Source organism: Castanea sativa, chromosome 6, assembly GCF_040712315.1.
Source record: "Castanea sativa cultivar Marrone di Chiusa Pesio chromosome 6, ASM4071231v1".
In the NCBI taxonomy this organism is placed as follows: Eukaryota; Viridiplantae; Streptophyta; class Magnoliopsida; order Fagales; family Fagaceae; genus Castanea; species Castanea sativa.
The window spans coordinates 57783970-57918788 of record NC_134018.1 but is presented as its reverse complement, the minus strand read 5'-3'; the positions used below and the strand labels follow the sequence as shown (position 1 = coordinate 57918788).

The 134819-nt window shown below is 36.5% G+C and overlaps 8 protein-coding genes and 1 pseudogene across 10 annotated transcripts; 2 read left to right on the top strand and 7 right to left on the bottom strand.

Annotated features, from left to right (window-relative positions):
• Window positions 1–6897: 6897 nt before the first annotated feature.
• On the bottom strand, window positions 6898–11067 carry LOC142641066 (cathecol O-methyltransferase 1-like). The gene is made up of 4 exons (XM_075815437.1): window positions 10591–11067; window positions 8169–8477; window positions 7907–7971; window positions 6898–7308 (listed from the first exon to the last, which is right to left on the bottom strand). Exons 1-4 carry the CDS (start codon window positions 11018–11020, stop codon window positions 7012–7014), a joined length of 1101 nt encoding a protein of 366 aa, XP_075671552.1. The 5' UTR covers window positions 11021–11067; the 3' UTR covers window positions 6898–7011.
• A 7732-nt stretch (window positions 11068–18799) lies between these two features.
• Window positions 18800–19582, top strand: LOC142640263 (uncharacterized). Its single transcript, XM_075814335.1, has 2 exons — window positions 18800–19004; window positions 19095–19582. The coding sequence occupies exons 1-2, from the start codon at window positions 18800–18802 to the stop codon at window positions 19580–19582; spliced, it is 693 nt and encodes a 230-aa protein (XP_075670450.1).
• Window positions 19583–20258: 676 nt separating this feature from the next.
• LOC142640262 (caffeic acid 3-O-methyltransferase-like) lies at window positions 20259–20741 on the bottom strand. Its single transcript, XM_075814334.1, has one exon. The coding sequence runs from the start codon at window positions 20739–20741 to the stop codon at window positions 20259–20261; it is 483 nt and encodes a 160-aa protein (XP_075670449.1).
• A 14184-nt stretch (window positions 20742–34925) lies between these two features.
• On the bottom strand, window positions 34926–37647 carry LOC142638999 (anthranilate N-methyltransferase-like). Its single transcript, XM_075813083.1, has 4 exons — window positions 37098–37647; window positions 36126–36436; window positions 35560–35624; window positions 34926–35435 (listed from the first exon to the last, which is right to left on the bottom strand). The coding sequence occupies exons 1-4, from the start codon at window positions 37589–37591 to the stop codon at window positions 35109–35111; spliced, it is 1197 nt and encodes a 398-aa protein (XP_075669198.1). The 5' UTR covers window positions 37592–37647; the 3' UTR covers window positions 34926–35108.
• A 15565-nt stretch (window positions 37648–53212) lies between these two features.
• Window positions 53213–57475, bottom strand: LOC142638962 (cathecol O-methyltransferase 1-like). Its single transcript, XM_075813037.1, has 4 exons — window positions 56962–57475; window positions 54497–54807; window positions 54235–54299; window positions 53213–53635 (listed from the first exon to the last, which is right to left on the bottom strand). Exons 1-4 carry the CDS (start codon window positions 57390–57392, stop codon window positions 53339–53341), a joined length of 1104 nt encoding a protein of 367 aa, XP_075669152.1. The 5' UTR covers window positions 57393–57475; the 3' UTR covers window positions 53213–53338.
• Window positions 57476–82630: 25155 nt separating this feature from the next.
• Window positions 82631–87208, bottom strand: LOC142637896 (protein DMR6-LIKE OXYGENASE 1-like). Its single transcript, XM_075811860.1, has 4 exons — window positions 86872–87208; window positions 86510–86757; window positions 84520–84841; window positions 82631–82882 (listed from the first exon to the last, which is right to left on the bottom strand). The coding sequence occupies exons 1-4, from the start codon at window positions 87100–87102 to the stop codon at window positions 82631–82633; spliced, it is 1053 nt and encodes a 350-aa protein (XP_075667975.1). The 5' UTR covers window positions 87103–87208.
• Window positions 87209–111004: 23796 nt separating this feature from the next.
• On the top strand, window positions 111005–124217 carry LOC142640728 (protein LATE ELONGATED HYPOCOTYL). Of its 2 annotated transcripts, none has more exons than XM_075814952.1 (8): window positions 111005–111235; window positions 111593–111618; window positions 111937–112075; window positions 112225–112336; window positions 112582–112643; window positions 121520–121744; window positions 121851–123314; window positions 123437–124217. In XM_075814952.1, the coding sequence occupies exons 3-8, from the start codon at window positions 112037–112039 to the stop codon at window positions 123839–123841; spliced, it is 2307 nt and encodes a 768-aa protein (XP_075671067.1). In that variant the 5' UTR covers window positions 111005–111235; window positions 111593–111618; window positions 111937–112036; the 3' UTR covers window positions 123842–124217. The 2 variants fall into 2 exon arrangements, with proteins under 2 accessions (XP_075671067.1, XP_075671066.1); XM_075814951.1 differs by having other exon boundaries at window positions 111928–112075.
• LOC142641816 (U6atac minor spliceosomal RNA) lies at window positions 115044–115180 on the bottom strand (annotated as a pseudogene).
• Window positions 124218–124816: 599 nt separating the features above from the next.
• Window positions 124817–130965, bottom strand: LOC142640729 (serine/threonine-protein kinase ATG1a). 2 transcript variants are annotated; one of them, XM_075814953.1, is made up of 13 exons: window positions 130455–130965; window positions 130195–130312; window positions 129809–129867; window positions 129221–129285; window positions 128609–128702; window positions 128451–128531; window positions 128179–128290; window positions 127882–127936; window positions 127565–127743; window positions 127106–127467; window positions 125630–125909; window positions 125461–125531; window positions 124817–125391 (listed from the first exon to the last, which is right to left on the bottom strand). In XM_075814953.1, exons 1-13 carry the CDS (start codon window positions 130701–130703, stop codon window positions 125182–125184), a joined length of 1935 nt encoding a protein of 644 aa, XP_075671068.1. In that variant the 5' UTR covers window positions 130704–130965; the 3' UTR covers window positions 124817–125181. The 2 variants fall into 2 exon arrangements, with proteins under 2 accessions (XP_075671068.1, XP_075671069.1); XM_075814954.1 differs by having other exon boundaries at window positions 127574–127743; window positions 130455–130837.
• Between the last annotated feature and the right edge of the window lie 3854 nt (window positions 130966–134819).

Genomic DNA, 134819 nt, shown 5'->3' with positions numbered 1-134819 from the left:
AAACAACCTCCACCTCCACCACCAATATTTCCTACACCACCTGTCATCCCTGATCACTACACAAGATTAACCTACTCATCAACCACAGATTCAAAGCACTTGTTTACCCTTGATAACAGTCCTCCTTCAAAATGGCATGATGAGATTTTCAACATGTATTCATGATGTACAGCAGAACTTCAAGCTCCAAACAATACAGTTGCCCAGATTATTGCCAAATTTGTAGCAAGACTTACAGGCAGACTAAGACAATGGTGGATTAACCTTGGAGAATACAGGCAAAGACAAGCAGCCCAGAGTAACACACTCGAGGATTTTTTCACGATCCTCCATAATGAATTTCTTGGTTCATTAGCCCATTACACTGAAGTAGCCAGAGATGAATTCCTACTGATGAAATGCTGTTCTTTTGAAAGGAAAGATTTGGAAAAACATTTTGACAGAATGTCCAGCAGATACTACGCCTTCAATGGCATGGATGATGTGAATTCCAAGCACACCTTCTTGAACTCATTCCCAGAACCACTTGGTGATGAGACTCTCCGTATGATGAACCTTCAAAAAATCACTTTGCAGCAAGCCTCTTTAGGAGAGATTTATCAACATGTCCTTATTGCTTTGGAAAAACTTTGCAATCAAATAAAGTTTCTTTCAGAGATTGACAAGATCCACAGCAAGCTTAAAGAAAATTGCAAAAGGAAAGATTTGCAGATCAAGTGTTATGACAAAACCTGTTCTTGCCCAACAAAAAGAAGAGATCATTACAAGAAGTACTCTTGGAAGAAACATTCTCATCCAAAGAAGAATTTTTTCAGGAAAAAGAAATGGAAGTTTCTCAGAAGAAAGCAGTTCAAAGGCAAAACTTCAAAAGTTTGTTTTGTATGTAGAAAGCCCGGCCATTTTGCAAAAAATTGTCAAAAAAGAGAAAAAGTAGCAAAGCTTTTGGAGCAAGCCCATATTCATGCAGATGATACTCCATTTTCAGATGTTGAATCACTCTTTTCCCTTGATGATGATTATTCTCCCCAAGCATTGGTAGTCATGGCTTATTCAACCTCAAAAGATGAATCAGATTCAAGCATTACAGATGATTCAGACCTAGAAATCCAAACCATATACACATCTCAGTCTCTTATAGCTCCAATAATTGGCCCCACACCAATAACCCAAGTCCACATCCTCCTTGATACATATTCCAGACCCATCCTAGTAATAGCTTTGTTTAATACAGGAGCAGCAGCAACAATCCTTCACCCTAAAATTTTACCAAAAGATTTTTGGTTACCCCGTCATCAGATGTTCAGAGCAGCTAATGGAAAAACATTCTTGATCACCCAGAAAAGCAAACCCATTCACATTAGAATATTCCCAACCCTTACCATTAAACACCAAGTTCTTGGATCCCCCCTTCACAGGCAGAGACCTCCTCATAGGATTTGACCTCCTTCACCAGATACCCAATCTTAGATGGTCCTTAAAAGGTCTCTTGCATAAACAACACCTTCTCACATGGACCCAGGTACCACATTTGTTCTCAATAAACCCTTTTGACTCCTTGAAAGCCCAGATTATCAATGAATGTTGTGCAGCCACCCACTCAGAATTCCTCCTCAAAAACCCAAATCCTCTGTGGAAAAACCCAGCCTTTTTCATAACCCTTCCCTTCAAAAAGAATGAAGATGTTAACCCTACAAAAGCTAGTCATAGAGGTATGAACCCAGAACACTTGTCCCTAGCTAAGCAGGAGTTAGCCACCCTTCTTTCAGAAAACCTCATTGAACCCACAACTTTTCCATGGGCATGTGAAGCCTTCTATGTTAACAAGCATGCAGAACAAGTTTGAGGAAAGCTCAGATTGGTAATCAATTACCAAGATCTTAATCATTTCCTTGCTGATGACAAGTTTTCACTGCCAAACAAAAGTGCTCTTTTCCAGCATCTTTCCAATGCCAAAGTATTTTCAAAGTTTGATCTCAAAGCAGGATTTTGGCAATTAGGAATCCATCCAGAAGAAAGATACAAGACAGCATTTTGCATTCCAGACCACCATTATCAATGGACGGTAATGCCTTTCGGCCTAAAAAATGCTCCATCCCAGTTCCAGAAAGCAATGGTAACTCTGTTTCAACCACTGTTGTCAAATGCATTGATCTATGTAGATGATATCCTCCTATTCTCAAAAGATGCAGAATCCCATGAAAAGTTGCTTACTGAATTTTACAATTTAGTCAAAGCTCAGGGGATAATGCTTTCAGAAAAGAAGATGGTCATAGGAGTATCCTCTATTGATTTCTTGGGAGTAAACATTTCAGATGGAAAGTACACTCTGCAGCCTCACATAGCGGTCTCTCTCAGTGAATTTTCAGATACACTTACCAGCACCAAACAGATCCAACAGTTTCTTGGAATTGTTAACTACATGTCAGATTTCATTCCAAAAATTTTCAGACACAGAGATTGTTTGTCCAAGTTGTTGAAAAAATCTCCTCCAGCATGGAATTCAGTTCATACAGAAGCAGTCCAACAATTGAAGAAATTGGCAGAAAAACTTCCTCCTTTGCAGATTCCAGGAACAGGAAAAAGAATTCTACAAACAGATGCAAGTGATGAGTATTGGGCAGCAGCTCTCTTTGAAGAAATTGATGGAAAAAGAAACATTTGCGGATACAAAAGCGGTGCATTCAAGCCTTCAGAACTCCATTATCATTCCACTTTCAAAGAAATTCTGGCAGTTAAACATGGCATTGAAAAGTTCTAGTTTCACCTCCTTAGTCACAATTTTCTTGTAGAAATGGATATGTCTTCCTTCCCAAAAATGCTCCAGTTCAAAAGAAAAATGCTCCTCCATCCTCAGTTACTCAGATGGTCAAATTGGTTTTCACAATGGTCCTTCCAAGTCAAACACATCAAAGGTACAGATAACCTTATCACTGATTACCTTTTCAGAAAGCCTCAAATCCTCCATACCACAATAATTCCTCCACCCTTATGTGTATATCCAATAATAGATCCATTCTCATCCTCAGACCCTTCTTCATCCTCTAACCTTTCATCCTCTGATGATATCATGAACATGATAAAAACCCTTCCCCCAGACATAAAAGACCAAATAAAAACCCTAACCCTTCAAGCCAGATCCAAAAGAATCATTCGAGTCCTCCATGATTACCTTAAACAACACCAAAGTCATTTCCTTGCCATTTTCCCAGATATTGAACAACCATGGAAAACCCCATTTGCATTTTGGATAACATATTGGAATGTGGCACATTACCTTTACATGTGGTACTTACTCAATGAGTACTGCTTGTGCATTCATTTTGAGCCACGATTCTACTCATACACTTTTCCTTATGAAAATCATTATTTTAACAAATTTTGGCATGAAATTTTGAAAAATGATGCTCATGATGGTCAATGGTTCAAGTATCACAAAACAGATCACCCCCGGTTTGGTCACAAAATCAATTCAGCGTGTCTAGTAGCTAAGCTGAACTCCAAAAATAATGTTCAAGCAGAAGGAATTGTCCACCCTCCAAAAGTACATTGGGTAACAAATGCCGACGGAACTATTCACAGACACAGACGTATCTTGGATATCCTGTCACTATTCACTCACAATGGCAGAATCCCTCAATCAAGGAATCCTTCCGGACATTGTGCCAGCAGATCCAGATGTTTGCCGACAGCAATAGCCCCATCAACACCATTGGGAAATGCCCAGCCCTTTCGACTTCGATGATCCTTATTACCATAACCATGATCCAGAAGCGGACATTGATGAAGAATGGTTCCAAGGAAGAGATGATTAAAGTAAGATATGTACAAAAGATATATGTAAAAAAAAAAAAAAAGAGGGACCCACTTTGGCCCCACTCTTGTCTTGGCTTCCCTTCCTACATTGCCGTCACACTTCTTTCAAGTTTCCATGCATAATAGCTCGTCCTTTCCTTCAGTTCCATGATTCCTATTGTCAGAAGATAATTTTGCAGAAGCCAGCTAGCACTGATTCCTCCACCAGCCTTCGACAACTGTAAAGCAAGAAATCAGAATTCACACTTTGTTACTGTAAATTATTTCGTCCTCTTGTAAAATGTTTGCCTATAAGTAGGCCGTTTGTATCATTAGTTCAACAGAATGAATGAGAGTAAGAAAGCAGAAAAGAGAATAAAAGTTAGAGAGTTTAGAGAGTCAGCCAGTTTGTGTAATATTTTACAGTTTATGTCTTCCAATCCTGTAAAAAACTTGTTCAATATAATAATATCCATCAGTTTGTTGTACCTTGTTCTGTATTCTATTCCATATTTTGCAGTTATTTTCTACAGTATTTTAGCAATATATGTCATTAATAAGCTTTCATGATCTTCTTACACCCTCCTATGTTCGTCTTGTAGTTGTAAGTCGTCCTTATTCACATTCCACCAATTCCACATTCCTCCCGTAGCTTCCTACTTCATGAATTAAGTTAGTTTTTGTAGTTTTGTCCTTCTTTGTATTTTAGTTATCCTTCGTCTTTTACATTGGTTTCGTCCCTTTCTCTTACTTCTTCGTCCAGCACAACAAACCCAACACCACCACCTCAACTAGAATCTCAATCATCTACATATATATATATATATATATATATATATATATATATATATATATACACACATACGTGAACTTTCTCTTAAAAATTTGAACTCCGACCTTTACCCTCCACACTTCATAAGTATTTATACTTATAGAGCAACCACTGCATCAAGAGGAGCGGTAGTTATTATTATTTATTATCTAAATTTTAGTGATACTATTTTCACAAAAAATTTTAAGTGGCAGTTTATAACTGACGAACAAAAAAATTTTATTTTTTTATAATGGTTTTAAATTAGAATCAATAACAACTTTCCATCTTAATTTGTTATAAAAGTGTAATAAAAATGTTGTAAACGTAATATATATATTTTTTATAAATGAAAATGGCATAATATAGATTTTTTTATTGGGGAATTTTCTTTTCATTTTATTTTTGGGTGATTAGGGGTTCATCTTTGAATTTTTGTATGATTTCGTCATAACATGATAACTGCTATACAAATAGAATATGTAATAATAAGATTTTAATTTGTAAAGACTTCATAATTGTTTTATAGTAACGTCCTTCTATTTTATGTTTTATGGTGTTTAGAATCAATTTTATTGATAATTTAGGTATGTTTATTTTTAAATTTACATTTTATCATAAGATTTAATAAACTTAAGTTTTTTATATCTTAAAATTTTTATTTAGCCCATTGGTTGAAGTAGAACTAATGATCCAATGACCCAGCTCTTAGTCTTAAATATAATTGAGTCTTAATAATGTCTAAGTGAAAATGTGAAAATTGTATTAACCTCCCCAAAGGCTTTCTGTTATTGCACTCATTTTCTCTTTAGCTTAGAATGAAACACTCACCTCCCCTAAATGCAAACTATTTACACTAACATCTCCTAGATGACAGAAATGGTTAATGATCTAAACAAAAGTTATTAAAAAAAAAAAAACTTTTAAATCCTAAATTTCCTATTGTCATTTATCCCTTGCGGGGGTTATAATAAGCTCTTTTGTGAGAAATACAACATTTTTGGCTGGTGCAATTTAGGCATTTCCAAATGCTAGGCTTTCAATGTATGACTAATATGAACAACTAAGTTGGGTTTGTGAGCATCTTTATTATTATTTTTTTGATTGACAAACTAAATAAATCTCCTCGTCCAGATTGGTCGACACTGGACGAAGGGGAATGCCATTAAGCATACATTCAATGAGAAATCATTACTCACCAATGAATGTAGGAGATATGGCCGTTGGAGATGATATCAAATCACCTCATTAAAACCACCCAGAGACGTTACAAAAAGGCATTCAAGCCACCTTTGAATGCCACCAACAGCTAGAAGAGAATGCCCTATATATACACATTGTTAAATCCCAAGAGAAGGTGTTCACTCATTTCTCACATATAACAAAATTAGAGCTCTTGCAATTATCACTACTCTACTTTCATCTGACTTTGCCATTGGGGACTCAATGGCTGGCATCACACCAGTGATCACTCGAGTAAAACTTTTTTTTTTGCCCTCGTGCAAGTACCCCTGACGAGCTTGAGCAACATCCTAAAAATACAGTTACCAAACATACCCTAATGACATGATTTAGCTATGAAAATATGGAAAAACCAATTACACTTAACGGAATCTAGGCTTCAAATCGTGGCTGGAAAAAAAAAAAAAATCAAAAGCACAATAACAAAGTCCAAAACTTGTGGCCAAACCCAAACCCACCACTCTCTCCCTCCCTGCTCCACTTCCTCTCCTCATCCATGAAATCCTCTTTGGCTCATGGCAAACTTCAGCATCAGTTACCAGTTATATACGAAGAAACAACCCAAGCCTAGAGTTAAATGAGATTTCATGTTCAGCTTTTGGTCTCATGTTTGAAAGATACAATGCCTATGTGTTTAGTGAGCTTGTTATAGTTTGGCAACAAATGCATGTACCTAATATTCTGGCATGGGATTTTTAAACACATCTATTTGCTTTTTATTAGTAAATTTATAAATTATCCTAAAGAACAATATATATTGGTTCACCACTTACGTCAAACAATATAATTTTGGTTAAATAATTTATGATCCAAATAAAAACAAAGTCTCATCAGTAGAAGTAGAAGTGCTAACAGAGCTGCTCACTCACTAGCTGTTTGATCTCTTCACAAATTGATTTTGGGGTCTGTTAATGTTAGTTTTGGTTCCCCGATTTTTGTAGATTGTATCACAGAAATATGCTTCCAGAAGTACAACATTGATTTTCATGCCTTCAGCAGGGGCAAAATTTAGGCATTTCTTGATGCTAGGATTTCATTTTACGACTGAACATGAACAACTAACAACTTGAACTTGTAAATTTTGGATCAAATTTTTATGTTGTGAGCATCTTTATTTTAAGGTTCAGAGAAATGAAGGATGCATTCCTAAATATTACAAGCAAATCTTACTTAAAGAACTCCATAACCCAAAAATTACAGACAAAACATTCATATTTGATGCCACTAAATCCAGCTTTGGTTGCCAAGGCAGTAAATTCTTGTCGAGTCCTTTCCTTCCCTCCTGGGTTTTGAGTCATCATAAGCACATCCATTTGAGAGGTGCACTTTGTAGAACTGCCAATATCTGGTGTAATTGGAAGCACTGCATCCATGACTATTACCTTTCCATCATGTGGAATAGCGTTGTAGCAGTTTTTCAACAGTTTCAAGCAATGTTCATCATTCCAATCATGAAGTATCCACTACAAAATTAACCAATTATGGCATCATTTTTTTTTTTTATATTCATTTTTTGCACGAAACATTAAATACTAAAGGGCATTACTGTAAAAAAAAAACCCAAAGAAATTGTCCATACTTTTTTTTTTATATATATATAAAATTGTCCATAATGCTTATAAAGTGAGATCATATGTCATAACTTAATCCCAATCCCAATTGATGTGGCTATTGAGTTCTTGTGATTTGACTCCATTTCCATATCAATTGGAAGAGATCTAATTTATTTATTTATTTACTATTGTCAAGAGTGTACAAAGTTTTTTGAGCACTTGATTGTTTCACCAAGTGTGTATAGTCTCTCTTCCCGCACATACTACATAATTACAAGGAGAAATCTTTTAAGATGCTTGCTAGAAAGGTTTCAAAGTTAGAACCTCGTGAATCTCATGAGGCCTTAGGAATTATTATTATTATTATTATTATTTTTTCACTTTTTGATAAGGTCTAATTGAGAGTTTGAGACAATCCAATGGGAATAAAAGCATTTCGAGTTTGGATTTAAATCATGGCAATAGGTCAATCAAAATAGGATGCCTACAAATTAATTATGGAACTAACCTTCATAAAAATGTTTTCCCCTTTAGGAATACTTTCAAACATATTTCCTCCTAAATGTTCCACACCTGCAACATAAGTTAACACCTCTCTTCATTTACATATATTGTGTATTTAACTATTTATACACCATAGGCTATCTAGGCTTTTAAAATTATTCATATACAAATTATTATTCCACAAAAACTATATGTTGATCAAATTTTAAACTAGTGAAAAAGGAAAATGCCATTATGAAAAAGGAAACTATGAATTAAAGTAATACCAGGATAAGGTGGAGCATGTTGTATAACATGAGGCAAGTCAAAATTAATGCCTTTGATGTGTGGGTATCTGGAAGTGATTAAGTTAAGAGTAACTCCTAGCCCACCACCAACATCAATCAGTTGTTTGAGTTGCTCAAAACCTCTGTAAGACTCAAGGGTTTGTTTAATAACAATAGTAGTGTGGTTGAGCATCGCTGTATTAAAAACTTGATTGAACCTGGGGTCCACGGAGGGATACTCAAAGGCATGCATGCCATAGACCCTGTTGAATGGAATTCCTCCCTCAAGAATAGCGTCTTTCAATTGGGGCCAATGAACAAGTTCAGGTTAGATACCACATATATCATTTATTTAAAATTTTAGTAGCATGCGAATTAGTTTGTTGGAGTATTAGCTTAATAAATTTAGGTCTAATTATATTATATTAATTCTTCAGTTTTTTTCTTTAAATAAAATTTCTTTAAATAGGATTTCCACTTATGCATTAATAGCGTTTCATAACAAATTTCACTTCCAGACAGTGCCACTGCCAAAGTTGTCCCTTTTTTTTTTGGATAATTAAATAGAAACTTGGAAGGAAAAGAGAGTAGCAAGGACAGGTATGAAAACATAAACTTAAAAAAAAAAAATCAATGAAAACATAATAGATATGCTATGAAAAATTAGTATCCATTCAATGTTAACAAAATTAAAGGCACACATGATTTGTCTCTTTATACATTTTAAATCAATCATTTATAAAAATGAAATTTAGTGTTCTAAATCCTGAAAATAATCTATAATTGATTATGCACTATATATACTAGTAGAAAGTTTTTTACTCAATTTACAAAGTCAATAGTTTTAAAAAATTATATTCATTTTTGTTGCCTAACCTCGTTTTAACAATATTCATGATTGAAAATGTTTATCTTGTAATTGTACTAGAAACAAGAAAGATAAATACAAGTAAAATCACCCTATAAATAGGTTGATAGGTTGTTAATTTTTTAATCCTCATCAACCATTTGGCCTAATTCAAAACAAATGATTATAAATATAAATAATAATAAATGAACGAGTAATCTTACTTGAGAAAACCCTTAGTCTCTTTTTTTTTAATGTTTGCCCTTAATTTTCTTTAGACTTTCAAAAAAAAAGTTGTGTAAAAGAACAAAAACACGGAAATTTTATTTTTAAGATGTTTTATGATAAAAGATGTTTTTGTGTGCGCGTGCTGTTTTTTAGCTATTTAGTAGTAAGCACAATTTAAGTATTTGTGCTTTCGTGACACTTGTTAACAAGGATTCCAATCCTCTAGATTTCTTAGGTACTTTACTAAATAAATTTCTTTAAATCCTAACTACTCTTTTATGATTTAAGGATCTAAATTCTACCATGTTAACATTCCACTAACAATACTTTTAAAATAATAAAATAATATTACAAATAAAATAATTAAGATTATTATTAGTGGAATGCTGACATGGCAAAAGACCCTTAAATCATAAAAGAGTTGTTAGGATTTAAGGAAATCTATTAGTAGAATATCCAAGGAAATCTAGAGAATCTGAATTCGTCTGTAAAATGTGTACAATATATATAGCAAAACTATAAAGTGGCACATGAGAGGGAAGACTTTGGCAAAAGAAAAGTTTCTTGAGAATTGTCTATCTTATAAATGCCATCACATACTTTTTTATTTATAAGATGGACAAAGTTTAGTTACAAAATTGGTTCACATGAGAGGGAAGATTTTGGCAAAAGAAAAGTTTCTTGAGAATTGTCTATCTTATAAATGCCATCACATACCTTTTTATTTATAAGATGGACAAAGTTTATCTATAAAATTGGTTGTAGCTTAAGGCTACAACCTTATTTAATATCTTTTTATTGGAGGTGAATTTTGACAAATCCACCATTATATTACATCTTCTTTTTATATCCTCAATTTTTGCAAAATTTTTAGAAAATTAAAGATCAATAGCTATGTCATCAATAAATTGTTTAAATTGCAAGTTTTTGTAGTTTAAAATTATGCATAAAATATAAGCTTATAGATCATCTAATAAATAATTTCCGATTGACACAAAATTTGACATGTGTATTAAGTGCGTAAAGAATATGCAATTTAACGGTTAGATTTTTAAAATATGTAGTAATTTTTATTTTATTGAGTAAGGTTATAATCTTAAGGTACAACCAATTTTGTAGCTAAACTTTATTCTTATAAGATTACTTCTCTTGCTTTTAGGTGAGAAGTTGAGATTTTTTTAGAGTAAATTTGGCAAAATTGTTGGAGGTGGGGGGTCAATCTTTGCTCTAAGATTACCTCTTAATGGACCCCAAAAATAAAAACGTCAAAAAAAAAAAAAAGGTTCAAGAAGAACTTGTCTTGAAGCAGGGCCATTAATGGGTAAAAAGGAAAAAAAGACAACACGTACCAGCTATCCAAGAAGACCTTATCTTGAATTAGGGCCATTAAAGGGCCCAACGACACACCATCTTCATTACACACAAAGTGTTTAGACACAGGAGAAAGACTGTAGAGTCTCTGGTACGAACCAAACTCATCAGCAACCACAGAGCAACCAAGAACAGAGTAACTGGCTAGCATTCTGAGAATGCAGTCCAGCATCACGGTTGCCTCAGGGTTCTTGGTGGGCATCTGAGCTACTATCTGTGAGGGAGAGAGGTTGGCTCCTGGACCCGCTTTGGCTAGGATGTCAAAAACGCCTAGCTCAATGGTTGATTGCAGTGCCATGGGAAGTGCACAAGAATTCACTAGCTGCATAGCATAGGGGAAGCTCACTTCTTCTTGTTTTAAATTACCTTCAAGAATGCCTTGGTGGGATTGTATGGGAGAGGCCATTGCAGAAAGTTTTAAGTTGAGTTGAACCTCTTTTGTGTTCACAAACTGAAAGTTTTGTTTAGTGGATTTATAGAGACTGGAGGGACTGTTTGGTAATATTGTTTTAGTAACGTTGTTTGTATTTTTTTTTAAATAGGGTGAAAAAATGTATAAAAATGCATGTAATATTATTTAAAAATTGAAAACATGTTGTTAACTACTATACTAGGGGCCTGAATTATTGTGGTACTAGTAAACAACAACTAGCAACCAACTTTTATTTTATTTTCCACGATAAGATGTGGACCTATGTTGACAAATTCGAGCACTCATCTGGACAATTACTGTTATATGAAGACCTGCTGTTTTATTGCTCATGTGAATCACGTACATCATTTGTAGAAAAATAATAATAATAAAAATATTACTTTGGACATTCTCACAGTAAATGAAGAGTTCATATCAGAACTAATTATAACCTGACATTTAAAATTTGTTGTAAAAATATTGTAAACGTAATTATTAGAATATGAAAAGAAAGCTAAATTTTGCACCCTTTTTATTACACACTTCATAAACAATCGGAATGTGTTTTTAAAATATGATTTCACATCCCATAAAAAAAATGATTTCACAATACTACGTCCACAATATTTTCACAATATTTTTACAACAAATAATAAGTGGTTAGTTGTTATTAGTTCTAATGAACCTACCACTAAAATTACTTTTCTACCCTACCAATAATAACCCGTAACAAACTGCCACATAAGATTTGTTGTGAAAATGTTATGGATATAGCGTTTCTCTTAACTGAAACCAAAAAATATATATAATTTCAGTTCAGCACGACGATTAATGTATGTACAATAAGCATGGAATAATTCATTGTCATGAATTAGATAGATACTACGTTAACAACATTTTCACAACAAATCATAGGTAGTTAGTTGTTATTGGTTCAAATTTGAACTTAACAATAAGATTATTTTTTTGCCCCATCAATAACAACCAATAATAACCTGTCACTTAAAATTTGTTGTAAAAATGTTGTGGACATATCATTTCTCCATGAATTAAATACTTCTAACTTTTGAGACAACTTTGCATATGATTTGCTCAAATTAAGTAATTCTAACTTTGCCAATGGGGACGGTTCAGTTGGTAGGGCTCGGACACTTCGTCTAACTCATCTAGGTTCGAGTTCCGCTGTCAGCAGTCTTTTCTTGGTGGGCATCTATAAGGATTAGCCTGCGAGTCTTAACTTCTACTCGAGAGCTCGCGTAACTTAGTTAACCCTCATTTTTTATTACAAAAAAAAAAAAAAAAAAGTAAATTTAACTTTTGTAACAACTTTCACATGCAAAATGTGATCGCTTAACACGAGGAGCATGATGTTCCACTAAAGTTGCATAAAATATTATTTGGGGGAAACACATATTATCTCCAACACGTCAATGAAAGTGTGCATTCTTTCTCCCCCCTCGTTTCCACGACTTAAAGCCATGCTACCAAACTTTTGGCCGAAAATCACTTTTAATACTTTTAAACATGGTACGATTTCATTTTAGTTCAATTATTTCAACTTAGATTGCGTTTGGGATAAACTATTTCAATTTCTTTCTCAAAAAAAAAAAAAAAAAAAACTATTTCAATTTCAATTTAGGCTACGTTTGTCAAGTTAAATTATTTTAATTTATGTTCACCCTTATCATTAATAAACTAGTGTGTAGTCTTATACATATGCATGAGTATAATTAAAAATAATCACAATTATAGGATTCAAATTATACATTTTTTTTAAGAAGATGTTTAAATTATACATAGTATTAGTTTACACTTTTTTTAAACCATACATTTTTAAAATATATAATAGTTTCTCGTTATATATATACCATTTATAATTTGAACTGTATAATTGTAATTATTTTTAATTGTACCAGTACATATGTACGAGGCTACACACTAGTGTGTGTGTGTGTGTATATATAATGGGGTGAGCAAGGAACAACCTAACCCGAAGGGTTTTAGGTGAGTCAGTAAACATTCAGCTCGGGATTGGGTCTAAGGCTCAGGAATTTTCAGGTTGGTCTCAAGTTTAACCCAATCTGTCCGTTCCTAATTTAAAAAAAAAAATGTTTTCCTCTCTTGAGTTTTTCACCTTTGGCTTCTTTCCTGTTATATATCCTAATATAGTGTTCTTAAACCCAAAAATCGTTTTTTGAATATTTTTATTTCTGATTATAAATATAAAAGAAATTCTCATTTTTCCTCTTAATTATTTTCTTTTTCAATTTAAAACCTTGACCAAATCTTCTCATTTAAGACCCAAACATCTTTTATACTTTCAAAATTTTAATCTAATTCAAATTAAACTAAACTTTAACAGAAAAATTATTGGCATTAATGACCCAATTGAGTTAACATATCAGATTTTAGTGCAATAAACTTTTTTTTTTTGAGGAAAATTAGTGCAATTGCCAATTTGATTTCCTTACACACCACTCTATCTTTGCATTTCTTTGTTCTGTTGATTGGATGTCTTAATTTTTTTTTTTTTTTTTTGTTGAAATTGTTAAACATAGAAACTTGGGATAGATGTCTAGAACTGAAGGACTTAAAAATTTAAAATGGCTGAGTCGACCTAGTAAATAACGCTGAGTAGAGAATGAAACCCTTTATAGGTGGATGAAAACTAACAAGAGCTGAGTCCTCTATAATCTATACAACTCAACCCCCAAAAGAAAGCTAAGTTAAAATGGAAATCAAGTGGGTTAAATTGCGTCAGTTTGTCTCACCGCTTAAGAAATTACTTGCGTGTCTTTAGGTTCATAGCTTAAAAATAAATAACGACTCATATTCCATCTAAACATCATCACTTATTTTTTATATATAAAAAAAAAAAAAAAGGTCTGAATTACTTTCCATTTAAATTATGACCGTAGCAAATTAAATCTAATCTATTGAAAGTTTGAAAAATAAAGTTTCTTTTTGAGTAATGTCTTTATGTGTGGTATATCTAAAAATTGAAGGTTCCATAACTATTCTTCCTCAATTTGAGCTTAATTCCAAACTTAAATCCTATTTTGAATTTGGACGTGCATGATAGATTATGAATTTGGCTAAATGAGTTAAATGTAAACTTTTCTTTGGAAGAAAATAAATCAAGAGGGGTAATAAACAACACTTTGTCCGTATGCATGTTCATTGTCGTTATCATTCTACAGTTTCTACAATACTGTTGGTGCAAAAATGCTCCAACAAATACAACTATTTATTGATAGTTCAAATATTTAACAAACATGACCAGCAGTGATCCTTAATTAATTAGTCAAAGTGCTAATTAGTCCTCTGACTATAATGGCCAATTAGCACATTTAACTATAATGACTAAGCATCAAGTTTCTCAGACTCTAAGAAAGAAGTCTCTGACTATCTTCCCTTAGATTGTAGAAGTGATTGTTCCTTTTTGTAAGGCGTTGTGTCCCCTAGGGTAACACTGTTACCGGTAGGGCTTGTGGGGTCTTTTTTTGTGGGGTTTGGGAAACACTAGTACGAGGAATGGAGAGTCTTACGAATCAATGGTGAAATCTGTCGCTTGACGATAGGGAGGGAGGTAAACTGTCGATAAAGAAAAATAGAGCAACTCTTGAGTATACCATTGCAGCGAAATTCCTAACGACACGGGTTCTAAACACGGAAGCTATTGTTAGGACTTTCATCCCTTTGTGGCGATCTAGGAATGGATTTAAGGTACGAGATGCAGGGGAACATATAAGGCTTTTTGTTTTCGATAATGAAGAAGAGGTTGACAAAATTATGGCTAGTGAACCTTGGAGTTTTGATAGGCATCTTGTCGTCCTTCATAGGTTAAAATGCTATACCAGTGCATGAAGTGGCTTTCAATACGGTGTCTCTTTGGGTCCAAGTACACGATATCCTGGTTAGCTATTTGAATAGAGAGGTAGCCGAAGAGTTGTGTGAGGCTATTGGAGTAGTAGACCGAAACACTAAGGATGAAGAAGTGGATGGAGGAAGCTTCATTAGAGTTCGAGTAACAGTGGATATTACAGTGCCTCTATGCAGGGGTCGGGTGCTTTCAATTGAGGATGAGGAGGAGCGATGGGTGTCATTCAAATATGAACGACTCCCCAATATTTGCTACTGGTGTGGATTTTTAGACCACTCTGACGGGGACTGTGATAAGTGGATAGATAGTGAGGGAACCCTTGACAGCAGTAACAAGAAATATGGACCATGGATTCGGGCTTCTACTACTAGATAAGGCGTAAACTGGTGGTTGTGGTACCTAGTTTCTATGAAGCTCGAAGAAAAGTTGGCTCAAGGATGTCCAGGCCGGTGGAAAAGAAATCCGCGCCGCCGTCCAGGGAGGCTAGGGTTCAGGACAGTCAGGCAAACCAAAGGATGGAGAAAGTAACAGAAGTGGCTGAAGCGCATAGTGTGGAAACATTCAATGCTCCTGAGGCCATAAATTTGAAACCGACAGAATCATTAAAGGGAGATATCAACGGAAATAAGGGAGATCTTATTGAGGAGCAAATCAGGGAGATTGATAGGGAATTAAATAATTTTGATATCTCAGGGAGCAATTTAAGAGGAGCGGTTGCCAATCATAATGAGGTGCACGTGGACAGTCATTTTAAAGATACGAAAACTAACTTATCTGGTGTGGCTGAAATTGGTTAGGAGGCAGGTGCAGGTCACATGGATTACTTAATCTCACAAACATCAGAAATAAAGGAAAAAATCCAACCCGATACTCAGGCTCCATCAGCTGGCCGTGTATGCAAGGAGGGCTCTTCAAAGAAAACATGGACAAGGGTAGCAAGGGTGGCTCAGAGTGTTGAAGAAAGCAGTTCAAGTGAAATGGTTCTCTCTTCTAAACGAACTCTAATGGAGGTTGTAGACGGTGAGGCTCCTAAAAAAAGAAAGTTGGTTGATCAAGATAACCAGAAAAAATCTTCAATGGTGGAGGCTGCTGGGCAGCCCCGCTAAGGGCAATGAATCTCCTATGTTGGAACTGTCGGGGGCTTGGGACCCTACCGATAGAGCAAGAGCTTGGTGATTTGATCTAGGCAAAAGATCCCTCAGTTGTGTTTTTAGCCGAAACATGGCTAGATAAAGCAAGGCTAGAAGATATTTGGATTAGTTTGAAGTTTGGTGGTATGATTGAAGTTTGTCGAGAAACGAGAGGTGGGGGGATTGTCATTTGTTGGAAGAAGGAAATTGATTTCTCTTTGGGAACATATTCTCCAAACCACGTAGATGGTATCATGAACAAAGGTAAGGAGGATGAGTGGAGGTTCACTGGTTTTTATGGGGAGTCAGAAACAGTAAATCATCATGTATCATGGTCCTGTTTACGACGCTTAAAAAGTAGAAACTCTATTCCTTGGCTTTGTGCTGGGGATTTCAATGAGATAACAAGAAGTAATGAGAAAATTGGGGGCTGGCAAAGACCAGCAAGGCAGGTGGAAGAATTTAGAGATGTGTTGGATGAATGCGGTTTTAGGGACCTTGGTTTTGTGGGGGGGGGGGGGGGGGGAATTTACATGGTGTAATGGGCATCCAGATGGCTTCACAATATGGGAAAGGCTGGATAGAGCAGTAGCTACAATGGAGTGGTTAGAAAAATTTTCGGCAACCAAGGTAATTCATTTGGAGTGTGGCTCTTCTAACCATAAACCTATTCTCATTTGTCTAAATGGTATACCAAAGCTTAGAAATAAACCATGGAGATTTGAGCAGATGTGGTTAGAGGATGAGGGGTGTAGAGATACGGTGGAGTCAACTTGGCTTTTTGATGCTCCTGGTCATGGCATGGTTCGGGTAGAAGGAAAGATTAGTAAATGCCAAGCAAAACTTAAGTGGTGGAGTAGGGTGGCAATTGGGAATATTACCCGCTTACTGAAGGAAAAAAAAGAACTACTACGGAAGGCGGAGGAGGCTGCAATAACGGGTAGGTCTATGAACAGGGTGCTTAGGCTAAAAAAAGTAATAAATGATCTTTTATCTAAAGAAGAAAAAATGTGGAAACAGCAATCTCGAGCTTTGTGGTTGCATGAAGGTGATAGTAACACTCGCTATTTCCATAGTAGAGCCACTCACAGGTTCAGGAGAAACAGGATTGAGGCCTTGGAGAATTCGAGGGGAGAAAGGTGTGTGGATGAAAATGGCATAGCAAATATTTTGGTTGATTTCTATCAAAATCTATTTGCTTCTTCCTCACCAGATCAGATTGAGGAAGCCTTAGAAGCTACACCTATGGTGGTAATGGAGGAGATGAACCAAGCTCTTGTGGCACCTTTTGAGAGAGCAGAAGTGGACTTTGCCTTAAAACAGATGGACCCTTTAAAAGCACCTGGACCAGACGGGATGCCTCCATTATTTTTCCAGCACTTCTGGTTGACCATTGGGGATGAAGTGGCAGAGGCTGTTCTCACTTGTCTTAACATGGGATTAATACCACCATCAATAAACCAGACTTTTATCACCCTCATCCCAAAGGTCAAAAGCCCGGTAAGAGTTTCAGATTACTGCCCTATAGCTCTATGTAACATTCTTTATAAGCTGATTTCTAAGGTTCTAGCAAATAGACTCAAAAAATTTTTACCTTGTGTTATTTCTGAATCTCAAAGTGTGTTTCAGTCTAGTAAATCAATTACTGATAATATTCTGGTCGCCTTTGAGACTTTGCATCACATGAAGAACCAAAAATCGAAGAAGGGGGGTTTTATGGCTATGAAGTTAGACATGAGTAAGGCATATGACCGGGTGGAGTAGATTTATTTGGTGAGAATTATGGAGAAATTGGGCTTTTGTGAGAAGTGGGTGTCTCTTCTATTGGAGTGTATTAGCATTGTGTCATACTCAATTTTGGTGAATAGAGAACCAAGGGGAGATATTAGACCTTCGAGAGGTCTAAGGCAGGGGGACCCTTTGTCTCCATATCTTTTTCTGTTATGTTCAAAGGGGTTGAATAGGATGCTTCAATAGGCAGCTGCTGATGATTGTATAAGGGGCTTTTCTTTATATAAGAGGGGGCCAAAAATCTCACATTTATTTTTTGAAGATGATAGCCTGTTATTTTGCAGAGCCACCTTGTCAGACTTACAGGTTATTCAAAATATTCTATCATTGTATGAGAAAGCATCAGGTCAAAAGCTAAACCAGGAGAAGACAACCATTTTCTTCAGTAAAGTTGTAAGAGAAGACTCCAAGACCCAAATTTCCAATTATTTGGAGGTACCTGAGGTAAAAGAATATGAAAAATACCTTGGCTTACTAGCAGTGGTGGGAAGGAAAAAGAAAGAAGGCCTCAACTATATAAAAGAAAGAGTATGGAGCAAACTCCAAGGGTGGAAAGAGAAGCTTTTGTCCCAAGCGGGTAGAGAGATTTTGCTCAAAGTGGTGGTGCAAGCAATTCCCACTTTTGTAATGAGTTGTTTCAAATTACCTGGGGGCCTTTGTGATGAAATTAAAGCGTTAATTCGGAAATTCTTTTGGGGCCAAAAGGGGGAGCAAAGGAAAATTCACTGGAAAAAATGGGAGGTTCTATGCAAGCCTAAGTCCGAAGGTGGGATGGGTTTCAAAGACTTGGGAAAATTTAATAATGCAATGTTGGCAAAACATGTTTGAAGACTTCTAAGGGACCAAAATTCCCTATTTTCCCGGGTTTTCAAAGCCAAATATTTTCCAAGGGGGTCGATTTTTGAAGCTCAAGTAGCGGGAGGGTCATATGGCTGGCAAAGTATCCTCAAAGCCAGGAAGGTGATTTCGATGGGTATGAGATGGAGGATAGGAGATGGTAAAAGCATAAATATTTATAATGAAAATTGGCTGCCTGGGAGGGGTTCTGCCAAAGTGGTATCTTTACATGTGCATGCATTGGAAGGTGCCCAAGTTGCTGCTCTCATCAACCCAGACACAAGGACCTGGAATCAGAACATGTTACAACAACATTTCTTGAGTTTCGAGGCTAACCGTATAAACGCCATCCCATTGTGCTAGACAGTCCAGAATGATTGTTTAATATGGCCGGCTTGTAATAGTGGTGAGTACTCAGTCAAAACAGGTTACAAGCTTCTTTGTGAGGAAGAAAATGCTAGTGATGCATCAAGTTCGGATAGTTTGAAGCAGGATATTTTTTGGAGATGTATCTGGAAACTATGCATTCTAAATAAAATCAAATTATTCCTTTGGCGAGCCTGTTCAAATGCTTTGCCAACTAAGGAAAATTTGAAGAGGAGGAAGATACTAGATGATGCCAAATGCAGTGCTTGCCTCTCGGCACAGGAAAATACATTTCATGCCATTTGGAGTTGTGAGTTGCTTCACCATATTTGGAACCCCTGTTTCAACTGGATCAGAACAAAGCACCCTCTAATCCAAGATGTGCAGGAGCTAGTTGACTTGGTTGGGCAGCGAACAGGCAATCTCGAGCTGCTTGCAGTTGTGGCTTGGTTTATTTGGAATCACCGAAACCAGCTGAGACTGAATGAGAAGGGGTTGGCGTCTGACAAAATATTTCAAGCGGCAAAATTACATCTCTCGAAATTTTAGTCGAAGCTTCCGATGACCACACCAAAACCTTCCAGGGGCAGTGTGAAATGGAGACCTCCTTTGGGTGAGTTGTACAAAACAAATTATGATGGGGCTGTGTTCAGTGAGTTGGGGGAGGCAGGTATTGGAGTTGTAGTTTGAGATGCTAAGGGGGAGGTAATTGTGGCCTTTGCTGAAAAAATCACTTACCCGGGATCAGTGGAGATGTTAGAAGCCTTAGCTGCAAGAAGGGCTGTGAAATTTACTGTTGAATTGGGTATTTCTTTGTCTGAATTTGAGGGGGACTCAAAGGTGGTGTGCCGGGCATTGTGGAAAGTGGATTGGGGCCACCCGTCTATTGGTCAGATTATTAAAGACACTTTGTCTATTGTGGGTTTGCTTAGAACCTATTTTTCCTCTCATACTAGGCGGCAGGGTAATTGTATAGCCCATGCTTTGGCTAAGAGAGCTATTGTTTCTTTTCCTTTATTAGTGTGGATGGAACATGTTCCATTTGACATAGAGCAGCTTGTTGTTTTAGATTCTACAACTTCTTAATAAAAGTGATTGATGTTGATTCTAAAAAAAAAAAAAAAAGAATGACCAGCAGTGGGGTCGATTAAAGAAAGATTTGGGTGACAAAAGTAACATAAATAATTGGTAAATCAACAAGCTATATAAAAAAAAGAAGTCCACCCTAGTCATGAAGCAAGGTCATCAATGGTGCCAAGGAAATCCTATCTTGGTTACAACGCGCAAAGTACTTGGACACGCTACTCAGGCAATAGTTTCTGCGAAAAGGAAGCTTTCTAACATGATCACCCACAGAAACACCAAGCACGCCTTGTTGAACCAGTAGGCTACAGATGCGGTCAATCATGGCCGGCGCGTCTGGATTTGTAGTGGGCATTTGGGTCACGATCTGCTCATTGGAGAGAGTAGCATCTGGACCTGCATTTCCCAAGATGTCAAAGACACCAAGCTCCATGGCTGCGTGTATGGTCATGGATAGGACTGACCCGTACACCAGTTCCATGGCCTGAGAGAATGCTTCTTCTTCTTGTTCTTTCTTTTTGTAGTCTTGGTTGGCCATGGTTGTTGTTGGGGTTTGTCTTGAAGGTGAAGATGCCATTTGTGCTTGCTTTTGGTTTGGCTTATGCTGTTTGTGCTTCTTGTCCATTGGTTTTTTTTTTTTTTTGCTTTTTGTGAGAAAAAAGACCTAATATTTTGTGTCAGAAAAAGTCTAAAAGGCTGTTAAAGATCTCATTATCATTTGAGTATCCTTAAACAACAAGGTATATGACTTTTTTCAAATCACCGGGAAAAATTGGTGAGGATGTGTACGTGGAGTGTGACTCTGTGAGTTGAGAAAATGGGGAGAGAAAATATGGGGGAAAAAAATTAAAGAGTTTAAATTTTAATTTTTAGCATCAATCAAGATAAGTAATGGAGCTTATTTTTAAGTATTTAAGGCTTCGTTTGAGAATTAAGAGTTCATAACGAAATAGAATGAAATAAAGTGAAATTATCATAAAAGAATAGAAAGTTTGTAAAAAAAAAAAAAAGTTCCTTCCATTTCTTTACATCTTTTCCATTAAATTTCAAAATAAAAAGAGTAGTAAATAATGCAAGAGGACAAAGAAGACACAGAAGAAGGATTCCAAAATTAGAACCCTAAACCTAAGAAGAAAAACAACAACAAAGAATCCAAAGGACAGTCATGCAAGGGACGTCTCTACTAATCGTCTCTGCAAAGATCCAAATCCAAAAACCTCACTTGTGTTGGTCTTCCTAGAACCCATCTCTCTATAATCCTTTTTTTTCCATTGATTCTTATGATGCTTATGGGTTTGTTTGGTTGTTGAGAAAATCCAGGAAAAGGAAAGAAAATTTTGGGTTTTCTGTCTTGTGCTGTGTTTGTTCACTCACATTGATTTTTTTATGGGCTTTTGCATTTGGATTAGAAGAGTGGATGTTGTTATTTTGATTTGATTGTTGTTGTTGTTGTTTGGGTTTTTTCGTGGCAACAAAAGAGTGAAATAGGGATTGGTTGTGATGATTTTGATATCCTTAGCATAAGATGATTTTAGGTGGTGGGCTGATGTAAAGTTTTTTATTTTATTTTTTAAAATTTATTTTAATGATGTAATACATATTGTTACTTGAACGTTAATGACCATTAGTTTGGATCCAACGTTGTAATTTATGTAGAATGGTTGGAAATGTTGAGGGAGTTTAGGGATGATAGACTCACATGTCAACATTTTAATTTTGATTAAAAAAAATTGATGTTGGCATTTGATATGGTACGAAAAATATTTTTTTATTAACTTGTTTTGACACATTAGTTTTTTCATCCCAAGGATAACGGCAGGAACTAAATTGGCACCACATTGAAAAGATTAGAAACCAAATTGCCACTATTGAAAAGTTATGGACCAAATTGACATATGATGTAAAAGATAGGGACTAAGTTTGTAGTTTACCCTCTTTTCTTTTTTCTTTTTTGTTCTCCCTGCTTGTTAAATGATATCCTATTACATTATAAAGAATATAATATTATTCTATTACATAATATGATTTGGATAATTTTACCATATAAGAATTTTACATAAATTACATAGATAATAGTAAAACAACAACAACAACAACAACAACACCACCACCAACAACAACAACAACAATAACAATAATTTATAAGATAGAGCGTAACGCACGGGTCTGCAACTAGTTTGGATTTAAAACCATGGCTTTAGGTTGATCAAAACAAAATACCTACAAATTAAATCTAAAACTTACTTTCATAAAAATGTTGTCCCCTTTAGGAACGCTTTCGAACATATCTCCTCCCACATGTTCCACTTTACACCTCTTTTATCTACACAAATTGTGTATTTATAAACCCTAGGCAATCCAGGTCCTTAAAATTGTGTTATTAGCATTATTTTTCTATGAAAATTGTATATTCCTCAAATTTCAAACTAGTGAAATAAGAAAATGCCTTGACACAACAACATTATGAAAAAAGGAGACTTATGAGTTTAAATAGTACTGAGATAAGGCTAGGCATGTTGTATAACATGACGCAAGTTGAAACTAATACCTTTGATGTGGGGGTATTTGGAAGTGATGAAGTTTAGAGTAACTCCTAGGCTACCACCAACATCAACAAGTTGCCTGAGTTGCTCAAAGCCTTTGTAAGACTCAACAATATGCTTAATAACAATATCAGTGTAGTTGAGCATCGCCATTTTAAAAATCTGATTGAACCTGGAGTCCAAAGAGAGATACTCAAAGACATGCATGCCATAGACCCTGTTGAACAGAATTCCTCCCACAAGAATTGAGTCTTTTAGTTGGGACCTGTGAACAAATTCATGATAGATACCATATCTCATTTATTAAACGTTTTAGCAGCATGCGAATTAATTTATTGGAGGTATTAGCTGAATAAATTTGGGTTAACTGTAGTATATTAATTCTTCATTTTTTTAATAATAAAAAAAAATTCTCACCACAGGAAATTTGGGTTTAAGCGATGCTTGTAAAACGTCACTAAAACCCAAAAAACATCACTATACACAAATGTTCCTTTAATTTTTCTTTTTCTTTTTTTACTTCTTCTAGATCTGTTCATAACTTCCTACCGATGTATTAGCTAAACACAAAATCTCAAAGGTACTATTACCCACTAGTTACTAACTAACTAGTTGCCTTCACATTACATTACTCTAGTATGTATTTCAGAAACCAAACACAAAATCTCAAAGGTACTATTACCCACAAACACAATATAGATGATGAACAACACTATTACCCACAAAACAAATAAGAGAAAATGAAGCTTTGGAAGAGTAAATGAAGCATCAAACACGAGGAGCAAAGTGGGAAAGGAACCTTTATTGGCAAAAGTGGTGGAGGAGAGAGCAAGATGGGTTGAGTTGACTTGGCAGCTTTGAGGACAAAACGGTGCGTTTTGGGAGGAATGGTTTCAAGATAGTGATGATGATCGGTGGAGGTCGACGACGGCTGTGGTGGCTTTGAGGGTGGTGGTGGGTGGTGGCTAGGCTTGGGTGGAGGGTGGCGGCGGCGTGAGGGGAGAGTGAGAAGAGGAGAATCAGGAGATATGAGGGAGACAGAGAAGTGGGTACACGAATGGACTTAGAAAAGAAAAAAAAGAGCGTAGGAAAAAATAAGTGGGAAATGAAAAAATAGGGGAAACGTTGCTATAGAGTTTTTATTTTGGGCGACAAAGCTATGTAGAGTTTTGTTAATAACTACAGAAGCATTTTAAGAAAACATCACCATAAGCCAAATAAATGCCATTGAAATTGTACTTTTTGTGACATTTTAATAAAGGCCACTATTGTTTTGGGTTATAGCGACGTTTATTAAAAAACGTCGCAAAAGGCACATGCTTTAGTGGCGCTAATTAGAAACGTCACAATATACCACTTATATCGGCAGATTCAAAAATGTCGCTAAAAAAAAAAAAGCTGCCTAAACCCAGATTTCTTGTAATGTCTTTACATACCACTCATGCACGTTAGAAGTTACTAAACGTGATGGACCACTAGAGTAGTACTCGACTAGCATTTCATTACAAATTCACTTGCAGGCAGTGCCAAAGTTGTCATGTAATGAGCAAGGTAAATAAAAAAGGAAAGAAAGGCAACACAAAGAAAACCTTGTCATGAAGCGAGGCAATCATGGGGGCAATGACACACCATCTTCATTGCGCACAAAGTGTTTAGACACAGAAGAAAGAGTGTAGAGTCTCTAGAAAGAACCAAACTCATTAGCAATTATAGAGCAACCAAGAACAGAGTGGCTGGCCAGCATTCTGAGTATGCGGTCCATCATCATGGCGGCATCTGGGGCATTTGTGCTACAATCTGTGAAAGGGAGAGGCCATTACACATTCTCTAAATTGAATTGACCTCTTTTTGTTCACAAACTGGAAATTTTTTATTGGATTTATAGACATTGAGAATGTTTTGGCCAATATATCTTTTTTTATCTCCATATTTAGGGTTACCGTTAATTTTCTTTCCCTGGCAACATTAAATTTTTGGTATATATCGTCAACTTACTAATGGAAAATGTCTATAAGTCAAAAAGATTGCACAATTGCACAATTGACACACTTGAGGCTTAAGGACATGTTTAGTTATTCTTCAAAATGAGGAATGACTATTTCTCTCTAAAGAGTTGTGATAGTTATTCCTTAATAGGTGCAATAATTTCTAAAATTAATATATTTTCAAATAAACAAACTTTTTATATATACGTAACAATTATAAAATTAAAAAATCATAAAAAATAACTCATCTCCCTCTCTTAAATTTATAAAAATTATGTTTAAAAGGAAATATAATATTATGAGTAAGATATCTCCTAAAATAAATCTTAAATTTTATTCTAACGTTAATCAAATTTATGAATAAGTTTAGTTGTCCTATTACAATATATTTTATTATCAGTAATAAAGATTACAATTCTTGTTGTAATTCTTATTCAATATACCAAACGTGTCATAAGTTGATAATAGAGACCAAACCAAATTGACTGTACGTTGAAAGTAACAGAAATCAAATTAACTATTACCAAAATATAAGAACTAAATTGACAAAACACCTAAATATATGAACCAAAATGATATTTTGGCCATGGGTGTTTCAGTAGCAAACAACAGCTACAATTACTATGGACCGAGGGTGACAATTATGTGGGGATAATTAATTATCGCTCATAAACAAACAATTAAGATGGAACTCCTTGTTACGAAGGTAAGTCGATCACTGGCCATATTTGTTAGAGTAAGTTTACTACCATAACAATTACCACAATTTTTGTTACAATTCATTTATGTAAGAGTTGTAAGTGGTGAAAAAAAATAGTGGATCTATGTGAGTTTACAATTCCACTACTTACAAATTGTCACATGCGCAAATTATGGCAAAGTTTATGAAAATGGTTGTAGTAACAGACTTAGAATATTTGTGATTGTTTATATATATACTAGCCTCATCACACGCGCTTCACGCGTGAGATGAGGCTTTTTTTTTATTTTTTTTAGTGGTAGTAGCAAAAAAAAATCTATGTTTATTATATATAATTTTTATTTTGAAAATCTAATTTATAAGTGGATAAATAAATTTGAAAATCAATAGGAAAGTGACTCTATTTTTTAGGCAATATTTTAGTGGAAGTTAAGGTTGTATTTTTACCGAATTGTCCTTTAGTTTTTCTCTACTTAAACATAGAAATGTAAGGGTATTTTAGAACAAAAAAAATCCAGATTGTCCTTTAGTTTTTTTTTAATACATATTTAGATTTGTTTTTGGATAAACGTAGGGTGTTTAACTTATTTTTCTATTTAAAAAAAAAAAAACAATAAACGTGTAGTTGCTTTGAAGAAGTGGTTAGTGGAAGAGTGTTCCTAATTTGTAGGCAATATTTTAGTGCAAGTTAGACATATATTTTTACCAAACTATCTTTTAGTTTTGTCTCTACTTAAACCTAAGGGTGTAAGGGTATTTTGAAACAAAAAAATAAACCGGTCCAAACAGAGGAAGCCTCTTAAATAGTAGTATAGATACACACATGTGTGTGTATATTTGTGATTGTGATGGTAAATAATGCAAGGAAAAGTGATCCACGTGGCTATCCTCTAGAATTAGAAGGAAAAATCCAAGAAGAAAAGTCTCAGTAACAAGCCAACAATTGAAAGAAAGATACGAAGCTGGTTACCATACAGCTAATGTGAACGCCCGCCTCCTGGATTATCTTGGGTTTTTTGTACTCTTTGTTAAATAGGTCTTGTTAGTAATTTAGAGGGCCTAGTCTCATTTATCTCTCGAGGAGCATGAGATGGATAGATATCTCGTGTAAGAGGATGTGTGACATAAGGGGGAGGACTCATGTTACAAAAATATGATGTATTTTCTTTCTCATGTAGGGTATGCACTCAATCTATCAATTGACCAAAAATAACTCATCATAATGAGTTAGGTCAGTTTTTGGGAGTTGATACGTTGGGTTGGGTTGCCAAATTTACCTTGGTTGTTTTAGTTGATTATATATATTTTACTTTTGACCAAATATTTTACTGTAAAATATATAAACTTTCCGTTGGACCAAATGGAGCATTAGTTGCATAATACGTTTTTTTTTTGGCTGAACATTAATTGCATAAAACATTATCCGTAGGGAAAGACATCTTGTGTGATAAGGATAATTTTGTAATTAGCCCATGACGAAACAAAGAGCGATGGATATAATAAGGTCGTCAGCTTCACTCATGAAACCACCTTCTTGCAAAGTCTACAGCTTCACCTCATGCCTGACAGCTGCATCTTGGGCACGTAAGTCAAGACAAGTCAAGGCAAGCCGAAGACAGAAGCCGACGACAAGAAGCCGAAGGTAGTAAGCCGAAGGTAGTAAGTCAAGACAAGAAGTCAAGGCAAGAAGCCGAAGACAAGAAGTCGAAGACAAGAAGCCGAAGGCAGTAAGCCGAAGACAGTAAGCCGAAGACAGTAAGCCGAAGATGCAAGAAGTCAAGACAGGCCGAAGGCAAGAAGCCGAAGACAAGCCGACGACAGAAGTCGAAGACATAAGCCGAAGACGCAAGCCGAAGGCGCAAGCCGAAGACAGGAAGTCAAGGCAAGAAGCCGAAGACGCAAGCCGACGACAGTCTCGAAGGTAGTAAGTCAAGGTAGTAAGTCAAGATAGTAAGGTGACGACGTAAGCCGAAGACAGTAAGCTGACGGCAGTAAGCTTAAGGCAGTAAGCTCAAGCTAGTAAGCTGAAGCGAGTAAGCTGAAGATAGTAAGGTGACGACAGTAAGCTGAAGAGATTAAGGTGACGACAGTAAGCTAAAGGTAGTAAGCTGAAGGTAGTAAGCTGATGACAGCAAGCTGAAGCTAGTAAGCTGAAGGGAATACATGAATCTCCGATGAGTCTGGCGTCGAGCCCAATGATGTCGTTAGGCTTGCTTGTCGCAAGGGACTGCATCTCGAAGTCTATAGCTTCATAACAGAGCTGACGACTTTAATTATGAGCTGACGACCCTGAAAAGGGACGATGCTGTAGGCTGACGGGAATAAGCTGAAGAGGTTAATTAAACCTCCATCCATAACTTTACTTGATCTCCACCCATACGTATATAAGGAGAGTTCTTGTGCTACACGCCTAACCCTAATTAAGAAGACTCCTATAAGGAAAAGAACTCTAAGAGATACTCAAAATCCACGAGTTACTCTCCTAGAAGGAAAGAACTTCTTGACCAAGGCATGAATTTTGGCCCTACGCTACTATAAATACCCCAAAACCCTCACAAAGTAAGGTATGCATGATTCACCCTAGCTCTGGTATTCTAGAGTTGCGAACAAGAGATTTCTCTAACTTGACCGTCGGAGGGTATTTGGCCGGTACCACACCGGTACACCTCTTAAGGTCTTCAGCTTTTGTGTTGTGCAGGTTCTAGTCAAAGGCTCGTGAGGACCGTATGGCTTACTGACGATTTTCGACATCATCAGTTGGCGCCGTCTGTGGGAAGCTATGAGTAATCAGCCATTGCTTTATCCCTATGACAAAAGGTCGTACGGTCCAAACTCGATCGATGGCATCAGTCAAGCAAGAAACTAGAAATCCCCCCCACTGCTGTAGAATGGCAACTGCAGACACTCTCGGCTGCGGTTGCAACTTACTCAACAAAATAAAGCCCTTATGTTACAAAACCAAGCGTTGGAAGTGCAAATTAAACAGCTTCAAGAACATCAAGTCTTATTGCATGATCAATGTAGAAGTGGTCATAATCACTACCCATCCCTTTGAAATATTACAAAAGGGAAGAGCAAATAGAAGAGTAGGATTGATGACTACGGTACTGTAGGACGACGAACAATTGTCCAAAGAGAAGGCAAGCGATCAAAACACAAATGATGACATTACCACCATGATCATGGACATGACATGAAGGAGTGTTATGATCTAAAACAACAAATAGAGATCCTTGTAGGTCAAGGGAAGTTGCAGTAATTTGTTAGAAATGGACCTGGGATACAACATCCGCAAGAACTAGAGCAACCCAGCAAGACGAAAGACCAACCCTCCACACATTAAGAGCTACAACCTCAACATACTACCTCCTAGTTAAGGTCCCTATGGGGTACAATATAGGATAAGCTAGAGGAGTTCAAGTTGATACATGAGAGTGCTACGTGGCTATGCCCAACGTGGATAGACAGCTGCCCGTCAAGTGTCTCTTGTAGGGTGGTTGTCGTCCAAAGGGTCATCTTCCAATTCCTTAGTTGGTCCTACCATCAATCTTTGGTCTTCAATGTTCATGGTGGGCAACAGACGAGGATTATTTATACAATGCATCGGCTCAAAATATCACCTCCCAAGGTGAACATCACCTTTCAAGGTGAACCCCGCTTCTCAAGGTGGCCCTCACTTCTTAAATTGAATATCACCTCTCAAGGTGGACGTATGACCAAAGTCGCCTATGGGTGGACGGTCATTATACTAAGTTAACTACGGGAAGACGCACGGCCAAAGTCGCCTACAGGTGGACGGTCGCTACACTAAGTCACTTATGGGTAGACGCATGACTAAAGTCGCCTATGGGTGGACGGTCACAACACTAAGTCACTTATGGGTAGACGCATGGCCCAAGTCGCCTACGGGTGGACAGTCACTATACTAAGTTACCTACGGGTAGATGCATGGCCAAAGTCGCCTACGGGTGGACAGTCACTATACTAAGTTACCTACGGGTAGATGCATGGCCAAAGTCGCCTACAGGTGGACAGTCACTGCACTAAGTTACCTACGGGTCCTACGGGTAGACGGTCACTATACTGAGTTACCTGCGAGTGGACGCATGACCACAATCGCCTACGGGTGGAAGGTCACCATACTAAATCGCCTACAGGGTAGACGGCCAAAAAGGTGATACGACACCAAAACTCAGTCACCTTAACAAGTCCACGACCCAAAGTGGACGACCAAAAAGGTGATGAGGCACCAAAATTTAGTCACCTCAATTAGTCCACGACCCCAAGTGGTCGACTGACAAGGTGACGAGGTACCAAAACTCAATTACCTTGACAAGTCCACGACCCAAAGTGGACGACCAAAAAGGTGATGAGGCACCAAAATTTAGTCACCTCAATTAGTCCATGAACCCAAGTGGATGACTGAAAAGGTGACGAGGTACCAAAACTCAATTACCTCGACAAGTCCACGACCCAAAGTGGACGACCAAAAAGTTGATGAGGCACCAAAATTTAGTCACCTCAATTAGTCCATGACCCCAAGTGGATGACTGACAAGGTGACGAGGCACCAACACTTGGTCACTTCAACAAGTCCACGACTCGAAGTGGAAGACTAAACTTAATCACCACATACTCCACAATCTAAAGTGGAAGATTGAAAAGGTGACGAAGTACCAATACTCAGTCACCGCATACTCCACGACTTGAAGGGGAGGACTAAAAGGTGACGAGGCATTAACATGTCAACCTTGGACGATCAACTAATACTAAACATTTAGAAGAGTAGTCACTTCAGCAATTATCAAAGTCAATCCAGAAGGAGAAGAGACGGGTTAAAAGTTCATATATTCAACAAAAGGTTATATCGTCCAGAAAGTTGCATAAGAAAGAAGAGAACTCAAGTCTTGGAGTCCGTCTCTTCATCTTGCTTCTCCATAGCAGCATTATCCATTCCTTGCTCTGCCCCGTCACTGGCCACAGTCGCCATAGAATCCTCTTCAATAGTAATCTCAAACTTAGAAAAATAAAGATCAGGGGAAGTAGCTGTAGCTTAAGTTTTGAAATTTTCCAATCCTTGGACATAATGCATTCCCATCTCTTGAAGATATTCGTTGGAAGACGTGCTCAGCAATCGCGTCAGCCTTAGATTGTATCAACTTTACCTTCAATTCTTCCACCTCCTCAGAAAGTTGCACGTTAAACCCTTCAACTTGAAGAAGATGGTCAAGCTGATTTGCATTAATGCCTTCCAACTTCTTGACCTTAGCCTCATGAGCAGCAATCTTCTCTCGAAGAGGAGCAATCGACTCCTGCAGTTCCTTAGCACACTTCTTATACTTGACAGCCTGGTCTTCATTGTCGGCACAACGCAGCTCCAAGGTCTTCATCATTACTATTACCTAGAAAATGCAAAAGCTAGAGTTAGTCAAAAATATATAAATAATTAACAAAGAAAGGGTGATATGTGTATGTTTCTGCGAAACTACGTCCACAAGTGGACAAGCTCATCCCAAGGGATGCCTAAGAATTACTTAGTCCACAAAGTGGACGAGTCTACAACTACGTCCACAAAGTGGACGGATTTATTACTAAGTCCATGAAGTGGACGGATTTATTACTAAGTCCACAGAGTGGACGAGTCGACAGCTACGTCCACAAAGTGGACGGATTTATCACTAAGTCCACGGAGTGGACGAGTCTACAGCTACGTCCACAAAGTGGACATACTTATTACTAAGTCCATGAAGTGGACGGATTTATTACTAAGTCCACAGAGTGGACGAGTCGACAGCTACGTCCACAAAGTGGACGGATTTATCACTAAGTCCACGGAGTGGACGAGTCTACAGCTACGTCCACAAAGTGGACAGACTTATTACTAAGTCCATAGAGTGGACAAAGTCTACAACTACGTCCATTGGATTTATTACTAAGTCCACAGAGTGGACAAAGTCTACAACTACGTCCATTGGATTTATTACTAAGTCCACAGAGTGGACGAGTCGACAGCTACGTCCACAAAGTGGACGGATTTATTACTAAGTCCACAGAGTGGACAAGTATACAGCTGTCCACAAAGTGGACGGACTTATTACTAAATCCACAAAGTGGACGAGTCTACAGCTACGTCCACAAAGCGGATGGACTTATTACTAAGTCCACAAAGTGGACGAGTCTACAACTACGTCCACAAAGTGGACGGATTTATTACTAAGTCCATGAAGTGGACGGATTTATTACTAAGTCCATGAAGTGGACGGATTTATTACTAAGTCCACAGAGTGGACGAGTCGACAGCTCCGTCCACAAAGTGGACGGATTTATCACTAAGTCCACGGAGTGGACGAGTCTACAGCTACGTCCACAAAGTGGACAGACTTATTACTAAGTCCACAAAGTGGACATGTTTATCACAAAGTCCACAAAGTGGACGACTTTATTGTTAAGTCCATAAAGTGGACGAGTCTACTGCTAAGGTCCACTAAGGGGACGAATTTGTCACCAAGTCCATAAAATGGACAGCCTTATCATTAAATCCAAAAATGGATGAGTTTGCTCCACAAAAGTTGACGGGTTCAGTATAACGTCCACTAAGTGGACGAGTTCATTACAAAACCTACAAAAATGAATAAAACCATAAAGTGGACAAGTACTCAACTAAAAGAAAGCTGACGTCGTTATCCGTAAGTTGACGGATCCATGACTAGTACCTAAAATAACAAGTTGAAAACAGTCGAAAAGACGAGCCTAAGGATAACCTAAGTAGATGGCTTCGCCTTATTTCACTAAGTACCATGGCATAAAAGTACAGGGGAAAGACATATACATCAAATATAAAGCAACACATATAACTAAGAGTGACGAACGTAATAAATTCAAAAGGTGATGGTCTCTCTCTCTCAAAATCAGCAAATGATGAAAAGTTGGAAATGAGAGAGGAAGTGAGATGTATATGGGCAAAGAGGGCACAGAAGACGAGGCGACACGCTCGTCCAAACACGAAACCAATCAGTCCATGCCACGTGTTTTAGCATTTAAAGAAGGCGGCTCGAGGCACTACGCATGAATGACCTTTCGACGATGTTAACTCCATAACCCGTCAGCTAAAGCTGACGAGGCCATGGAGTAGGGGGCAGCTGATAAGGATAATTTTGTAATTAGCCCATGACGAAACAAAGAGCGATGGATATAATAAGGTCGTCAGCTTCACTCATATGAAACCACCTTCTTGCAAAGTCTACAGCTTCACCTCATGCCTGACAGCTGCATCTTGGGCACAGTAAGCTGAAGACAGTAAGCTGAAGGCAGTAAGCCGAAGACAGTAAGCTGAAGACAGTAAGCTGAAGGCAGTAAGCCGAAGACAGTAAGCTGAAGACAGTAAGCCGGGCGCGCAAGCCGAAGACAAGCCGAAGACAAGTCAGGCCGGCGCAAGCCGAAGACAGTAAGCTGAAGACAGTAAGCTGAAGACAGTAAGCTGAAGGCAGTAAGCTGAAGACAGTAAGCTGAAGGCAGTAAGCCGAAGACAGTAAGCTGACGACAGTAAGCTGAAGGTAGTAAGCTGAAGGTAGTAAGCTGAAGATAGTAAGGTGACGACAGTAAGCTGAAGAGATTAAGGTGACGACAGTAAGCTAAAGGTAGTAAGCTAAAGGTAGTAAGCTGAAGGTAGTAAGCTGAAGATAGTAAGGTGACGACAGTAAGCTGAAGAGATTAAGGTGACGACAGTAAGCTAAAGGTAGTAAGCTGAAGGTAGTAAGCTGACGACAGCAAGCTGAAGCTAGTAAGCTGAAGGGGATACATGAATCTCCGATGAGTCTGGCGTCGAGCCCAATGATGTCGTTAGGCTTGCTTGTCGCAAGGGACTGCATCTCGAAGTCTATAGCTTCATAACAGAGCTGACGACTTTAATTATGAGCTGACGACCCTGAAAAGGGACGATGCTGTAGGCTGACGGGAATAAGCTGAAGAGGTTAATTAAACCTCCATCCATAACTTTACTTGATCTCCACCCATACGTATATAAGGAGAGTTCTTGTGCTACACGCCTAACCCTAATTAAGAAGACTCCTATAAGGAAAAGAACTCTAAGAGATACTCAAAATCCACGAGTTACTCTCCTAGAAGGAAAGAACTTCTTGACCAAGGCATGAATTTCGGCCCTACGCTACTATAAATACCCCAAAACCCTCACAAAGTAAGGTATGCATGATTCACCCTAGCTCTGGTATTCTAGAGTTGCGAACAAGAGATTTCTCTAACTTGACCGTCGGAGGGTATTTGGCCGGTACCACACCGGTACACCTCTTAAGGTCTTCAGCTTTTGTGTTGTGCAGGTTCTAGTCAAAGGCTCGTGAGGACCGTATGGCTTACTGACGATTTCGACATCATCATTGTGCATCTCCAATACGACTAGGAAAGTGTGCATTCTCCCCTCGTTTTCCATGAGTTTAAGGCAAGCTACCTAACCTTAAAAGATCAACTTGTTCTTAGGCATCACACGGAGAGCTTAATTTGAACTTTTTGTGCTTTCCTTTATTTCTTTTATGCAATCATCTATGTTGTATTCCTTTCCAGTGGTTTGCATACAAGAACCTGGATTTCAAACCAGACAGGTTAGTGTCAATTTGCTATTTGGACTCTTATCACCAAAAACTTAGTTCCAATTACATAATTTTTTTCAGCTTGGGTCATCAACAAAATTTCAGGCAAGCTCTAGAAATAATTAACTTCATTTAGAGGGAGCAAAGGAGAAGGACCCTGATTAATAACAAGGTTTGAGTAAAGATATTCAACACAATTGCTTGCAATAGGTAATAGGAAATGAAAAGAGCTGAAGGGGATGGAGAGACATCCGCAAACAAATATTTACGTTTCGAGTCACATAATATTAGTGAGTTTGAACCTCTTTTCCAAAGTTAAGAGACCAAACTAGGATCTAAGTAACCATACACTCCATCACGATCAGTTAAGAGTAAATGTGGTATGTTATGATGATTTTGAGCATCTCAGGAATTCTCATACTGCAGCCGGCCTGCAGCAGGAAAACTTGTCAATAGTTGTGCATACTGAGCAAGGTGGTTTGTGATCAAATGAAATTTGCCACTCGGGGTTTCAGGGCAAAAACCACAAGGATTATATGCATCAACAGAAGCTTCATGATAGCAAGTTTTAAAGATATGAGCTTTTTATGAATGTTCAAATCGACAACAAACCCAAAAAGTGATTGAAAAAAAGGTTATGGCCATTCAAAAAACCTTTCTACATATCTCTCAACAAGAATGATTCCTTTGGTCACAAAATTTGACTCTGACCAGATCAAATACTTCCCAACAGGAGAACTTCAATAGTGATAATAGACTCACAGAAATGTCGTAAAACCACACTTCAATGGCTGATTCATGATTAAGAAACCAGAACAAAATCAGAGAGAGATGAAAAATAGGAAGCTAAAATCTCAATTCTCATAAAAGGAGCCACAAACAGGCTCCCCTAACTAATCTGAGCCATGGCAATTCCTTAACATGAAAAGGTAGCCAATCACAGCATCCACATCCGAGAATGCAGGTGCTGCACCGTTTGATGGAAGATACAAGGAGTGCCATCATTAGCTTGATTAATAAGAATAATTTCATTATCCAATATTTACACACAAAACATCCCATATTGATATCATAATATCACCAGAAACTGGTCCTTACCCTATCTCAGTAATTAGGCAAAACAGTTTAGAAGAGACTGTCAGCTCCTACAAAAGATACGTTCAACCTACAGCGCAAATGATACAGATTCCATATCTTTCTTAATGAACTCCATAACAACCGAATTACAGACAGAACAAGTAAAACAAATGGTCTTAAATCCAGCTCCATATGCCAAGTCAACCAATTCGTGTTGCATCCGCACCTTTCCTCCCGGTTTTTGAGTCATCATAAGCATATCAAGTAGAGATTTGCCCCTTGCAGTAGTGGTCATCTCTGGGTAAGTTGGAAGAATTTGCTCCACAACGATTACCTTTCCATCTTTTGGAAGAGAATTGTAGCAGTTCTTCAACAACTTCAAGCAGCGATTGTCACTCCAATCACGAAGTATTCCCTGCATAATATCCATAATCTCATGATATTTACTGAATTTATTTCTTAATTAAAGAGAAAGATGGTCCACTAAGTCATCAGTTCAAGTACATCAGGAAATAATGCCAGAAAAACTCAAAACTCACATTCAAAAATATGGCATCTCCTTTTGGAACACTCTCGAACATATCTCCCGCTACATGTTTCACACCTGCAAGACAAATTAACACATCCTTTAATCTAAACACTCAATGAACTAATCCCCAAAAGCCATCTAGGTTCTTGAAACATGCAGTCATGCATTAACAACCACAAGTCAGTAATATTGAGTTGGCTAGATTTAAATAATCAATCTCAACAGAGAATATGAGATTTTCCATTTTGGCCATCACAAATGATAGATGATTTGGAGTTGCTCTCTCTGTTTCTCTCAATTTAGAGTGCAGTTCTGGAGTGATGTGGTACAAAGAAATTGATAATATGAAGGTTGTAAACAGTACAATACAGTACAACAGAAGAGACCTGGTGGAACTGCACTTAAATCAACTCAAGTGATGAAATATAAACGCAATATATCACCAACCAGTTTATTGATCATTTCAATTTCAAATGCCAATAAAAGAGCTCGTCAAATTGAAAGTTACCTTTGGAGAAATGATACAAAAAATCCACAATATTATTTCAAATATTACATATCGAAGAGACATCATACCAGGAAAGGGTGGGGCATGTTTTATGACATGAGGCAAGTCAAAGTTAATGCCCTTTATATTGGGGTATTTGGAAGTGATTAAGTTAAGTGCCACTCCAATGCCACCACCAACATCAACCACCTGCTTGAGGTTCTCAAAACCTTTGGAGGACTCAAGGATCTTCTTAACAACTATGGCAGCGTGGCTGAACATTGCTGTGTTGAAAACTTGACTGAACCTGCCGTCCCTGCCAGCATGCTCATAGGCATGCATTCCATGGACCTTGTTAAATGGAAGTCCGCCTTCAAGAATGGCATTCTTCAGTTGAGACCTAACATTCATTCAATTCAATAACAAAGTTAGCCACCATTAGAAAATTTTTGATGAAGTCTGGGAACAACTAGCATAAGGCACAAAGGTAATCCCTTTGAGATGGGTGTTAGACCACATTATTAAACTACTTGACTATGCCAAAAAATCAGCCACAACTACAATTCCTAATAGGTAACAATGACTATAATAACAACAATGAACATAAATTCAAATACCCAAATATCTTGTAGCCAGATGGCATCCACCACTCCCCTGTCCCACATGTTGGGGACTTGGGCTCGACCCACCACCCTAAAAATCAAAATAACAACAACAATAATAAATCTAAGTATTGAATTAACAACACTTTGTCCTTATGCAAGTTTGTCATTGTCGTTTATCATTCTACTATACAACTATAAATGATCAGCACCAAGTGGGGGCAAAAGTAATATAACAAATTGACTAATCAACGAGTTATGTATGTCAAATAGTGCTGTGGATTCAAGCAAATTATCCCAGGAACATTCTCTATGGCAGGGAACAAATCACAAAGCATAACATGAAAATTGCAAAACAGAACTAATTAAAACGAATGAAGAAATAAAGGGATTTCTTTATGATTTAAGAAATAAAATTAAAAAATATATATATCAAAAAGTGATGACTGAGTCACTGACCAGCTATCCAAGTAGACTTTGTCATGAACCAAATCCATCAAGGGTGCCAAGGAAACCCCATCTAGTTGGTTACCACGCGCAAAGTACTTGGACACTGAAGTGAGACAGTATCGCCTGCGAGAAGTATCATCATCAAAAGGGACACCAAGCACGCCATGGTGCACCAGTAGGCTACAAATGCGGTTAATCATGGCTGGTGCGTCCGGGTTCGTAGTGGGCATTTGGGCCACAATCTCCTCAGCGGAGAGCTTGACACTGGAACCCACATTGGCCAAGATGTCAAAGACACCAAGGTCTATGGCTGTGTGTATAGCCATGGGTAGCATTGACCCGTACACCAGTTCCACGGCCTCAGAGAAAGCTTCTTCTTCTTCTCTTCTTTGAATGCGTTGTGGTTCTTGGTTGTCAATGATTGTTGTTGGGTCGATGAAGATGTGGGTTTGTGCTGAAGATGATGAAGCCGCAGCAGCGGCAGCGGCAGCAGCAGTAGCCATTTGACTTGCCTTCTGTTCCTGCCCTTGGATCCTTTCCTTTTTGCTTTTCCTCTCGCTTTTATAGGCGAGAAATGAGTAATGAAAGGTCAAATAAAGTCTTGGAGGATGTCGAAGATTCATGATAACTGCCCATATTTTTAATTATTATTATCTTTCTTTCTTTTTTTTTTCGCGGTTGTAATTTGTAGGAAAAAAAAAAGTGTTTTTATTTTATTTTATATATATAATTTTTATTTTGAAAATTAAATTTATAAGTGGATAAAGTAATTTGAAAATTAACAGGAAAGTTGTCCTATTTTTTAGGCATTGTTTTAGTAGGAGTTAGAGTTGCATTTTTACTAAATTGTCATTTAGTTTTATCTTTACTTAAATATAGGAGTATATGAGCATTTTTTTAATTATTATTATCTTTTTTTTTTTTAGCGGTCCTATTTTGTAAGAAAAAAATAGTCCTATTTTAATGGTCTTATTTTATAGTCCCCTTTTTTTTTTTTTGCTAAAAAAAAAGTCTCATCGCAGGTACGAAGCATGTGTGATGAGACTAGTTTTTATAAAAAAAATTTAAGTGATAGTTTATTATTAGTGGACAAAAAGGTAATTTTAATAGTTATTATAAATTAGAACCAATAACAATTTGTTATCTATGATTTGTTCTAAAAGTATTATGAAAATATTGTAGATGTAAAAAGACCCTGATGGAGATGTGGGCCTTTGGGCCATGCTAAGGAAGGCCGACCTGCTCTTGGGTTTAGAACTTGTTAGTACTACGGGTCGGCCCATACGCCGAGGATCCGAGGATCCAGCCGAGGATGAATTTCCCTTCGGACGGACACCGGAGAACCCAGGACTTTATGGTAAAGGTTAGGGAATGACACGATCAAGACCAATGGTTAAAGGGGGTAAAACTTGAATGTCCTAGAAGCACCGATGTTAGAGGAATACCAAAGATAAAGGCTGCCACCTCCACATTAAAGACGCTGCACCTACCACCCTGGCCGCATTAATGGGGAAGTGACACCTGAACAGTGGAAGGGAAACTTCTGGTTACTATTCAAAGGCACTGAGAAAAGAAATATCTAGGCTAAGGGGGAGTTGGGGCAACACATGTACAAAGTATCAAAAAGAGGAGTATTTAAGGAGCAACTTAGAACAGAAATGGGGATCCCTTCTTTGTAATCTAAAAAGAAAAAGAAAAAAGAGAAAGAGAGAATATAAGAACATCTCTCGGCTTACGTCCGAGCAGGTTGATTTACAATATTCCTTGTTGTTTTCAAGTGTTTGCAATCTTTGACTTGTCATTTAATCCTCAAACACTTCTAACCTGGGTTTCAAGCCCACACTCTACAAATTCATATTGTTTAAGGCTCATTGAGCCTAAGCCCGTAACTGTTCTTGGGGCCAGGTGCAATTGTGCACTTACAATTGGCGCCGTCTGTGGGAAATCTAGTCTAGAAGAGGTAGGGATACTATGGCAGGCTTAGGGGCTCACCATGCAGAGTCACAGGGATCACAGCCGGAAGATCATTTCGAACGTCTTGAACATCTAAGGGATCGTGAGGGGAGTGTCCATACAGAATACCCAGGCGCTAGCCATACTCATGGTGGGGGTAGCGCCCCCCAAGAGGACGGTTCTAAAGTCATGCAGAAGGAGATCAACCGTTTAAAGAGAAAGCTACGCCGCGCCAAGCGTAGGTTTTCACCGTCCTCATCCAACTCTTCCTCGGAGGAGGATAGGGGAGCTGGCTACAGCTCAAGGTCGCGCTCTCCCACCAGTGCAACATCCTCCGGTGAGGAGGACGACCAGCCAACTCGCAGACGTAAGAAGCCTCATTCTAGGGGCTTAGGCAACGATGCTATGAGTAGGGCGTTACACCAGCTCTCCAAATCTCCATTTATACGGAGGATTGAGAAAGGAAGGCTTCCCAGAAGGTTTACCCAGCCCACTTTCACCATCTATAATGGCCGGACTGATCCGGTGGAGCATGTGAGTCACTTTAACCAGAGGATGGCGGTGCACTCTCACAACGAGACCCTGATGTGTAAAGTTTTCTCCTCTAGCCTGGGACCTGTTGCTATGAGGTGGTTCAACGGTCTTAAGTCGGGGTCTATAAATTCGTTTGGGGAGCTTACTAGAGCATTCGCTTCATGGTTCATTACGTGTAGCAGAGTACCTCGGCCATTGGACTCGCTGTTATCCATGACCATGAGGGTAGGGGAGACGTTGAAAGCGTACTCCGACCGTTACTGGGAGATGTTTAATGAGATAGATGGCGACTTTGATGAGGTGGCGCTTAATACCTTTAAGGTAGGCCTTCCTACTGATCACGACCTGAGAAAGTCTTTGACTAAAAATCCTGTTCGCAGTGTACGTCGCCTCATGGACCGTATTGACGAGTATAAGAGAGTGGAGGAAGACCAACAGCAAGGAAAGGGAAAGGAGAAGGTTATCCCGCAGGAGAGAAGGGATTTCAGGTCGGACAGATACCACAATAACAGGCCGAGGAGAGATTACGTCGGACAGTCCGCCTCGGCAGCACCTCAGGCCGTGAACACTGTATTCTGGGAACTAGTACATCAGCTGCTGGAGAAAGTTCGTAAGGAACCCTTCTTTAAATGGCCTGATAAGATGGCAGGAGACCCTGCGAAGAGGAATCAGAACCTCTTTTGCCAGTACCACCGGGATGTGGGCCACACTACCGAGAACTGTCGGACCCTGTGGAACCATCTGGAGCAGCTCGTCAGTGAGGGAAAGTTAAAGCAAGACTTGTGTCGGCCACCGGCGGTGTCGGTCAAGTTGGCTCAAACAACCAGAGGAACAATACATCTCGGCCAGCATTGGGAACAATTAATGTTATTTTCGCTGCCCCTGGTAGGACCGGCTCAGGTCCCAGTAAGGTGATGGCGGTTTCCCATCCTCAGGCCGAGGATGTGGGTCGCAGGCCGAAGAGGTTGAAGGGCACTTTGCCCGTCTTAGGTTTCTCCGAGGAGGATAAGGTAGGGACTATCCAGCCCCATGACGATGCTCTTGTAGTCACCCTCAGGATAGGGAACTATGATGTGAGAAGGGTGATGATAGATCAGGGCAGCGGTGCAGATATTATGTACCCTGATCTATTTAAGGGGTTAAGGTTGAAGTTGGAAGACCTTACTCCTTATGATTCGCCGCTTATAAGCTTTGAAGGGAGAGCCGTTGTGCCGAAGGGACAGATCCGTTTGCCCGTTCAATCCGGCCCAGAAACGGTTGAGGTGGACTTCATCGTGGTTGATGCGTACTCTCCATATACAGCCATCCTCGCCAGGCCTTGGTTGCATGCGCTTGGAGCCGTCTTGGTTAAGTGCAGTCTTCGGACCACAAACCTTGTGGAAATTGATGTATTTTCATTTGTTAAACAGAACCTTAGTTATGCCGGGTCTTCGGACCTCCTACTTTGGGGAAATTAACATTTGAAGTTACCGTTCTAAAGAATCAAACAGAAACTTGGTTAAGTGCAGTCTTCGGACCACAAACCTTGTGGAAGTTGATGTCTTGTCATTTGTTAAACAGAACCTTAGTTATGCCGGGTCTTCGGACCTCCTACTTTGGGGAAATTAACATTTGAAGTTACTGTTCTTAAGAATCAAACAGAAACTTGGTTAAGTGCAGTCTTCGGACCACAAACCTTGTGGAAATTGATGTCTTGTCATTTGTTAAACAGAACCTTAGTTATGCCGGGTCCTTGGACCTCCTACTTTGGAAAAATTGACATTTAAACTTATTGATCTTAAGAACCAATGGGAAATTGTTTAAGTCTTGTCCTCGGACCACAAACTTGATTAAAGTTAATTTCTTATTGCGCCTGAAAATTAGTGTTTTACTGGTCATTAACTCGGATCTTAAGTTCTACATCTTTAAGCGTTAAGCAAATTTATATAAGGAATGGTCCTCGGATCTTACATCCTACTAAAAACAATGCTACACATTATAGGGTTTTAATCGTTATATGAGGTCTCTCTTTTTTAACCAAGGCATTGTTTAAACATATTAGCCATATCACTTTTTATTAAGTTTTTAATAACACGCGAATGACTGCTTGGAGGTTATGATTGTGCAAAATTTGAAGTTAGATTTGTTTGCTCTGCCCCTTTTTGACCATGTACTAATGGCAATCTTTATGATCAATGTAACAAGAATAAAGTAAAATGGATGCGACATAAATGAGAATCAAACGAAATAGTTCTTCATTAATCACTTAAATGTACATTACATATTTAATCCAGATGTAGAAAAAGAAAAGTCCTAAAGCTAGGTCCTAAGCTTTTGGAGGGGGGTCTTGCTGAGAGGTACTGGTGGCCTCGGTCTTTCTCAACTCCAGCTCAAAGGGAGTCAGGACTTGCTTTCCTTTGTCTGCTGTCTTCGTTGGAAGGACGTTGGGTTCCACTTTCTGGCTCAAGTCCTTCTCTGCATCCCCGCCTCCTTCCTTCTCTTTGTTGGAACCTGAAGGTTCTGTAGGATCTGGAATTAGCTGTGGGACCATCGGAGGCGGAAGCGGGGAGAGTTGACTCGGGGTAGGAGTAGCAGCAGAAGCCTCTTCAATCTCCTGTATCTCCAGGGGAAGCCAAACGTTCTCGGACTTCCTCAGATCCGAGGATAGAGGAACTCCAGCTACGTTTAGGGCTTCCCCCCAGACTTTCTGACAGTACTCCCGGCACAAAGCCGCGAAGGCCTCTGTCAGCTACTCCTCGGTGGTTGCTACCCCTTCCTCGTAGCTCATCTGCTTGGCAGCCTGTAAAGAGCGTTGGAATGAGCTGGCTTCTTCCTTCATCAGCGCAAGTTCCCTTTCCAAATCCGAGCGTTCCCTTTGGGCTCGGGAGAGCTCATCATCTTTTTCGCGAAGGAGCTTGCGCTGCCCTTCTATCTGGGTCTTCACGGTCTTCAGATTCGCCTCAGCTCCATTCTTCTCTATCTTTAGAGCAGCCACCTCCGAGATAAGCTTCTCGTTCTCAGCAAGGGCTGTGCCCAAGGACTTCTCAGTCTCCATCCTAATCTCCAGCTCAGTTCTAGCCTTCTTCCGAGTGTCTTCTATGAACTTCTCGGCTACAAAGACCTCCTGAATGGCCTGTAACAAAGTATGATGGAATCAGGAATACTAAAAAACTTATGAGTATTCTTAAAAGTGGAATATTCCTAAAAGGATTAAACTTACCAGCGCTAGATCCCTTTTTAAAGAAAGGAATAGTTGTGTCTGGCTCATTTTTTCCAAGGTCTCCATATCCTTGGGCAGCAGAAAAGGGCACTCCAACACTTCGGCCAAGTGGTGGGCATGGCCTTGTTGAACCGCCCTTATACTAGATTGGCAGGAGATGGGAGCACCATCCAATCTTAAGTCAGGGGACCAGGTGACCGGTGCTCGGCGCACTTCGGCCTCATCCCTGATCTCCCCGCTTTCAACTGAGCGGGCCCTACCCTTGCCTTTGTCCAGCTTCTGCTGCTGAACCGGTTGAGGTTGTTGTCGTGGTTTCTTGGGGTCCTTGCTGATCGTCCCCTCTGTCTCCCCCTTTCTCTTCTTTTTAGGATCCTCGGCTGGAAGTTTTGGCTCGGCTGGAGGAGGGGGAGGTGGCAAAATTGGAAGAACTTGGGACGCCCCCGTCTTTTTCCCGACGACCTTTGCACCTCTTTTGGTTAGGAGATCCTGCATCCTATCCATGTCTTCCTCGGATTCGTCTTCCGGTCGGGCAACTACAAACCCTTCAATTCCAGAGGCCTCGATGGCTTCTTCCTCCTCGTCAGAAAGTACGACGAACTGATTCCCTCGAGGTCTTTCGGTGTCTTCAAGTTGGAATTGATCTATCTCTTCGTCTAGTGTATGTGAAGAAGACACCTGCTCTTCTAGAACAATAGTTGCCTGAGAGTGCACGGCGAGGGGGATTGCCGCAATGGGCTGTCCGTATAAAATGGTGTTAGGGGCGTCAGGGAGATCGTGGTCGTCCAAAAAGTGGGGCCGGGCTACGTTTATCTTCCTTCGCCTTCGGTCACCGGCTACTATGGCGTTTTCTATCTCCTGGAAGTCCGAGGAGATGGGAGTGTACCCTAGAATCAGATGAGCCGCTCTGAGTTGTAGGTCCTCGCTGACAAACACCTCGGAGCGCAGTACTCGGTTAAGATCTGCAACGTTGCAGTGGCTTAAGCGTGGGCGCACGTGTCGCTTATCTGCAAAGGAAGACACCAAATCAAACGAACATGGTCAGATTCACACAACATATGATAAACCTAAATAAACGTGAATGCATGTGAGTGCGTATTTCTGTGAGTATTAAAGGAGTTTATGCGGGGGGGGGGGGGAAGGCTAATCCTAAGGTGTCGCACCTGGATCTCCCCACTCAACTGGGTAGTGGAGGCCGTCGTGCCAGTTCTCATAGACGATCAGGTAGTCATCCTTCATGCCTTTGTTGGATTTGGGCAGACAGGAGATTAACCTAACGACGCTGGAGCGGGATTTAATGTAGTAACCTACTTTGGAGAGTTTATGGGACTCGTACAGAAAGACGACATCGTGCCAGGTGAGGTTTAGACCCATTTGCTCGTTTAGAGCATCGACGCTACCCAAAACTCTAAAAACGTTTGGGAGACACTGATCGGGACACAACCAATGGTTGCGAAGGTACTCCCTAGTTACAGGCTTCATTGGGAGGGTCATCCCACCCTCTATAAAGGCTATCATTGGGATGATAACCTCTCCCTCCTTTCTAGAACCGGCCACGGCTTCTGCCGGGCAATATTTTAAACCTACATCGCCGGGAATGTGATACTTGGCTCTGAAGCCTTCCATTCCAGCGGCGGTATCAACTAGATACTTAAACCTACCCATCAGAAAAGAACGAAAGGCTAAACTCTAAAGAGGAGAATATCTACGAGGACAGCCGAGGACTATATCCGAGGAGAAAAGGTTAAAGATAGAGAGAGTAAGAACTTACAAAGTTAAAGGTGTGCAAATTTCCACGGTTTTCTGCGGGTAAAGTATGATTGCTGATGTTTTGATGGGATTAGCCCCTGGGGAATTAAATGAAGGCGCAGGTTCCCGAAGCGTCACGATGTGCGGAAAAGCGGCCTCGAAATTATATTTGTCCCGCCCAAATTTTCGTGGAGTAACGAGGGCCGTTGGATACCTATCTCGCCGTTGAACGTGGAAGACAAAGTGTGGCTTACAGCAATAAATGCACGCGTTTTTTAAAATAAAACCGCCAAGTGGCATCTTTTGGGACGCGAAACGATTTCCACACGTGTAATCACTCACAAAGTGTGTGGAGTAGGTTCTCGTCAGATCAAAACCCTATTTTTCTCCTCGGACGTTGAAAATTAGAGTTTTGAGGGGCTATTGTGGGGAGTAAAAAGACCCTGATGGAGATGTGGGCCTTTGGGCCATGCTAAGGAAGGCCGACCTGCTCTTGGGTTTAGAACTTGTTAGTACTACGGGTCGGCCCATACGCCGAGGATCCGAGGATCCAGCCGAGGATGAATTTCCCTTCGGACGGACACCGGAGAACCCGTGACTTTATGGTAAAGGTTAGGGAATGACACGGTCAAGACCAATGGTTAAAGGGGGTAAACTCTTGAATGTCCTAGAAGCACCGATGTTAGAGGAATACCAAAGATAAAGGCTGCCACCTCCACATTAAAGACCCTGCACATACCACCCTGGCCGCATTAATGGGGAAGTGACACCTGAACAGTGGAAGGGAAACTTCTAGTTACTATTCAAAGGCACTGAGAAAAGAAATATCTAGGCTAAGGGGGAGTTGGGGCAACACGTGTACAAAGAATCAAAAAGAGGAGTATTTAAGGAGCAACTTAGAACAGAAATGGGGATCCCTTCTTTGTAATCTAAAAAGAAAAAGAAAAAAAAGAAAGAGAGAATATAAGAACATCTCTCGGCTTACGTCCGAGCAGGTTGATTTACAATATTCCTTGTTGTTTTCAAGTGTTTGCAATCTTTGACTTGTCATTTAATCCTCAAACACTTCTAACCTGGATTTCAAGCCCACACTCTACAAATTCATATTGTTTAAGGCTCATTGGGCCTGAGCCCGTAACTGTTCTTGGGGCCAGGTGCAATTGTGCACTTACAGAAATTGCATAATAGTAATATGTTTGTGCGATTTTTTTTTTATTGGAAAATTTTCTTTTCATTTTATTTTTGGGTGATTAGGGATTCATCTTTGAATTTTTATACAATTTCGTCATAACATGATAATTGCTATACAAATAGAATATGACTTTCTAGCTAGTTTGAAATATATGACTTTGTTCTTAGAATTTTAGTACGTGTAATTTGGGTGTGTAGCTAACTCGTCAAATCGATCTGATCCAACTCAATTTGTTAGTTTGGGTTAGTTTTTAGGGGTTTGATGGGTTGTGTTGGATTGTGAATTTATTTATTTATTTATTATTATTATTATTTTACAATGGGTTAGGTTGGATTTGGGTCATAAGATTTGCAAATTTGCCTAACTCGACTCAACCCACTTATATTTAATATATATTTAAAATTTAAAAAATATTTAATATATATTTAAAAATATACCATAAAATTTTGTTATTACTTTTTTACCCATCTTCCTAAATTAAATTCATGCCCTACATTCTCTTCATTTCAATCTCTTCCTTATCTCATGTGTTGGTTTGAACTTTGAAGCATTATTAAAATTTAAAATAGTTTGTGGTAGTGTTGTTCTAATTATTAATTTATTATTAATAATAATAATAATAATAATAATAATAATAATAGTTATTAAAATGTGGGTTGGGTTGGGTTGGATTTTTTTAACCCACCATAGTGGGTTGGGTTAAAATAACCCCTCAACCTGACCCAACTTAATCCATGCACACTCTTATCCCTACCCTTACATGTAATAATAAGATTTTAATTTGTAAAGACTTAGTAATTGTTTTATAATAACGTCCTTCTATTTTATGTTTTTTGGTGTTTAGAATCAATTTTATTAATAACTTAGGTTTTTTTTTTTTTTTTTTGAAAACTAGGTATGTTTATTTTTAAATTTACATTTTATCTTAAGATTTCATAAACTTAAGTTTTTTTATTTCTTAAAGTTTTTATTTTGCCCATTGGTTGAACTAAAGATCCCATGACCCAGCTCTTAATCTTAACTATAATTGAGTCTTAATAATGTATAAGTGAAAATGTGAAAATTAACCTCCCAAAGGTTTTCTGTTATTGCACTCATTTTCTCTTTAGCTTAGAATGAAACACTCCCCTCCCCTAAAATGCAAACTATTTACACTAACATCTCCTAGATGACAGACATGGTTAATGATCTAAACAAAAGTTATAAAATAAAATAAAAAATTTTCAAATCCTAAATTTCCTATTGTCATTTATCCCTTGTTGGGGTTATAATAAGCTCTTTTGTGAGAAATACAACATTTTTGGCTGGTGCAATTTAGGCATTTCCAAATGCTAGGCTTTCAATGTATGACAGAATATGAACAACTAAGTTGGGTTTGTGAGCATCTTTATTATTATTTTTTTGATTGACGAACCAAATAAATCCCCTCGTCCAGATAGGTCAACACTGGACGAAGGGGAATGCCATTAAGCGTACATTCAATGAGAAATCATTACTCACCAATGAATGTAGGAGATATGGCCGTTGGAGATGATATCAAATCACCTCATTAAAACCACCTAGAGACGTTACAAAAAGGCATTCAAGCCACCTTTTAATGCCACCAACAACTAGAAGAGAATGCCCTATATATACACATTGTTGAATCCCAAGAGAAGGTGTTCACTCATTTCTCACATATAACAGAATTAGAGCTCTTGCAATTATCACTACTCTACTTTCATCTGACTTTGCCATTGGGGACTCAATGGCCGGCATCACACCAATGACCACTCGAGTAAAACTTTTTTTTTGCCCTCGTGCAGGTACCCCTGACGAGCTTGAGCAGCATCCTATCCAAGTAAGTCAATATCGTACCGGAGGCTGTACCGGTTTGGCCACCGGTACGATATATTTCGGATCTCGGTCAATACCGGTGTACCGTTTCGAGTTTACCGCTATTTTATATATTAAATATATATACACACACACACGCACACAAAATCTCTATTTACCACAAAACATTACCTCAAAAATCCCTGTTTACAATTAAACATTACTTCAATTGTTCATTGCATACAAAAAAAAAAACACAATATAAAAAACAAAAAACTTAATTGTTCATTACATACAAAGAATTAGGAATTTAAATTAGTAATTAGGGTTAGAATTAGGAATTTAAATTACCATCCCACTCTTAAAAAACTGCCCCAATTACCCAAAAAAAATGCAGCAAATCATGTTTCGGTCCGTTATTCATTTACCGGCCAGTACGGCCAGTATTTTTCCTGGTACGAAATAGATGGTGTACCTGTATCGGTGCACTGGCCAGTACGGTATGTACCGGCCGGTACGGGCTAGTACGGTACGGTATTGTCTTCCTTGATCCTATCTGGACAATCAATTTAGCTGACGATTTTGGTATTATCATTGATGCATGCACATCTTTATTATTTTAAGGGTCAGAGAAATGAAGGATGCATTCCTATATATTACAAGCAAGCCTTACTTAAAGAACACCATAACCCAATAATTACAGACAAAACATTCATATTTGATGCCACTAAACCTAGCTTTGGTTGCCAAGGTCGTGAATATTGCAAGCAATTCTTACTTAAAGAACTCCATAACCCAAAAATTACAAACAAAACATTCATATCTAATACCACTAAATCCAGCTTTGGCTGCCAAAGCCATAAGTTCTTGTTGGGTCCTTTCCTTTCCTCCTGAGTTTTGAGTCATTAGAACCACATCCATTTGAGAGGTGCTCTTTGTAAAACTGCTATTCTCTAGTGTAATTGGAAGAACTTCCTCAAGGACAATTACTTTTCCATCATATGGAATAGCGTTGTAGCAGTTTTTCAGCAGCTTCAAGCAATCTTCACCATTCCAATGATGAAGTATCCACTACAAAATTAACCAATTAGACATCATTTTCTTAAATTCATATGCATTTTTTTTTCCGCAAAACATTTGATCTCAATGGGCATTACTGTCACAATTTTAAATCATCCTTTTTTTTTTTTTTACTCTCAAAAGATTGCCATTGCCATTGCCACATCACAATTGGACAGGATCTAATTTATTTATTTATTTATTATATATTGTCGAGGGTGTGCAGGGCTTTTACTTTTAAGCATTTGATTGTTCCTTCGAGTGTGTCTAGCTTCCATTCTAACACACCGACATATAATTAAAAGGAGGAATCCTTTGAGGTAACTCCAAAATGCTAGTCAGATGTTTCAAATTTATGACCTCATGAATCTTATGAGTTCCTTAACAACCACTAAACCAGATCCTTGGAGTTTTTTAAGGGGTCAAATCAAGAGTTTGAAGCAATCTAAAGGGAATAAAAGCATTTATGTGTTACACAATGTATTTGGATTTAAATCATGGTTACTGGTCAATCAAAACAAAAATGCCTACAAATTAAAATTGAAATTTACCTTCATGAAAATGTTGTCCCCTTTTGTAATACGTTCGAACATATCTCCTCCTAAATGTTCCACGCTTGCAACATAAGTTAACGCCCCTCTTTTTCTACATATCTTGTATTTATATTTTATACAGCTTATCTAGGCTTTTAAAATGATGATATTATCATTATTATTCCATAAAATTCATATGTTGATCCCATCATTTTAAAATAGGACCGGCTGGTCGAATTGGCTGAACTGGGAACCGGTCACCAATCCAATCCAATAAAAATCCCTAAAACAGGCCAGAGCTAATTAAAAATTGATAAAAAAAATGGGAACCGGGAGCAAAAATATTTCATTGACCGTGCCTATTTTTAAAACTGTGGTTAATACAACTTTTTTTTTTTTTTTTGTTGAGAAAATGGTTATTACAACTTTAAATTGATAAAATAAGAAAATTCCTCAATAATATTGTGAAAAAAAAGACTATGAGTTAAAATAATACTAGAATATGGTGGGGCATATTGTATAACATGAGGCAAGTCGAAATTAATGCCTTTGATGTGGGGATATCGAAGTGATGAAGTTAAGAGTAACTCCTAGATCATCGCCAACATCAATCAATTGCCTAAATTGCTTTTCATACAAAACATTGCTTTATTTGCCTTTTGAAAAAAAAAAAAAAGACTTCCCCACTAGAATTGGGTAATTACTAAAGAAATGTTAAAAGACTATCGCCAACATCAACTAATTGCCTAAATTGCTTTTCATACAAATCATTGCTTTATTTGCCTTTTGAAAAAGAGAAAAAAAGAAAAGAAAAGACTTCCCCACTAGAATTGAGTAATTACTAAAGAAAGGTTTCAAATTGGCGCGTGTTGATACAAAAGAAAGAACTGAGGTGTCAGAATATGAAATTTATGTCGTACAAAATTGCTTTAGCATACGAACCCAAGTTTTAAAGGTAAAAAAAGAAAAAAAAATTATTATAATTCTAATTCTAATTTTTTTTCACAATATAAAATTTATATAAATTAGAATCTTGGTGTCCGTTTTAGTTGATGGTCTAAAATACCCGTAATATGTACTATTTTATCTGAAAATTTAATGGCTCATTTTTTCTTTTACTACTACAATATTATTTTAATTTGCTACCTCCTTTAGTACTTACTAATATGACCATACGAAATTCTAAATCCATTAACTCTTCTATTAGTGAATTCTGTTAAATATGAATAAACAGCTCATGATTTCTAGTATCCACTTGAAGATTTGATATCTAGAAACATTGTTGTAATCAAACTGCAAAAACTCTGTCTTGATCACTAGATTTTCAGAATTATGAACTTGGATCTTTTGATTGATGCCAAATTCTAGATGCAAAGGCACATCTCTCCAAAGTTTGTAATCACGTCCTATAAGGTTTCTTATATACCTAGGCTTTAATAGCATGAAACCCTAGAAGTTTGGGTGGTGCCCTAGGCTTGAAAACTAAATTCTGCCACGATTCTTGACATGTCAAAATTCTATTTAAGGGTGAGTTTGGTTTAGCTTTTTGATATTGTGCTTTTTGAAAAAGTGAATTTTAAAAAGTGCGGTATGAAACTAGGCTTTTTGAAAAAACTGAGTGTTTTAAAAAGTGTTTTTTGAAAAAACTAAGTTTTTTGCTAGCACTTATAAAAATGACGGTTTAAGTGGTAAATTACCAAAAATAACAACGTATATATAAATAAGTTTATTTCATACTTAAATCAACCACTTCATAATACTTACTCAAAAAAAAAACTACTTAATAATAATAACAATAATAAAAATAAAAATATATTATTGATATTATTTTAATAATATTATTTTGCAAGGAAGCTTCCTTTTTCACTCTTTAACCCCCCACCACATATATCGGACCACATTCTCTTTTTTCCATTTCCTCTCATCGTTGTCTTTTCTCTTCATCTTCATCTTCTTTACTTTTTTTTTTTCTTTTTTTTTTTAATCTTTTTCGTTGCTGTGCTACTAGAGCTCTCAAGTTCTTGTTTCTCCCTTGTCATCTTTAGATCTTCTTCATCGTTTGTTTCATTCACCTGCTCAGTTTATCAATTTTCACAGAGGAAAGGAACCTGGGGCTGCACCGTTGATCAAGCTTGTTTGTGAATTTGTGATCTGCTCTGATTCTCTGGGGCTGCTGCTGCAATCTTTGATTTTTGGTGCTCACTTTCACTGTGTAAAATTGTGTTATAAGCAAATTAAGGGATAAAATTGGATTTTTAAGAATAACTAGTGGGCAATTTAGGAAATTTGCACAACTTCTAACGATAACATGAAACGCACTCCAGAGCTTTTTTGCAATGGAGCTCCTTGTTGCTTTCTCAATTTGGGTTTTTCCTTCACAAATGAAAATGCAGCTTTTTAAAAAAAACAACTTTTAAAACCTTACCAAACGAACATTTTTTTTTTTTTTTTTTTAAAAGCGCGTTTTAGCTTCTAAAAGCTGAAACAAACAAGCACTAAATTGGTTGTTACACATTAAAACTCTTACATTATAGTTTGCAAACCTAGTCCTATTTTCTTACCCAAAAAAAAAAAAAGAACCTAGTCCAATGGACTAAACAATTCTTTATAACGGGAGAAATATAGGATAATCATCTAGCCATAAATGCTCCCAACCCGGAGATACTGCCTTGGTGTTTAACATCCTTGCATCCTAGTTGCATGCTATAGTGGTAGTTGAAAAAACCCATTCTCTCTAAATATCAAAATATTATAAATAATGGCCATCTCCATTTCCCTAGTGTACATCCAAAGGCACTATTAAAAGGTATGGGATATAGAGACAAACAAAAAAGTATGGGATATTGTAATTGGGGGGGGGGGGGATGATTTTGACACAACAAATTATTATTATTATTGGGAGGGGGGTGGGGGTTGAAATAATGCGATACAATATATAGAATCTACCACGCTCTTGCATGTCCCACCACGATCTTTGAAATCAGAGACTTTGCATTATTCATTATTGTGCCGAATGATGTTTTATAAATCAATCATCTCATAATTTTAAGTTGAAAAGGTAAAGTTTTTCAGCATAAAGACAAATCATATGTTTGGCAATTTTTTTTTCTGTTTTCTATTTTCAAAAACTATTTTGTATTTTCTAGATGAGAAAACTTGTTTGGTAACTCAAAAAAAAAAAGGTTTAAATCTCAAATTTCCAAAGAGAGCTGAGAAAAACTAGTCTTTTGCCTATTTTCAATTTCCTATTGAGAACAATTTTCGTTTTCTATTTATTTGGGGTTACCAAACAAGTTTTATAGTCTCAAAAGTAAAAAATTGTTTTTAGAAACAAAAAATAAGAAGAAAAAAACAGTTATCAAACATACCCTAATGACATGATTTAGCTATGAAAATATGGAAAAACCAATTACACTTAACGGAATCTAGGCTTTAAATCGTGGCTGAAAAAAAAAAAAAATCAAAAGCACAATAACAAAGTCCAAAACTTGTGGCCAAACCCAAACCCACCACTCTCTCCCTCCCTGCTCCACTTCCTCTCCTCATCCATGAAATCCTCTTTGGTTCATGGCAAACTTCAGCATCAGTTACCAGTTATATACGAAGAAACAACCCAAGCCTAGAGTTAAATGAGATTTCATGTTCAGCTTTTGGTCTCATGTTTGAAAGATACAATGCCTGTGTGTTTAGTGAGCTTGTTATAGTTTGGCAACAAATGCATGTACCTAATATTCTGGCATGGGATTTTTAAACACATCTATTTGCTTTTTATTAGTAAATTTATAAATTATCCTAAAGAACAATATATATTGGTTCACCACTTACGTCAAAAAATATAATTTTGGTTAAATAATTTATGATCCAAATAAAAACAATGTCTCATCAGTAGAAGTAGAAGTGCTAACAGAGCTGCTCACTCACTAGCTGTTTGATCTCTTCACAAATTGATTTTGGGGTCTGTTAATGTTAGTTTTGGTTCCCCGATTTTTGTAGATTGTATCACAGAAATATGCTTCCAGAAGTACAACATTGATTTTTCATGCCTTCAGCAGGGGCAAAATTTAGGCATTTCTTGATGCTAGGATTTCATTTTACGACTGAACATGAACAACTAACAACTTGAACTTGTAAATTTTGGATCAAATTTTTATGTTGTGAGCATCTTTATTTTAAGGTTCAGAGAAATGAAGGATGCATTCCTAAATATTACAAGCAAATCTTACTTAAAGAACTCCATAACCCAAAAATTACAGACAAAACATTCATATTTGATGCCACTAAATCCAGCTTTGGTTGCCAAGGCAGTAAATTCTTGTCGAGTCCTTTCCTTCCCTCCTGGGTTTTGAGTCATCATAAGCACATCCATTTGAGAGGTGCACTTTGTAGAACTGCCAATATCTGGTGTAATTGGAAGAACTGCATCCATGACTATTACCTTTCCATCATGTGGAATAGCGTTGTAGCAGTTTTTCAACAGTTTCAAGCAATGTTCATCATTCCAATCATGAAGTATCCACTACAAAATTAACCAATTATGGCATCATTTTTTTTATTTTTTTATATTCATTTTTTGCACGAAACATTTAATACTAAAGGGCATTACTGTAAAAAAAACCAAAGAAATTGTCCATACTTTTATATATATATAAAATTGTCCATAATGCTTATAAAGTGAGATCATATGTCATAACTTAATCCCAATCCCAATTGATGTGGCTATTGAGTTCTTGTAATTTGACTCCATTTCCATATCAATTGGAAGAGATCTAATTTATTTATTTATTTACTATTGTCAAGAGTGTACAAAGTTTTTTGAGCACTTGATTGTTTCACCAAGTGTGTTTAGTCTCTCTTCCTACACATACTACATAATTACAATGAGAAATCTTTTAAGATGCTTGCTAGAAAGGTTTCAAAGTTAGAACCTCGTGAATCTCATGAGGCCTTAGGAATTATTATTATTATTATTATTATTATTATTATTTCACTTTTTGATAAGGTCTAATTGAGAGTTTGAGACAATCCAATGGGAATAAAAGCATTACGAGTTTGGATTTAAATCATGGCAATAGGTCAATCAAAATAGGATGCCTACAAATTAAATATGGAACTAACCTTCATAAAAATGTTTTCCCCTTTAGGAATGCTTTCAAACATATTTCCTCCTAAATGTTCCACACCTGCAACATAAGTTAACACCTCTCTTTATCTACATATATTGTGTATTTAACTATTTATACACCATAGGCTCTCTAGGCTTTTAAAATTATTCATATACACATTATTATTCCACAAAAACTATATGTTGATCAAATTTTAAACTAGTGAAAAAGGAAAATACCATTATGAAAAAGGAAACTATGAATTAAAGTAATACCAGGATAAGGTGGAGCATGTTGCATAACATGAGGCAAGTCAAAATTAATGCCTTTGATGTGTGGGTATCTGGAAGTGATTAAGTTAAGAGTAACTCCTAGCCCACCACCAACATCAATCAGTTGTTTGAGTTGCTCAAAACCTTTGTAAGACTCAAGGGTTTGTTTAATAACAATAGTAGTGTGGTTGAGCATCGCTGTATTAAAAACTTGATTGAACCTGGGGTCCACGGAGGGATACTCAAAGGCATGCATGCCATAGACCCTGTTGAATGGAATTCCTCCCTCAAGAATAGCGTCTTTCAATTGGTGCCTATGAACAAGTTCAGGTTAGATACCACATATATCATTTATTTAAAATTTTAATAGCATGTGAATTAGTTTGTTGGAGTATTAGCTTAATAAATTTAGGTCTAATTATATTATATTAATTCTTCAGTTTTTTTCTTTAAATAAAATTTCTTTAAATAGGATTTCCACTTATGCATTAATAGCGTTTCATAACAAATTTCACTTCCAGACAGTGCCACTGCCAAAGTTGTCCCTTTTTTTTGGATAATTAAATAGAAACTTGGAAGGAAAAGAGAGTAGCAAGGACAGGTATGAAAACATAAACTTATAAAAAAAAAAAAAAAAATCAATGAAAACATGATAGATATGCTATGAAAAATTAGTATCCATTCAATGTTAACAAAATTAAAGGCACACATGATTTGTCTCTTTATACATTTTAAATCAATCATTTATAAAAATGAAATTTAGTGTTCTAAATCCTGAAAATAATCTATAATTGGTAATGCACTATATATACTAGTAGAAAGTTTTTTACTCAATTTACAAAGTCAATAGTTTTAAAATATTATATTATTTTTTGTTGCCAAACCTAGTTTTAACAATATTCATGATTGAAAATGTTTATCTTGTAGTTGTACTAGAAACAAGAAAGATAAATAAAAGTAAAATCACCCTATAAATAAGTCGATAGGTTGTTAATTTTTTAATCCTCATCAACCATTTGGCCTAATTCAAAACAAATGATTATAAATATAAATAATAATAAATGAAAGAGTAATCTTACTTGAGAAAACCCTTAGTCTCTTTTTTTTTTTTTTTTTTTTATGTTTGCCCTTAATTTTCTTTAGACTTAAAAAAAAAAAAAAAGTTGTATAAAAGAACAAAAACACTGAAATTTTATTTTTAAGATGTTTTATGATAAAAGATGTTTTTGTGTGCACATGCTGTTTTTTAACTATTTAGTAGGAAGCACAGTTTAAGTATTTGTGCCTTCGTGACACTTGTTAACAAGGATTCCAATCCTCTAGATTTCTTAAGTACTTTACCAAATAAATTTCCTTAAATCCTAACCATTATTTTATGATTTAAAGATCTAAATTCTACCATGTTAACATTCCACTAACAATACTTTTAAAATAATAAAATAACGTTACAAACAAAACAATTAAGATTATTATTAGTGGAATGTGGCAAAAGGCCCTTAAATCATAAAAGAGTTGTTAGGATTTAAGGAAATCTATTAGTAGAATATCCAAGGGAATCTAGAGAATCTGAATTCATCTGTAAAATGTGTACGATATATATAGCAAAACTATAAAGTGGCACATGAGAGGAAAGACTTTGGCAAAAGAAAAGTTTCTTGAGAATTGTCTATCTTATAAATGCCATCACATACTTTTTTATTTATAAGATGGACAAAATTTAGCTACAAAATTGGTTCACATGAGAGGGAAGATTTTGTCAAAAGAAAAGTTTCTTGAGAATTGTCTATCTTATAAATGCCATCACATACTTTTTTATTTATAAGATGGACAAAGTTTAGCAAGAAAATTGGTTGTAGTTTAAAGCTACAACCTTATTTAATATTTTTTTTATTGGAGTTTAATATTTTTTTATTGGAGGTAAATTTTGACAAATCCACCATTATATTACATCTTCTTCTTATATCCTCAATATTTGAAAAATTTCTAGAAAATTAAAGATCAATAGCTATGTCATCAATAAATTGTTTAAATTGCAAGTTTTTGTTATTTAAAATTATGCATAAAATATAAGCTTATAGATCATCTAATAAATAATTTCCGATTGACACAAAATTTGACATGTGTATTAAGTGCGTAAAGAATATGCAATAACAGTTAAATTTTTAAAATATGTAGTAATTTTTATTTTATTAAGTAAGGTTGTAGCCTTAAGCTATAACAAATTTTGTAGCTAAACTTTATTCTTATAAGATTACTTCTTTTGTTTTTAGGTGAGAAGTTGAGATTTTTTTAGAGTAAATTTGGCAAAATTGTTGGAGGTGGGGGGTCAATCTCTGCTCTAAGATTACCTCTTAATGGACCCCAAAAATAAAAACGTCAAAAAAAAAAAAAAAAAAAAAAGGTTCAAGAAGAACTTGTCTTGAAGCAGGGCCATTAATGGGTAAAAAGGAAAAAAAGACAACACGTACCAGCTATCCAAGAAGACTTTATCTTGAAGCAGGGCCATTAATGGGCCCAACGACACACCATCTTCATTACGCACAAAATGTTTAGACACAGGAGAAAGACTGTAGAGCCTCTGGTACGAACCAAACTCATCAGCAACCACAGAGCAACCAAGAACAGAGTAACTGGCTAGCATTCTGAGAATGCGGTCCAGCATCACGGTTGCCTCAGGGTTCTTGGTGGGCATCTGAGCTACTATCTGTGAGGGAGAGAGGTTGGCTCCTGGACCCGCTTTGGCTAGGATGTCAAAAACGCCTAGCTCAATGGTTGATTGCAGTGCCATGGGAAGTGCACAAGAATTCACTAGCTGCATAGCATAGGGGAAGCTCTCTTCTTCTTCTTGTTTTAAATTACCGTCAAGAATGCCTTGGTGGGATTGTATGGGAGAGGCCATTGCGGAAAGTTTTAAGTTGAGTTGAACCTCTTTTGTGTTCACAAACTGAAAGTTTTGTTTAGTGGATTGGTAAGGACTGAGGGTCGTTTGGTTTTTTCTATTAGCGTTGTTTGTATATTTTTGAAATATATATAAGTAAAAAAAGGGAATAAAAATACTTATAATATTATTAAAAAACTGAATACATGTTATTAAATTACTATATCATACAAGCCTAAATTATTGTGGTACTAGTAGACAACAACTGGCTACCAACTTTTATTTTGTTTTCCAAGATAAGATGTGGACCTATGCTGACAGATTCGAGCACTGGTCTGGACAATTATTATTATTATATGAAGACCTGCTGTTTTATTGCTCATGTGAATCACGTACATCATTTGTAGAAAAATAATAATAATAGAAATATTACTTTGGACATTCTCACGGTAAATGAAGAGAATTAATTATAACCTTACGTTTAAAATTTGTTGTAAAAATATTGTGAATGTAATTATTAAAATATAAAAAGAAAGCTAAATTTTGCTATAATATAGAAAGAAGGCAAAATTTTGCACACTTTTTATTACACACTTCATAAACAATCAGAATGTGTTTTTAATATATGATTTTACATCCCATAAAATTAATGTTCCACAATGCTACGTCCACAATATTTTCACAATATTTTTACAACAAATAATAGGTGGTTAGTTGTTATTAGTTCTAATGAACCTTCCACCAAAATTACTTTTCTACCATACTAATAACAACCCGTAACTACCTGTCATATAAGATTTGTTGTGAAAATATTGTGGATATAGCATTTCTCTTAACTGAAATAAAGAAATATAATTTCAGTTCGGCACGACAATTAATGTATGTACAATAAGCATGCAATAGTTGATGTGCTTGATAATCATTGTCATGAATTAAAGAGATGCTACATCAACAATATTTTTACAACAAATGATAGGTGGTTAGTTATTATTAGTTCAAATTTGAACTTAACACTAAAATTAATTTTTTGCCCCACCAATATCAACTAGTAATAACCTGTCATTTAAGATTTGTTGTAAAAATGTTGTGGACATATCATTTCTCCATGAATTAAATACTTCTAACTTTTGTAACAACTTTGCATATGATCTGCTTAAATTAAGTAATTCTAACTTTGCCAATGGGGACGGTTCAGTTGGTAAGGCTCAGGCACTTCATCTAACTCATTTAAGTTCAAGTCCAGTTGTCAGCAGTCTTTCATTGGTGGGCATCCATAAGAATTGGCCCGCGAGTCTTAACGCTTGCTCGAAAGCTGGTGTAACTTAGCTAACCCTATTTTTTATTACAAAAAAGAAAAAGAAAAAGTAATTCTAATTTTTGTAACAACTTTCACATGCAAAATGTGATCGCTTTCTGTTGGAGAAGATTCCCCACGCCACAGTGAAGCACATTTTTTAGGGAGGCAAGTACAAGTGCTAATGCACTTGTTAGAATAGGTTGTAATTTGCAAGAAGATCTTGTACTTTTTGATTCTCCCCCATCTGATGTAGTTGCTGCCTTAGCGAGTGCAAACAAAAATGGGGAAACATTTTGGAAGCACTTGCTAGTCTTTATATATATATATATTCCTTTTAACCAAAAAAAAAAAAAAAAAACGTGATCGCTTAACACAAGGAGCATGATGCTTCACTAAAGTTGCATAAAATATTATTTGCAGGAAACACATCTTATCTCCAACGCTTTTGCATGGTACCATTTCATTTTAGTCAAGTTTAATTATTTCAATTTAGATTGCGTTTAGATAGTGTATGGGACAAACTATTTCAATTTTAATTTAGTGTGCATTTGCGTACTGCTTCTTCAGCGTTTGTATTTGTCTAGTCCCATGGCACTGTTTATGGACCAGTTAAGTTGCACAAAACATGTGAATAGTATTTTGGTTGTTTAAAAAATATTTTGTTATAGTGTTTTCAGCAATAAGTTTTCAGTTTTTAGCAAATAAGCGATATTTAAACACACTCTTAGGTTAAATTATCTCAATTTATGTCCACCCTTATGATTAATAAACTAGTGTGTAGTCTCATGCATATACATGGGTACAATAAATAATAATCACAATTATAACACATCTTATCTCCATAGCTTTCACATGGTATGATTTCATTTTAGTCAAGTCTAATTATTTCAATTTAGATTGCGTTTAGATTGTGTTTGGGATAAACTATTTCAATTTTAATTTAGTGTGCATTTGCGTACTGCTTCTTCACAGTTTGCATTTGTGTTTGCCTGGTCCCATGGCATTGTTCATGGACCAGCCAAGTTGCACAAAACGCGTGAATAGTGTTTTGATTGTTTAAAAAATATTTTGCTACAATGTTTTCAGTAATAAGTTTTCATTTTTTTAGCATATAAGTGGTATCCCAACACACTCTTAGGCTACATTTAGTCAAGTTAAATTATTTCAATTTATGTCCACCCTTATCATTAATAAACTAGTATATAGTCTCATGCATATACACGGGTACAATTAAAAATAATCACAACGATATGGTTTCAATTATACATTTTTTAAGAAGATGTTTAAATTATACATGGTATTAGTTTACACTTTTTTTAAACTATACATTTTTAAAATATGTAATAGTTTTTCGTTATATATGTGTGTGTGTGTATGTGTGTGTGTGTGTGTGTGTATAGATGGGGTGAGCAAGGAACAACCTTACCCGAAGGGTTTTAGGTGAGTCAGTAAACATTCGGTTCAGGGTTGGGTCTAACACTTAATATATATATATATAGATGGGGTGAGCAAGGAACAACCTAGCCCGAAGGGTTTTAGGTGAGTCAGTAAACATTCAGTTCAGGGTTGGGTCTAACGCTCAATATATATAGATGGGGTGAGTAAGGAACAACCTAACCCAAAGGGTTTTAGGTGAGTCAGTAAACATTCGGTTCAAGGTTGGGTCTAGCGCTCAAGAATTTTTAGGTTGGTCTCAAGTTTAACCCAATTTGTCCGTTCCTATTTTTTTTTTTTTTTTAATTTTCCTCTCTTGAGTTTTTCACCTTTGGCTTCTTTCCTGTTATATATCCTAATATAGTGTTCTTAAACCAAAAAATCGTCTTGTGAATATTTTTATTTCTGATTATAAATATTAAAGAAATTCTCATTTTTCCTCTTATTTTCTTTTTCAATTTATAACCTTGACCAAATCTCCTCATTTAAGACCCAAATATCTTTTATACTTTCAAAATTTAAATCTAATTCAAATTTAAACTAAACTTTAAAAGAAAATTTATTGGCATTATTGACCCAATTGAGTTAACATATCAGATTTTAGTGCAATAAACTTTTCTTTTCTTTTTTGGGAGGAAAATTAGTGCATTAAACTTGAATTAGGAAATATGCAATTGCCAATTTGATTTCCTTACACACCACTCTATCTTTGCATTTCTTTGTTCTGTTGATTGGATGTCTTAATTTTTTTTTTGAAATTGTTAAACATAGAAACTTGGGATAATTGTCTAGAACTGAAAGACTTAAAATGGCTGAGTCAACCTAGTAAATAACGCTGAGTAGAGAATGAAAGCCTTTATAGGTGGATGAAAACTAACAAGAGCTGAGTCCTCTATAATAGTATAATCTATACAACTCAACCCCCAAAAGAAAGCTAAGTTAAAAAATGGAAATCAAGTTTGCATGTCTCACCGCTTAAGAAATTACCTGCGTGTCTTTAGGCTCATAGCTTAAAAATAAATAATGACTCATATTCCATCTAAACATCATCACTTATTTTTTATATAAATAAACAAAAAAGTTCTGAATTACTTTCCATTTAAATTATGACCGTAGCAAATTAAATCTAATGTATTGAAAGTTTGAAAATTAAAGTTTCTTTTTGAGTAATGTCTTTATGTGTGGTATTTCTAAAAATTGAAGGTTCCATAACTATTCTTCCTCATTTTGAGCTTAATTCCAAATTTAAATCCTATTTTGAATTTGGACGTGCATGATAGATTATGAATTTGGCTAAATGAGTTAAATGTAAACTTTTCTTTTGGAAGAAAATCAATCAAGAGGGGTAATAAATTCAGATTGTGTTTTCTCAATGAATTAGGTCATTAATGCTGATTTTCTCTTGAAACTTCAATTTGAATTCAAATGAAACTTGACAATTGAGAAGTAATAAAATATTGAGTCTTAAATGTTAAGATTCGGTCAAGCTCTAAAATTGGAAAGAGATCATGAATGTCAATATCAAAGAAAAGAACCCACTACCATACACCTTTATCGCGATGGTCACTCCAGAAGTATAAGTTTTTATGAGGTGTGAGGGGACAAGCAGTAACGGAGCCAAGAAATTTTTCAAGGGGGGCCAAGCTATATATAACAAAGCTCTTAAGTTCAAATATATATATATATATATATATATATATATTTATAAATCATTGACTCAAAGAAGCTCTGTTTATTTGTTTGATTTCAAATCTTTAAACCTTTCTAGGAGGTTCAACATCAAAAATAAAACCATTATTTCCCAATATTAAGTTAATAACAAACATATCTCCAAAGTAAAGAAGGGCAGTGAACATCTATAAAATTAAAATAAAAAATAAAAAGAGTAAAAAACAGAGTAGTAAACGCAACACACCCAGAGAGAAACAGAAAGTGAGGCACACACACGGAGAGAGAGATACTAGTGGGTGTTGTACTAGAGTGGGAGTCGAGTAGATGATGAGATGAAAACATGGCAAGGTGACTGGCGATGTGGTGGCATGAGGATATAGTCAATATGGAAGGTGTTTACACTTTACACAGTAACCACAAATATGTTTTATTTTGTCCTTTTGTTCTAAGTTTTTGGGCGATTTAGAATTTGTTAAAGGAAAATTTTAGGGTTTTGTTAGCATTTAGTGAGGCCACGGGCTAAGGAATGGGCTTGAATAATGAATATGGGAAGTCATTTTTGGTTTTTTTTTTTTGTACTAAGTTTTTTTTTTTTGGAGGTTATTCTGTACAACTTAAAAATTTTGAGGGCCAAATTAATGTTTAAGTTCTAAATTCTAGACTTTGAGATTTCAGAGTTTTAAATTCAAGGGGGGGCCAGGTAAGGAAATTGTTATTGCATTTATACTCTTATTCGAAAATATTGACTATTTTAAAATGGAAATTTGAAAAGCTAAGGGGGGTCATGCCCCCTCCCCCCAGCCCCCCTTGGCTCCGCCACTAGGGACAGGGGTCGAGATTCAAGTTTTCAAGAAGAAATTTTACATGCACACATACATTCATATACTTAGATTAGGTTAGAGTAGAATTTCTATCTTATATAAATAAATAAAAAAAGTTTTAAAAGGAACCCAAAAATCGGAAGGAAATAAAAAGTCCAAAACAACTTGGGAAAAAAACACACTGATCCAATCGAGACCCGAGGATCCAATCCAATAAGAATCCAAATTTTTGGGCAGGTGCAGGTTACAAAACCGAATTGTCGATTTGGGTTGTAGTTGGGCTCTAAATTGACCTAACCTGACACTTGCTCACAGTCCTAATATTATTTTATTCATTTTCACACTCCTAGTTCAAACTAATGGTATGACTAGTGAAATGCTTAGGCAAAATTACAATGTTGGTCCTTCAAGTTTATCCTATGTGCGCAATTAGTCTTTCAAGTTTGAAGCAAACACAATTAGTCCCTTAAGTTTTAAAACTGAGTTGTATTAGTCATTTTACTAACTATCGTTAGTGGTGTTGCTTACGTGGCTAACAGAACAATGACTTGGCATTTTTTTTAATGATGTGACATTTTTTTATTAAAAAATTACAAAACAAATTTACACAAACCATATTTACAACTTGTACCAAATAAATAAATAAATAAAAAACAGAAGAATCAGAATTGAGAAAGAAGAAGAAGAGTTGTTGGAAACTAATAATTATCAGAGAGAGTTATGGATATGCATGATCTTGTAACCAGTGGAGTTGCTTGTGCGGTTCCAGGCTCTTCTTCTTCATCTTCTAATCCTCTTGTTGCTCTCGCCAACACTCTATTTGGCTCTTCTTCTAAGATTCAGGTCTTCTTCTCTCTCTCTCTTTTTTAATTTATTTCTTTTATAAAAACTCAAAATCCTCAAATTTTTGTTTGTTTATTAATTAATAGGAAAATAAGGAGATTCCTACATCTATAACCCCCAGTTCCAACGGGCAAATTTACACACAGACCAATGCCCATCTGGGACCCCTTGATCAGCCATTTGTGGACCACAACGCCCCTCGACATCAACCTCACTTCGACTTTCTTCGCGGCTTTCACGGTTTAGGAGGAGGTCAGACTGAACTTGACGCCGCCTGGAATGATATACACACCCGTGTGGCTTTGCATTTTTTAATGTTTTCTATTCGCTTTGCATTTTTTTTTTTTAAAATTTGGTACCAGGTTGTAAATTTATTTTGTAATTTTTTAATAAAAAAAGCTATGTCATTAAAAAAATGCTAAGTCATAGCTCCGTTAGCCATGTAAGTAACACCACTAACAGTAGTTAGTAAAATGACTAATATAACTCAATTTTAAAACTTAAGGGACTAATTATGCTCGCTTCAAACTTAAGAGACCAATTGCGCACATAGGGTAAACTTGAGGGACTAACATTGTAGTTTCGCGAAATGCTTACATGTCATTTAATTACAATTAAAATTAATTTATGCCATTTTTTGAATAAAAATAGTTAAAAAATTATTTATCGCACTGTCAAATATTAATTCTTATTCTAGTTTTTAAACTTCTTATAGTAACATTTGGTAATAACTTTAGTATTTTATTATTACTATTATTATGATGGTGGACAACATGAACATATTGTCAAACACATCAATTATTTCTGTGAATGAGAAAGAATGGTAAAGGCTAAACTGACACCATTAAACTTTTGAAGATGAAAATAACATTATAAAAATTGTTGAGATGATAAACTATGATCAATGTATAAAAAGTGTCTAAAAATAGATATTTCTTAAAAGACAAAATTTAGCTACAAAATTAATTATAGTTTTAGGACACAACTTTGCTCAATATCTTTTTATTAATGGTGAATTTTGACAAATCTACCATTAGATTACATCTTCTTCTTATATCATTCATGCTTGCAAAATTTCTAGAAAACTAAAGATCAATAACTATGTCATCAATAAATTGTTTAAATTGCAAGTTTTTGTAGTTTAAAATTATGCATAAAATATAAGCTTATAGATCATATAGGAAATCATATCCGATTGACACAAAATTTAACATATGTATTAAGAGCGTAAAAAACATATAATTCAACGGTTAAACTTTTAAAATATGTAGTAATATTTATTTTATTAAGTAAGGTTATAGCCTTAGGTTACAACTAATTTTTGTAGCTAAATTTTGTCTTTTAAAAAATGCTAGAGACTATAGCCTATTTATGAGGATCTATTGCGAAAAGGGAATAACCATTAAGCAATTCGGAAACACAGGAATGTTCATCTCATATCATAGTTTATTTTATTAATTAAATTCATGGAGATTTTTATACCTTCATGCACTACCTCCTTCAAACGGCTTGACAGTGGATTTTTAAATAGATATGCCTCTTTGATGTGTTGAATCTCTCGTTTCTCTATAAAAAAAAAAAACAAGATGTGCTGAATCTCTTAATCCACAAATCTTTCACTTGATTAGTGGAGGGAGTTGTGCGTGTTGATGAGTGTAGGATGTTGTGATGTGTGTTATAGCTTGATTTATGTAGATGATTGAAATGTTTAAATGTGTAAGTTGGATTTGTGTTTAAAGCTCTAAACCAAATGGGGCCGCTTACCTCACCGGGTCTTGATGGTATGTCCCCTATCTTTTATAAGTCCTTTTGACACATTGCGGGTGATGATGTCATTGTAGTTGTGCTTCAAGCTCTGAATTCAGGTATTGTCCCATAATCCATTAATACTACTTTCATTATTCTTATCCCAAAAATAAAAAACCAAAAGAAAATATTAGATTTTAGGCTCATTAGTTTATGCAATGTCATTTATAAGCTAATAGCAAAGGTGGTGGCTAATCGCTTAAAGAAGTTTTTGTCTAGCTCTGTTCCAAATTCCCAAAGTGCATTCCTGTCGGGTCGGCTAATCACTGATAACATCCTTGTGGCATTTGAGACTCTTCATTATCTTAAGAGAAAGGCTCAAGGCAAGTTGGGTTATGTGGCTCTTAAGCTGAACATGAGTAAATCTTACGACCGGATAGAAAAGGCTTCTTGGAGAAACTAATGCATCACCTGGGTCTGGAGGAACAGATGGTCAGAATCATTATGTCATGCCTGAATTCAATGTCTTATTCAGTACTCCTTAATGGGCAACTAGCTGGGAACATTAAACCTTCAAGGGGTCTTTGCCAAGGTAACCCTCTATCACCCTATTTGTTTCTTTTGCGTGCCATGTGAATACAAAGCTTATTACAATAGGTTGAGGTTGATGGGAGTATTAAGGGTGTGGCTATTAGAAGAAATGGTCCTCAGGTTCCCACTTATGAAGATGATAGTGTGCTTTTCTGTCGTGCTATAGAAGATGAATGCCAGAAGATCATGTATACTTTTACAATTTATGAGAGAGGATGAGGTCAAAAAATTATTCGGGAGAAGACTAATATTTTCTTCAGCTCAAATACCCCTCAACCAATCCAAGCTCGGATTCAACTTCTATTGGGAGTTCCGGCAATTAGACAATTTGAAAAATATTTGGGGTTGCCAGCCTTAGTGGGAAGAGATAAAAAAAGAAGCTTCATCTATATATTTTAAGGAAATGGTTTGGAAGAAATTACAAGGCAGGAAGGAAAAGTTGCTATCCATAGCAGGTAGGGAGGTCCTCATCAAATCTGTTATCGAAGCCATACCGACTTATACAATGAGTTGCTTTAAGCTCTCTAAAGGTTTGATTAAAGATTTAGAAGTTCTTATTTGCAGATTTTGGTGGGGTTATAATGGAGACTTGAGGAAGGTGCATTAGGTTAGTTGGGAGAGGTTATGTGAAGCAAAAGATTTCGTTAGTTTGGGTTTCAAATAAATTGAGAGGTTTAGTGATGCTTTTTTACCTAAACAAGTTTGGCGGATGATACACAACTCTGAGTCTCTTTGCTATAGAGTTTTCAAAGCTCATTTCTGCCCAAATTGCTCTATTCTTGAGGCTAAGGATTCTATCATCGAGTCCTATGCCTAGAAGAGTATCCTTAGTGCTCAAGATGTTATTTGGAAAGGTATGATTTGGCGTATTGGGAATGGTCAATCAGTCCAGATTAAGGAAGATAAGTGGCTACCCGTGAAGCCCAGTTGTCGATTGTCCCACCTCTCCCTTCAGTTCTGCCCGAAACAAAGGTGAGCTCACTTATTAATTTGGAATTGGACTTGTGGAAATTTGGAGAAGCACAACATTTGTTTCTGCCCCATGAGCTACTACTTGTCGCACCTCTAACCAATAGCTTGTAAGCAGTGCTTACAAGCTATTGGTTGCCTCAGCCTCAACTAGTCTTGCAGGGAGAGCTTGTAATAATGCATTGCCAACTAAATGCAACCTGGTTCAAAGACATATTGCAGAATCTGACCTATGTGAGTTGTGCAATGAGGCTCCAGAATTGAAGATGCTATTCATGCCTTATGCTTCTGCAAAGAAGTAGTACTTGTGTGGAACTTTTCCCATTGGTTTCAGACCTCGATAGTTCCCCCTCCCTTGGATTTTTGTGATTTGCTTAACAGATTTATGCAAGTACAAGAGGATTTCAGAAAGGAGATGTTTGTAGTGACAGCTTGGTGTTTATGGAATCGTCGTAATGCAATCCACTTTGGTCGGTCTGCCCATCCCATCTCAAGCATCAGCTCCTTAGCAGGTTCATTGCTCCAGGAATTCATTGCAATCTAGTACGATGAGCCAGCTCTACCGTGGTCTGTCGTGTTGCATTAGTGGCACCCCCCAGAATCAGACACAGCTAGAATTGGTGTAATAGTTCGTGATTGGCGTGGTGTAGCTCTTGGTGCGCTGTCAATGCCAATTCCGTTGTCTTCTTCAGTTGCTGATATGGAAGCTCTAGCTTGTCGTCGAGCAGTCCAATTTGCTACCGAACTTGGTCTTCACAGTGTGACCTTCGAAGGAGATTTGGCTACAATCATTAACGCGGTATTTAATGGCCTGTTTGGGAGTTTAGAGAGGGAGGAGAGTAGAGGGGAGGGGAGTAGTGGGGAGGAGAGTAGAGGAGAATGATTACCCTCCACCTTGTTTGGATGTTTTTATAATTAGTAAGGGGGAAGGGAGTAATTAGCCCTTCCCTTTGTTTTTAACATTGTAATTTTATAAATATAATAAGGGTAAATTAGGTAATTTACTTTATCAATAATTTTATGTGCTCTACTCTCCCTCCAAATCTCTCCAATTTGGGAGAATTAAAAATGAGGGGGTTGGAGGTAGTTGAAACCCCTTCAAACCCCTCCCCCTCCTTCCTTAAAAAACTCCCAAACAAGGTAATTGAATTACTCCCCTTCCCTCTACTCTACTCGCCCTCCTTTTTTAAATATCCAAACAGGCCATAAGGGAAACGCAGCGTTATCTTCATTTGGAAACATCGTAGATGATATTCAGTGTTTAGCTTATGGTTTTTCATTTTTTAATTTCCTTCATGTTCACCATTCTGGTAATTTTTTGGCCGATGCTCTAGCCAAAAAAGCTAAGAACATTGCAAGTTGCCAGGTATGGTTGGCTGCCATGCCTCTAGACATTGCTGCCCTGATCGACTTTGATGTCCATTAATTTGTGTTACTCAATCTGCTCCCAGGCTATTTTTCAAAAAAAAAATAATGTTGCATAAATGTGCAACCTAATATCCTTTCTTAGTAAATTTTTGCGGTGCCTCGTTACTCAACTTTTTATAGTAAGTGTCAAAGCCACCAAAAAAAAATAGTCCTTTAATTTGTTCATGAGTGTTTTTCTTTTTTAATATATGTATATAAAGGGGAATGGATTAGAGGGTCCAAACTTCCCTCATTTCCATTTCTCCATTAGTTTTTGAAATTGTTTTTATCCTTATGCACAAACTCAAATTTGGTGGTAATCAGGACATAAGTGTCGTTCGGCACCCATGTTTTTGGGAAGAGGTGTCAATCGATACTTGTGTCATGGGCTGTTTTGATTCCAATTTTAAATTTTGATGGGTTTTTTTTTCACTATACAATTACGAGTTTTAAAGGTATTGTGAAGCCACTTGATAATTGAAATATTATCCTAACGATTTTCAATTTATAATCTTTAACTTTTCCCCTTCTTCAAGGAGGGAAAATAAAATAAAAAATTATGATTTATCTTGTAGAATTTTATGATTATTATTAATTACATCCTTATATAATTAATTCTAGTTATCCTACTTAAGGACCAATCAGAATTAATCACTCATAATCATATGGTTTATGTCATATTGTGTAAGAATACATATTAATCGTTGAATCTTGATGTGGCTCAATGTTTTGATCACATGGTTTGAGCATCATGTTTGACATTTTGTTTTGATTTTTGTGAACTCAATTATATTTTAGAGTGAAATTCATGTTCATTAAATAATTCAAATAACATTTTTACTCATATAGTGTTTGAAAAATTACAATTTTGCCCCTAGATTGATTACTATTTCAAAAATGAGGCTTCTACAATATGAATATTCTTCTATTGTCCCATTAAGAAGCTTTATTGGAATACTCTATAGAGGAAGTGCATTGAATTTATGTATACGATGCATCATAAACTCCATTCAAGTATAATCTTGATGACGTGGAAGCCTAAAGAAAATACACACAATACTCTCTTTGATGGAACAAGAACTAAACTGTTAGTTTTCTGATAGTAAAACCTCGAATCCACAATATGATAGGTCTGGAATCCACCAAAGAAAACAATAGACAAAGTTTGTATTTTATTAGTTTGAAAAATTGAACTGCCTTTAGAAGCCACAATGAGCTTAAATAGTAAAAATAAAATCTAGAATGGTTAGAAAACCTAGGATGGCTAGTGTAAGTGCACAATTGCACTTGAACCCAAAGACAACTATGGGCTCAAGCCCAATGTGCCTTAAACAATGAAATTTATAGAGTGTGGATCTGAAATCTAGTTAGGGGTACTAGAAACTTAATGAACAGGCTAAGGTGTAAAAATACTGGTAAATAGTAAATGATTATTGCAAAGGAGCCTCCTCTGACATAAGCCGAGAACAATTTCTGTATTATTTCCCTTTCTCCCTTGAAGGTTACAATTCTTAATTCCTTTCCTGATAACTGACCGATCCCCCTTTCTTTGGCCTTCCCCCTCCTTAGATATTTTTTCTCTTGGTACTTTATTCACGTGTTGCACAAATCTTCTCCTCCTCCCCTGACACCACCTTCTTCAAGTATTTTAAATAGCAGCCAGAAGATTCAGTTCCACTGTTCAGGGGTCACTTCCCCATTAATGCGGCCAGGGAGGTAGGTGCAAGATCTTTAATGTGGAGGTGACAGCCTTTTTCTAAGATATTTCTCTAACACCGGTGCATCTAGAGGGTACAGGGATCCCCCTTTTAACCAACAGTCTTTTTGAAACTCTACCTTGATCTTTATAGCGAATCTCCGAGTTCTCCTAGGTCTATCCGAGGAGAAATTTATTCTCGGATGTATCCTCGGACCCTTGGCGTATGGGCCGATTTGCAGTACTAACAGGCTTTCCATCAAGAACGGATTGGCCCTTCTTGTTAGAGCCCAAATGCCCAAATACCTGCTCGGGTCCTTTTACTCCCCACAATAGCCCCTCAAAACTCTATTTTCAGCATCTGAGGAGGGAAAATAGGGTTTTGATTCGACGAGGACTTTCCCCACACGTTTTGTAAGTCGCCACGCGTGTGAAGATCGTTTCGTGTCCCAGAAGATGCCATTTGGCGCTTTGAATTTCAAAACGCGCTCATTTATGACTGTAAGTTACACCTTGTTCCCCACGTTCAACGGTGAGATGAGCATCCAACGGCTCTTGTCGGCCCCCGAAAATTTGGGCGAGACGGATGCAATTTCGAGGCCGCTTCCCGCACGTCATAACACCTTGGAAACATACGCCTTCATTTATTTCTTCAGAGCCTAATCATATCAAAACATCAGTCGTTGCCTTTTCTCTGCAGAAACCTGTGGAAACTCGCACAACTTCAAACTCGTAAGTTCCTAATTTTTTCTTTACTCCTTTCTCCTCGGATTCTATCCTCGGCTCCCTTCTTAACCACTCTCCTTCTTAAAACTCGTCATTTCGCCTCTTATAGATGGGTAGATTTAAGTGTTTAGTTGACACCGCCGCTGGGATGGAAGGTTTTTGGGCCAAATACCACATTCCTAGCGACGTAGGTTTAAGATACTGTCCGGCGGAAGCCGTGGGTGGGTCTAGGAAGACGGGAGAGGTCATTATCCCCATGATTGCCTTCATAGAAGGTGGGATGACCCTCCCTATGAGAAGTGTAACCAGGGAATACCTTCGCAACCACCGGTTGTGTCCAGACTAGTGCGCACCCAATGTCTTTAGGGTCTTAGGAAGTGTCGACGCTCTAAACGAGTAGATAGGCTTAAACCTTACTTGGCATGACGTCGTCTTTAAGTACGAATGCCATAAGCTTACAAGCGTAGGATATTATATTAAATCCCGATCTAGTATAGTTAGGTTAATTTCCTGTCTGCCCTAGTCCAATAAAGGCATGAAGGACGACTACCTCATCGCCTCAGGCAACTGGCACGATGGCCCCCACTGCCCAGTCGAATGGGGAGATCCAGGTGTGACTCCTTAGGATCTAACTTCCCAACCCCGTAACCCCATCTAAACATCTTGAAATGTTTATTTACCTTTACAAACTGTTTAACTTTGATTTGTCATATGCCTTACAGATTTAACCATGTCTGTCTATTTTTGGTGTCTTTTCTTGCAGATAAACAATACGTGCGCCCACGCCTGAGCCACTGCAACGTTGCTGACTTAAACCGAGTGCTACGCTCAGAATTTTTCGTGAGTGAAGACCTGCAGCTCAGAGCGGCTCACTTGATACTTGGGTACGACCCTATATCCTCGGACTTCCAAGAGATAGAGAACGCAATTGTCGCGGGTGACCGGAGGCGTAGGAGAATCAACGTAGCCAGACCACATTTTCTAGCCGACCACGATATTCCCGACGACCTCCACACCATCCTGTACACGCAACCCATCGCGGCGGTCCCTCTCGCGACACACTCTCAGGCAACCGTTATCCCAGAGGAGTAAGTGTCCTCGTCAAACACGTTGGACGAGGAGATAAACCAGTTTCAGCTTGAGGACGTCCAAAGACCTCGAGCAAGCCAGTTTTTCGTCCTTTCTGACAAGGAAGAAGAGCCCGCCGAGACCTCTGGGATTGCCGGCCTAGTGATTGCATGTCCAGACAACAGCTCCATTGAAGAAGATATGGACGTGCTTAAGGGCCTTCTCACCGTGAGAGGCGAGAAAGTCGCCAAGAAAGGAGCGAGGGGATCTCAAGCTCCCCTGTCCTTGCCACCACCCCCTCCTCCAGCCGACCCCAAGCCTCTCGCTGAAGAGCCTAAGAAGAAAAGGAAGGTGGAGGCCAAGGGGGCTGGTGGCGATAAACAAAAAAAGCTAAAACAGCAGCCACAGTAGGCTCAGCAGCAGAAGTTGGATAAGGGCAAAGGGCGCGCCCGTTCACTTGAAAGTGGGGAAATCAAAGACATGGTCGAGGTGTGCCGAGCACTGGCTATGTGGTCTCCTGAACTGAGACTGGACGGAGCACCAATTCCCCTCCAGTCCAACATCAGGGTGTTCCAACAAGGCCATGCCCTCCACCTGGTCGATGCGTTGGAGCGTCCTCTTCTGCTGCCCAAGGATATGGAAGCCTTGAAAAAGATGAACTAGCCTCAGCTGTTCCTTTCTTTGAAAAGGGACTTAGCTCTGGTAAGTTTCACTTCGTACTTATAATCTAGGGTTATTTGTAAATACTTTACTGTGTTTAACCCCCTGACACTTTATCACAAGCCATCCAAGAAGTTTTCGCTGCCGAGAAGTTCGTGGAGGATTCTCGGAAGCAAGCTGGAATGGAACAGGAGATCCGGCAAGAGACAGAAAAGTCCCTATGCCAGGCCCTAGCAGAAAATGAGAAACTCACCTCTCAGCTGGCCGATCTAAAAAGAGAAAAGGACGGTGCCGAAGCCAGCCTGAGAACGATGAGGAACCAAGTGGAGGGGCAACGTAAGCTTCTTCACCAAAAGGATGATGAGCTTTCCCAAGCCCAGAGGGAACGCTCTGACTTGGAGAAGGAGCTTGCGCGGATGAAGGAGGAAGCGCGTAACTTCAAGCATTCACTGGAGGCTGCGAAGCAGGCGAGCTATAAGGAAGGGGTAGCCGCAACATAAGACCAGCTGACAGAAGCTTTCACGGCCTTGTGCCGAGAATACTGTCAGCAGGTCTGGGGGGAGGCTCTAAACGCAGCCGGGGTTCTTTTAGCTTCCGAGCTAAGGAAGTCCGAGAACGTTTGGCTTCCCCTTAACATACAGGAGATAGAGTAGACTCTTGGTGTTGCTTCTCCTCCTAAGGCAGCTCTTCTTGCTCTTCCTCCCGTGGTGCCAGAACTGATTCCTGATCTTACAGAACCTGAAGGTTCCCATAAAGAAAAAGATGGGTATGAAGGTGCTGAGAAGGAACAAAGCCAAAGTGTGGAGCCCATCATTCCTTCAACGACTACAACAGACAAAGGGAAACAACTCTTGTCTGGCTTTGAATTGGAGTTGAAAAGCACCGAGGCTGACAGTACTTCCCATCAAGACCCCCCTCCACAAGCTTAGGGCCAAGCTTAGGACTTCTTTCCCTCTGTACTTCCAATTTTCTATGTAATGATGTATTCCATGACAATTAACGAAAAACAGCTTTATCCGATTTTCATCTGAGTTGTGTTTGTTTTACCTTGTCATTTTTTTTTATGCTTGCCATGAAGGTTCTCACTAGCACATAGCTAAAGAAAAAACAAAAATAAATAAGTCTAACTTCAACAGTTGAACAATTACAACTTTAAACAGCCATGTAAATACTTGCTGTGCAAAGTAAAACATTCAAGAACCTGACAAAAACTAACTTAGTTTAGATGGCATACGGTGCCTTACTTTGGAAACTCCCATGATAGTTAAACTTTGTAACTTGAGACACTAATTTTAGTAAAGTGTAAGGTTCGAGGACCATACCTTACAAAATTTTTGCTTAACACTTGAAGATGTACAACTTAAGATTCAATTTAACAGATGGTAAGATATCAATTTCCACAAAGTGTGTGGTCCGAGGACTATACTTAACCAAGTTTCTGTTTGATACTTAGGAATAATAACTTCAGATGTTAATTTTCCCAAAGTAGAAGGCCCGAGGACCCGACATAACTAAGGTTTTATTTAACAAATGATAAGATATCAATTTTCACAATGTTTGTGGTCCGAAGACCATACAAAACCAAGTTTCTGTTTGATACTTAGGAATAATAACTTTAGATGTTAATTTCCCAAAAGTAGAAGGCCCGAGGACCCGGCATAACTAAGGTTCTGTTTAACAAATGATAAGATATCAATTTCCACAAGGTTTGTGGTTCGAGGACCATACAAAACCAAGTTTCTGTTTGATACTTAGGAATAATAACTTCAGATGTTAATTTTCCCAAAGTAGAAGGCCCGAGGACCCGGCATAACTAAGGTTCTGTTTAACAAATAATAAGATATCAATTTTCACAAGGTTTGTGGTCTGAGGACCATACAAAACCAAGTTTCTGTTTGATACTTAGGAATAATAACTTCAGATGTTAATTTCCCCAAAGTAGAAGGCCCGAGGACCCGGCATAACTAAGGTTATGTTTAATAAATGATAAGATATCAATTTTCACAAGGTTTGTGGTCTGAGGACCATACAAAACCAAGTTTCTATTTGATACTTAGGAATAATAACTTCAGATGTTAATTTCCCCAAAGTAAAAGGCCCGAGGACCCGGCATAACTAAGGTTCTGTTTAACAAATGATAAGATATCAATTTCCACAAGGTTTGTGATCCGAGGACCATACAAAACCAAGTTTCTGTTTGATACTTAAGAACAGTACTTGTAAGCCCCTAACGTATTCATAACTTTGAACTGCTGATCAACAAAAGCACCTTTTATTAATAATAATACCTTCGAAGGTTATTTACATTCCATGGGCGTTGTACAATTTTTTCATCTAGGTCAGCTAGCCAATATGACCCTATGCCTGCTACTGAAACAATGCGATAGGGCCCTTCCCAGTTTGGTCCTAGCTTACCCAGCCAAGCTGGGTTCTTAGCAGTGCCCACAACATTTCTTAGTACAAGATCCCCAGGCACGAGTGGCCTTAACTTCACATGGGCGTCATACCCCCGCTTAAGCTTCTGTTGATAATAAGCCATTTAGACCATAGCTGCCTCGTGCCGTTCCTCAACTAAATCCAGGCCTTTCTCCAGGAGGCCTTTGTTGTTTTCTGGGCTAAAAGAACTCGTCCTTAGGGTGGAGAAACCAGATTCAAGAGGTATCACTGCCTCGACCCCATAAGTCATAGAGAATGGAGTTTCTCCAGTGGACTTGCGCAGCGTAGTTCGATACGTCCATAAAACATGTGGTAGTTCTTCTACCCATCTGCCTTTCGCATCGTCCAACCTTTTCTTGAGCCCACTAACTATGACCTTGTTAACGGCCTCGGCTTGCCCATTTCCCTGAGGATAAGCTGGAGTGAAGTATCTATTTATGATGCCCATATCACCACAATATTTCCTAAAAGCCTTGCTGTCGAATTGAACGCCATTATCCGAAATAAGTGTGTGTGCTACACCAAATCTGTTAACGATGTTTTTTCAGATAAACTTCTTCGAATCAACGTCCCTAATATTTGCTAAGGGCTCAGCCTCGACCCATTTAGTGAAGTAGTCGGTCCCCACGAGCAGCCATATTTTGTTTCCTGCAGCCCTCGGAAATGGCCCCACTATGTCCAATCCCCATTGTACGAAAGGCCAAGGACTGGAGAGAGGATTGAGAACCCCTCCAAGTTAATGAATGTTAGGGGCGAACCTCTGGCACTGGTTGCATTTTCTTGCATAGGCCTGAGCTTCCCTCTGCATATTGGGCCACCAATATCCCTGAGTCAGGGCTCTGTGGGCTAAGGACCTCCCCCCAGTATGGCTCCCACAAATCCCTTCATGCAGTTCTTCTAGAAGCATCTCCGTTGATTCAAGGTGCACACATAACAAGTATGGTCCTGAGAAGGATCGTTTATACAGTTTCTGATCCTCGGACAACCAGAAACGCGGCGCCTTTCGACGAATCTTATTTGCTTCAGACTTGTCCTTAGGAAGGATGTCGTTTTTCAGAAAAGATATCACCGGGTCAATCCAACTAGGTCCAGGCCTTATCAGATGGATATGGGCTACATTGACAGTGGTAAGAGTTAGCTCTAGCAAATCCTCTACAAGGATAATCCTGGGCAAACACTGAGCCGAGGATGTTACTAATGTGACCAAAGAATCTGCATGATTGTTTCCACTTCTAGAAACATGAGATAAGACGAAAGAATCAAATTTAGCTTGCTGACGTTTGACCTGGGCCAAGTACTCTTGCATTCTTGGATCCCTGGCCTCTATGGTCCCCGTGACCTGGCCGACCACTAACTGAGAATCCGAGAACATATAAACTTCCTTTCCGCCCATCCTATGTACCATGCTCATGCCCACCAAGACTGCTTCATATTCGGCCTCATTATTAGTAGCCGAGAACGTCAATCTCAGAGATTTTTCGAAGACAATTCCCTCAGGGGATATCAGGACAAGTCCAACACCAGACCCTCTCTGATTAGCTGCCCCATCAACAGACACTTTCCAAGTTGGAGGTGCTGCGCCTGTGATCACACCAACTGATTTTTCATCCATGTGTGATTCCTTCAGAGTTTCTTCTAGCAATGGTTCAGCAAATTTTGCCACCAAATCAGCAAGGACTTGGCCTTTCACCGAGGTGCGCGGCATGTATTTAATGTCAAAGGCTCCCAAAATGGTTCCCCATTTAGCCACCCTGCCAGAGTAATCGACACTGCGTAATACTGACTTGAGGGGCAGTTGGGTCAGAACCACCACGGTGTGGGACTGGAAATAGTGAGAAAGCTTCCGCGTGGCATGAACTATGGCCAGTAGTGCTTTCTCCAAAAGTAGATAGCGCACCTTGGCCTCATTCAAGGACTTACTGATGTAGTAGACCGATCTCTGCACCCCACCTTCGTCCCTTATGAGGACTAGGCTGACTGCGTGAACGGCCACTGCCAGATATGCAAACAGGACCTCGTCCACTTCGGGGTGAGACAAAATGGGTGGCCGAGAAAGATATTGCTTAAGCTGTTGGAAGGCTAACACGCAGTCCTCGGTCCATTGAAACCCTTTCCATTTATTCAACAATTGGAAGAAAGGACGGCACCGGTCAGCTGACCGAGAGATAGATCTGCTGAGTGCGGCGATCATTCTGGTCAACTTCTGGACCTCTTTTGGGTTCCGAGGCGGCTGTAAGTCCTGAATAGCTTTGACCTGTGCCGGGTTTACCTCTATACCTCTATGAGTAATCGTATAACCCAGGAACTATCCAGAACCCACACCAAAAGAACACTTTGAGGCGTTAAGGCACAGCTTGTACTTCCTAAGCACCTGAAAGGTGTCGGCCAAATCTTTAATGTGCGAAGGTATTGTTTTACTCTTCACCACCATATCATCCACGTATACCTCAATGGTCTTCCCAAGTTGTAGTTCAAACATTCTGGTCATCATTCTTTGATAGGTAGCCCCAGCGTTCTTCAACCCAAATGGCATGACCTTATAGTGATAGTTCCCTGTTGGAGTAATGAAAGCAGTCTTCTCTTGATCCTCCAATGCCAATGAAATCTGGTGGTAACCCTAGAAGGCATCTAGAAAACTCATCAGAGTATGTTCGACAGTGGCGTCCACCAGCTAATCAATACGTGGCATTGGGAACGAATCCTTTGGGCAGGCCTTGTTTAAATCCGTGAAGTCCACACATACCCTCTACGTTCCATTCTTCTTTTTGACCACAATCGTATGCGCCAACCATTCAGGGTAGAAAACTTCTTTAATAGCCTCAGCCCTCTTGAGCTTGAGCACTTCCTCTTTGATAGCCTCAGAGTGTTCCTTGGAGGAACGCCGAGGTGGCTGCCTTTTCGGAACAAAGGTAGGGTTGACATTCAAATGATGACAAATGAAGCTTGGGTCTACGCCCGGAGCCTCATAATGGTCCCATGCAAAAACATCGATGTTGTCTTTCAGAAACTCCAACAAATCCATCTTCTCCTAGTGTGGCAAACGTATGCCAACTTGGAAGAATCTTTCAGGGTCATCCGCTATCAAAAACTTCTCCAAATCCTCACAGAGGGCTTCCTCTCCTGTCACCGCATTGGGCGCATTCGGAGCTGTTAATTGCTATAAGTCTTTGATGATCAAAGCCGAGGAATCAGTTTCGGCCTGATGCAGCACTACAGTCGATATACATTGTCTAGCCACTGATTGGCTGCCAAGAATCTCTTCAACGTATTCCCCCGACGGGAATTTAACCTTAACATGCAAAGTAGATGAGACAGCACCCAAAGCGTGCAGCCACGGCCTGGCAAGGATGGCTGTATATAGAGAATATGTGTCAATCACAATAAAATCCACTTCAACCGTTTCCCAACCGGATTGAACGGGCAAACGAATCTGTCCCTTCGGTACAACAGCTTTACCTTCAAAGCTTATAAGTGGCGAATCATAAGGAGCAAGATCCTCCAATTTCAACCTTAACCCCTTAAATAAATCAAGGTACATGATATCGGCACCGCTGCCCTGATCAATCATAACCTTTTTTACGTCGTAATTTCCTATCCTCAGAGTGACCACAAGAGCATCATCGTGGGGTTGGATGGTCCCAACCTTATCCTCCTCTGAAAATCCCAAGACGGGCAAATTTACCTTCAACCTCTTTGGCCTACAGCTTGTCTCTTCGGCCTGAGAATGCGAAACTGCCATCACCCTGGTGGGACATGAGCCGGTCCTGCCAGGTGCAACAAAGATAACGTTAATTGTTCCCAATGCCGGCCGAGATGAATTATTCTTCTGATTGTTTGAGCCGGACTGACTGCCCTGCCCGTTAGGTTGATAAAGGTGTTGCTTCAGTTTTCCTTCACTGATAAGCTGCTCCAAGTGGTTCTAGAGGGCCCGACACTTCTCTGTAGTATGACCCACGTCCTGATGGTACTGACAAAAGAGATTCTGATTCCTCTTCGCAGGGTCCCCTGCCATCTTACTAGGCCACCTAAAGTAGGGCTCTTTACGGACTTTCTCCAGTAGCTGGTGTACTGGTTCTCGAAACACAGTATTTTACGGTCTGAGGTGATGCCGAGCCAGACTGCCCGGTGTAATCTCTTCTCGGCTTGTTGTTGCGATATCTGTCCGACTTGAAATCCCCTCTCTCCTGCGGGATAACCTTCACCTTACCCTTTCCTTGTTGTTGGTTTTCCTCTACCCTTTTATATTCATCAATACGATCCATGAGGCGACGTACGCTGCGGACGGGCTTTTTGGTCAGGGACTTCCTCAAGTCATGATCAGTAGGAAGGCCTACCTCAAAGGTATTAATTGCCACCTCATCAAAGTCCCCATCTATCTCATTAAACATCTCCCAATACCGGTCGGAGTATGCCTTCAACGTTTCACCCTCCATCATGGCCATAGATAATAGTGAGTCCAATGGTCGAGGAACTCTGCTACATGTGATAAACCGCGACGCAAATGTTCTAGTAAGCTCCCCAAACGAACCTACAGACCCCGATTTAAGGCCGTTGAACCACCTCATAGCGACGGGTCCCAAGCTAGAGGGGAAGACTTTACACATCAGGGTCTCATTATAAGAATGCACCGCCATCCTCTGGTTAAAGTGACTCACATGCTCCACCGGATCAGTCCGGCCATTGTAGATGATGAAGGTAGGCTGGGTAAACCTCCTAGAGAGCCTCCCCTTCTCAATCCTCCGTAAGAATGGCGATTTAGAGAGCTGGTGCAACATCCGACTCATAGCATCGTTCCCCAAGCCCCTAGAAGGGAGATTCTTGCGCCTACGAGCTGGTGGGTTGTCCTCCTCACAAGAGGACGTTGCGCTGGGGGGCGACCATGACCTTGAGCTGTAGCTACTTCCCCGGGCATCCCCTAAAGAAGGATTAGATGAGGATGGTGAATGCTTGCGTCTGACGCGGTGTAGTTTCCTTTTAAGATGATTAATATCCTTCTGCATGGCCTTAGCACCATCCTCGTGGGTGGTGCTGCCTCCGCCATGAGTAGGCTCGCTCTAGGGTATTCCGTGTGAACGCTTCCCTCTCGATCCCTCCGACGCTCAAGACGCTCGAAAAGATCCTTAAGTTGTGATCCTTGAGACTCTGCATGGTGTGAGCCTAAGCCTGCCATAGTATTCCAGCTCCTTCAAGACTAGAATTCCCACAGACAGCGCCAATTGTAAGTGCACAATTGCACTTGGACCCAAAGACAACTATGGGCTTAAGCCCAATGTGCCTTAAACAATAAAATTTATAGAGTGTGGATTTGAAATCTAGTTAGGGGTACTGGAAACTTAATGAACAGGCTAAAGTGTAAAAATACTGGTGAATAGTAAATGATTATTGCAAAGGAGCCTTCTCGGACATAAGCCGAGGACAATTTCTGTATTATTTCCCTTTCTCCCTTGAAGGTTACAATTCTTAATTCCTTTCCTGATAACTGACCGATCCCCCTTTCTTTGGCCTTCCCCTCCTTAAATACTTTTTCTCTTGGTGCTTTATCCACGTGTTGCACAAATCTTCTCCTCCTCCCCTGACACCACCTTCTTCAAGTGTTTTAAATAGTAGCCAAAAGATTCAGTTCCACTGTTCAGGGGTCACTTCCCCATTAATGCGGCCAGGGAGGTAGGTGCAGGATCTTTAATGTGGAGGTGGCAACCTTTTTCTAAGATATTTCTCTAACACCGGTGCATCTAGAGGGTACAGGGATCCCCTTTTTAACCAACAGTCTTTCTGGAACTCTACCTTGATCTTTATAGCAAATCTTCGAGTTCTCCTGGGTCTATCCGAGGAGAAATTCATTCTCGGATGTATCCTCGGACCCTCGGCTTATGGGCCAATTTGCAGTACTAACAGGCTTTTAATCAAGAACGGATAAGCCCTTCTTGTTAGAGCCCAAAGGCCCAAATACCTGCTCGGGTCCTTTTACTCCCCACAGCTAGGAAAACACACAAAACCCTAATTTGACTAAACAATATGAAAAGCACCTAAAAATAAGGAAATAAATTCCCTAAACCTAAAATGACATAAATTACATAAAATACCAAAATTAATGAATTACAAAATATTAAATTGTAGATCCTACATCAGACCCCCCCCCCCCACTTGAAAAAAAAAAAACTCGTCCTCGAGTTGATAGTCGAAATCTGAAATCTTTTAATCCAAATAAACAAATACTTTGAATGCTTTAATAACTTGATTTCATTTTTCAAAAACTTGATTTCATTTTGAAACTTGAATCCTTCATAAAGTGTAGCATAAAATTTCTTCTCATCTATCTTCAATTTATTTGCAACATTAATCAACAAAGGGTTGATAATAAAATTAAAATTTTCTACTCCAAGAAAATCAACATATTGTGCAGTCATCTTCAACAAATCAACTGGAACTTGGGGATTGTGGGTGATGGATTCATTCTCATATTTGACCTCAATTGGATCTTCTACAGTATTTTTAATAATTACCATCTCTTGATTTCTACCTTTATCGACAATCAACTCAATCTTCTTTTCTTTGACCTCTTCTTTGAACTTTTGAAATGTGCTATCGTTAAACTTCAATTCAACGACTTGTTGCAAGTCTTGATATTTTTCAACCACTTCCAAATTTTCTTTAGAAATTGGTTGCATCTTGTCAATCTTCAAACACTTTTCTTTTCTTAACACATGGACTTGATTGTGATCATTTTGGTTTTTTGGTTGGCCTTTTATGTTTTGACAATATTGCTTTTCATATGAATATACAGATCTATAATCAACATTTGTATAATCTAGTATATCATAATAATCATGGGGAAAACATAAATCAATAACACCTTTCTCATTCTTTGCCAAGAGCAAATCGGATGTTTACCTTGACGTTCACTATCGATTTGAATGTCTTCCCACCATTCCTCTGCTTTAATTATCTTCTAATTATTATATGCAAGCCATACTTTTTCTTCTTCACAAATCTTCCAAAATTAAAATACTCTTCCAAATTAAGAATCCAATCAATGAAATCCAACTTACACATATTTCCATCAAAGAATGGAATGTTCTTGTAATTAGGAGTGTGTCTTTGAATATATTGATCATTGTTGTTGTGATTTGATTTCCTAGCAAGAAGAGTAGCAATTCCTTGCCAAATTTCACGCATAGTTTGTTGTCTCTCAACAAAATTGGTGGAACTTAGCCCTAGTAAGAATTGTGTCTTCAACTTCATTGTTGTTGTTGTGGTAGTTACCGTCTCGCCAATTAGCCTTCAAACTAGGGTAAGTTAAGGCTTTAATACCAACTGATGTCGTGGAAGCTTAAAGAAAGCACATACAATACTCTCTTTGATGGAAACAGAAACTAAACTGTTAGTTTCTTCTAGTAAACCTTGAATCCACGAGGAGTTCCTTGAACCTACAAGTTGATAAGTCTAGAATCCATCAAAGAGAGCAATAGACAAAGTCTATATTTTATTGATCTGAAAAACTAAATTGCCTTTAGAGGTTACACTGCATTTAAATAGTAAAAAGAAAACCTAAAGCAGCTAGAAAACTTAGGATGGTTAGGAAAACACACAAAAAAAAATATATCCTAATTTGACTAAACAATGTTAAAAGTACCTTAAAACAGGAAATTAAATACCTAAAACTAAAATAACATAAATTACATAAAATACCAAAATTAATGAATTACAAATATTAAATTGTAGATTCTGTCATATGTTTATCGGTCCGTTTATTACCGTTGTTTAAACAACAATTTTAAGTGTTTAAATAATATTACACGTATTTTCACACACTTTTTCACCCAAACGTATGTCCAAAAAAATATAAACAATGTTATGATGGCTTGTGTCGTGTCTAGAGACTTTCTCATCGTGATTAAGGATGGGATGTTTTGAACAGGTCGGAACAGGTTTCAGTTGTGAGGCCCCGGTTCCAAAACTTTTCGTAGTATTCACTATAAGCAAAGTTCCTATAGTGGGTGAAAGAATCAGTATCAGTCAGCTGTGGCGCTGGCCCTATCATGGCATCAGGCGATGGGCAATAGAATGTTGGAATAGAGATCCTCTCCTTGTCACAATTCACCACTGCTCGATGTAGCACACTCTTGTAACGGTCATTGCTAAGTACCTGCATTATATTTGTACATGGCTTCACGTTAATCAATTTATGTATATATATTGTATTTAGATGCCGATAAATATAATTGGTAATACTAGACTGAGTCATCACATGAAAAGGGGAACCCAGAAAAGTAAAAGGCGTTCGACCATTGTGAATTTGTAATTGACTGCCATTCGAATCAATTAACGACGGTCAAATCTTGAGCTTTGAAAATGGCGTAACACATGCATGACAAATCGATAATAAACATGAGTGACATATGAGCTGACATACGCATCAGTTTTTGTGGAATATTTTTTTTGGTTTGAGTATAAAAGTTGACGCACGTTGCAGAAGAATGCGAAGATCACTCAGAACAGAAGAAAAGAATGATACCATGAAGTGATCTCATACACGCACACTCACACATCTGCCCATACAAACATGAATATAGTGCATTTTAAATCTGATTTTGGAAATTGCGCATCTCATGTCCTAGGTAAAGCCTTGAACTACATCATTTTGATACGGAAGAAAATTAATTAACTAGAATACCGTACACTTTAACAAACAATTTTCGTTGTAGAAAGTGAGCAATGGAAAAAAAATAATAGCTCCGTTTGACATGATAGACAGTCAATCATTGGTAATAGCATACAGTCAATCACTAGTTATAAAATATGTATAAAAATGTATGGTGCTAACAGCTAACATTAATTATAGATAATTAATAGAACATATAATGTCTTTTATTCAATTGTATTTGAATATATTCTGTGTTAGGGTATAAATTAATTATTCATTTCAAAAAAAAATTATGAAAAATTGAAAATGTTGTAAAAGAAAAGTTAGTCACTTTTTTTATTTTTTCCTTTAAAATTTTCCATTTAGAGTTTTTTTTTTTTTAATATAAGATAGGAATTCTACTCTAATTTAATCTAAGTGTATATGTGTGTAAAATTCTCTCTTAAAGATTTAAACTCCAGCTCCTACCTTCTATACAGTGACGGAGCCAGAACTTAGAGTTAGGGGGGGCGGCTCTGTTGTTGGTTGTGTGCAATAACTTCGGCCTTCGAATTTGTTGCTACTTAGTTGCTTAGTTACTAGTTGTTTAAAATTTTTTAAAGGGTTAGATTTTTTGTTTTAAGTAAAATTGGCTGATCAGACTTAATTTTTTATTTTTTATAGTTTTACTATTGATAATTTTTGTTGTTGTACTAATTTTTTTGGGCTTGTATATTTCTTTTTTAGATTTTAGACATATAAATATTTTTTAATGGTCTTTAAAATGTGGAAAATGTTTGAACTACAAACCTTTTTACAAATTGCTAATAATGTAAGTGGTAAACCCAAATGCGAACCAATAAGAATTTGTTACCTTAACCGTCTGTAAAAATGTTATAGAAAAATTTGTGACTATAACAATACTCTTAAAAGAATCAATGATATTTTTAAGGGAGCAAAAGTGTAATTTTCTAAAACAAAATAGCTAAAATTAGTACCTAATATATATAATAATAATAATATTTTTTTTAAAAAGGGGGGGGCCATTGCCCCCAAGTCCAAACATGGCTCCGTCCATGTTTCTATACATCACAAACATTTATATTTGTAGAGTAACTATCGCGTCAAAAATACGCGGTGGTATGTATTAAATTTCTTACCTGTATTTGATCACCAATATTGACAATAAAGGTAGATGGAATGGGACTGACAGCAACCCACTTGCCATTTCTGAGTACTTGCAAACCTGGCACGTCATCTTGGAGAAGTATGGTAACGGCGTTAGGATCAGAATGCCCAGGTAATCCATAGGTTAAATCTGGCTGTGGACAAGGTGGGTAGTAGTTGATAGCCATGTGCTGACCATGCTTCCCCAGAGCCTTATCTATGTAATCTTTTTCAAGTCCTAAGCTCTCTGATATTGCTTCAAGCAGCCTTAGTGCTAGGCCTCTTGCATTTCTACAGTACTCACCAACAACTTCTCTGCAAAACAAAAATTATTAGACACTTGATTATTTAGAACAAATGTAATTATATTTCCTATCAATCACGACCCGAGAAAACATTAATCATATTTATATTATAATTAACCAAAACAGAAGACGTAGGTAGCATACGTTTGACATAATTAAGATGATTAGTGTTCACTAGAATCACTGTATAATATATATATATATATATATATATATATATATATATATATATATATATATATATATATATATAATCCATATATGTTTATATCACAAATTCATTTTGCTTCTTCACGTCAAGGGGCCTAGCTACGTTCCTGTTTTAGGGGGCAGATTTCAAAAAAATAGCATTCGTCCTTTAAGAAAAATAGCTTTGAAAAAAAAAAAAAAAAGAAGAAGAAGAAGAAGAAGATAGTTTAAAATTTAAATTAGAGACTTACAAATGTATAATTTTCTTTCATTTTTTTAGTATAAAAGTTGGAAGTTTTTTTTAAAATTCAGTTTTGTATAACAATTTCTTATTGAGTCTTATACAATCCTTTGAAAGATGATAACTACAAAGTTTTAAATTTTAAAAATGTTCTTTTTAATCTCTAAAAATATCTAACCAAACGGACTCTTAAAAAGAAAAAAGTATATAAAATTAAGAAATTCAAAAGAGAAACTGAATCAATAATCTTCGTATGAAGTTTTTTTTTTTTTTTAAAAAAAAAAAACCACACTATGAAGTTAGTTACTTAGTTTATTACTTTCTCAAAAACCACACTATTAATTTTTTTTCACTGAGACTTTTTAAATAAAATTGTAAGTCGTATATACCTAGAAAGCATGGACATGGATATAAGCAGAGGCAGAAGGAGGGGAGGGGGGGGGGGGGGGGGCATCACCCTCTTAACTTTTCAAAAATCCCCATCCCTCTTATATTTTTTGCTAAAAACAAAATTTAAATTTAAATAATGACTCTACCTAAATTTTTACTAGAAACATGTAACATTCTTTTTTTTTTTTTTTGAGAAGGATGTAACACATTTATTTAGATGACTAATACATCATTTTTTTTCTTCTAATTACTCTCATACCAAAAATAACTTATTAATTCTTGGTGTATTTAATATATTCCATAAAAATATAAAATTTTATATATTATTAATACACTATTTCTTTCTCTAATTACTATAATACCATAATAGCATATCTTCCAAGTATATAAGTAAATATTTTTAATAAAAACATTCTTATTTTTTTCATTTTTCATTTAACAAATTAGAGATTTGGTCATTACTTTTTTTCCTTTTAGAAGAAAGTATAATTTTTTTTAATAAAAAAAAAGTATAAATGTTTTTTTTAGAAGAAAGTATAAATGTTGATTTCACCATTAGGAGTTAAAAGCCTTTAGTTTTTATTAATATTATATAATGTTTTGTTATATGTAAGAAAATAACAATTGCTAAATCATGTTTCAAACATATATTATAGGTGTGTAGGTTATTCTTTAGATTTTTTTTTTTTTTTTTTTTGTATATATTCAACTTAGCCCCCAGAGAAATTTTCTTGTTCCATCAATAAGTACAGGGTACAATACGGTGTACATGTATGTATTAAAATCTGGATAAAAAATTGAACCACTCCTCAGTCATGTCTTTATCAGTGGAGTTAGTTTTTTTTTTTTTGGTAATACCTGAAGGATGGAGGGTTGGTTGGCCATTCCTGGATGTAGTCCTCTAGAGGGTGACAATGGAGTCTTAAGTAATCCCTCCAGCTGGATACGTTTTCAGTTCTTACGTTGAAACTAGTCGAGAGTCTCATTGTCTTCATTGGATCATCAGAGTAATTCTTTAACCTCTCACTTTCCGGCATATGGAAAAAATCCCTTGATATATCTAACATGTTATTGATCACTGCTTCTGAAATTCCATGGCTGCTAACCTTGGAACGATGTTGAAAAGAGAAAAATGATGTGATGTATATTAATTGAAAGAAAATACACTAATGCAAGTTCAGTAGAAATATGTGTATGTGAGAGAGAAAGAGAGAAAGTACCTGAAAGAAGCCATAGTTTAGGCAGGCAAGGCCTATCTCTTTGACTATTTCTGAGCGCTTAGGACCATAGAGGCCTTGAAGATCAATAAGAGGTATTGAACCATCAAATGACACAACCTCATGAAAATTTGGACGATCGTTGGCGGGTCGGATGTAGTTAGAGGGAACAGAGCTCATGCCGGAGACGAGGTCAGATAACAGTGGCTGTGGCTGTTTCAGTTTGGAAGCCATATTGAAATAGACAACAGCTAGCGCAGTTCTTGCGGCTTGATTTCTGTGTATTCCTTACTAGTTTTGCTATGCCCATATGATAGGGCCACAGGGGTAAGCTTCAAATTTATATAAGTGGTTGGTGGCTTATTGCTAGAAACACAAATTATTTTATAAAAAATTTTACAACTGTTGATACAGTGAATGATTATTAGTAAATGGAAAAGCGATATTAATGGTGGACCTAGATGAGAACTAATAAAAAATTGGTCACATCAAAAATTTGTAAAAATGTTGTAAAATAGTTTGTAACTGTAGCATTCTTCTTTATTTAAAAAAAAACAATTTTTTTCTTTTTCCGTAAAATATTTTTAAAAATAATTTTTAAACCAATATTTACTTCTCCCATAAATAAAAAATGCGCTGGTCCTATGTTTTTTGTACTTTGTAGGCCCAGTCCAACTAAATTCCAATAAGATTCCTTCCTCCAAAAAAAAAAAAAACCTCCAATAAGATTCCCATAAAAAAAAAGTTCCAATAAGATTCTCAAAGAGGAAAAAAAAAAGAAGAAAGTAAATGAAAGATAAGAGTAAAATTTTTTTTTTTTGGGGTAAAATAAGATGAGAGTAATTATTACCTTGAAAACGTGGGCGTTAATAATTTAATATACATAAATGACTTGCTAGTTATGTGCAACATTTTGTTCCCCTAATTAATTAAATCCACCATTTGCGAGGTACAGGCTATTTAATATTTTATTAAATGAAAAAATTTTAACAACAGTTAATCTATTTTTCTGTTTACAAAATGAAAATTCTATTCTAGAATAATCTAAGGTCTATTTGGTTAGAGAAATAAAAAAGTAAAAAGATAGAAAATAAGAAATTGTGAAAAAATAAGATGATAGAAAATATTTTAATTTCCTTTATTTTTGTTTAGTTGGAATGATAGAAAAGTGGAGGAATGAAAAAAAAAAAAAAAAAAAAATTGTTTAGTTGAGAAGAAAAAAATGAAAAGATTAAAAAGTAGTTTGTATAAATTCACTCTGATGTTCTTGCATAAAACATTATAATTTTTTTGTATTATATTACTCAAACACTATATGTCATAATATAAACATGTTAACGAGTAATACCAATCAGGAAAATGGTTTTGTGGAAGGGCATTTGATCACTAAAAGTTTCGAATAAGGTTAAGAATATGGTATGAAGGGCTTGCCGGAATTCTTTGCCTATGAAGATGAATTTGGTTTGGCGTATGATCATTGATTCTCCCATTTGTGATCGCTGCCAAGATTGGCCAGAATCTGTGTTTCACGCTTTGTGGTCATGCCGAGAGGTCGATAGAGTTCGGTCAGATGCGGAGCTATGGAGTTTTCGGCCAGGTACGCATTTCGATGATTTTAAAAATCTTGTAGCTTGGATATTGCAGAAAAACAAGAGCAAAGAAATTTTCACAATGACCATATGGTCAATTTGGAACCAGCAAAATCAGGTTCGTCTCCATCAACCCAGCTGACCTCTACACCTTCTAGCTCAAGCTTCAAAGGACCGTCTCGCTAGTTTATTGCGATCCAACCCCACCCCCCGGGAAGATCCCACAGATTCTTCCTTGGGTGTGTTGGCAACCTCCACATGGTTTTGTCAAAGTAAATGTTGATGGTGCTGTGTTTTCCTAGGAGAATAGGTCCGGTGTTGGTGTTGTTATTCAAAACAGAGAAGGATTGGTGTTGACATCCCAGTCTCAGCAGCTACATCATGCATACAGCCCGGGTGAGATCGAAGCCTTAGCTGCTCATAGAGGTCTCCAGTTTGCAACAGAGTTAGGATTTGAGAATGTTGTGCTCGAAGGAGACTCTCAGTTCCTTATGTTCGCTTTGCAACAAGAGAAGGCAACTCTGATTTCGGATGGTTTGTTAATCGAAGATGTTTGTCTCTGTTCTAAGTTTTTTAACCAATTACGTATTTACATTACTCTCGTGTCAAAAGAGAAAGTAATAAAGTTGCTCATAATTTTGTTGTGTGGATAGAGGATGTTTTACCACTTATTTTTCTGTACTTCAGACTGATTTAGCCTACTTCTTTTAATTAATAGTTTCTATGGTTTCTTCCTAGAAATAATTTTTAAAAAAAAATATTTTTTACTTATTCAAATTATGATTAAAATCCCACATAGCAATACGCCAATACCCGGCGTTGGTGCTTATTTTTGGGTGGGTTTAATACTGAACCTTTATAAGACTTGATTCTGGCAAGTTTTTTTTTTTTTCTTTTTTTTATTAAAACTAATTCTGGTAATTAAGTTGGTAGTTGTTAAGACTTAAGATCCCAAAAAAAAAAAAAAAAATAGAGAAGATGTTAAAGAGTCATGCGTTACTTTTACCATTAGAGTGAACTAAAGGGCAAAAAGACTTTTTGAGGTGTGAACAAGCACAATTTTCTTCTTTGTCTTCTCCACGATTTAGGGAGATTTATTTTTGGTGGCTTGGGTGGAAAACACTTAGGCCTACTATTTTTCTCTTTTCAAACAAATATTAAGTGTATATATGTGTAAAACTCTCTTTTGAAAGCTTGAATCCTAGCCGTTGTCCCCCCTCACATCTCAAGAACTTAATACTTGTAGAGTGACCATCACGCCAAGAGTACACGGTGGTAAATTTTTTTTCTTAATAAAATAAAATTTATCCTATAATGTTCATTTCATAATGATTACTCTTTTTCTATTAAAAAAATTATTACTCTTTATCATTAGGCTAACACATCAATTGATTTTTTTTATAGGTTGTAAATATAAAGAAAATGATAGAGTTTAGCAACAAAATTTATTGTAACTTAAGGCTATAACCTTACTCAATAAAATAAATATTACTACATATATTGAAAATCTAACCGTTGAATTGCATATTCTTTACACTCTTAATACGCATATCAAATTTTGTGTCAATCGGATATTATTTATTATATGAACTATAAGTTTATATTTTGTATGTAACTAGTGTAAAACTCATGCATATGCACAGTTCAATTAAAAAATTACAATTACACACATATATGAATTCAAATTATACTCTCTCTCTCTCTCTCTCTCTCTCTCTCTCTCTCTCTCTCTCTCTCTCTTATTTTTTAATTTTAATTTCTTTTGGATATACATGTGTTTACTCTTTCTTACTTTCTTTTTTTGTTTATTGAGTTTTTGATAATTTGTTTATATTAGACTTTTAGTTTTTTGCACTTCATTAACTTAACTAGAACAAAAATTAAATAAACTTAAATTGGACACATGTCACAAACTTAGGTAACAATTGAAGTCAAATTTAAAACCTAATTAGATTTTCTCTCAACTTTATCTATTATTATTATTATATTTTTTTTTAATTACAAAAACTTATAATTTATTGATGATATAGCGATTGATCTTTAATTTTCTAACAATTTTGCAGTATGAAAGATATAAGGAGAAAATATAATCCAATTGTAGATTTGTCAAAATTCACCTCTAATAAATAAAAAATATTCAGTAAGTGGTAGCCTAAGGTTACAACTAATTGTTAATTAAACTTTGTCCGGATATCACATATTTATATATACTAGTATTTATGAATGACAAGGAAGGGGGTTTAAATCTTAAATATCTTGAAAATACCAAGAAGTGTCAACCAATAAATGTATAAGACTCTTGACATCTTTATATTATTTTGACTTTCAAGCGGCATGCGCTATTGTTCATAATTGAACCTTTTGTCTTCCTTATTCTATTCCATTAAAGAATCGGTCAAAGACCCAATAAATATTGGCCTTTGTTAAAGAATACTTTAACAGTAGTTATTAAAGTTTTTTTTTTTTTTTTTTAGAGTTTCAATCTATAGCATCTGCTCTGGATAATAATTCTTAAAGTTTTTTTTTTTTTTTTTTTTGAGAATCCTCTTCAAGTGCATTTGATACTTTATTATTAAGTAATATTTGTACACATTTTTCAAACAATAAATTCAAATTGCACACACAACCATAATAAATTTGGAATAATCCAATGAATGATTCCCTCCATCCTAATTTGTTTGTCCTATTTGAAAGGTCAAACTTTTTAAGAGAACATCATTTATTGTCTTGTCTGTCTTATAAAAATGAATAAGTTTACAAAACTACCCTTAAATAAATTTATCAATTTTTTTTAAAAGAGTTATTCTTAATGAGACAACTAAAAAGGTGCCCCAATTAAAGTAATTTTTTAAATATTTGTTAGTTTTCTTTTCAAATAATTTTGAAAATAAAGTAGGGGTATAATAGAAATATTTGAAAATTTATTAATTTTATTTTTAGAAACAGGACAATATTTCCAAAATGGAATAGATGATGAACAAACTGGGATGGAGGGAGTACTAACAAGCACAGTTTTAAAAACCGGACCGGACCGGCCGGTCTGACCGGTTCAACCGGGAACCGGTCTTAAATCCGGTCCGGTTATGACATAAAACCGAAAATGATGCAAAAAACGCTGAACAGTTCTGACCGGCCGGTTCAACCGTAAGGACCGCAAAATCGGCCGGTTCAACCGTAAGGACCGCAAAATCGGCCGGTCGAACCGGGAACCGGTCATCAGGCAAAACTGTGACGTTTTGCCCTTAAAAATTAACCTTAACTCCTAAGTTCCTAACCTATCAGATTCAGCTCTCTCACTTCTCCTCAGTCCTCACGCCTCCAGCCTCCTCATTCCTCAAGCTCTCAGCCTCTCACAGTCACACTCTCCCTCACGCCCTCAGCGCTCAGCCCCTCACAACTCACTCCCTCGCGTGCGCACACGCCCCAGCCCCTCGCCCCCTCGCGCACACCCCAGCCCCTCGTGCACACGCACACCCCAGCCCCTCGCCCCCTCGCGCGCGCCCCAGCCCCTCGCACGCGCACACCCCCGCCCCTCGTGGCCCTCGCCCTCTCTGCCTCGCCTCTCTGCCTTGCGACCCTCGCGGCCCTCGTCTCTCCACGCACGCCGCCACGCCCACCATCACTCTCTCTGCCTCCACACATAACGGCGTCTGCGACCTGATCGAAATTAAAAATGGGTATGGTTCAATTTCATTTTTCATTTTTCCCTTTGTTTTTTCATTTCAATTTCCCTTTCTTTCTTTTCATTTTTCTTTTCTTTTTTCACTTAAATTTCTCATTTCCATGCTTCAATTCTCATTTGCAGGAGAAATTTATGGTTGTGATCGTGGACTACTTGAAGTCGAAGTCTTGGGTTTTTTTCCTCTGAAGTGCTGCTCTCTGTTTCTCGGCTCGGCTTCATCAGGTAACATTCTTTCCTTTTGATTTTACTTTTGATCATGTTGTGGATTCTCTGTATGGTGTGGATTTGTTGTGGATTTGATTTACAGAGATTATTGTTTGTGAAATATTTTTTATAGAGAATTATACGATTGTTTGTGTATGTCACTATGTTGATTGTTGTGTTGATGAATTTATTTGTTGATAAAATAGTTGCTGCAAGTCTGAAGTTTTTGAGTGAAATGGAGTCCGCATCTGTACCATCTAATGAACATGCTTCTACAACCGGGTCTAATGCTAATTCTTCATCTGTGAGAGCGAAATGTGATCCTGCATGGGATCATGTGACTGAAGAGTTGAAAGACGGAAAAAGTAGTTATAGATGTATACATTGTGGGAAAAGTTATAAAGGAAGGGGCATCAATAGGATGAAAAGACATCTAGCTAGAATTAAAGGTGATGTGACTGCATGTATGGGTGTACCTTATGATGTTAGGTTTCAAATGGTTGAGAATTTGAAGGAAATTGCTAAATCTAAAGAACAAACAAAAAAGGATCAAGAAGCATATAATTATTCGCCATTAGAGGACTCACCAGAATTTGAAGATGTCCAAGAAATTACTCCTAGAGGTAGGGGCTAGGTAGGGGAAATAGAAGTGGTGGTCCTAGTAATTTTCCATCAAGATCCAATCTTGGCAAGAGAAAGGTTGGTGACATTAGTAATTACTTCGTTCCTAGAACAACACCAGGAGCTCAACCTTCTATTAAAAGTGTTCTTGCTGGCAAAGAAAAGAAATTGAGGGTTGATATGGCTGTAACAAGATGGATGTATGATGCTTGCATTCCAATTAATGCTGTGAATTCTAGTTATTATCAACCTATGCTCAATGCTGTAGCTTCTTATGGTCCTGGATATAGAGGCCCAAATTATCATGCCCTTCGAGTGCCTTTGTTGAGAGAAGCAAAAAGAGAAGTCCAAATGAATGTTTATTACCATCCTTCATATTGGTGGACAACCTTTGGTTGTAGAATAATGGCTGATGGGTGGACTGATACTAGGCATAGAACATTAATTAATTTCCTTGTCTATTGTCCTAAAGGAATTGTTTTTATACGTTCTGTTGATGCTTCTGACTTGGTTAAGGATGTTATTAATTTGAGTAACTTGTTTGATGAAATTGTTAATTGGGTTGGTCCTGCAAATATAGTACATTTGGTTACTAACAATGCTGCAAATTATGTAACTGCTAGAAGAATTTTGTGTGGAAAATATAGGAACATTAGTTGGTCACCTTGTGCAGCACATTGCCTAAACTTAATTTTTAAGGAGATTGGGAAGATGGATCATGTAGCTAAACTTGCAAAGCATGCATCCAAGATCACAGTGTTCATCTATAATCATGTGGCTTTGCAAGCTTGGTTGAGGACTAGAAAAAATTGGACGAAAATTGTGCGTCCAGGGCCAACTAGGTTTGCTACTACTTTCATTGCCTTAGGGAGTCTTAAGGAACATAAGTATGACTTACAAGCATTGGTGACTAGCAAATTTTATGTTGAATCAAGATATGCAAAAGATAAGAAAGCAAAGGCAGTGGTGAAAATCATTCTTGACAATCAATTTTGGAATGATTGTCATGTAATTGTGCATATTATGTCACCATTGATTCGTTTATTACGCATTATTGATTCTGATGAAAAACCAGCTATGGGTTATGTATATGATGGCATGTATAGAGTAATTGATGGAATCAAAAAAAATTTTAAGGACAAGAAGAGACTATGGGAGCCTTGTGTTAATATTATCAAGGATCGTTGGGATAATCAATTCTATAGAGATATTCATGCTGCTGCTTATTGGTTGAAACCTGCATTCCAATATGACTCATTTACTCTTAATAAAAGGCTAGAGACACAATCTGCTGTGACAGATGTTTTTGAATCAAAAGTTTCAGTTAGCCGATTGAAGTTGGTGGAGGAATTAAGGCTATTTAGAGAGCGTGAACAAACTTTTGGAACCCAACTTGCTCAAGAATCAGCCAAGACATCTCAGCCGGGTAAGATATTATTTACTTTAGCTAATTATGTTTTAAAGATTATAGCTCTTTTTTATATTTTTGGGATAAGTATGTTTATTGATTCATTGTATATTTGTTTTGTGTTGTATATGGAACTTAGATGAGTGGTGGAAGTTGTTTGGATCTTGTGCTCCAACCTTACAAAAGTTTGTAATTCGGATCCTTAGCCAAACAGCTGCCTCTTTGGGATGTGAGCGGAATTGGAGTGTTTTTGAACAAATACATAGCAAAAGAAGAAATAGATTGGAGCATCAACGACTTAATGATCTTGTGTATGTTCATTATAACTATCGATTGAAAGAAAGGTATATAATATATAATCTCTTTTAATTAACATTGTTGTGGGAAAATATGAGTGATTCACTAATTTGGTCGAGTGGGTTCTTTGTGATTGTGAAATATAAGTGATTTGGTTATCAATTATTCATTATGTTCATTTTGTGATATAGCGTCAAAAGGAAGAAGTTCAATTTTGATCCTATTGATTATGCAAGTATCGATAAAACTGAATTTTGGGTAGTGGAAGATGAGGAACCTCCATTTTTGGATCATGAGGAGATAGAGAATGCATTATATGAAGAGGGAGCTCATCCAATCGAAGAAGGGTCTTCTAGTCATGTACAAAGAGGTTAGCTTATAACAATTCTTTGCCTAATTGCATATTTTAATTAGACTATTTATGATTTATGATAAATGATTATTAGAATCGTTATTTCATTTATTGTTCTTTGGTTTTGGAATTTGTATATATATGGATAATGAAGTGATTGAGGATGATGATGACATCAATTTGGAATCATTTGGTGATGAAGATGATGCTCCTCCCGGATTTAGAGATAAAAATCATCATATTCCTATTGAAGATGAAGAAGATGAGGATGAGGATGATGATAATGATGCTAGTGGTGGAGCATTTGGTTCACATGATGATATTGATTTCCATTTTCTTCATAACAAATGATGCTTGAGTCTTCAAACTTATTAGTTGTTTGTTTGAAACTTTAAAACTTATTTGCTATTTGGATGTAATGAACTTATTTGTTATTTGCCATTTGGATGTAAATATAATGACTAATGAACTTATTTATTTAGTTTTGTTGAAAGTTTATTATATTAAGCATGATTTTTTTTGTAATGTTTTTATGTTAAATTCTTTAAAAAATGTTATATACTTCTTTAAAAAATTTATTAATTATTTATATAATTTAAATAAATAATAATTAAATTATTTATGACGTCACCGGTTCGACCATTGGTCGGACCCCGGTCCGACCTTAAAACCGGTAATTAGCTGCTTTTTCGGTTCGTTCACCGTACCGGTTTTTAAAACCATGCTAACAAGTATATTTTATTCTTTAAAATTTGTGTATTATAACTTATAATTGATCATTTATTAATCTTTAATATATGTTTTTTTTTTTAGAAAACTTTAATATATGTTCTTAAGGTAGTTAACAAGTCTCATAAATATAATATCATATATACAAAAATTTTGGTCTATAGTCGTGTTTGTATGATATATCATGTGATTTATTCAATGGTGGGTTTCAGTTAGTTCAATTGATAGAGTCTCATGATAGTTAAATAAGAAATTTAGGGTTCAATTCTTACCTACACCAAAAACCAACTAATGTATTGATCTAATAATAAAGAACTATCATCAAAAGCGGACACTATAATTTAAACTCTCTAAAATAATTATTTATTTATTGTTATGCGTTAAACGATAATATATTAAAATTATTAATGTACTTTTTTTTAAGTGAAAATCTATTGCCAATATTTTAAAAGGTTTGAAAAACACTTTAATTAAAATTCTATTATAATTTTCTATAAACGTAAAAGGAAATCTTTTTATTTGTTTAAAATTATTTTAATGATCTATATATCTTAATTTATTCTCTTTAAAATAAAAGTTTTTTTTTTTATGATCTTTCAAATTAAAGTTGAGAATTACACATTGCGCATGCGCTGTATGATCCAATTCAACGTAAGTACTATAAATTTTCGTGTTTCTCTTTTATGACGTTGCTGATCCGTAATTTGCTCTAGCTTTTCGCCTTTGACTGTCAATGCGGGGATTCACCCCTCTTTTTCTTTTCTTCAATAGAATCCATCGTATATTTTTCACCACTCTACGTTAAAATCATTCTTTTTTTTTTCGCAACTTAGCTTTCACATTTTCATTATGTGGCCACCTAAAAGTATCTCAAATTGCAAAGAGAAAAATGTGTACATATTGACCGTCAAAAGAGAATAGGTAGAAAATTCACACAGCTTTCTAAAAGTATATATATCAGCCAAAATTTTATCAACAGAACGTTTTGACCAGCTACTTGTATTGAATTCTTCAACGTAACTTTCCGACAAGCTAATCTCAGAAAGCTATCTATCAGATATTGTGTAGGGTCAAGTGTGTACTGAGAAACGAAAATCTACGAGCATAAAAAGAGAATAAACGACGTTGAAATATTTGATTAAAATATTACGGAAAGGACCCAAAGGTTGATGCACGCTGCTTTGGAATGATACTTTTAGTATTTGTTTGGATTCGGAGGATTGCGTCTGCGTTTACTGAGTTTCGAGTTTTAGCTTTTTTTTTTAAGCCACAGTTGTTGACTTTTTTCTCGTGAAAAGTGCATATGTACACTCTTTACAGAACCCACAAATTTCACTTTCCAGCACCTTTCTCATTAAAAATAGGTTTCATGATACTATTCACACATTTAAAAATTATTTTGCTACAGTGTTTTCAGTTTTCAGCTGTATCCAAATAGACACTTAATCGTAGAGATTAGGGATCAAGGGAGGTGAGATTCATATTTCAAACCACTTAGGTTGTAGGGACACAATTTTGCACCTACAAAAGAGAAAATGAGATAGGCCCAAAGAGCCCACTACAATGAATTTATAGAGAGTGGATTCAAAATTTAGGTTCTAATGAGTTTGGATAATAATCACTGTGGGCCAAGATAACAATAGAATAAAAATGAAGCAATTTTATATAGGAAAAGTTGTCCTCGGACCCAATCCGAGGAGGCTAATTCTTTTATTTCTCTTACTTAGGGACAAACTATAAATATTATTCTTCAGTCTACAGTGTTTTTCTCTCCTTTTTCCGATCCCCATCCTCTAGATTCTTTCTCTATTTTATACTATCTTCCCCATCGACCTCTACCCTCCACGTGTAGATCAAACTGTTGGTATTCATCATTGTCCCATCAGCACCTTCTTGAAGTCTTTGGGAGTAGTTGTAAGGCTAGAAACTGCTGCTTAGGTATCGCTTCCTCGTTAATGCAGCCAGAAAGTTAGCTACAGAGTATTCAATGAGGTGGTAGCAGCTTTCTCTTAGATATTTCATAACTTTTCTTTGTCCTATGCTTTCACGATGTACATCCTTACCAATAGAACCTCCTGAAACATTGCTTCTGAGGGGGGAAGGGGCAGACCACACCTTCTAACCTCTGACACACCCAGCCAAGGAGGCATTTCTCCTCGGCCCCCTCCTCGGACCTTCGTAACTAAACCCCGTTCTCTGTTTATCAATGCTGATCTCTACAACAATGTTTACCTCGTCCTCGAAAAATTAGTCGTCCTCGGACCGAGCTCCCAGCCTAGCATACACTATTGGGCCTATCCCCCCTACATAGGTATTACAAATATATATATATATATATATTTTTTTTTTTTTTTTTGTTAATGCCTTCACACTTTCTGAATGTTCAACTACTTGTCAAAACACCTCTTGAACTTTTACATTAGCTAATTTTCTCTATAAACTATTCACAGCTATCAAATCAATACATTAATTAGTCTTCCATTAGAATACTAACAGAACAGTCACGTGGACTTCAAAAAACCAAATCTAATCCATGAACTTGATGGTAGAGGAGAGAGAAACCTGGGAGCCAGGTTTAGAGAGAGAGAGAGAGAGAGCCCATCAAACCAAACCAACCATCTATCTCAACGGAGCTAGAGTTTGTGTCCTATTGACGTCCAACTCCTATGCAAGTCAATTAGGCCAGAGTAGAAAACTCACCCAAAGCAAAATGCAAAATCAAATTAATATCAACACAAAACACACCCATCTGCATAATCAAATCAATCTCAACCAAATACAAATAGTAGAAACCCAATAAAAAGTGAAAAAAAATTAAAAGAAAAGAAAACCATAACAGAGCTTATGATTGAAGAAAACATAAGTCTAATGTGGTACTTGAAATTCCAAATAAAATGCAAAATCAAACACCAATCTCATCAAATACCTCATCTACATCAAGGGAGTTAATCTCATACAGGAGGCTGAACTGGTTTGACCAACGGAACGATATATTTCGGTACCGATCAATACTGGTGTATCATTTCGAGTTTACTGTTATTTTTTTATATTTGTGTGTGTGTGTGTGTGTTATAATAATATAAAAATTTACCATAAAACATTACCTCAATTCAGAACAAATTATTCATGATTTTAAACTTTAGCATCAATAACAAAAAACACAATATATTATAATAAATATAAAAGTTTACCATAAAACATTACCTTAATTCAAAACAAATTATTCATAATTTTAGACTTTAGCATCAATCAAAATGAAAAAAAATTAAAAAAAAACACTATAAAAAATAGAAAGCTTAATTGTTCATTACATACTAAGAAAACAAATAATACTAATAAATTAATGCATTTAAGTTATCATTCTACCCTTACAAAAATTCAAAAATTACAAAAAAAAAAAACTTCTTTTCTGTATTGGCTGGTATGCCCGGTACAGGCCGGTATGGCCAGTACATGGCTGGTACAGTTGGTATTTAAATCGGTACAAAACGTTGATATTTCAATATCGATTTACGTACCGGCCAATACCGATACGTTATCGACCACTATAATCTACATAACTGTCTCCTTTAGAGCTTACAACCAATTAAACCCAAATTTTTTTTTTTTTACTGCAATTAAACCCAAGTCTTGCCACCCAAAAAAAAAAAAAGAGGCTCAATTGAAAATGCTAAAATCACTAAATGCATCCAAGGAGGCCAACAAGCTTGCTGGAATGTCTTACTCAGACTTGGCACCAAGTATCTTAAACTGCCTTCTAATCTCGCTGTCTTTCAGAACCCTCTACATGCCACCCAATGTATCATCCTTGTTTACCATATCAATTGGGTACTTCTCTGAAACAATGGCCCCCAACTTAAGATGATTCACCTCCAACATGGCATTATAGTATTGGTCATCCATAATGGGTCATGCTAAGAGTGGGGCCCCACATGGCCCACACACAATTGCCTCTACAGTAGAGTTCAAACAACAATGAGATACAAATCCACCTGTTGATGGATGACTCAATATCAACAACCATGGTGCCCACCCGCCACCCGTGTATTATCAAACCCTTCTTCCCTACTTTCCCATCCAACCCATTATTAAGAATATAATAAGATTTTTTTTGGATGACCCATATTATCAAACCCTTCTTTAATTGAACTTGTTTTTCATAAACACAATAGAACAAAGCTAGTATTTGAGGTGAATTGAGTTGAGCATACTAAAATTTGGTTTGGTTCAATGGGCTCTGACTCCGGTGAGACAACAAATGACCGATCTGGTTCAATAGGCTCTCTCCCTCTCTCTCTAACTTTGACCCCACCATCGCGCATCATTGGTGCGACGATTACTCTACAAGTATAAGTGCTTGTGAGGTGTGGGGGGCAAGGGTCGGGGTTCAAGTCTCCAGGAAAGAGCTTCACACACATATGCACTTAGATTAGACTAGAGTAAAAATTTTATCTTGTATAAAAAATAAAAAACTCTGACCCCATGGTTTCTCTCTCCTCTACTATCAGGTTCATGGATTAGATTTAGTTTTTTGAAGTCAGCGTAATTGTTCTATTAGTATTCTAACGGTGACTAACTAATATATTGATTTGACAACTGTGAATAGTTTATAGAGTAAATTGGCTAATATAAAAATTTAGGGGGTGTCTTGGCTAGTAGTTGAAAGTTCAGGGGGACATTTTTCCCAAAAAAAAAAAAATACAATATATCATTATTATTTGGCTACCACAACATCACTTAAACTCCTTGGTGCGATGATCACTCCACAAGTATAAGTGCTTGTAGAGTGTGAAAGGTAAGGGTTGGGGTTCAAATCATCAAGAAAGGGTTTCATACACTTATATATTTAAATTAAGCTAGAGTAGAATTTCTATCTTGTGTAAAAACCCCCCCTCAATTGCTATTTTACCAACCAAGACACTAAAAAAGGGTTTTACTTGAGTATGGATACCTAAATTTTTTTGCTTAACCAAGACACTAAAAAAGGGTTTTACCCGAGTATGGATTACCTAAATTTTTTTGTTTATATTATTAGTTGGTATAGTTTATATTATTTTAATGAGTTGTATGTAAAAACAGAAATAAGAATGTTGTTGGGTGAGTTGTAAAATGAAATTGTAAAATAGATAAAGTAGGTTTTGAAAATGCATAATAGACACTTTTTTTTTTTTTATCTCCAAATACAAATACTCTAAGAAATTACTGCATTTTATAAGTGTAGAATTAAAAGGAAAATATCATTACTATTTGACTATGACAATATCACTTGAACCCCTGTAGGAAATTACGACATTTTATCTATGCTTATACATTCTAGACTGATGGTGGTGGTTAAATTGTGTGCGTGGCAGATGGAGAATTTTTCTTATTTCATTTTATCACGGCGGAACCATAGAGACTAATTAGAAAGTCATTGACTAACGCATAAATTTGCAACAACAGCCATAAAAGCTGTGACAAAAGCCGTTTTTAGCTTCAAACTTTCGGCGTCATGATTAAAATTTCACGGACCTCAGATTTAGCAATTAGCAGCATGGCTTATGCAGATTTTTTGTAGGACACTAGGACGTATTGATTAGGGGTGTCAAATCGGGTTAGCGTGTCGAGTTCGTGTCGTGTCGAAATAGGGGTATTCGACTAAATGGCTCAACCCTAACCCGACCTATTTAATAATCGTGTCATGATCCTTCAACCCTAACCCAACCTGTTAATAAGGCGGGTTGACTTGACCCAACCCATTTGACACGCTTATTAAATGAGTTGTGTTGAGTTGACACGAATGTAAAACAATCCATTTCAATCTGCATAATATTGAATATAATATCCATCTAAAAATAATTTTTTTTACATCTTAAAAAGTAGTGCATACACTTCAAGTCTTCAACCGATATTTTCAACAAAAATATAATATTCATCTAGAAATAAGTTCTTTACACTCTAAAAGAAGTGCAGTACTTTAACCCAAATTTAAAATAACATAGTTTAACAAAAATAAAATAACATTGTTCAACAAAAATATAATATCCTTGAAACTCGGTTAAAATTAAAAATAAATAAATATTTATAAGGAGGTTTAGAAGTTTAAGGGTTTGTAGGGTTTAGATATCCTAGGGTTTGTAAAGTTTCAATTTTCAATTATATCCCTTGTAAATTTTTGTAATTACTCACTTTTCTTTTTAAATTTAAAATTTATGTTTGGATATAAAAGGTATTTGACAAATTTAAAATAAAATAAATATTTATTTGTTATACGAGTTAAATGGGTTGTGTTAAGTAGGTCATTTCGGGTTGACACAAATAAATTGGCGTATCAAACGTGTCTATTGCGGGTTATGCGGGTTGACCCGCTTATAACACCTTTCTTATCGTGTTGCTTTCGGGTCGACCCGTTTATGACCCAAACCCATTAAGGCCCAACCCTAACCCGAAAAAACTCGTGTCGAGTTCGTGTCGTGTTCGCGGGTTGGGTCGAACATTGACACCCCTAGTATTGACCTCAACAACCATGACAACATTAGACCTTCGTCACACAAGACAATAGTGTCACCGATTTTCATGAATGAGGACCTTGATTTTTTCAAACTTAAGTTCTTTAAATCAGTCCATCTAAAATTTAATTTTTTATTATACACTCTATTTTATTTAACTCACACAACCACCGCCCACGTTAAGTTAGTTGGTACTTCCTCAAGCCTTAAAGACTTGAGGGGTTCATGGACAGGTTCGAGTGGTCTCGGTGTGGGGAGGAGTAGGGTTATACTGTCGATTTTTCAAAAATAAAAAACTCACACATTTCACCCCTCCACCAACTATTTGCCTCTCTCTCTCATAGCAAACCCCCCACACACATGCGGCGGCAATAACTCTGAGGTCATATTTGTGTCAACTCTAGCAAGTTTTTCTTTGGGTTTGCGCATGATAAAAATAAAATTCTTCCTTTTTTTTTTTTGATGAACAAAAATGGGTAGGGGGTGGCCTAAGTGGGCATCTTTCACCTAGGCGTAATTATAGTGGCACCCTATTCACTAAGCCCGTTATATATGGGTATAGGAGGTGTTAACATTTGTGAAGTTTCTACCTTATAGTAGGTGGCTGAGTTTGTTGTATCCTGAGAACAATGTGCCAAATAACTTCTCTGCACCAGTAATACTACCAAGAGGGTGCGAATTGTCTCAAAAAAACGAAATGGTCCACACCTCAGTCCCTGTCACCTACCTTTTGTAATTTTCACCATGAAAATGAAAGGGATAATTAAGGTCACCACTTTTAAGTGCTAGATGAGGATGTATGGGACAAAGTATCAATATTCTCCACAATTGATTCTTCTCAAATTGTTGGAGAATAAGATAAGCTATACCACAAAAATGGTATATAATAAGTTACAAAAAGATTTGGGTGATAGAGATTGAGGTGCAGACTAAGTTGCTCCCTTAAAACAATTCGCGTCCTATCGGTAGAATTATTGGTGCATAAAGGTTATTTGGCATGTCATCCCCAAGATACAATAAGCTCAGCTAACCATTGTACACCTTACAAATTTGCACAAATTTATAAGGTAGAAGCTCCACAAATGTTAACCACCTCCTATTACCCATAAATAAAAAGGATTTTATTTTTATTGGTTTGATGAATGGAAGTAGGAGAGTGTGTGGCTATGGAAGGAGCTTAGGAAGAAGCTTATGTTTTTTGAGTGGTGAAAAGAGATCATGTAATTGTGCTATTTATAAGCTTAGTTTATAAAGAAACCTAAAGTTGTACATAAATGAACATAAGCTTGATGGGGTCATACTTTTATGTAATTGACATATCCTATAATAAGACGCACTTTACTTGTAATCAGTTTACTTGTTATTGGATAGTTCTAAGTGGTTTCAAGAATATCATGAAGTACTTTGAAGAAGTATAACAAATGGTATTATTGAAGACATAAATATTACCCAAGAAAAAGTACAAGAAAATATCCTATAACAAGATGCACTTTACTTGTAATTGAATAGTTCTAAGTGGTTTCAAGAATATCATGAAGTACTTTGAAGAAGTATAACAAGTGATATTATTGAAGAGATAAATATTACTTAAGAAATAGTACAAGAAAAGTTGAAATAGGTTGTCTCAATACCTAGCTCGACATTTTCAATCTATCGAGCTTTAATGAATCGCGATACCTACCTCGATACTTCTTGAACTATCGAGGTATGCATATTTTGATAGATCTGTTTTTGGCCCATGGATATTCTAGGGTTTCGTGATCTAGGTTTCTAGACTATATAAAAGCAATATCTTATAGTTGTCATCATACACCCAGAGAAAAAAATATTGAGATACACGCTTTTGTGAAGTTGCTACGACTTCTTGTGCATCGTAAAAATTATGTACCAAGCCACTTTCAGATCTATAGGCGTGGATTGAAGAACTTTTCATCAACAACAACAATCAAGTTGATGTGTAATTAGCCACTGATTGTGATTCATGTAGAGAAGAAGTCTCAGCAAGACCAAGTTTAATTGGAGATTAGCATAAGGGTTCAACTTTAGGTTGTTATTTTGGGATAAGACGGGTATGGGTAGGATTTCTTATACTTGTAACCGCTTGATCTTGATTAGCAAATTATTCAAAAGTGGTGACCTAAAATTTATCCAATAAGGTTTTTGCCTTTGAAAGTTTTTCTTATTCGTTAACAAATCCTTGTGTCAATGTAGTTTCTGTTGCATGCTAGTTTAGATTGGCGATTTGTTTGTGGCTCCATGATATTGCATTTAATTTGAAAAATTGATTAATTTGAGTAATTGAATTAATTAATCAATGTCAATTTATAAGCCAACAAAGCTTAACTCACACCCAATAACTTCATATTAAAATAAATAAATAAATAAAAAAACGATGCAAAGTGAGTTATCATTCTTATATTTTTGCTTTTAAGACGAAAGGTAAAAGAGAAGTGAGTTTGTACTCTCCTGGTTTACGGCATCAAGTTCAAAGGCTTTTTTTATATACAAATTAAAATACTAACAATGTTCAATACTTGAAGTTCAAAATTTACCAAAAATAGCTATTCAAGTGCATAATAAGTTTGTTTTTCATGTTAACCTTTACAATACATGCGTGACATCATAAACACAAATTGTACTAATAGAGCGTTTAGATCCTAAAAAAAGATAGAGGAGAAGGGAAGAAAGTGAGGTGTTAACGCATTAGACTAGCAAATGTATCTCATCATAAATCTCTCATAATATGAAAGATCTACACGTATAAACTCATACATACTGTGAGAGAGATGTCTTATGAAATTGTCTTATAAGATAATTTTTCATTAAATTGAGTGTAGGATTCAATGAGAGGGAATTTATCTTTTTTTTTTTTTTGAGAATATGTGTAAAACATGCATTGAGAGTAGTATGCTATTAAATCTAAGCAGATCTAAATTTCACTGATACATGCATCTCTCACGCTACACCGAAAGTTACAAAATGCCAAGTTGCCAACAACTAAAGTTGTTACTGTGAGAAAAATACACCCTGTCACGAGTGTATATTTCCTCACACTCACAACTAGTGAGACCCACATAGCTGTGAGTGGGAGGAAGTATACACCCGTAACAGGGTATACTTCCTCGTTATTGTGGGCCCATGGCAAATCTTTAATTTTGAAAGGTCAAAGTCAAACAACATATAAATTATTTGTTTATTCCTCTTGATTTTTTATTTTATTTTTAACAAAACCTTTGACTTTCTCTCGATGCTACTTTGTTTGGCTTGATTTGCTAAGAAATTTTATAAATTAAAAATTGCTTGTATTTGCTGCATATGTTTTTAAGTTCGAATTTTGTAAAGATGAGGTGTAAAACTCATATTTTACACCATTTAATAATAAATTGTCACATAGGCTTTGTGCTTAAGACTCAATATATTTTACCACACCTAATAACACTGCATTTGACCTTTACTTAAAACCTAAAATATAATGTTTATTGAGATGTTATCATGTGAAATGTATTTATGTTCTAATAATTTAATGATGCGGCATGTCTTTATTAAAGAGTGTAAACTAAAGGGTTTACACCAATTCCTATATAATTTATTCTCTGTGTATATATGGATTTACATCGTTTTTGGGCGTGGAATTCTCCATCTCAAAGACTGGATAAAAAGAACTAGAATTTTCAAAGAGATTAAACTGTAGGAAGATCTTATATGAGAATTACCAATAAAATAGGGATATTTTGACAATTATTCTTCTTGCTAATCAATCAATTTATATGTATGGGCCTTTTTCTTTGGGTCAAGCTGCTTTTACGGATCTATTTCAATTTGGGGCCTCCTTTTGTTTATTTTTCCTGAGGATCAGAGGCTCAGAGTGGTCAATTGTTAAAGTAATGGACCCGAATTTTCTTTCTGGCCTATAAAGTTGGATTTGGCCCATTCAAGTGGCTTATTTCTCATGCCCAAGCCCACTTAACTTAAAGTTGGCTGGCATGACAATTTCCTAGCCTTTCATTAGTGAGGCGGCCGAAAGAAAAAAGCTCTAAACAAATTGTAACGAGTCATGTCATGTGCACCGTGCGGTCCGTGCCCATGTATGTACTATGTACTGGGCTTAACAAACAAATATTACGTAATAAAAGCAAAAGACCTTCTCCACTATTTTTTTTTTTTTTTTTAAAACCTATCTTTTATAGATTGGAACAGGGAAGGAATGAAGTGGGTTTTTGTTTTAGGGGTGTCTTAAATTGAAAGTTTAAGAAGCTTTTTGTGGGTTTATAAAGTAACACAAATACTAACTAACAAAATAATTTAAAGAAGTTATAAACGTATGGCTCTAGAACATTCATACAAGCATTATTGGTGGGTAGTACTCTGGCACACTTGACACTTGCGTGTGTGAAGATCAAACAATTCTTTTTTATTTTATTAAAATAAGATGAGATGAATTAGACCATAACCCGTGAAAGTTATTTTTGGATACAAAAATAACTGAACTTAAAAGATAATTGTTTTTTTTTTTTTAAAGGTTATGAATTATTCTAAAAAGCCATATTATTTAGAAAATATGTCAATTTAAATGAAGAGACATAACTTTTCATTGTTTATGAATTAAGAACTGGAATCCAAATCAAATATCAAAGATGCAATTTTAGTAAGCAATTCTCTTGGAAGAAAATTTACATTTGTTGTCTGCAATTGGTTACATTTTTATATCCTAGAAGTAAATTACTCTTAATCTGATCACTGACTTTTTATAATGAGGGTAATTAAAACTTTAAAGAAAGTGTTTCTAACACATCTCAAAGTCACATTATATTTTTTATCATTTTCAATATTTTCAACACTAAGTGTGCATTTAGCTCCAGCTTAAAAAACCAGCTTATTTTACTATTCAGCTTATTTTTGTTACTATTTATGGGCCCACTGCACTTTTTAGTAATATTCATGGGTCTCACAGTACTATTCATAGGTTTCACTGTACTATTTCAACTAACTTTTACTTTTATCTATTGTATTTTCAACAAAAAATTTTCAATTTTAGCAAAATAAGCAGATCCCAAACAGACCTTATGATTTTCCGTTGAGCATGCACACAAGCTATCAACCCAAAACAAAGGCATTAGCCATGGAGAGAGTTCTTCTGTATGCAAAATTATGAGAAAATAGATTCCTAAGTGTCAATTGGAAGAATCTTTGGTCCTTGAACTTACCTTATAAATTGCTTGTTTTTATGTGAAAATTTCGATTAAAAAAAGTTCTGCCTGGGTGAAACATATGCACTTCTACCTTCTATATTCTACCAAAGCTGAATGGCTAGGTTTAGACCCTTTTTTTTTTTTTTTATTTGGCTAGGTTTAGACCTGAATCTCATAGTAGATCTTTTCCATTTATGTCAAGGGCAACACCGGCTAGCATCATAGCTACAGAATGTTCATTTGTAGAATGATAAAATTTCAATTTATTAGCAAAATTATATAATTAGTTGGATAAAAAATTATATTTGTCAATTTAGTTTTTATAAAATCATAATTAAAAATGAGTCTTTGATTCGAACAATGTAATATAAATAAATTCTTAGTATAGTTTTACAAAAAAAAGTACAAAATATATATTAATGATATTTACTTTAGATAAAAATAAAATATTTAATTAAATATCACCATCGAGTAAGTTCAACAAAAAAAATGAGTTTGAATATATAATCTAGTTTGAGATGAAATTGAATAAGAGAGAAACTTATCCTTGAAACAAGAGTAAATATTCTTGTGCAAATATTAAACTAAAATAGAGCACGCTAAACCCAAGTGTCATGCGGTGTTCTAGTCCAACATTTGATTATTCACATTGGACTAGGTAAAAACTTAGTCAAATTTAACCCAAAAAAGTATTTTATCTATATTAGTTAACCACTTTTTAGTTTTCACATTAAATTGTGTAAAACTCTTCATTTTTTCTTTATTTTTAAGTAAATATTCTTTTTATTTTTGTTTATTATTTTTTTTTATCTCTACTTATTGACCATACAAACCCAAAGTCACCACCAATAGCTGCTGTCACCGTAACTACCACCCAAACAAACCCTAGAATCCAAAACCATCAATGCCACCCATCGTCACTACCCGTGTAAACCCATAGATTCACCACTACCACCCATGGCCACAATCTATACCAACCCACAAACTTTAAGCAACTTTTGTAACCACCATAGACGATGGTCAAATTCAAAGCAATCCTACATCACCCTCATCTAAAACCCTATTCAACCAAGCCACATCTCAGCTAAACCCCATCTTGAACATAAACAACTATGGCCAATCCACAAAGAAGCCATCAAAAGCCCCATTTTGGTTGAACCATCACCTATGACTTATATTCTTCATCATTGAAACCCCTTCATTGACAAACCCAAATCAAGCCTATATGTCTAATTATTCATGCCTAAAATCACGGTTTCATGGTTTAAAGATGAGTTAGATTAAGAAACTAAGGAGAAGATGAGGGGAGGCCAGTCATAACTAAGCTCAAATAGCTTTAACCATGTGTTAAGTTAGACTGAAAACATGAAATGGAAGGGGCTTTAATCGTTACTCAATGGAAAGAAAAAAGAGATGCTTCAATTGAGAGAGAGAGAGAGAGAGAGAGAGAGAGTTTAGGCTTTAGTGTTATGATAAGTGTCTTCCACCAAAAACAATAGCTCAAAAGTTCATGCATGCAAAGTAACTTCTCCAAAATTAATTGAATGTAAGATTACCTACCAATTACCTCACCTAAATTCTGCAAAAGTGAGAGATTTGCACACGAGGTACAAAAATTTTATGAAGATGAGGGTGAGAGTTAAGAGACAGAGAAGATGAGAAATAGAGAAAACTAAGGGGAGGGAGATGTTAAAAAAAAAAAAAAGAAGAAGCTCATTTTAGTATTTTACTAAACTATAGTGCTAATCAAATTTAGGATCAAGTGATAATCTAATGATAGTGATATTTTATTTTTTGATACCTCCTGTATGTGGTTGGAATTTGGAATTCCACTTCTACTTCCACTCAGGGAGAGCCAAGGGGGGGGTGGAATTAAGCACCCCCCCCCCCCCCCCCACTCCTAAAATATTTCATATATACTACTATTAGAAATTATTTTTAAGTGCTTTACCCTCTTTGATGCAGAAAATAAACACAAATCAAGAAAAAAGCTTCTTGACCATGTTGAAATAAAGGGAAAATGACAAGCTTAACTAATGCCCAATAATAATAATAATAATAATCACACATTTTAGTGTCTTTCCTATGACATTCAATTGATAGTTCTATATTTTACACAAATTTTAATAACTATGAAAAATGAATAAAAAGTTGAACTTTATCTATAGTTTCAAAAACAATCACAAAAAGTCGTGTATACAACTTTGCAAGTAAATTGTTTCACTTTTAATTTTTTTCAAATTAATTTATTTCCTCAATTTATTTTAACTTGTATGACACTTATAGTTATTATTTTATTGTTAATATAGATTTATTTTTTCATTTTTTTATATTAGTTTCTAATTTTGCCCTCTTTAAACTGAAATCTTAACTTTGCCATTACCTTCATTGCCCCTTCTATCTTCCATTCTTCCTAATTCCTATCCCAGAAGATAAAAATAAAATATGACTACAAACTTGATTAAAACTTTAGATCTCAACTTCTGCCAGTTAACGACTGCAGCCAAAATTTTGTAAAATAAAAATAAATTTGTTACTCCAATTTGACTAACCACTATAGTTAGTAATAAATTTGACTATCTACAAAAATACCGACGCCACTTTTGGTTGATTTTTTTTTTTTTAATAGAATATTTTGGGTTGATCTAGATTCTTGAAGTATCAAACTTTGACGTACGATCAATCCTAAAATCCTTTTGAAAAATAGCCACGTAGCGGTTCCCATAGCCGTTCGTTTTATTACGCTTTTTATGGAAGTAAGTTCCAGAACACCACGTACATGAAAAAAAAAAAAAGTCCAAATCTTCTGTCTCACTTTTTCTGCTCTACTATATATTCTATCAATAAAAATTGGATTGAATCTCTAGAGTTAAGTGCTTTCAGTAGAGTTATTAAATCCTAACTCTTTAATGATTTAATGGTTTAGATTCTGCCATTGATTTCATTAATAATATTATTTAAATAATAAAATAATGTTGTAAACAAAACAATTAAGATGATTGTTAATGAAATGCTGACATGGCAAAATCTAGACCATTAAATCATTAAAGAGTGGTTAGGATTTAATGAACTCTACTTGGTAGAGTACCCTAGGAACTCTAGAGGATCTGAATCCATAAAAATTTGATATTACTATTAATTAATAACGGTAGCAGCATTAATAAGTCAATAATGACACGTAGACAGGGGGTCCCACGCGCACAGCTGGAGGCGCTTTTACGGACTTAACCTCAGCCCAGCTGCCCCGAGAAACAAGTTTGTGGACGAGATTTGAAGAATCACTCATCACCAAATAAAATAATAATTAAAATTTTTTTCGAAACAAAAAAGTGCAAGGAGGTGGGCGATAACCGAAATCACCCACTACATTTTCGCCACGTGTCGTCAACTTGTGACTCGCTTGTCTCTGTTTGCCCCTTTCGCTCTTTCACAGCCTCAAATAAAAATCGAAATCCAAAAAATATTTTCTTGTAAAAATTTAATACACAAAAAAAAAAAAAAAATTGTAGTGGCTGAGATTTCTCGCCTCTCTCAAAACTGTTGTGCTTATATTCCTCACCTCAAGCTCTCACTTCTTCTTCCTTCTTCTTCTGATATTCGCTCTCAATTCACTCTTTTCTTTTCTTTTCTCTCTCTGTGGAAATTTTATATGGTTGTTGTTTATTGCGATTTCTGAGATTCCGATCCACCATTGCCGGAAACCATGGGTTCTCCGGTGAGTCCCTCGTGACTCCACTCTCTCCATGCATGATCCGAGTCACCGTCGTTGCCTCCAGATTTCTCTCCTCTACCATGGTTTTCTCGGAAGGTACTTTTTCATTTCCAATCTCTAGGTCTTTTGTTAAACTCTTGCTCTCCGTTTGGTTACCGAGAAAAATATTACAGCAAAGCAAGTGAAAAAAGCAGAACCGAGTTTTTTTTTTTGAAAAGATTTTATGTGGTTTTGGATCGGAATAACTCGCGCCTCAGCTGAGTTAAAGCAGAATCTGAGATTAGGAGCTGTATTTTCTTAGTTTTTTTTTTTCTTACACTTTCTCGGTAGCCAAACAGAGGAAATAGCATAATTGTAAACTGGTAGAGTATGCGTATTGTAGTTCAAGCATGTGTAGAGATTGATGCGTACTGATTAAAGTTTCTCTCTACATTTTTTTCTTGTTTCCTAAAGGATTTGGCGTCTTCAAGTTCGTTTTGGTGAGGATTCTGAATAAGGAAATTTACTTTTAGTTCATTCGGAGAAGCGTCTCTCTCTGTTGCGGTGGATTCTCTAAAAAACCAAAACAAACAAAAACTCTATTTGTGAATGGATTTGAATTTCAATTATTTTTGTAGTATAATAGTACTAAAGAAAAGAAAGAAAAACTTGCTTGTGAATTTGGAATGTGCTAAAAAAACGTGCCGTTAAATACAGAGACGGATCTCTACCGATTTGTTGTCGCCTTTTTTTTTTTTTTGCAGTAGTATCGGCATATCAGCTTTTGTTATTGACAACGGTGGCTTTAGTATTTATAGTAATTGGTGTCCTCGCAAGAAAAGAAGGCGTGTTTTCGCATCAATTTTTGCGCTGTAGTGAGGATTTGAAGCAGCCCTGCTGGCTGCTCCGCGTCCGGTAATGGACACATACTCCTCTGGGGAAGAACTGGTTATTAAGGTGATAATAGTAGATGAATAGAGAGAGGGGGAGAGGATTATGGTTTAAATTTTGTTATTTTGAGCTTTGATTGCTTGCTTACTTGTTGAAAGTTAAATGTTGGGTTTAAGAAGCTAATTATGTGAATTATGAATTTCTGTTAATGGTAGGCTAGAAAACCATATACAATAACTAAGCAACGGGAGAGATGGACGGAGGACGAGCATAATAGGTTTCTAGAAGCCTTGAAGCTCTATGGACGAGCATGGCAGCGGATAGAAGGTTACTCTCTTGTACCTTTAATGTTTATTTGTTTTGTGTGTTAATTTCTTTACATATAGTCAATTGGTTAGTCAGGTAGGGTTCGCAAATTGAACTTTGTGCAATTTATTATACAAATATAGGATGATTGGATTTTAAGATATATCTTGAGCTGAAACCATGAAATTCTATTTTTATGTACTTTTCTCTTAATTGGAGATTCGTTGCGTTTTTCTCGTTTTTGTGTTTTACTTGGTGATGCGCAGAACATATAGGAACAAAGACTGCTGTGCAGATCAGAAGTCATGCACAGAAATTCTTTTCAAAGGTCAATTGCTACCTTCTCACCTTATGCTTGTATGAGATGTATTTTTTTCAATTGCAAACAATATCTTTACTCTTGTTTGCAGTTATGGTTCATTAGTTCTCTCTTAAAAAACTGTTGATAATTTTTATTCCCTTATTATATTCCATTTAGCTCCATCATTGTGTATTACTAGTTTTCTTGGCATTTAACTATATGATAGAATGGTGTTTGAGAGGGGACAAATTTTGTTATGCATATCTACACACATACATACACCCTATGCATTTGGCCTATAATTTTTTTGAGAGCCTCTCTATGTGAAAATACTACTTGTATGTACTTGGTCATAATGAGAAATGAATTTTTCAACAGTTGTAGAGGCTGTACAAGTTCCTTCCCAGACTGCCATTTTTAGGAGGGGAGTGAGATTAAGTCGCTTACTAAATTTCTCCTCAGTACCCTCAGGCTAAAAGCACTTACCACTTTAGATATGTGATATTTAAATGTTAAAAAAAAAATTGAGGTCACTAAGTAACGAGAGAAGCTAGAAAATAAATACTGTATCTGACTTAAAAATTCATTGGTGGAAGAGAAATGATCCATTATGCATTCATGCTTCATTGCAATCTGAAAAGACAGGACAAGAAAATAAATTTTGAATTTGATAGGAAAACAAGTTTTGTAAGCTTCCAAGTTCTTTCAAACAGCTAATATCCAGTGGGCTGAAGTCAACAGTCACAAACAGCTCTTAAAAGCACAAAATATATGGAAATGAGATAAAATTAAATTTAAAAAAAGCCCGAAGTAAAACTAACCCAGACTTACACGAGCTAGACGATATGGGGTGGGGTGGGGTGGAGTGGAGCACTTGCGTATGATATAAATGAGGCCCAAGTTCACACTAGGCCCCATATGCTAAGATATCCAAGGAGATTCACAATGAAGGTCAAAGTGTTTGGAAGTTGGAACACACCTATACCAACAAGAATATCACCAAATTAAGCAGACATTTTGATCATTTGCAGTTTAGTTCACATACTCCTGAAATATCTTACATTTTGATCTATTGCAACGAATAATTGTTAAAATCTCTCTCTCTCTCTCTCTCTCTCTCTCTCACAATAGAGTATTTCCCCATTTTAGTAAAGAAGGTATGATATAATATTTTCCCATTGTAGTGTAAGGGGGGCTGGTTTGGCCAAGCACTGCTTGGCCAAACCAGCCCCCCTTTTTTTATTTAACAGTATAGTTACTCCACTAGAGTAGGAGTAATTTGATTTTTCTAAAGGTCCTATCCAATGCACAAATCTCCCTCTAGAGTCCGAGTAATTTGAATTTTCTAAAAAACTTAATTTACATATGTAAATCATGAATGTTAAATAAAGAACCCATGAATATGATACATAGATAAACAGAATAAAAATTGAAGGAAATAAAATTAGAACATTAGAGAACTCAACCATGACTGGTTTATAATCTAAAATATGATAATAAATCCACACAAATAAAGAAGGTATCTTAACAAGTATTTGTAAGTTTACGAGTCCACTTTGTTTTGCCAAAAAATGGGCAAATGAGTCAAATGACTATACTTTACAAATCCCATTCTTTAAGAAAGTTTTCATGAAATTAATACCCAAAGAAAAATCACTGAGAAAGCTGACACGTGGTTAGATTAGCTACTACTTTTGAGTCATCCATTTAAATCTTCTGGGATGTGAAGGTGCCCCACCATGGCATACTAAGATATAGCTTGCCTTACATGCTCTAAGCTATGGAAAATTTGAAGAATCATAAGCACTGCTGTCGGTGCTGGACAATCTAGTGCTATGCTATTACAGTATTCCATGCTCTCTAATATACCTCGCATAATAGCCAATCTTTACATATGTAGTGTTTATGGTTAGTATGGCTTCTATGTAGAGTAAGTTTGCTTGAAAATTAGAGTGGAATAGATTAAGTGAACTATCAACAGAAAGACTGTTACTTTTCTATTAAGAAATTTGGCATGTACTTCTAGTACTAATAAAAATGGCTTTTTTTCTATTTTTTTTATACAGCAGCAACAATACAACAAAGCCTTAATCCCAAAATTTTGGGTTCTTCTATGGATTCTCAATACATTAGTTAAGATTGGCACACATATTCTTTTCCCCCATTCCATTCTTTCTAAATTCACACTCTCTTTTACTTCCTTAATTGAAATGTCATTTTTTATTACTTCTACTAATGTTATTTTTTATCCTCTTCTACCTTTTTTTGTTCCCTTAAGTTGGATCAACTCACTCCTTTCTTTTACAGATAAAACTAAAAACTAAGTACAAGAAAGAAGAGTCTATAAAAGTTGGAAGGGAATCACTAGATGTGAGTCCCCAAGACCAATACCAATCAAATGAAGTGCCTACGAATGAGTTTAGGAGCTAAAAAGTTGGGTTGTGGTTATAGATCCACTTGGAGAGGTGCAGAGCTTTGACCGGATGTGTAGGTAACAGGTAAGGCCAAAGGCTGTCTTGTCCGTGTTAGGGGAGATGCCAACCATCTCTCCTTTCTATGAACACTCTTTCTCACAGGTGCATCATTCTCCTCTAAACATGATCAAACTATCTCATGCGACTCTCCCTTGTCTTTTCATCATTAGTGGTGTAGGGACACTAAAAATAAGGGCTCAAGCCCACCTAGAACAGTGGTACCTTATCCTTCAAATCAAGCCTAAACAATAGACTTTTTAAGAGAGTGGGTCTCTAACTCAAATGCAATGCAAAAGTAAGTCCAAGTCTAAAACTGTGGAGTCCAAAATAACAAGCACTTGGAACAATAATTGAGGATAATACCCTCTTTGGGCAGGTTCAAGGATCAATCTTTTATAAATAAGTTTAGTTCTTGTTCCTTACAAGGTAATCCTCTGCTCTTCTCACTTGTTTCTTTCTTCTTGAAGATTGTTCATCACCTTTTTCTGGGAGGTTTCCTTCCCTAGCATCTCAGCCCTCCATCTGTATGCTTCAAGTGATCCCTCTGGATACTTATCCCATCAAGACTCGTTTAGAGGTGGTAGAGAGAGTTGTTAGCTGTGATGTTGCTGTTTAGAGGTCATATCTCATTAATGCAACTGATTAGGTTGGTGCAGAGCATTAAATGCGGAGGTTGGAGGTGTCTTCTTCAAGAAGCTTCCTCTTACCACCCTCGCAGGTCTCTTTTCCTCCCTTTGTTGTCCTTTTCTTTGTCCCTAAGCTTCACAAAGGGTGCTAGTCATCCTTTGGCTTTCTCACTCTCCTCGGGTATTCACAGTCCTTTGAGTTTGCCTATCTTTCTTCACTTAGATTGGACAAATTTGTCCTCGGATTGGGCTCCTCAGTCCTCGGCTCCCCCACAAGAGGTTACCCATCTTCAAGTTGATTTCCTCATTTCAAATCTATCTTTTCATTTATTTCTACTTATTCATCGTAGCATGCTCATTTGAGCTACCCTAAATTTTACATTTTTTCATATAGTACAAAGTTATAGGTGTTAATAATTTTGTCAACAAACTAACTGTTTATTTCATAATTTTTTTACAATCGTATGCGCATGTGCACACACACACGCGCATGTGTTTAGTATCATAATCCCAGAAACAGATCTTGCTGTGCTGTCTGCAACCACAAATCATAGATTGAATGAAATGGTCAATGCAAGGTCTATCTGGTTAGCCATGTCTGGCATCTCAGAATGCATGGTGGAAGCAATGGAGTAAAAAGATAGTGACAGAGTATGAGAAATGTATTGATAGGAGAATGGAGAGACTTATACCATGAGAATTTTTAACTCACCTTTTTTAAAATGGTTCCACGAATGAAATGAAATTGCTAAATGGTGTATGGGAGAAGAAGCATAAGCATAAATTTATACACTATAAAAGGTGTAAATCTGGTCAATGATTTATACCTCAAATCATGCTTCCCCTTTTTGTAAAAATAAGGAGGAATAAGGTGGAGGATGAGATTGTGAATGCAAAATTTACTGATAGCATGTATGACTTATTAATAAAAAAAAAGTTAGAAAACTGATATTAGAAATTTAAAAAGTCACATACACCCATTTTATGGGATATAAGTAATAGTTTTAATAATCACTTTAACCTTCTTTCTTTTTTTCTTAAATTTCGAATACTTATAATGTTTTTTTTTTGATAGATACTTTTAATGTTAAGATGTTGTAGTTGTGTTGAAAGAACTATTTTACCACGATTGCAGTTAAGATGCATCAAAAAATAATTTATATAAATATATTAAAGCAGAGGTAGGGAGAAAATTCAGTCCTACACACCCCTAGAAGTGTCCTCTTTTATTTTGGAGATTGTTAATTCCAGAAAATTAATCAAATTAATAGAAATTTTGTTAAAACCAAAGAGTCATTCCAATTTTTATGTTTTAAACCATAGATTTCGTGTCACCCATCAAAATAGATGCTATTGCTATTTTTGCTCTCTCTCTCTCAATGTGTGTTAGTATTTTATTTTTCAACCTCTTAAAAAAATATTTTATATCTTTGAAATTTTTTTCATGTTTCAATTTAAAAAAATATGACCATGGTATATAAAAGCACCAAGTTCTTAGTAATTTATATTTCATATTAAACCTTCATTTATTTTTCTTCTTCTAATTTTGATCACCTTCTTTTTTGTTTATTAGTTTAAAATTTTCTGATTCAAGTTGTAGTAAAAAAAGGTGTAGCTGATCTTATTACTACATAATCAATTTGAACAACTAGACCCAAGTTTAGTTGTGATTGGCTTTTGGTTATACATACATTTTTGTGTGCGTATTCTTATCATGTCATTGACATAAGACTGCTAACTTTAGATATTCTTATCATTTTAATAAGATTACCAAATGCCTTCAATTTGGCATCTTTAAATTATACTGTTAAATAAAAGCTCAACTATTCTTTCAACAGATTCATATCAAAATCACTGACATAGGGCTGTAACTTATAATTTTAAAATGTATGTTTAATACTAATGCAAAGAGTAATTCTTGGTCACATATGAAGGTTCCATCAACTTCATATATTGTGTAGAGACTTTATATTAGCTTAAATTTTGAAGAGATATGGATAAATATTGATTATGAAGTCAATTTTTTATTGTTACTTTCTCCAAATCAAATCTGAAAATTATGTAGGTACTAAAAAAAAAGATTTATTTATCTATATGCTTTTCCAATGAACTCAAGCTCAAATCACACATCTTCCCTTGTAAGAGCAAGGTGGAGGGTGAGGGGTTAAAGACCCACCAAGTGCATGTGTAACTTACCAATAATTTTTTTTTTAAAAATGATTTGTGCAATGCACAAGTTGTACATTAATCTTTTTTTCTTTTTTCTTTTTTAAGTGGTAAGTTACACATGCACTCAACAGGTCTTGAACCCAACAACCTCACCTTCCGCCTAGAACTTATAAGGTAAGGAAGTGTCAGTTGATCTAGAGTAGGTTGGTGCATGAGCTATAAGATAATCTAAAATAAAAGGTGTGCATTAGGTAACACTTCTTTGCAGTTTAATCTTGTATTTTTAGCATTATTGCTAAAAATAATTTCTTAGCTAGTTCTGCATTAGGACCAGTACTAGGCCTCTTGTGTGTATCTTTTTCTTTTTATTAGTAATAAAGATTTATTGATATATAAAAATAAAAAAAAAAAGACACCTAAGTACACAGGGAGTATACAGGGGTGTAACATATCAATTACAAAAATTACATAAATCAAGTAAATCCAAAATTGAAGAAAAAGGTTGGTTTCTCCACAATGAGAACCAGTCCAATAAGGTTTTGAAAAATAGAAGCTTGAGATCAGGCATAGAACACTCATTGTCTTCAAAACACCTACTATTTCTTTCTTTCCAAATACACCACATCAAACAAAGAGAAACAACCATCCATATATCTCTATTACGATGACAACCAAATCGACCTTGCCAACAAACAAGAAGCTCAACAATAGACATTGGCATAACCCAACAAACTCCGAATAAACCAAAAACCATTTCTCACAACTCTAGAGCAACCAGACAATGAAGGAATAGATGGTCAACAGTTTCACTATTACACTTACACATATAATACCGATCCAAAATGCATGCCTTTCTTTTCCTTAAATTGTCAATTGTTAGACATATCTCCAAGTCAACAGTCCATACAAAGAAAGCCACTCTAGAAGGAATCTTTTGCTTCCAAATGCTTTTTCAAGGGAAAAACTGTTCACTATGATCAACTAGAAGATGGTAGTACGCACTAACCATAAACCCCTTAGTCTTACAAGGTAGCCAACATCTCTTATCCTCCCCAATCCCCCTTACAGGAGTGCTATAAATGGTATTTATGAAGCTCTAGAAAGCTACCAATTCCCGATTATGTGCATCCCTACAAAAATGTATATCCCAATGAAGGACTCCATTGGTGTACCTCATTAGATCAACTACACTCGCCTCTTTGTTTCGACAAATCCTATATATTTTAGGATAGCAGTCTACAAGAGAAGATGTTCCACACCATCAATCTAGCCAAAACTACACTTTTGATCCATCTCCAATTTCATACAAAATAAACCGAGATAAAGAAGGCCACCCCTTCTAATATTTTTCCACAAACTAGCTCCATATGGACTAGAGAATGAGCTAGAACACCAACAACCCCAATCACAACCATACTTCACCTCTATCACTTGTCGCCATAGAGCATCTCTTTCTTGCCCAAATCTCCATCACCACTTCCCTAATAAAGCTACATTAAAGGTTCTCAAGTTCCTAATCCCCGAACCACCTGAAGAAAGTGGAGTACAAACCGTAGTCCAATTAACAAGATGAAATTTGGGCTCATCCCCTAGGCCACCCCATAGAAAGTCCCGTTGAAGTCTTGCAATAAGGAAAGAAAATAAGTAGGAAGATTTGAGAGAGTGCTTTTAATCAAAGTGACTCTACCTCCCTTGGATAAATATAATTTTTTCCAACTTGCTAATTTTCTTTCCATCTTCTCCAGAATTGGATTCCAAATTGTCTTGTCCTTGAATTTTGCCTCCAACGGAAGACCCAAATATTTCATTGGAAGAGACCCTTGCTTACAGCCTAAGACAGCCACCAAAAGTTCAATGTTATGAACTGCCCCCAAAGCCACCAGTTCAGACATCTGTGGCTGTGGGGGCAGGCATGCTCTTGTGCATTCACATATAATGGATGTGGACCCTTGTTCCCACATGAAAATGCAAATTAGCAAGGGCAGGAGGCTTATTTAAGAATTGCATCTATCATTCTTTTTTCTATGTAAATGGAAGCCTACTTTCTTTAACCCAGTCTTTTGTCCAATCATAATTCAATGAAAGAGTTTAAAACTTGAATCCCCCTTTCCCTCTGTATTATCTTTCTCATATTCTGTTCGGTTTCTAGTTCTAGGGTCTTGATGATTATTAAAAGGAAAAGATATTCTTAAATCAACTTTAATCAAAATCATCTAGGGAACGTAACTCTATAGTTTTTGAATATAATCATAGACATTGCATGTTAAGGAAAACGAGACCAAATTTAATCTTCTACAAGTTAGTGGTTCAATATTGAACCAAATATTGGTTCAATATTTGGGATGTTCAACCAAATGGTTCTGCTTATTGTAATGGAACATCCTTTGACTTGTATTTTCTCTCTCCTTTTTTCAAGTAAATTTATTGAGAAAGAAAAGGGAGAGTCATGTTAAGAGAAAGAAAAGGGAGTCACGTTAGCTTGAAGTAAACATGATACCTTTGTGCATTCACTTATAATGGAAGTTGGTCCTTGTTCCCCCATGAAAATGCAAATTAGCAAGGGCAGGGTGCGTAGTTAGGGAGACTGCTGTTTGTTTTGAAATCATATCATAGACAAAAGTATATGTTTAATGAGGATACCATCCATTTAGATGATCTAGGATAATTCTATTCACTCTGGATGCTTCATGTTAACTATACCACCTGAGCACAAGTAATTAATTGAATATTTGATTGGGTTTAAGATTGAATGAAATAGAAAGTGTAATGCAAGTAAACATAACAAAATATACATAAGTTGTTTCACATCAAAGTTTTTTAATGGGTTTGCAATTCAAAGGTCAATTCTAAGGAATCCATGATTCAGTTCATAAACTCCAATTTCATCTTATTCAGCCAAAAAAAAAAAAAAAAACTTTATTTTATCTTGAGAGCAGATCAAAAAATCAGAGGGAAGAACAGATATGGTAATATGTCTTATTGAATTAAGGAGAGATGTGTGTTACCTTCCTTAAAATCATTGAAGCTGTCACATGTTATAATTTCTATCTCATTCATGAGTGAAGTTTATACATTGTAAAGATTCTGTGATAGGATATAGAATAGAGTAGTTCTATTATAAGTACTTGCAACCAAGCATATATAAGAATATCTGATCTGAACATCTCTTGCAATAAATAATGTGGGCCACCATGCTTCCCCCACCCCCACCCCCACCCACACCCCCACCCCCCTCCACCCTTCTCTCTCTCTTCTAGAGTTCTACCGTTAGGCACCCTTTCTCTCCATTTCAACAGTTCTAGACCATGCCACAAGGTGAATGTTTTATTGTATTCCCTTGATTAAAAAGGCCTCTTAGCACTGTTATTCTTGCATTGCTGTTAGGTAGTTCTTTCCAAAGCTAAAGAATCTGCATTTTCGTTGTTTGGGTACTTAGGCTTTCAGGCAATGAATATTTTTTAATACACAGTATTTGAGCTATTCAAAAAGCATTTGAGTTATTCCATAAATTACCTTTAAAATTATACTGCTGCTTTTAGTGTTTTTGAATGCTATTTATACTGAAATGTTGTCTCTTGCAGAGAATATAAGTATACAACTCTGTTGGTTTTGCTAACAGAATTTTCACTTTCAGTTGGAGAAGGAGGCTCTTGTTAAAGGTGTTCCAATAGGCCAAGCTCTTGACATAGATATTCCACCTCCACGCCCTAAAAGGAAACCAAGCAATCCTTATCCTCGAAAGACAAGCATCGGCGTTCCCACATCACAGGTGGGGACGAAGGATGGAAAACTTTTCACATCAGCTTCTTCTTCGGATTGCAAACAAGCACTGGACTTGGAGAAAGAACCACTTCCTGAGGTTGATATCTCATTTTTGTTCAATAAAATTCATTTGCTGTTCTTGTTTCCTCACCTTTTTTTTTTCCAAGTAAGAATGTCACTCATGCCTTCTAATTTTTTATCAGAAACCTAATGGAGATGAGAAACCAGAAAATGCAAAAGATAATCTGGATGACAATTGCTCAGAAGTCTTTACCCTTCACCAAGAAGTTCATTGTTCTTCTGTTTCTTCAGCAAACAGGAGTTCTGTACCGACTCCCGTTGCTCTCAGAAATTTAAACACGTTAAGGGAGTTTGTCCCTTCAATGAAAAGGTCAATAACCCAAGATGAAACAAATGAATCTTATGTCACTATTGAACTTAAAGGAAATCAGAAGTTGGAGAAAGCTGATGCCAAACAGACAATTCAAGATACTGGCACAAGTAATGGCTCAAAGTTGGGGAATCATAATGTTCTACATGAGAAGCCAATTCAAGGTGACAAGACACAGGATTTAAATTGTGCTTTGCCAATGGATGAGATGCAAGCCACTCAGAACTACCCAAGGCATGTCCCTGTGCAAGTTGTAGATGGAAGCTTAGGAACATGTACTCAAACTCCTTCCTCAGATATGTCATTCCAGGACTCCATATTTCACCCAATGGGAGAGGTTCACAGACACCATAATCCCTTTACAAATCCAGCAGCATCTGCTACCACTGAACATCAAAATAATGTTCCCAGATCTGTTAATCAATCATTTCCGGCTTTCCATCCTCCCTTTACCCCAATTCGCCATAACCAGGACGACTACCAATCATTTCTCCACATGTCCTCCACATTTTCAAGCCTTATTGTCTCTACTTTGATGCAAAATCCTGCAGCCCATGCTGCAGCAAGTTTTGCAGCTACAGTTTGGCCCTATGCAAATGTGGAGGCTTCTGCAGATTCTCCTGCAAGCACGCAAGGGGTTTTTCCACCGAGGCAAATGGGCTCTACTCCAAGTATGGCAGCTATTGCTGCTGCTACTGTAGCTGCTGCAACTGCATGGTGGGCAGCCCACGGACTGGTTCCCTTATGTGCTCCTCTTCCTACTGCTTTTACCTGCAATCCTGCATCTACAGCTGCAGTTCCACCAACAGATTCTGGCCAAGCCCCTGCAGCCAAGACAGAGGGAGAAGTGAATACTCTTCAAACTCCTCCCTTGCAACAACTCGACCCAGAATATTCAGAAGCTGTTCAAGCTCAGCATTCAGACTCAAAATTGCCAATTCCGTCATCATCAGACTCTGAGGAGAGTGGAGGTGCAAAGCTAAACTCTGGGCCAAAAGCTACTGATCATGAGAATGCTGTAACAGCTACTGAGCTCCATGATTCAAACAAAACAAAAGGCAGAAAACAGGTTGACCGTTCCTCATGTGGTTCCAACACAGCTTCTAGCAGTGACAGAGAGACAGATGCATTAGAGAAGCAGGAGATGGGGAAGGAAGAGCCGAAAGAACCTGATGCAAACCATTCAGCTGCTGATACTAGTAATCGTCGTTGTTGTAGTAGTAGTAGTAGAAGTTTCAGCTACATGAATGATTCCTGGAAGTCAGTCTCTGAAGAGGTAATAGGACAATCTTGTCAATTAATGAATTTTTTACTACATTAATACCTAAAAGATTTTGAATTCTCTTTTTTGTATACCTTCTGCATTCATTGCTGCTCTGCATGATGTTTCTTTTTCAGGGCCGGCTGGCCTTTCAAGCACTGTTCTCTAGAGAGGTACTGCCTCAAAGTTTTTCACCTCCACATGATCTGAAGAACATGGGGAATCAAAAGGACAATACCACAGACGATAAGCAAAATGCAAATGAGAATGATGGAAATGCATCACTGTTAGACCTCAACAGTCAAAAATCTGGGTCTTGTTCTGTCCAACAAGGAATCTTAAACTTTGAACCCAACAACAATGGGGAGGGGCTGCTGACAATAGGGCTTGCATATGGAAAGCTTAAGGCTCGTCGAACGGGATTTAAGCCATACAAAAGGTGTTCAGTAGAGGCCAAGGAGAATAGGGTGGCAAATGCTAGTGGCCAAGGTGAAGAGAAGGGTCCAAAGAGGATACGCTTGGAAGGGGAGGCTTCAATTTGAGATTTGATATTGCATTCAATCAAAGGAAACCTTTGTTGTGCATATCTTATTTTCCCCGTAACTATGTTCTAATCTCTTTCATTTCAAGTCCATCTCACGAAACTTGTCGTGCATGTGTGTGTACTATATTATGTCTACATTTGCTCATATACTATGTTGAACCCCAGGCAACTGCACTAGAAGACTTTCCTAAATAGACTTAGATAAGAATCGGTAAATTATCGAATAAACCTTGATCTGGCTACCTTCCTGTAAAGGTATGTCTTAAACAATTATTTTTTTCTGTTGTCTCATCAAGTGAACCAAAGGCTGTTGGTTCTGGTAAATATATTGAATGAGAGGTGCTTGTGTCCAATGGCCTCAGGAATTTCGCTGATGTGAAGAGAATCATGAGAAGCTTTGGCATCAATTGGCCCAACTTTATCTTTCCTTTGTATGATGTTTTGAGATGCACGTGCACCATTAGCGTAAGCAATACCCCACTTATGATAAGATGAGGATGGTGAATGGTGATGACAAACAAGAAGATTTTTCTTGCTGCCGAGTCAAAATTAGATAATAACTATCACTTGAATGATTGCAAGTACTGCGGAGAATTTGAGAGAGGGAGAGAGATCAGCTCAACGTGTTTGGGCTTAACATAAATGTACGAGAATAATTGCAAGCATTTATTATTGTTTCCACAAAGCACCTGAATGGAAGATGGATAAATTCAACAGATGTAGTCCTAGTATAAAAATACAGTAACTTATTTTTTGCTGAATATAAAAATTCAGCACCTGCTATTTAAAGGTTGAGAGCCATGTTTATAACAATGTCAACTGCTATCTACAACCAAACATTTGCATTCTTATGCTACGCAAGCTTGGGTAAATTTGCAATCAGACTGGGAAAATATTGTTAATATAGCCTAAACCACCCAGCAGCCCATTTGTGACCTCTGATGTCTTTCAAGTATGCATACGCACTTGCTTAAAAAATCCAAACTGTACAAGTTTCTTTTACTATTAATATTTACAAAGTTGTCTGGACAAAGAATAAACAAATTATTTACATAAGTTCAGGAAATGAAGGCCAATTTCTCATTATAGATGGCCAGCAATCAGTTATATACTTCCATGTACATTAGACACCTGTCAGATATTTTCATCATCAAGTCATCACTAGAGAATAGTTAACGTATAATCCGTGTCATCACCAAAGTTTAAAAATTTGTTCATTGCATCTGATAACAATTTCGGACACCTACTTCAGTAATCAGCAACACATTAAAGCTGGTGTTCTAATGAGTGCTGTTCACTACAGTAGTATATACTTGGCTAGAGAGTCCAGTAGGTTGCTTAGGAGGAAGGCCGTGACATCAGGAACTGAGTCTGACGGGACTGCAAGTTGACAATGTATTGCTGGATCCGCTTCTTATCATCAGCAGTTAATGAAAAAGGTGGTCTCAATGGCAGGGATGTTGCTTCTTCCACAATAAACGAAAGCAGAAGCATTGCTTTGGAGTACGATGCTGCTGCACTACCCTTGTTCTGTAAATATTCATCTACCTGGAACCAGGGCAAAGACTTAGAAGGTTTAAGATGAGAGGATACAGAAACAGAAGGAAGTATACTTACAGCACCACTTTTCCCAACAGTAAGTGCTTTTTGGAATATGATTTCCATCGCATCTGGCATCTCAGCAGCACCTGCAATATGCATTTGATACACTTGAATAAATTGCAAAGCAAGTTTTGTAATTGTCAAAAAGAAGGCATTTGTATAGAGCATTAAAAGGCAGCCTAACCATTCATATCTCTGATATGATAGGACAACTTTTCCGCACGATCAAATGCAACAATAAACCCTTGTTCTGCCCACAAGGAGACAGATGAAGGCCTGCTAAAATCTATGTGTTCCTCCGCACCTATTCTAGAAGTTATGGATTCATTGGTGGAACTACTTTCAGGTAATTCACCTTCTGAAGCGGAAGCCAGCCAAGAGCTGCAGATTTCAATAGCTTTATTCCATACAGCCAAAACAATTAGCTCAACTGAAAATGATTCTAGAAAATGTCCTGCATTATACTGCACGCAGTAGCAATTACCAGTCAGTTATAAAAGATCAGAAGGCATTCAAAAGCTCAAGAAGAAAGACAAACCCTATGCAATCACACTCTCAAAGCTTAACAAAGCTGCTGGAATTTTATCAAACTTAATCTATCTATAAATTTGATTCACTTACATAAGGCCTATAAATAGGGCTATTGGCAATCCTTGTGTTAGAAAGACTAGCACCTTTAAGAAACAAAAGAAAAGTAATTAACACTATGTTTGGATCGGAGGAGAGGAGAGTAGCATTATCCTTAATGTTTCTCTAAAGGGGCAGGTAAAGGATTTGAGGGGGTTTGAAGGGTTACCTTAACCATCCAAACCCTTATTTTTAATTCCAACAAATTGGGGAATGTGGAGGCAAAGGGATTCTAGTTTAATGATTTTTTTTATGTACTTCCAATTTTGCCCGTAATAAATATTAAGCATAGCGTACAATAAAAGAAGGGTATACTTGTCCATTTTTTTATATTATCTTTTCTTCTCCTTTCCATCATACAACCAAAAAAAGGGAATGGGTTTCTACTCCTCTGCTCCCTTTTAATTTTTAAAACATCCAAACAAGAGGGAGGGATATCTACTCTACTGTCTACTCCTTTCCTCTCTTCTCCCTCCTCCTCTTATCCTCTCCTCTCCAAAGTATAGGTTGTTACTAAATAACATCCCATTGACATGAAATTTAGTGTATATATTATGCATATATATAACACATAATCCTACTTATCAAAAGTATATATATATATATATATATATATATATATATATATATATATAACACATTATCCATTTGTGGGATTGTCAAAAATATGAATTTAATAAATAATACTATTAGTTTAACCCTTTGTAGTGTTACACCACTATAAATTGTCACTGGATTGATATTTTGCCAACCCCAATGCTGAATCAGCCACACACTTGTCTTGGATGTCAAATTTCACATCAATCAAATGTCATTTGCTATCAAATCTATATCTCATATATCTAGTAGATTTTCAAAATAGAAGAAAACTGTACTCTATAAATATCCGAGATGAGATATCAATATTGATCAAATGAAAGATTATTGAATGGTGTATATTGTAAAGAATTTACACTACGTATGTATGTATGTATCAGATTCAATTATGAGCACAATATCCAATTATCTACTAAAGCCAAGAGCATTAAATAACCTTTTCTTGCGATAGTTCTGCAAGAGCCTGAACATACTGACGTAACAAGAGAAGTCTAGTCGAAGGATGCAATATGGTTAGTCCTTGAACTCCCCTTAATATAGATGATGCACTTGATGTCACTAAGAGATCTGGTCCATGGCTTTGTGCCGCACCAACAGAACTACCAGTCAGCTCCATTGTTTGCATTGCATCAGCTATATCCTCGTCACTCTTCCTTGAAGGGCATGGAGAAACTCTGGTCGTGGATTTATCTTGCAGGGAAGACTCGAGATAATAAGAGAAAGCCTCCACTGAAGCAAAATGAGCGTTGACATTGACAATGACATAATCTTTCTCAATAGGCTCCATTGAATCAGAAACTGGATAGACAAGACCAAAAAAGAAAAAAGCAATTTCAAATATAGCATGAGCATATATGGAAACATACTAAACAGAGAAACAGCTGATCAGACGAACATGCATCACCATCAACACTCTTAGTTACAGATGTAGTTAATGCTTGATTTCTGCTGGATGAATTCAAAGGATGCCCAGAGTGTAATTGCAATCTCTCATCAGAAGCAGTATAACTGCACTGCCCGACCATTGGTTTCATCATTGGAAGTACAGAAGAGTGCTCAGCCTCCACTATTGGCCTAAATATTACAAGATAAGATTACAACTACCTTAACCCCGAAAGAATCAAAATATTATGGATATCCAGCCAATATGAAAAGGAATTTGCCCAACGTAATGCATTATAATTTATAAATATTGGAAACTTGAATGCAAACCTGGGCCCCCCTAGGAAATTATGATTGAAGAACTCTGTGAAGGTTAATCGCTGAACTGCAAATTGAATTTCAAATAAACAAGGAGGTTTTTAGACAAGCTAAACTAACAAACTCTAGAGATTTATAAATAACTAGTAGTGGAATTTTTTTTTAATGGTGGAACATAATATTAATTTCTTATTGTTGTGCACTAATTGAAAAATTGAAATAAAAGTGCAAACGAACCCTCCCCATCCCCCCCCCCCCCTCAAAAAGAAGAAGATAAGATATACCAAAGTGAATACCACAGCACAGTACCTGGGTCTTGACGTAGAAGGCTTCTGCAAAGATCCACACAATCTGGATGCAGTTCCTCTAAAGCACCTTGCGGAAACTGCAGCTCGGTCGATGTTAAGATGTTCTGAAAAAGCTGTATATAGCGACTAATCAGGAAAGATACAAAACAATTCTGAAAGGAAAAAAAATTATATATATATTGGTAGCCCTCTTAGAAAATCTTACATTCTTTCAATATTAATTAATATTTTATAATCTTTAATATATAAATTATCAATTATTTTTCAAAAAACCTGCAATTGACTATTGCCATCAAATGGTGGCTTCCCAGTCACCAGCTGGAACAATATCGCCCCAACACTCCATAAGTCAGCCTGCAGGCAGATAACAATAAGAAAAGATAACATTAGAATGGCACACATATTTTCGAGAACAATGATGGATCACTCACCTTTGCATCATACTTCTGGTTTCGAATAATCTCTGGAGCCATGTACAATGGTGAACCACATAGGGTGTCAGCCAAGCCTTGGGGTGTCAGGGACCTGGCAAGCAAGTCAAGGAAAAAAGCAAGTGTAAATGATAATTTGAAATATTTGACACTCTTTTTTGTTCTAATTTTAGTTTGATAAAAGTGACAAAGTTTTCAATGTTTTCCTGTCTAGTTCCAACTCAATCTGCTTGAGTAATGTCTCTATCAACTGGAGTTGTCTACAGACTGGGGGTGTCTAAAATTGAAAAGCTTAGTTAATACAAGATTGTTTGTTACTCAGTAGTATTTAACAATTTTACAATTTACAAAAACTCCAAGTTACAGAGGAAAAAGTTTATGAAAATTTTGGGAATGCAAATTCTGATTACAAACAGAATAATCTTTCATACAGTATGATCATGTCTAATGCTCAAAAATGACCCAAGGGTGTGGCCAACAACTTAAGATTTTAACAAAATATATGACCTTAGATAGGGATAAGTGTTTGTTGACATGTTCATGTAATGATGTCCTTTCCATCCCAAGAAATTGCCAAAATTCTTGGAGTTAAATAGACTCAGAACAGTTTACCTTGCAAAACCAAAATCTCCAATCTTCAAAAGTGGAGTCACTTCCCCCGTTGTTAAGAGCAAATTCTACAAATTTGAGAAGGATCAATCAGGAAGACTTGAGCCAAACACAAAATATGTCCAATCTTTTATCAAAATCTAGTTATAGAAGTTATACCTATACCATCTGATTACGGGCACCACAATGATTTACAAATTTGTCCCTCATGAGATATTAAATACCAATTGATTATTAAGTTCACTTCATTCAAAGATCCCCCTTCACTTTCAAATAACTAAATGCACAAACACCCAAAAAAAGAGAGGATAATATAGTGGAAAGGAGAACAGGTACTCCTCTAGTAGTAGTTAACCATAAAACAGAAGCCATGCATGTGCAAAAACTTTGTCCTAAACAAAAGCGCACGAGAGTCCCACAAATTAATTACGATATGAATCATCAGCATAGCATTCTAATTTCTGACAAACATACATGTCCAGTACAAAGGCACTCATGGTTACATGGTCTACATATGACTTCAAAGTATAACATCATATCAATCATCTGAGCTGATCTTCAAAATTCCAGTTTGAGGAGAAGCATAAATACCTGAGGTTTCAAATCTCTGTGAATGAGGTGTTTTTCTTGAAGCACCTGCAATCCTGCCGCTGCAGAAGAAGACAAACAAAATTGAACAATTAAAAGTCCAAACTTCTTCTATTTTGTAAACACATTCAACAAAGGTAAACATGGGAAGTAACAACTAACATGTAGGCTATTAAAAATTGACACTTCTAAAAATACCCCACGAGCTTAATCATTAAAGACATTAATTTGATTACGTTTTTTACACAGACTAAAATCGTTAACTTTATGTATCTCTAAGGTCATGCACATACCCAATCGCCTAAACATTTAAAAAAAAAGAAAAAAAAACATGAACTTGATTGTAATTCAAGAGCCAAAAAAGTAAATGCAAGGGTGATCATAAATACCCAATTGCCTCATAAAATGTCTAGCGATGGCCTCGGAAACTTTGCCATGTTTATTAATATAAGCCGCAAGGTCACCACCATCACAATACTCCAAAACAAGGTAAATTCTATCCTTAGTCTGCAAAAACCAAAAACCCCCAAAAAAAAAAACCAACATTGAAATACAACTATAAACATCATGAGTAAAAAACACTACATCATCTATAAAACGCCAAAAGAGAAGCTTGAAAAGAACACAATGGGTCGTATCATATTAAAACCTCGATGGCCTCAAAAAGTCGAATGATGTTTGGGTGATCGATTGTGCTGAGAATGGAAATCTCTTTGAGCAAATTCTCACTGACTTTTGGGCTAAGCTGTTTCTTGTCAATCTCTTTGACAGCGACTTCAACGCCTGAGTGGCGATGCTTGGACTTCCACACCACGGCGAATGAACCCGACCCGATTCTCGGACCCAGTATGTAGTCCCCCACCAAGCGAGGCTGGTGGCTCGGGTCACGAAGATCCATAGCAAAATCCAGTTTTTTTGACCAACTGGGTCTCCCCCAATTTTTCTTAGATAGTAACCATGATGGTGTGTGTGTGTTTTGTTAATTGGGGTATCATTGAATTTTGAGAGGCTTTGGATACCATGTTGGATTCTTTAATGATAATGTCTTTGTGTGTGGAAACGACGCCGATGTTGTTTTGAAGTTGAGGCAGCAGGAACAGTAGTTCACTGATTCACTCTCTTTTTTCTTTGGAGAGAGAGAGATTGGGAGAAAGTGTTTCGGTATCTCTTAGTGGGTGTGTTGCCTTATCTATCATCAGCAAACTCCCTTTTTTTTTTTTTGGGGAGTTTCTCTATGTTTAAAGAAGACTATTGGATTAAAAAAATAGTTTCTTTTTCTTTACGTTAATGACCTATGTTGAGTGGATAATTAGATATTTTATTATTCCATCATGGTCTCTTTTTTCGTAGATGTCTTTTTTTCCCCCCTTTTTTCTAGATAAAGAGTTTATAGAATTTTATTAATTAAAGTAATTAACTTGGAATACACGTATGTTTGTTGAGAAAAATGGCTAAATACCTTTTATTTTTTAAGTAGCAAAACAGTCATTTTTTTAAAGTATTTAGCAAAATACCCATGTTTTGGGAACTTGATATTGCTGATATCGAAATCTTGATATAGTGCATATTTTGTTACTTTTTTTTTTTTTTTTTTTTAAATTTAACAGAAATATTTTGCTAGATACTTTGAAAAAAAAAATGGTTGTTTAGCTAAATAGTCTAAAAACAAAGAGTAAGTAACCATTTTTTTCATATTTGTTTTGTTTGTGTCCAACTTATTCGGTTAGTTTTTAGTTTTTTTTTTTAAAGCGGTTAATTTGCCTTCTTTTAAAAGGTAATGGTCGTGAAGGAAGAATATGAATATCTAGCTAGAAATGATCCAATTGAGAGGTCCATGTTCGCCTCTTCAATGAAATTGTCTTTGGCCAATAAAAGAGAGAATATAAACTTCTGTTGTCGCAGTTGATCTTCTAAACACAGAAACAATAGCTTGACAAATTGTTTGATAATTATTGAATTTTCCAAATGCCACGAAAACGCAGAAAAATACATGTCTCATTTCTTCGGAATTTCAATTTTGTGTTCATCATCGAAATAACTGCTTTCAAACATAGTAGAGCAACAAAATGAACTACATGAGCATTTAATCCCACATACTGCTCTCTTTTTTAAGTTTGGGACATCTATGATTATATGATCTAGATTTTAATCAATAATCATATTTAAATTTACTAAAAAATTAACAATATAATTAAAATTGAATATAAAATAAATAGTAAAATAAAGACTAATGCAAATTATGTGAGATCAAGCTTTTATAAAAAAAAATTATAATTGATTATAAATAATTTAAAAGATAAGTAACGAACATCATTTTAAAACTCTTAATCTTTTAATAGTTGAATTTTAATTGAATTATTGTTTATTTTTTAAAAATAGCAATAAAGAGAATTGTGTTAACAATTTTAAAAAACTATGATTATAATTTTTAGTGTGCTTCTAAGAGACACATGGTAAAATTATGTTGTACAACTTGGTAGATTAAATACAACCTACAGGACACGACATTTATAATTAAAGCAAAAGGCATGGTAGATTAAGAAAATAATATAAAATAAAAAATGAACTTAGCTTTAATTTTAGAAATTATTGGCAGTAAGATTTTAATTAGAGTTATTCTAATAAAAAAGTAATTAGAGTTATATTTTAAAACTTTTTAAATTTATAGTAATAGAATTTACCTTAGAGCAACTATAATAACTAGTAAGTTACCCGTGCAATGCACGGATAATGTTGTAATGTTTTATATAAGATGATTTTAGAGAATGTTGTATATGTATTATAGTTGAAGAGGATAAAATTAAGGTAGACGTACTCGTTCAATAAAACTTGCCATGGGCTACGGTACTAGGATAATGGATAATCAAAATGTAAGAAGAAGATGACCGATTGTGTCCAAGGAGGACGGACTCTACCTGATGAACGGATTCCAAGTAGACGGATACAAAGTGGACGGGTGGCAAAGCCACGTGGCATTCAAATGGCTTAAGTGGTCTTCAAGAAATTTCAAATGGAAATGTCTTGTGCCCCACGATTAACCCTAATTAACAAAATCTCTATATGGAAAAGATCCCATAAAATACGTGTATTTATGAGAATCTTCCCTACAAGGAAATATCTTTTTTGCCAAGAAACAAAAGTCGGTTCTACACTACTATAAAAACTCAAAACCCTCAAAAATTAAGGTATGCATAACTTACCTCAGCTCTGGCACTTTAGAGTTGTAAAAGTTCTCTAACTTAACCTTCGGAGGGTATTTGGCCGGTATTACACCGGTACTCTCTGTAGGGTCTTCTTCTTTTTTGTTGCACAAGTCTCGTCTAAGAGTACATAGGGACCGTGTAGCTTATTGACCATTTTCGGCATCATCAGTTGGCTCCGTCTGTGGGGAAGAAGTAAGTCATACTCCCGTTTTCCAGACAAAGAGTTGCATGGTACTTGCTCACTCAATGGCGACCACTAACAATAATCAAGGAGACGAACCACACACCATCGCGCTCGAAAGACAGGTCCAGACCCTCACCGCGGCTGTAGAACACCTCACCAAGCAAAACCATGACCTAGAGGAACAGCTATGCCAAAAGAACGCAGGGCTTAATACTCAGGATGAGGACCAAGAAGGTACTAGCACTGAGCGAAGGGATCAAAAAGGGCCAAAAGGCAGCAATGCCCTAAGCAAACCAGAGCGACAGGATAAAAGTCGTCCATCCACCATGGATACGGCTCCGCCATACATGGTCGCAGAGATGCAGATGATGAAGGAACGGATGGACTTCATGATGAACGCTCTAAAAGGATGGGTATCAAACGACCTCGACGAGTTAGTCCATCGGACGGACTCACCCTTCACCGCAACTGTCACTTTATTCCCCCTTCCATTGAAGTTCCGTATGCCACAAATAGAAACCTATGACGAGTCAAGGGATCCTTTGGACCACCTGGAGTCATTCAAAACCCTCATACACCTACAAGGTGTGGCAGATGAGATCATGTGCCGAGCCTTTCCCGCTATGCTGAAGGGCCCTGCAAGGGTATGGTTCAGCAAGTTGACGCCAAACTCCATTAATACCTTTAAAGAGTTGAGCGCTTAATTTGCCTCACACTTTATCGAGGGGGCACAAGTATAAGAAGTCTACTGCTTGCCTGATGAACATCAAGCAATGGGAAGATGAGACATTGAGGTCTTACATCACCCGCTTTAACAAGGAGGCTCTCTCGATCCATGAAACTGACGACAAGATACTCGTGGCTGCATTCACCAATGGATTACGGAAGGGGAAGTTTTTGTTTTCCTTGTACAAAAATGACCCGAAAACCATGTCAGATGTACTTTATAGGGCTACTAAGTACATGAACACAAAAGACGCGTTGCTTACCCGAGAAGAAAAACCCAAGAAAATGGAAAAACAAGAAGAAGCACGGCAGGACAAGGGATGGAAGACAACAAGGACTTGAGACAGACGAGAGGATAAGCGCTCTAAACCCCTCACTGGAGGTTTCGCGAGCTTCACCCCATTAAATGCCCCACTCGACCAAGTCCTGATGCAGATTAAGGACAAAGAAGTCTTGACATTTCCTAGCAAGCTGAAAGGAGACCCGAGTAAGAGGTCTAGAGACAAGTACTGCCACTTTCACTGTGATCATTGTCACGATACATTCGACTGCTACGACTTGAAGCAGTAGATAGAAGCCCTTATCAGACAAGGAAAATTGCAAAGATTTATCAGTAAGGAAAGAACGGACCAATCACAAGAGCAAGCTGCTCGGAGGGAAAACAAGCATCCCAGACCACCCCTAGGAGACATAAGGATGATTATAGGGGGCACCATAACCTCCAGTTCAACTAGGAAGGCACGTAAGACCTACTCAGGATGGTTCAGAACGTTTAGCTGATGGGTTTAGTCCCAAAGATGGCACATATCAACAACCCTGTAATTGGGTTCACAGAGGAGGACGCTTGACATCTCCACCACCTACATGACGATGCGCTTATAGTTAGCATCTAAGTTAGGGA

Excerpts from the sequence above, each read along its gene's own strand:
- LOC142641066 (XM_075815437.1), bottom strand. The coding sequence starts at position 11,020 with ATGGCCTCTCCCATACAATCCCACCAAGGCATTCTTGAAGGTAATTTA. Across the intron at positions 8,478-10,590 it reads GGTCTTCTTGGATAGCTGGT|CCCAATTGAAAGACGCTATT; the intron begins ACGTGTTGTCTT and ends TTGTTCATTGGC. Across the intron at positions 7,309-7,906 it reads GGGAAAACATTTTTATGAAG|TGGATACTTCATGATTGGAA; the intron begins GTTAGTTCCATA and ends TTAATTTTGTAG.
- LOC142640263 (XM_075814335.1), top strand. The coding sequence starts at position 18,800 with ATGGGTATGAGATGGAGGATAGGAGATGGTAAAAGCATAAATATTTAT. Across the intron at positions 19,005-19,094 it reads CTTGAGTTTCGAGGCTAACC|GTTACAAGCTTCTTTGTGAG; the intron begins GTATAAACGCCA and ends CAGTCAAAACAG.
- LOC142640262 (XM_075814334.1), bottom strand. The coding sequence starts at position 20,741 with ATGGACAAGAAGCACAAACAGCATAAGCCAAACCAAAAGCAAGCACAA.
- LOC142638999 (XM_075813083.1), bottom strand. The coding sequence starts at position 37,591 with ATGGCTACTGCTGCTGCCGCTGCCGCTGCTGCGGCTTCATCATCTTCA. Across the intron at positions 36,437-37,097 it reads AAAGTCTACTTGGATAGCTG|GTCTCAACTGAAGAATGCCA; the intron begins GTCAGTGACTCA and ends AATGAATGTTAG. Across the intron at positions 35,436-35,559 it reads GAGATGCCATATTTTTGAAT|GGAATACTTCGTGATTGGAG; the intron begins GTGAGTTTTGAG and ends GATATTATGCAG.
- LOC142638962 (XM_075813037.1), bottom strand. The coding sequence starts at position 57,392 with ATGGCCTCTCCCATACAATCCCACCAAGGCATTCTTGACGGTAATTTA. Across the intron at positions 54,808-56,961 it reads AAAGTCTTCTTGGATAGCTG|GCACCAATTGAAAGACGCTA; the intron begins GTACGTGTTGTC and ends ACTTGTTCATAG. Across the intron at positions 53,636-54,234 it reads GGGAAAACATTTTTATGAAG|TGGATACTTCATGATTGGAA; the intron begins GTTAGTTCCATA and ends TTAATTTTGTAG.
- LOC142637896 (XM_075811860.1), bottom strand. The coding sequence starts at position 87,102 with ATGGCTTCCAAACTGAAACAGCCACAGCCACTGTTATCTGACCTCGTC. Across the intron at positions 84,842-86,509 it reads ACCAACCCTCCATCCTTCAG|AGAAGTTGTTGGTGAGTACT; the intron begins GTATTACCAAAA and ends TTTGTTTTGCAG. Across the intron at positions 82,883-84,519 it reads ATATTGGTGATCAAATACAG|GTACTTAGCAATGACCGTTA; the intron begins GTAAGAAATTTA and ends AATATAATGCAG.
- LOC142640728 (XM_075814952.1), top strand. The coding sequence starts at position 112,037 with ATGGACACATACTCCTCTGGGGAAGAACTGGTTATTAAG. Across the intron at positions 112,076-112,224 it reads GGGAAGAACTGGTTATTAAG|GCTAGAAAACCATATACAAT; the intron begins GTGATAATAGTA and ends TGTTAATGGTAG. Across the intron at positions 121,745-121,850 it reads AGAAAGAACCACTTCCTGAG|AAACCTAATGGAGATGAGAA; the intron begins GTTGATATCTCA and ends ATTTTTTATCAG.
- LOC142640729 (XM_075814953.1), bottom strand. The coding sequence starts at position 130,703 with ATGGATCTTCGTGACCCGAGCCACCAGCCTCGCTTGGTGGGGGACTAC. Across the intron at positions 128,291-128,450 it reads ATGGCAATAGTCAATTGCAG|CTTTTTCAGAACATCTTAAC; the intron begins GTTTTTTGAAAA and ends CGCTATATACAG. Across the intron at positions 127,937-128,178 it reads CCTTCTACGTCAAGACCCAG|TTCAGCGATTAACCTTCACA; the intron begins GTACTGTGCTGT and ends TTCAATTTGCAG.